Below are 107,385 nucleotides of genomic sequence, written 5' to 3'. Positions count from 1 at the left end.
TAACTCTCACTACTTGGTTGAACTAATTTTCTAAGCATCAGTCTTTTCCATCTTTAGTGCTTGTCTTCAGATGGATATGTGTCTGTCTGACAATTTAGTAAACACATGATGCATCATTTGCTAAAGGGCAAAGATCTGTGTTATGATGTGATGAGTAGAAAACCCACCCTAAATTCCAATGTTTGCAAATATCCATTTTCACACATACATAATAAATGAGCAGTATAAAAAATTTGCAGTCAGGCATTGAAAAGCTAAGATTAATCCCAAATGGAAGCTCTTTCTCTAGCCTCATCCCTCCATTTATTAATTTTAATTTTAATTTTAATTTTAATTTTCAGTTTCAGTTTCAGTTTCAGTTTCAGTTTCAGTTTCATACATGCACAATTAGTGTAGTGCACTATTTAAACTGACTGTGTGCTTTCCCTTGAGGAGGAATCCAGCTTTTACAGCAAAAATCAGATCGATACTGGAAATTAATTCAACTCTGAGAGTGAAGGATGCTGTTGGTTATAGAACTTCTGCAGTATTTGTTGCAGCAACTACATGTTTTTAAATGAGGCAGGAGAACGTGGAGAGGAAAAAACAAGTTAACCTTGCTGAAGGAAACTGTTGTTGCTGCTCAGGTTGGATCCCATCCTGCCTCTTGCCCAGGCATCCCATGGAAAGTTGGTTAAATCAGTTTTCACAAGTGGGCCTCATTTTCTGGATGTCCAAAGGAAGACTTTGAAGTTGGGTTGCAGAGGTTCCAAGCCCTCACAGCTGCAAATGAAGTCAGCAGGGCTGGTGTTTTGAAGTGTTGTATAATGCTAAGTGCTCTGAAGAATAAAGTACTGCCTGTTTCAAACTGGCAAAGGAAAGTTTAACAAAGTTTTTCCTCATTCTGCCTACCCATTTATAATGCTATCCTTTATTTTTTTATTTAGAATTTGAAAGAGAAGCATCTAGATGCTCTAAAGAGGTTTACCACAGAAATGCCTGTAAGGAAATGTAAAAATATCTTCTCAGAATAATGTTACTGTAAGGTTCAATAATTAAAAGAAATGGACATGCTTACTGAACTAGGATGAGGGAAAATAAGGGATGCTGGTACTGTAAACATGATCTGTCATTTGCATTGTATAAAGCTGAAACTGTAAACTGCAGAGTTGTGGAAACAAAAAAAAAAAAAAAAGAACTCAGGAAACAATTATTTTTTCATACAAATATAGACAGTATCACAAAGTAAACTCACAATTCTGATTTTTTTTTTAGCCAGCCTGTGTTCTGACAGTTCCATTAGGTTTGAAAGCTTGGCTTCACAGCTGTGATACAGCTTTCAAACTAAGTGTATGTGTGTATGTATGCATGATACTTAACTTCATGGATTTCATTATTGAGTGATGCAAACTCTTGCATTTCCTCTTGGATCAGAAGCCTTGACCTAAAATATGGGTTCATTTCTAGGGTGCACAAATTCCTTTCCATTTTTTGTGGCAAGCAGCCTAATCTGTCAGGTTCTTTGAAAGGTCTGTTACTGAATTCATCCTGGAAGAAACTGTAGCCACTGGGGTTTTGATGTGAAACTATTGCATAGACTTAACATGCCCACCAAATTTCAGCTAATTCTTTTTTGAGGTGCTTTCCTTAGTCTGTATTTGTTGTGTTTTTTTCAGTGCTAAGATTAAAAAAAAAATAAAAACAAAACAAAACAAAAAAAAAAAAAAAAAAAAAAAAAAACAAAAAAAGAAAAACAAAAAACAAATTAATATATTTTTTCTTCTTTTGATAATTTGTTTGTTTGTTTTTCAACAGATCTGATTGTGGTAGTAGCCTCAATTATTGTTCTGAGTACAGGATCTAATGGGCAGTTGTTCGCCACTTCTGCAATAAGGTAGGTTCTCCTGTCAGTGCAGCTCTTCACTTCCACAGAGGTTATTAGGCGTGTTCTGAATGTCTAATTCCCAATAAACTGCATGTCTGATTTTTCTAATACAGGTAAAGTTACTCTATAGAAGCACTGGGCAATGGAGGTCTGGGTGCTGTTGTGCTTGGTGACTGCTTGGGAAAAGAGTGCAGGAACAAGGCAAATGAAAAATGGTGGGAATGCTGAAGCCAAGTGGAAAAAATGAAACATTGTGTACTATTTAAAACATCAAACAACTGTCTCTCTGAGACAAGAGGGAATTACAGAGCATGGGTTTATTTAAGAAGTAATCCAGACAGTGCTTAACTCAGTGCTTTTTGAGTATAATTACTTTGTTTAAAGAGTAATTATGCTTTGGTGGATTTGTTTTGCACGAGTAACTCACACCGTACATGAAACAGAAACATTTGATGTCCACAGTGTTTGTTCAGCTTGCATCAAGTACTGCAGGCTTGTTTTGGGAGGTGAAGTGAGTAAACAGAATGATAAGCAGTAGGTGTACTACTTCCTCTTCCTAACCTAACTTGCAAGATGTCTTGCATATTTTGTCACAAGCCTCTGCTTTCCAGTGCAGTGGAGTCACTGGGAAGTGGGAATGTCCAGTACTGTCTAAACTGACCAGCTGTGTGGGCAAACACTGGGGAGAACTACATGTACAGAGTATTTTTAAGGTAATTCTTACCATAGAACATTCATCCTTACCTGATGGTAAAGACTCCACCCAGGCAGCAGGAATATCTTCTCCTATAGGAAAAAAGGAAGATATATGTGGAAAATACCAAGGGTTGAGGTTTTTAAATATAACTAGAAGCATAGGGAGGACTTCAATGAAAAGGCCCTGTGTGTTTCTATGTGAGTCCAGTGGGCTGTGGGCTCAGTGAAGCTTTTCCCAGTGCTAAGTCCACAGTCACTGTCCTACACCTCAGAATGCTCTCTGAACCTTAACCCACAACCCTGCAATGTAATCATTGCTCCACAGAAAAGCCAACAGGGTCAGGCAAGTTTAAATTAAAAATCAAAACCTATATCCATGAAAAAATCTTGAAGATTGCTAAAAAGAGCCAGAAATACTTCTAGTGAAAAATTTTCAGGTAGATTAATTCAGTGTTCACCCTTTCCTGCTTTTCACTGGATTGTTTCAGGGATAAGACAGTAAGATGACTGTAGGCAAACAAAATTTATTGTTAAAAGAGCAACTAAATGAAATATTTACATGAATAAAATTATGCTGAAGAACCATATCAATAATTACTTTTATTTAGTTGAAAATATTTGGAGTTTATGATTGATTTAATTATTCTCCTAAAACACATAGGACTCTATTTCCAGTGATATCAGATATATTTCAGTAACTTACAAAACAAGGATTTCAGTATGCCATGTTTGATTCATATTCTCCTTTTGGCAAATAGAGAAAAAGGTTTGCTTACCTTTTTGCTGATTTATGTTAGCAAAGCTTGAAGCATTTGTTTTCCTTGGAAAGGAGGCATTTAAAGTTTGGAATCATAGAAATTATGCAGATTTCCTCTGATTTTGTTTGTTTTCCCATTAAATAATTGTTTCATGGTCAGTATTTCTGAATAAATTTGACTATAATGAAATGTGATCTAAACACAGAGATGCTTCAAGCCTGAGACGCCACCCCAGGAAGGGGCAGTGCTATCACAGTTCTTGAACATGGCAGTGTGTTAGTGGACATAATTGTGGGTGGATAAGACAGTATTCTCCTCAAGCATTTTTATGTGATTATTGCATTTATTTTAATGCTTCACTTTCCTTACAAGGGGATTCGCTTTCTCCAGATCCTTCGGACGTTGACCGCCAGGGAGGCACCTGGAGACTCCTGGGGTCAGTGGTTTTCATCCATCGACAGGTACCCAGCCTTTAAACATTCCCTTCATGTCATTGGCTTCAGTGAATTCTCTCTGTGGGCTTCAAATCATGGTCTGGTGTCTTGGTTTGAAAAGACAGGTGTCTGCTAAGGAAGGCAGGAGCTTCCCTTGAAATGGAAAATGTAGAACCCCTCCCTCCAAATTATTGTAATTTTGAAATTAAAAGGGTCTCAGGTAAAGATATGGGGATAGGAATAACTAGGAAAACTAAAAATACAAATTCAATACTACAAACATCAACAAAAAACCCCTGACAGAGTCAGGATACAATCTGATGCCCTGTGAGTCAGGGTGTTGGCAGCAGTGCAATTGAAATGGTGGCTGCAGTGCTCATGCAGTGGTTCTCTTGGAGCAGTGATCCTGTAGAAAGGTGGAGTTTTCCTCTGAATGTCCTGTGGTGGTGTAGATGGATCTGGATCTGATCTTCCTCTGGGAATCCAGTGGAAAGCTGCTCCTCTTGGAATCCAGCGGGGAAAAAGGTTGCTGTGGTGTTTGAAATGTCAGATTATATCCAGTTAGGAATGCTTGGCTCCTCCCCCTGGGCAGAACATCTCACAATGGTCTGATGTAATTTTTATCAGCCATGCAGTGACACTTAATGGCCCTTTAACAGCAGATGTCGATGTCTCCCCTAGGGAGGGAGGATTGGTTTGTGGAAGAGATAAAGAAAACTGTCTGATTAACAGAAGATAACTGCCACATCTCTAACAGATGGCAAATAGAATACACACATTGCCTTGCAACCCAGGACAGCTGGTTTAAATTAACTGTTACATCAAAAGTCCGTTGTGTATTTCTTCCTCCTTTTAAAATGGGAAGGTATTTTTGCTATTCAGGGCAGTGGCTAAAAGCAGGATATAAACACCAGTGTTTGGGTTTATTAATTAACTGTTGTACTCTGCGATGTTATTCGTCAATGTAATTTCTTAAATGCAGTTTTGTGGGCTGCCTTTCGTATTGCAAGTATTCTCCACTATCTCTGCAGAAGATGTGTTCCTAGCTTGGTTTTCCTGGGGAAAACCAAACACTAGTGGGAAAGCCTTGCTAGAAGAAGTCAATTATTTAAATATTTCTGTTGCGTTCACCTTGAATATGAAGTTTTCTAATTCATTCTGTAAATAAAGAAAATGAACTGTTATGATGCTGTGTAAGAAAATTTACTTTTTCAAGGATGTGGTCACAGAGTCAAGTGTGGCTATAAATATGTGTATGTCTGCTAAAGCTTTGAAACAACTTTTCTGTATGAAAGCTCATTAAGCGGCAAGAGTTTAAAAGTTTTGCTGCAGATTTTAAAATATTTCTAATTGAAGGCTTCTTTTTGAGTCTTCATGGAATCTCTTTATGATTAGCTTTATCAATATAATGGAAAATTATATCATTAGCCTTGAAGTCTTGCTTTTCATGGCATGCTGTGGAGGGCTAATACTCTGCTATTAATCTCCACATCTCACTTGTTAGGGTGATTAACTTGTTCTTATGAGTGTAGATTTGTTCTCCACATACTGACACAGTCACAAATTTCCACACAGACATTTTTTAATTTTCTATTTGGAAAACTGTTTTTCTGGGACAGAGAATGTGCTGCTCTTAATCCAAGCCAATAATTTAATATTAAAAGTTAATTTTCTTACTTTTATTTTTTTCTCCCAGTACAGTAGGAACCTTTATGTCACAATGGCTGTGCAGAAGTGATGGACACCAAAGTCCTGTGGGATAAAGTCTCCTTTCATACTGTACAACAGGATGACTTTCAAGTCTATGTGGTTGTCATTGATTATGCTTGCATTGCCTGGGTATCTTTCTAGGGCAGGGCTGATGGCCAAATAACTTTCTCAGCATTTGCTACTCTTACTGACAAAGCTGTTTGAGACCATTTTTCTCCTGTGGGTGTTCAGAGTTTTAGTCAAGAATCAAGAAATATTCTCTCCAAAATACAACACTTACATCTTATGTGTCACAAGCATAAGAAAGTTCAATGGTTTAAAAGGGAAAAAAAAAATCTTGGAAAATAATTTTATGAGTAAAGGCTCCTGAAGTTCTGCTTATCCAAAGAAGTGATTATGGTGATAAATAAAACTCCACAGATCTGTAGTACTTATCCAAGCAGATCACCCACTAACACATTAAGAAAAAAAATACCAAGCACATAGCTCTGTATTGACATTGGACAAGTGTAGCTGAAACCCTAACACGGTACCAAACGGAAGGAAAAATGGAACCTTTATTCTTGTCCAGCCTTTGAAAGAAATTTTTGTTTAAAAATAAAAACAAAACAAACCAAAAATACCTCAGCTTCTTTTTCTTCACAGGCAGAGTACAAAGTTCTCATTTATTTTTGTTTGTTTGCTTGGTTGTTTTTTTTTGTTTGTTTGGGTTTTTTTTTGGTTTTTTTTTGGGGTTTTTTTGTGTGTTTGATACTCTTTCAGAAAACATGGGCCCCTAAACCCTTAAGCAATTGTGAGAAAATGTATTCACATCTTGGTGCCCTGCAAAAATAGCAAGCACTTGTACCATCCTGGGCCTTGAAGAACTTCATAAAGTTGTCACCAATGATTTTAATGTGTTTTGGAATTTAGCATATAGCTCAGTTAGCTCACTCAGGCCTGGTTTGTTGGGATGATCTTCTATTTTCAGCAGGCTGAGCTTATATACCAGCATTTCTTGCCAAAGGCAACAAAACGTGAGTCAATATCACATGTGGTGGTGTAAAGCCATGGAGAAATACTGCAGCTTGCTGAAAAACCAAGTTAGCCATTCAAACTCCAGCTTGTGAGCCTCTAGGTTGGTTTTACTGCTTCCTCACCTTGCTTTGTGAGGCCTTTCACTGCTCTTAGGATAGGAGGAATTCTCGTATTTTTTCCAAGTGTTGAGCTTTGTATTGTGTGATCCTTATTTTAACTGAAAATATAGCTGAGTTTAACAAATGTGCTGACTCAACTCTCTCAGTATTCAAATATGCCTTTGTGCATTTCTTGTTCTTACTGTTTCCTGTGTGTGTGAATCTGAAAGTCCCTACTGCAAAGAGCCATTTGTTTTAGGTAGCACTCTTTTTTCTTAAGCTCTTATCTAATAAAACCCACATAAATATGTAGTTTTAAGGCCTGATGCCTGCAGAATACCCTTTATTTTGTGCTTATATCTCATGAAGCATGTGTTATTTAAAAAGCTTCTGGCTCTCCCTTAAATGAAGTATGCATGCCATTGCTGCCATTAATAATGTTGTTCTTAATAATTAGAGTCTCTCTATACATGTGGAACATGGATTGGTGACATTTAGAGTAAGTCCAAAGCAGTTGCATTTTCATCTGGCCTTTATTTAAAAAGAATTCTATCTTCAGATGAATAGTACTGGAGCTGAGAGGTGCCAGTGGTGAAATAAACTCAGTAGTTCTCAGTAGTTGATATTTCAGCCCCTTTGAAAGGATTTCATAAGACTCTGCTGCTTTCCTGCCTGCTTCCCAAAAAGCCAGCACTTAAACCAGAATTATTCCAATTATCATCTACAGTAAATTGTGTATGTTAACAGAAGGAGCTTTTCAAAGCAAGTCATATCTACAAGTACCAGTGCTCTATTATCATGAGATAAAGGTGAGAAAATAAAGGTGACCAGCAGAGAAACTACTGAAACCCCAGGTTTTATTTCCTTTTTCGGCTGTCTTGTTTAGCAAACAGGCCTGCAAAAAGTTAAGGCTTAAAAGACTTGGCTATGAGCAAGACAAAATACTATCAAAATTCATTATTTAGGTCATCATTAAATGATTAGAGGAAAAACACCCATTTTTCTTTGTGCCAAGACTACTTAAAGGTTTCCTGAACCCAGATTTTAATTAGTGCTGTAGGAGATGGAAGAATATTTACATTTCCTGCTGCTGAATGTTAGTACTTGATAAGAGGGCTACCTTTGCCCAGAAAGCTCTTACAGGGAAATGAAAAGAAAGAAAAAAGAAAATCTGAGGGAAGTTTGATGATAAAATTGAACCCTCCCTTACAAACAGTTTAAGAAACATGTGTAGAGTATTACAGAAAACCTGTGAAAACCTGACATACTTTAAAAGCAGGGGCAACCTTTCCTAGTCAGGTTTTTATTTTAAATGTCTCATATGGTAGTATTTTAATTCCCTTATTGGCTGGGACCCAAGGAGAGAGAAATGATTGTCAAGAACTTAAGATGCCACTGAAGACGTAGCACAACATTGTTTCCCGATAAAGATGGCCAAATTTGTGCAAAGAAAATAAAGGAATGATGCATGCATGTAAGCTTTAAGTAATTAGAATGAGCTGTTTTCCCTCATAACTAGGTGTTGGATTTTCCTGAGGGGCAGGTGGATATCTTATTTAGCACTGCTTTTAAAAGCTTTATGTGGTTTTGCATCTGTGACACCACACCTTTTGTCTTGTTTAAGTGCACAAGCACTTTCTTTTTGTTCCTGACTCCTGTGAGAATCCTGTAGCTAGAGTTACAGCAGGTCTGACACAACTCTCCTGCCCAAAAATCTTTAGAGAAAATCTTTAGAGAAAATGGTATATATGCAAGGACTGTAACATGCCCTGACAGAAGTCTGCCCTAGCCCTAGCCCTAGCCTTGTCCGTCAGGACTGAAAACATGACACGACATCTACCTAGCATATTTTATCTTCAGATTTTATTTTAACATGAAGCTGTTGAGCATCACTTTACAGTCTTAAGCAGTCTAAACATCAGATACACAAGTTCACTGCTCGGGTATAGCCATAATCACAAGACATGGCTGCTATGTCTCAGTGCACTCTTTAGAAAGGGCATTTCTAAAGCTGCTTTGCTACTTTTAAAATGTTTAGGCAGTTAGTATTTTGAGTAGGCAGTTAAGTGGAATGATTCCTATTCCATAATTAGGAGAGATGTCCCACTCTGCATTTAGCTGCCCCAAGGATCAAGCCCAAAATGATAGCTTTTTGAACTATTTAGCCTGGTATGAATAAAATCCAAGTCAGTATTTTAGCTGTTTTACTAGAGACAAATGTCATACCTGAAATATAAAATATTAATTTTTCTGCTGTGATGCAAAAACCCCACAGATATTTGCAACATTTTACAATTATAGATTATATAAATATATATATATATATGTATGTATGTATATAGGATGAAAAATTGTTTGTTTTCTCTTTTAATAGGAACTCATAACCACGCTGTACATTGGATTCTTGGGATTAATTTTTTCATCCTACTTTGTTTATCTTGCTGAGAAGGATGCAGTTGATGAGGATGGAAAGACAGGTTTCTCCAGCTATGCTGATGCCCTTTGGTGAGGTGTGGTAAATCCTCACCAACAAAATGTGTGTGCAAACAGGGCTCAAGGTTTTCTGTTCAAGTAGTGATCTTTTCAGAAAAACCTGGCTCTTCTTTCTTTGCAGAGTGTATTTCTGTAGAGAAGCTTGACAACTTCTTCAGAGGGATACAAGCAAGTATATAAGAAATACAGTTAAATTATTATTAAAATTATTATTATTAAAATTTTTTTGTGAAACAGGTTAGCAAGTTCTTAGCAAAGGACACTGATTACTTACAGATATTGCAGTGGTGTGTCTTTTCTTTAATTTGATATTTGTTCAATATCTGTCCCCCCCTCCATCCCTAATCTCCTCCTCTCCCCAGTTGTCAGGCTTCCCTAGCTCTCCCCTAACCCCTTCCTCTCCAAATTGTCAATCCTCCCTTTCCCTGACCCTTTCCCAGGAACCTTCCCTGTCATTCATCCTAGCTCCCTCCCCTGCTTCCAGAGCATTCCCTGTCTGTTTGATAAGACTCGAAACCCTATTGCTTATTTTGTGTTATTTCACTTCCCTGCTTCTCCTGATAGGTTTGTGATGGGTTAATTCTGCCCTAAACTCCTCCCCTGCTGTTCCCTCATTGGTTGCTGATCCTACACCCATCTCCCTGAATTCTTGTATAAAACCTCTGCTCCCACTCCCGAGGGGGTCTTGGGGCTCACTGAATAAAACCATCCTGTTCACCCCCAAGTCCCATGTCACCTCTGTCTGTTCCCGCACCACCGACTGGGACTGCAGAGCTTCGCAGGGGGAGCGGCCGCCCGTTCTCTTCCCTCTCGCCGCCCAGCACAGCACTGCTCGGGGTATCGCGGCGAGAGGAGCGGTACTGTGATACAACAAGATATGAAAATTCCACATCTAAAAAAAAGTAAAAATCCCCTTCAAAAATGATATCACTTCCTTTAAATTCTACTTAGTTATCTGCAAAAGATGCATAACTTAAAAACATATTCTATATGTGAAAGTCGGGTTAATTACCCTATTTTTTTTTTAATCTTTTCATGTAAAACTCATTCTCTCAGTAATAATTCAGACCTTGATGCAGGTTATAGGTTCCTGTTTTTTGGTTTTTATCTTTAACTTGGATGCTGCAAAAGTATCTACTTCAAAGAAGTACACAGAATTATATACTATATTACATGTAGCCTAAGTCACCACTCTGTATGTGGTTCACTCACTTGAACCGCTTTTAAACATGAAATTTTAATATTTTAAACATGAAATTCCTGTCACTAGGTTGTCAAATATTCATTTCATCTGCAGACTATCACCTATGACTGCGCTAAACAGTACAAACCCAGAAGAATCAAGTGAAAAAAGAAAAATCCACTCAATGTCCAGATGAACCTGATGATCTAAGGTGCTGGGAAGCAATGAAACCATGAACCAGCCTATAGAGCTATCACTTGTTAAAGTCCTCAGTGGAAATTGGATACAATTTTAAGAATATGAAACCTCATGGTTATAGCTGTGAAGCAACCTGTAGCTAGTGGAAGAAAAGAATGAGTATCTCAGCAGTAGAAATCGTGCTGCATTTTAAATGAAGAGCAATCAGGGTATAACTGAAAAATACCCCATGCCAGCTTTACGAGAGCAAACCAGTACTCTTTTTCTCACTTATTCTTCCATTATTTGAGTAATTCACCTCAAACACCAGTGGATCATTTTTAGCATCCAGTTCTATGCATGTATATTCATGCACAAGTAATTTCTGCATGTGATAAAAATTCCATGTGGACCCAGTGTACTCTTCCCACCTTTCCTTGGTTTTTTTTTTTTTTAGCTCTAGTTTTCCAGAGTTGCTTCATTAGTTGCACTGAATATTTAGATATGAATTACGAATCACTATAAACTATTGCATTGATATGAGTAAAGAGTTAAAAAATTAAGGTTAAAAGAGTCAGAGTGTGTTTCTACAACAGTATTTTGGACTTTGGGAATTTAAAAGGAGTTATGAAGACCATGACTTAAAATGCACAGTACCTTGTTGAGATAGATGACTTGGGATCTATGTTTCAAAGTGTGTGGATCAGTGGGTTTTGTTATTTTCCAAAACTTGACTTGCTTTTTGTAGCAGCAAGATAAAATCAGCTCCTCTTTCTCTGGCTGTGTGAGGAACACTGCTCAAATTGTTGTTTAAGCTTTTCAGGCATCTAGGCCTCCTCAGCATATAGTGAATCACGGTGCAGGTGCAGTTCACAGCTGGGAACAGGAACAAAGGACAAAGTGAATCAGTTTCTTTTCCTTTCAGATCTCCTGGAACATAGAAACACAGATGTGGAGTTACTAGGAAGTGAAATTTGATTTTTACTTTTGCCTTTCTAAACTGAGCCATTGGGAAAAAAAAATAATCTTGGTTCCAAGTATTTGAAAGTCTTATGTGTCTGACAAAAACCACAGAGTACATTATGGGGAACATTTTGCTTTGAGGAGAAAGTGCAAGCTTGTTGAACTTGATACAAATGACCTGAAAGGTTTCAATACAGGGAAAATAGAAAATAAAGAATGAATGAGAGTTGGAATTAATTGCTAACTACATTCACCTGCTTCAGTTAAAGGCAAAGTTTTTTTCTCCTAGATTTGGTAGGCAAACAAGTTAAACTGCAAAGACATATCAAAGGCTTGTATTTCACATTAAGCCGTTCTTGGAAGTTGTAGCATGTAGGGCATATGTAAAAGCACTTCCAACAGCATGGGCAGTCTGCCAGAATTGCAACCTGTGTCATAGCAGTTGCCCTGTCCCTTTGGGGTATTTTTTTCCTTGAGGAAAGAAGAGCACGTAGGAAGCTTCTCTTCTGCTGGCCCTTCCTGCTTGCCTCTTGCTGCTGGTAATACTTATTTGCCTTGCTGCAAACTCAGCTATTCCGTACCACTGGACTGAAGTTAAATACTTGCTCCAGTGAATTGGTGTTAATTGGCACAGGTACTTGGGATCAACTGCTCAGAATTTCCAGCAGTAAATTTCTATGCCAGAGGTAGTAGTTGGAATTCCTTTATATTTAGTGTGGTTTTTTGAGGTGTGCATTTCGGACTCCTCAGACCTGAGGACACCTGCCTGTCTTTAAACATCTGAGCAGCCCTGTTGACTTCTACTAAATCAGAGTTCTTCCCTTTTTGAGGCATACATGTGTGTGTTCAGAGCCTGTGTTAGAGCCTGTGCACACAGCTGGAATGTACCATCATAAATCCCTGTTACAAGAGGTGTCATTTTTCAGAGTCAAGCTCTCCAACATTCTCTGTTCAGAAATACTGATAACTTTGGGATGTATGAGTTGAAAAAAAAAATCATGATTAAGAAAGCCAGAGAATTACAATATTTATAATCCTTTCCATGCATTCAACGTGCTAATTAGATTACCAACAAGGAATCCTCTTAAGGTAGCCAGAGAAAAACTTCCTGAGACATGTTCAGGCACCTGCAGGAGTCTGCCAGCCAAGTGCCTGCTGTGGCAGTGGAAAATTCATCTTTTCTGTGGTTACAGCTTTCATGCTGTCTTCCATAGTAAAATTAAGGCAGCTCAGCATTACTGCATTTTGGTTTTAAGTCCTGGGTACTGGAGAACTTAGTGGAAACACCAAGAAAAAACACCCCAGAAAAACTAAACCACCCCCAAAAAACCAAGAATCCTTTCATAAGAAAAAAGAGAGGAAAAGAAGGGAAAACCCACTAACTTTGAATGGTCATCTGGGTACATTGAGGAGCTGAAGTGCTGTTAAAAAAACAGCTTTAACTTCCTTCACTGCCCAGAAACACATGCTGCATTTCAAAGTTGATGTTTTGGGGGTTTGATTTAATTTTGGGGACTGACAAACTCATTGTCCTGCTAGTAGCACACAGTACCTGAGTCACTTGGCCACCCACATTAAATCTAGACAAACACCTGGCAAGACAGAGCTCCTGCTGAGAGCATTTTGTAGCTCAAAAGAGCAATATTCATTCAAGGATATAGCTACTACAAAGTGGTCTTCATCAAGTGGAAAATTCATGATGGATAAACACAAATATAACTATTTTTTGGAACTTGGAAAAACTAAGTTTGGTACTAGTTGCTGATTTTTTCCCTTCAAATCTTTCTTCCAGCTCTGAGAGTAGAAGGAAACATATTCTTCCCATGCCTTTATTGCTTGATAGTTTCTTCTGAGAAGACTATTTTTGCATAACATCTAAGCATTTGTCAGCAATTTTTTCCATAAAAGGCAGCCTCTTTATAGTCAGTGTAAATTTACATATTTTTTTAAGTCTGTTTTGACTGTGTTTCTGCTACCATTCAAGGCAAAGTGAAGGGAGGGGGACTAGGTTTGGGGCTGGTACATCCAAATAGAAGTACATTTTTTCTATTTACAGCTCTCCCCAGTGGTTAGTATTGATGACAGAGCCCTTCTGTTCCTCACCATAAGGTTTTCACTTCTGAGGGATACAAGCCATGTTTCTCACACCATTTTATGGCAGCATCAGAGCTCTGAGGATGCTGAAAACCCAACACCCCCATGGCCTAGGGTCTGTGCTTTAGACCCTGGTCTGTGAGTCTTGTCCTGCTGTAACCATGGTGCTGAGGCCCCTGTCAGGTGTGATTCCTGTGGCTTGCTCTGGGTTCTTGCTTTGGGATCAGCTGATTATCCCCTTCCATTGGGCTCCTTGTTACATCACAAACCTTTCTGATGAGCCAGTCTCCACCTGGACCCTCTTTTCCCCCTGTACCAGGTCCTTCCTGACCTCTGGCTCATGATGAATTCTCTTTCATCCTGCTGGGGCTCTTCAGGAATAGCCCCAAACCTCTATCCCACTCAGGCCCTCCTGCCTTTGGGGCTTTTCAGGGCTGGCCTGCTACCTCTGCAGCAAGTCCGTGTAGAGCAAAGTCCCTACAGGTCCCAGACCTGAGGGCACTAATTGTCCTAATGACCCTGACCAGCATGACCCCACCGGTGGTGCTCCATGCACACCATTTCAGCAATATTTCTTCATTTCAGCACAGGAGAGATTGTCTGTAGCTCAACTGCATCTGTGTCTAGGTGTGGGCTCCCTCAATCCTGATTTCCACCCACAGGATCATGCCCTGCTGTTGTCTCCTTCCTGTGGGCTCATGTGCTGACCACTTGATCCAAATCCTGACCTATGGCTTGCTGTCAGACCTGCCTCGTTGTGTGTCTGCATTGTAATCCATACTCCGGGGTGGACCCGGTTGCGCTTTCTGCTTCTGTTTTGCTTGAAAGGTCCTGGGTTCTGACTGAAGAGATTCTGCCCTGCTGCTTCTGTTGTCTCCTTTGACTGTGAGCCCCTTCTCCCTGGACCTGATAAGCAATATCAGATATAGGTTTAAGCACCTCATGGCTTAAACACAGTTCAGAGTGGCCAGGTCCTGTGTTAGTGGGGGAGGAAGAAAACTAAGCCCAGGCCTCAGCTCTGTTCAGGTCTAGCTCTAGTGGCAGGCTGACTTTGGGAGATAACAAATCCTGGAATGCTTGTGTGTTCTGTCCTTTTTCACTGCTGTCAGCATGGGTTTTGGTATCCCCAAATCCACACACTTGATTCACACCTGTCTCCTGATGTTTCACTAATTACGTTCCCCTTTCCATTATTTTTTTCTCATACTTTTTGGAGAAAAAACCACTAAAACAGCTGTTTGTTCCTGGTGCAGGTAACAGTCACAACAATTGGCTATGGAGACAAAGTTCCCCAGACATGGATTGGGAAGACAATAGCTTCCTGCTTCTCAGTGTTTCCATCTCCTTCTTTGCCCTGCCAGCTGTAAGTGGAACTTGAATCTCTTCATTAAAGCTGTGTCCACCTCTGTGAATGCCTCTGGCTCCTGTAACCTGTGGATCACAGCAATGAACACATGTTGTTTATTGAAGTTATACAATTCTGCTGTTGATCTACTCAATTTCAAATTTATTTGTTGGAATAAATAGAACTATGACAGTGTAGACATTTGAAAATTAATTTTATAAAATATTTTATTAAATGTCTGTTTATTCCAGGTGTGAAGTACTTTATTTAGGTATGTGAAGCAATATACATGTCTGAATAGTAATTTTGTTACTTTGTTAGGGTATTCTGGGGTCTGGTTTTGCCCTAAAAGTACAGCAGAAGCAACGTCAGAAGCATTTCAATAGACAAATCCCAGCTGCAGCTTCCCTAATTCAGGCAAAGCCACAATGGTAAAATACTACAATACCTCAGAGTTTATTGGAGAGGGAGTATGGCCTGGAAGTTCAGGTACTGAGAATCAATATTCCTAAATTTATTATAAATCTATAACTTGTGTTTAGCCACTTTGCCATTTTGATCCACGTCAGTGAGAACATGAGATAATTGCCTCTCCCTTTCTGGAAGCTGCACTATACCTGATATTCATAGGCATAATGACACTAACTGGATGTAGTGACTATATCTAGTGAAATACTAAAAACACAATAAAAATCTTCATTATAATATTTTATTCATAATTTCCTATTTATGTTCTTTTAGGTCCGGTGCATCTGCCAGATTCTGAGGTGATGACTGTACAAACACATGAAAAAACACACCTGGTTTTAGAAAAATCTTCCAGCATAACATTCCATATGATAATATAAAGAATTAAATAGCACAATGCACAAACACTCACTGTGGCACAGTACAGAAAAACGAAAACACAGTATTCAGTGGGGGATTCACTTTTGTAGGGATTGAGTTTGATTTATTTGGGATTTTTTTTTTTTTTTTTGCTGTGGGTAGAGTTTGATCCCAGCTTGTGAGGGGAGCGCTCTGAATATCTCTGTGTGATGCATGTGCGTGTCCTCGTGCAAATTGCATCCACCATGGTTGTACTTTATCAGGAGTGGTGTTTACCTGGGGGCTTTGTTGTCAGTTGGATTTGCTGCAAAATTTGCCATGCAGGATCCCAGTGGCTGCTCCTGAACTGAGCTTCTTTGGGTGTCTTTCCAGACCCTGTGGTGCTGCTACGCAGCAGAGAAACCCTGCACCTCCACAGGCACCTGGAAGATCTGTGTGACAGCTCTCGTGCAAAATCCCAAAAAGCCTCCAGCGCCATCTAGTCCCCGTCTGAGAAAACAGGTGAGAGCACTACCAGGGTTGGCTCTCTGCTTGCCTTTAATTTTCAATTATAATTAACTTGCCAAAAGCCTCGTGAAGGGCCTGAGAAGTTTGGACACCTGAAATACGTTTATTTTCCTCCTGCCACAGCCTAAGTTTTGTTTTCCTTAAAATATTCTTAAGGAAAGAATATCTTCTAACTGAATTTGCCTTGTTGGTCAGACAGGTACCAATTCTCTGTTGTTCTATTCCCATTGGAGTCTCCTACTTTCTCAAAGCACAAGACAATGGTGCCACTTTCCTACTCCACATTCATTTTTCAAGATAGTTCATAACAGAAGAAGGAGCAAGCCAGTTTAAAAAAATGTGTTCAGGCTTAACACGTGGCTGACAGCAGCTACTCTTCTCTGAAATACTCCATGATGCTTTTATTTCTTTAGAAATTAGGGCAAATTCCCGGGCTGCGAGTGCAGGCAAGCGGAACAGTGTTTGTCTGCAAAGGTGGAATTGCCCACACCCAGCTCTGTGTTGTCATTGCCAAACTTATCAGAAGGGCAGAGCCTGCAGCAGGTCCAGCTCAGGGACCCAGCATTTCCCAAAGGATGCTCAAGGCCTGCCTTTAGGCAGCAGCACCCCACTGGAGCTGCTTCCCAGGGAAGAAGGGCCGTACAATTCCCTCTGGCACATGGAGGAAGCTGAAGCAGACTGATCTGTGCGCATGTCTGCGTTTTGGTGTTAGTGTGACCTTGCCTTGTCACAGCTGGGGACAGGAAAAACAGGGGGAAAGGGGTAAAGCAGAAGTAGGACTCCTGTGTGTGTTGCTGAACAACAAGCAATCCATGGTTGGAAAGATGGGAAAAATATATTTTCTTTCTGTTTTCTCTAGTGTTTTCTCTAATATATTATTTGTCTGAACCTCACTGAGCCCTGTGAGCCCTCATTTAAGAGCACAGTAATGGTTCTTTCACCTCTTACCAAAGGATCCTCTTCTCTTGTTATTTCTTGGTCTGTGACTTCCTATTTTAAGGTCTCAATGCATACTGATCATTTTGTGTATGTTGTAGTATTTTTTTCCTCCAGAGGACTCCTATTTTCTTTTCCTGCTATAAGAGCCTGTGATCTTTGCTTTTTAGAAGTATTTTGATGCATGTCAGTGCATCCACTATCCACAACAAATACCTATTTCTACCATTTTCCCCCCATTTAATTTTGAATATGCATTTGTTTAACTGCTGCAGAGCTGAGCAGAAGGAATTCTAAAAATCTGAATGTAGACCATAACAAAGTAAGAATTGTCTTAACTTTAGATCAAGTGGTCTTGTCCCATATGTGAATGTCTTTACCCTGCAGCTCTTTCTGTTGAACCAAACCTTCATTTTTCATTTTAAAGTACCAATTGTAGTGTGTTTATTGGGCTGTCTTTAGGCTTCTAAAATCAGGAAAACTGTTTGGAGGCAGGAGGAAGGGTTTCTCTTCTCCCGATGTTCCTAATTTAGCTTTTTTGGCAAAAGGTGAAGTTTTCTTTAGTTAAATATGCTGCACATGGCCTATTTCATAGTTCAAAGTCTATGGTTATGTTGAATTTAAGCTTTAGAAAGATATTCCAGACAAGGTGATATATGCTGAATCCATTACAATTTTGTATGCCTTGAGTTTTGGTGCCAATATGAGAAATTTTAATAACGGCCTGATTTTTCAGAATGTTCTAGTTACCTTCTAAGAATCAAATTCTTACCAGGGTTTAGTTCATAATTCAGAATCAGAAACTTTAAAACTTTAAAACTGTAGCCCTTTCACTGAATTTCAATTTCATTCTTTAAATAAAAAACATACAACCTCAAGTGAATTCACTGTACAGTGAAGCTCACATGTGCACTTGTCTGTGTTTGATAGCATCTTCTGAGATCATTCCATTCCTACTCTCACAGGCCAGAAGATAGAGAAGAAAAGGGAAGCTGCGCAGTGGAAATGGCTCTGCACCTGTAATAAACCCAGAAGCAAATTCCTTGTCTGTTCCCCAGATGACTTATGATCACATTGTTGAACAAGAGGACAAAATAGATGTGTCCTTCTACATTGATGAACCCAAAGGTAACTTACTTATGCTCAGTTTATAATTTTTCAAGAGATAAACTTACAAAGAGTTGATGTGATGAAGGGAAAAGTTCTATGAAAAAACAATTCTAAGCTAATCAGTAAATCAAGATGCTTCCAACCAAGGATGGTTGCATAACAAAAATAGGGAGACATGAATGAAAATAAGTCTTTAATTCCTCTGGTGTGAATATCAAAAGAGCCTTCTTTGTTCATCACTGATTAAGATGTTGGATATATTGTTCATTCATCTTTTTTGAATCATGTCAGATTTGAATGGAAAGCTCAGGTCTACTCCACCTTTTAGCTTTACCTCCTTTTACCTCTGAAGGAAGGAAAGACAAACCAGGAAAAATATTTCTACTTATTTCTACTTAGTACCCTCTTAAACATTGTGCAAACAAATTGTGATAAGAAAAACCAACTATTTTTATGCCCACATCAACTAAGAGGTTTTGATAAGTGGGTTTTTTTCTCTTGCTTCATTTAAAATATAGTGTGTTTATATAAGTGATGGTTGTATTTCAACATGGAAACTGTCTGAATTTCACTGCTGAGTTAACATACTTGCTTTGTCAGTAAAATCCTTTCTTTAAATTAAGTTTGTAATGGAAATATGAATTTTACAATCTGAAATATAAAATGGTATTATTTACTATAAAAGAAAGTTTTCTGGAAAGCTGATTTTTTTCCCTTTTGCATTGATTTTCTTTGTCTGATGAGGCTGGGACTCTCTTCTGGATCTGCTACATCTTGAACTCCTCATCTGAATTGTTCCATACCCAGAGGCATTGCCAGTGCTTTTAAGGTTCTGGGAGAGGGCATGAAGAGTATAACATTTATAACCAAAGTTTCTGCTTTAATTCCACATCTCAGAATATTGCGTTCAGCATATCTATTTGGCTTGAACAGCTTCTCTTGCTGACCGTGTGGCAACAGATTTTGCTGAGTGTATTTTTGGTGTTGTGATGCGATGGATGGAAGCAGCCAAGTGTTGAGCTGCTGGCAACAGTCCTGGAAGCCACTAAGAAGCCACTTAGTGGCTTCTGCTGGCTGTACTCAGGACTCTGCCAGTGTATGCTGGCTCACTAAAACTGTGTTCTCTCAATGGTCATAGTTAATCTTAGTGAAGCTCTGTGTTAGGAAAGAGAGTGATGAGAAAAGCCTGTATCTTTTTCTGCCTGACAGGAAAATGAAAGAATTTTCCCCATTTTTTTCTGAAAATGTTTTCTTCTTGTACTTTCATTATAGCTGGTTGAATTTATTCTTATTCTGAGAGACAGCCATACATATTATTCCCTTACCAATTAAATTTTATCTGTTTTTTATTTTCTTTCATGTTTTGCCTTAGCCAGTGGCAAAAGGCAATTTGATTTTCTTTATTCATTCCTTCTGTTGCAAAGCTTCCAGGAATGTAGCTGGAGAACTCATTTTCTCAGTTGACTGAACATTCTTGACACCTCTCGAAAGTTTAAATCTGATTTCTCTCAGTGAAGTTCTTCTTGCCAGAATTAATAGGCTTCTAATCCTGGGGAGTGGAAGTACTAGGCTTCAAGCCTGTAAATGGGGACATTTTTTTTCCCTGTCAAAAAGAAAATAGAAAAGGCAGAGAGGATCATCATCCAAAGGAGGTAATTGAAAGGGGCCGTGCCAGCTTCTATTTGATTGTTGCTGTAGTGGAGTATTTAATTCATTGCTGGTGGGGACTGGCGGTTTTGCAGATGATGGCAAACTGCAAGGTTGAATCAGGTCACTTTTCTAGGCCTGACCTAGAGGAGCAGAGCTGCTGCTCTAAACCAGCTTTTTGCTGCTCTGGTCAGGTGTGAGAGAGGGACTGTAGGATGGCCGGAAATAAATGCCAGTCAAAAACAGGCAGCACAGTAATAGTCCTACTGATAAAATTCCTTGTTCTGAGCTGACATAGACAGAAATGTAGTTCAAGTATCCTTGAAAAAGGAGACATTTGCATTAATTTAGCAATGACATTATGTGAACACACCTTTTCTTCTGGAAATAGAATTTTTCTAATGACATCTTGTTCATGTATCCACATCCACCCATCTTACTCTTGGCCTGCACAAACCTTGCTTCGGAGGCAGATCTTCCCAAGCTGGGCAAAAATGCTTTCCTTTATTTCTGTGAAGAAGGTTGGAGAACAGGGAAACCTTGCAAAACAGAGATGATCAACATTAAGGTTTCTCAGAGTTTTCTGTGTCTGTGGAATAAAAACCTCCATGTATTAGATAGTGCATAATATAGAAACAAGACGTTTAATATAGAAACAAGAACATTACCAAATGGTAGTGTTCTGAAACAAAAACTTGATTGCTTAAAAGAAAAATTACTCCTGACCTCTGCACTGTGCTTGGGGTTCTGGGTGTGACTGATGAAAAGTGATCCAAAGCACTCAGAATTTGTCCATCCTTACAGAAAAGGAAAGGCCAAAAGTCTTCCACAATAATAGTTTCCTTGTTCAAAATCAAACCTCTTGAAATGAAGCTATTTAAAAAGAAATTATAATGAAAAACTAAAATAAACATAGAGATTATGGAAGTTCTAGAAAATAACTGTGGTGTCGAGTCATAGAATGGCATTCCATACAATGGGTTGGGTTGGAAGAGACCTTAAGGATCAAAGAATCCTGGAATTATTTGGGTTGGAAGGAATCTTGAAGATCATCCAGTTCCAACCCCTGCAATGGGCAGGGCCACCTTCCACTATCCCAGTTTGCTCAGAGCCCCATCCAGCCTGGCCTTGGACACTGCCAGGGATGGGGCAGCCACAGCTTTGGCCACCCTCTGCCAGGGCCTCAGAACCCTACAGGGAGGAATTTCTTCCTAATATTTAATCTAGATACCTCCTCTTTTAGTTTCAAACCATTCCCCTTGTCTTATCACTGTTTGCCCATGTAAAAAGTCCCTCTGCAATGTTTTTGCAAAGGCCCTTTAGGTGCTGGAAGGCTGGAATGAGATCTCCCCAGAGCCTTCTCTTCTCCAGGCTGAACAGCCCCATCCCTCTCAGCCTGTCTGCACAGGAGAGGTCCTCCAGACCTTGGAACATCTTTGTGGCTCTCCAGTGCAGTATTTTTTCATGGGTGTCTTTGCTTCAGCTAAGGAACTATTTCATACCAGGGTGTATGGTTTAATATTTTCATGTAGTGATTTAAAACCCTCAGTCATGTCATCCTTACCTGTGATTATATCCATAAGTATTCTATATATTCCTGAAATTATTCTTGTACTTTTGCCTATCCTTGTACCTACTCCTCTCAGCAGGGTCTGTTATCAGGATGACAGGATATGTGCAAGCCCTCTGAAATCTTTAATTTTCCTGTAAAGTTTAAAGAAGGCACTCAAGTATGAAGATTGTAGTTAATTAGAAAAGCAACAGTGACTGGCAGGTCACAGAGATTGATGCTTCCAGAGAAAGGAAACAGCATTTTGGTGTAACTGGAATTTTCTAGATGCATTTTGAGTTTTCTCTTTAAATATCAGCTATTCACCACAATGCATCCTTCACAAAATGAACCAAATAGCCATTTCATTGTGCTTTTTATTAGGGAGTTAAAAAAAATAGAAAATTGAAAGTTTTTAGTCCTTGAAGGTCAGCCTCCTGGGACAGCTCCAGCAGATGGAATGTATTATTCTCTGTCAGCTCTTGTAGGTTGTATACACAACTCATTATTGTTAGATTTGTCAAAGTCACAAGACTCTCATAGTGCTAAATCTCTGCTGGGCTAAAAATAAAATTCCCTGTTTATCACAGTGCTTTTCTGTTTGATTTTTAGAGTTTCTTGTATGCTGATGTATGCACAGTTTAAAGCAAAACTGCACAAAAACAAATTTTTACCAAGAGACCGGAGAGCACTGAGGTTTTCTCTGAGCCCCTTACCTTTGTCATCCATCTCACTTAAAATATGAGGTAGTGTTAATGTTGATTTATTCTGTCTGTAATGCCAGTTTGGATGCTGACATTCCAGCATTCACCTGTCTGGAAATTAGTTGTTTTTTCCCAGAGACTGGTTGCATTTCCCATTGGGAAAAGGGGCTGCTTTCCCTTAATAGTGTAGATGGATTACAGTCTGCAGTATATATAAAGAAGCAAACATTTTAAGTGAAGTGAATTCAGAGATTCCAGTGCTGACAAGCTGAAAGAAAGGTGAGAAAAAACACGTGGCCAAAATTAACAGCATAAAGCAAACAGCAAAGCTTTTGGGAGTCTGCATAACTGTCAGTAAGTCTGAAAATCATAAATACAAAGGTATGCACCAAATCAGCATGAGAAAGTATCCAGATACCAGGCTTCTGACAAATGCCATGCTCTTAAGAAGGTGGCATTAGCAGATGGTGGTGGCTTTTCAGTGAGAATTTGTGGTCAGTGCAGAGCTGTTCAACATCTGCATTTGTCTGTCAGTTCAGGACTTGTATTGATGGTACTTGCCCAAGTGTAAGAATTTTGGAAACACCACTCTACCAGAAAGTTTTCAGTCTTTACTGGTTCAGCCCTGGCTTCCCTGAGTGAGAACTTCCAGTGAATTCTGTGGTTTATCTCTTCTGGCCTAAATTGATGACAGGACTGGGGATGGGGATGGGGCGAGGGGAGGTGCAGGAAGACAACAACTAACTCTGCCAAACCCACTCTTACTTCTGATTAAATCTGGCCTGTTTTGAGGCTTAAAAATTTATTTTTCTGTTGTGCCTGATTTAAGACCAGGGTTTGGATCACTGGTCCATTAGACTTGAGCACGGATTTTGTACCAGATGTTCCCAGAGACCATGGCAGTGCAGAATAAGGGAAGGTGTTTGCAGCTCCCTCAGGCTTTTTCTAGACACTATCAGTATGGCAGTGGGGGGAAAATAATAATTATGAGTTGAAAAGGAGGGCATACCCCAGCTTAGATGTTTTGTTGCCAAAATGAGTATTTCTGTTAAAGCATCAAAAATGTAGAAAATTAGAGAAGCAAATAAATTGTATTTGAGTCAACATGTTGATTAATAATGACATAGCATTTTAAAGTGAGATTATAAATTGACCTGATAAATTGTGACATTTTTGGTAAGCTCTTTCACAGTACTGTTGCAGCTCTGATAATTTTTACTCTGAGATCCAGAATATACATAGTCCTGCTGTGTGAGGGTTAGGGCAAGAGAAGGAAGGAAGTCCAACACCCTGTCAAAGAAATCTACTCTTGATGACAAAGTCAGTAATTGGGTTTTTCTTTTGATACATTTGAGGAATCAGCAGAATCTTCTCACTACATGCAGGCCCTTGTGGGGTTTTTGTGACATCTGTGTAGAAGAATCTATTGACTTTGGGAAACAATAGAGAAATGAAATAAGGGTTTTCAAGAATGGAAGTCAGAGTTAATAGATAAGGCATGATAGAAAGTAGGTTAAGAAGTATTATACTAATAATAAGGTGTTCTGTATCAAAAAGGATAAGCGCACGTTATAAAAGTAAGAACTAGAATTTAGTGCTAGAATAACTGAAATCTTCGTCTAATTAGTCCAGATCTAATTGTTACAGAAGAGACTCAAATGCAATGTTTTGGGTTTTTTTGGGTTTTTGTTTTTTGTTTTTTAATAATTAAAGACCTGAAGTATAGTAATCAATTAAAACTGTAAAACTTGCTTTTAAAATTCTTCCTGTTAGGTTGGTATTTACACTCATTCAGTTCCTGGGTATAATTTGCTGCAGAAGGAAGAGGGGAAGTACACAATGACCTGTTGAAATCTCATGTCCTTAACAGGGAGGAATATGATGTTTGTGGTGACAGTTTCTCCTTTGGCTCCTGGGATCCACTTGGGGTCACTTACAAATGTTTCCTAACACCCTTTGACATATTTCCTCATTGCTGTGCAGCTCCAGGCTTCATCAGAATTTACCATCTTTTGTTCCCTTTCATGTGTGTGAAATAGAATTTCTTTGTTCTTTGTTACCCTTACAACATTTTTTTTTCCTGCTTCAGGACTGCTTTTTATTTTTACTGACCATTAGTGAATTGTTTATAGATCTGGTGTCTCCAATGCCAAGCCTGTGCCCCATCTCTTATCTCCTCCTGTAATCACACACTGCATCCTCTGTTTTCACTTCTCAAGGCCTCTGATATTCTGCCCAGCCTGTATTTCTGTAAACTCTGTCATTATTTGGTTGTAAATATCTCATCCTACTAAAATAACTGCTGCAGATACAAAGGCATGCTTGTGCAACACAAAGATAAACAGAAGTAAAACAAGATACAGACACCTGCTCAATTAGAGAAATTGCTGCCACAGCTAAATCAGGGTCAGGTCAGGGAAGGTCTGGACAGAGCAGCCAGAGAAGCCTCATCCCTCAGGTCCTGCAAATTTAACAGCAGTGCTACTCCAGCACAGAATGACTTGGGACCTCTTTAGTGAAGTCACATGAATAGCCCAGTCTGCAACTTTTCCAAAACTTAGGAAAGATGAGAATGATCTGGGCAAATAGTGGGCTTTTTCTCAATGGCCTAATCTTGAGATGAAAATCTTTGCAGAATGAAAGTTTGGCCCAGTTACCAGCTGTGAAGTGTAAATACAGTAATGGTGTCAGGAAACCGTTAATTTTTCTGTCCCCTGAAAATCGACACTGAATGTGGTAAAATTGACACTACAAATTGTGTCACTTGCTACTACTTGGAAAATGATTCAATGAGGAGCAAAAAAGGTTAGAACATAAGAGAAAGGACTGGAAAAGATGCACAATTCAGGTGGGTTTATCTCTCTGGGCTTGCAAAACAAACAGCTAAGGAGCCAGGGAGTGATCAGAAGGAACCTGAGAGCCACTAACAGCATGGACTGGAGGCTGCTGAGATTCAGGATGATGATTTAAAATAGAAAATTTCTGTCCAGCTGGAACAACCTACATTTGTTTTCCATTGCAGGGTGAAAGTAGATTATGTATGTAATCTCAATAGAGGTTATATATATATATATATATATAAGGATGTATAAATACCTAAATCTAAACAGGCTGATGTGTAATTTAGATGGAAGTGTAAATATTTAGCTCTAAACAGATATCTGGTCTAAATCAATTTTCTGTACAATAAGTGTTAATATATAATCCAAATAGAAGTGTAAACTGACACAGACTAAATAGATACAGAAGTGTAAACACAGAAGTGTAAGCTGAGATAAGGCTGAATAGATATGAGATGCAGTTGTAAATTCATATATATGTAAATTTGCCTGTTTCTAAATAGATTTAAGAGAAAATAGATCTAAGTGAAAATAAGTAAGACACATGAAATATAGCTCTTCCCTATGTGTAAGTAGCTGTGTGTGTGTGAAAATGTAAATAGCTCTGCTACATGAGGGTATTAAAAAGAAAGAAGAGGGTGTTTTTATAAAGGACCACCCTCTAAATGTCTTTTTTGTGTCCCTCCTCTTTACCTCGGGTGCAGGTCTGGGGCTATGGGTAGGTGAAGGGGAATGTGATTGCTTTGACCCCATTCCTGATGGGCTAGGGGAGCCCCGGGTGGGACCAGTGAGGATGAGGGTGATGATGGGAATGGGACAGGCCCAGGTGTGAGGATGAGGGTGATGGGAGTGGGACAGGGATAGCCCCAGGTGTGAGGATGAGGATGATGGGAATGGGACAGCCCCAGGTGTGGCCAGTGAGAATGAGGCAGGTACCTGCTGTGGGAAGAGGTTTTGGCTGCTGGTGAAGGGGAGCCAGAAGCAGGCCCAGGGTGTCTCTCCAGGCCCAGCAGTGAGATGATCTCCCAGGAGTTTGGAGAAGCAGCTGTGTGCACCTAGATTTTGGGCTTTAGCATATCTCAAGAAAGACAGAGTGCCCAAGACCCAGGCAAGAGAGGGGGACAGAGCACCTGAGGGGTGACTCAGGGTGCGGTGACAGATCCATCTGCGGCTCTATGAGGGGCTTAAAGGATGGTGTTTTTAATAAATAGGAACATGTAAAGCAGTAAGTAAAGTGGGATATAAGCACTAAACGTACTTGGGACAAGTAGAGAAACAATCATCCTTCTGCTAGGAGCAGCCGTGGGGTGTTTTCAGTTTTGGATCTGGATTTCAAGAGTGGGCCCTGAGAGAGGATGATAATACCTTCCTTTGTGAAGGAAAGCACTGAGCCCCTGTCCATCAACAGCTTTCTCTCCCCTCACCTTTTGTGTGAGAACCATCCCCAGATATATTCAATTTTGGAACTTGGCTCCAAGGGAAGTGGGAATTTAAGAAGGAAAAATAAAGCTAAGAAAAAAACAAACAAACAAACAAAAAAAAAAAAACCCAAACAAAAAACCCCAAACAAAACCCAGAAAAATCACCCCCAATCAAACCAGTCAGTAGGAAGGAAATAAGTAACAGGGTACATTAATTAGTCCTGAGCAATCATATCAGATCAAGTGAGTTTTGTTTTTTCTCTAATGTGGCAATGTGCATTTTAAGTAGGAGATAAGCAGAAGACAATTTTATTGCTGATTTTAGTCAGCTTTACCTGTATCATCTGTGAGTGTCCATAAACATAGGACCTGGATTATAGCCTAGAGAGCTGGTTGAGGCTCCTGTACAGTCAATGAAAACTTGCTGGAATATGATACTTCACAAAACATTTATCAGAGGTTTGCCATTGAAATGACAAACACATTTAGAGAGATTTCTGCCTCGGGTGCTATTAAATAAACCCATCAGTGGTCCAGGCTTTGCATTAGAGAGGAATTTTTATTTAATATGCAGTTGGGACTGACCCAGAAGTGGCTGAGAGCACTCTGGAAGGCAGCCTGGGAGCCTTCCCCAGGGCAGAGATGCTCCTGCTGTGTCTCCCCCCTATTCCTGTATCAGGAATTCCCTGCAGTGATCTGTCCCCACACTTTTGATGTCCAGCAGCTGCTTGGCCTGATCTCCAGTATATTAACCAGCTACTTATGGGATGTGATCCCACAGTGTGGAAAAAATTACTCCCTGACTCGTGGTCCTGAGGGATGTGTTGGGCTCCAGGCAGCCAGGACAGCTTTGTTGCACTTGCCCTGCCTGGGGTCAGGTGGCCCAAATAATTCTGGGGAAGCAAAGGCAGCCTTAGAGAGAGTAGGAAAAGAGGTAAACTGGGATTTGATATTTCCCTCTATGGAGGGTGTGAACTCTGCTTAAGACCATGATTTTTCTAATTAGTCAACTTACTTTAATATTAAAAATTGTCCTGCATCTTATGAAGCAGGAAATGGGGAACTAATATATAAATTAAGGTTGTCTGGGAAAGCAGTCTCCGGAACATGCTCTTAAAAGCACAGATAAGGATGTGCTACACAGTTTGGATTTTTCTCACTATGGCCACTTAAGAATCCCATCTTTTTGCTCAGTTTCAGGGAGGTAGCAACAGTCTCACTCCAGTGTGAAAATGGAACATTGTGGTCAAAAGTGCCAAACCCCAAATTTCAAACTGCAATAATTTAATTTCAATCTGCAAGGCACATATCCATGCAATGCAGTGGATGAGAAAGGGGAAGTGGGGAGAGGGAGGAATCCCAACTAGCATTTGGACCAGTGGTGACACACATACAACTTTATGCTGTAGGCTGTGGGGCTCATTGCAGTTCCCTGGTGGCTTGGTGGCTGCATGGAAGTGAAGGCATTTTTGAGCTAACATGGAGCCTTTCTACTAAAGGTGAGAAGCAGGTACTTCTAAATGGGAGTAGGGATAACACTGCATTCTTCCTTTTTTTTTTTTTTTTGTATGTGTGTACACTTGTTTTGTAAAAAAGCCCAGAATTGTCAGCTTTTGTCTCAAACACTTTTCCACAAAAGAAATTGGTTAAAAGTGAGGATCTAAGGCAGTGACAAAAGTTCAACACATCTTGGTAGGCTCTGCTGGAATCCTTGTGTTGGTGTTGAGTCTGGATGTGCAAGGCTCATCCCATACTGAGGAGGGAGGGCTGAATTCCTGGATTCTGTTACTGGTTCTTGGGGTGACCTCGGGCAGACAATTAACTCACTGTGCATGGGTTGCATCATCTGTTCCATGAATATAAGTCTTGTCTCTGTCATGGAGATTTTGTGAGTCCTAATTGTTTATGAAGTGTTTTTAGACTGACACAGCATTACAGAAGTGGAGAATGCAATTAGTCAATGCAGGATTAAACATGGGCCTGCACAGTTGTTTATCCTCAGCATAAACAAGGAGGAGTGGTAATCAGGGATGGCAGCTTTTCCAAGAAAAGCTGATTTTTTACAGCAGATGTAGTGAATGCTCTGTGGAGAAAAGATGATGTGATTTAATCTAAAACGTAAAGCTACTTTTTAGGCACAAATATTTGGGTTTTTTCTCATGGAAATGATGAAACATTATTGTGGGAGATGAGGGCATCATGTCTAGAAAATTATAGGGTTTTAAACTGTTTTTAAAACTTGGATGATGGAGTAGTAAATACACTTTTACTACTCCTTAAAATACACTTTTTATCAATGTGAATTAATGTCCTGAAAAGCATGTATTTTACTTATTTCTGTTGTATGTCAGCTGGGAATGCTGAAAAGATTCTGTGATTAGAAGCAAAATAAACACTAGTTCTTTGGAGGGGGCTGTGTCCATATATAATAATCATTAGTTGAAAAATACAGAAGAAAAGGCTGAGTGTTCAATTTATTTTGGTTTTGCTCCCTGTTGAAGTATCCAGGTGTAGCCATTTCAAAGCAATTTACTTAGCTTGATGTGTCTCTTTACACAGCAAGCTCTTTGCAGTCACAGACAGTGCTTGGGAAATAATTTTAATATTAGGCATGCATGCTGTTCTTCCCAACCACAACTCCATGGGAATATTTGCCTTTGAAGGAATTGGGAAGTTCTGTGCTTTGAAAATTCTTCTTTGCCCTGCTCAGCATAAAGGCTGGGATGGAAAATCTGACCTGTCAGTTTGCTTAAGGACAGACACAGACAGACAGACACACACATACACACAATGTCTTTATTTCAGTTTAATCCCATCAGGTGTGGAAAAACCTCTGAAAGGCTGAGGATAAACAGGAGACAAGCCTAAGAAGTAAAGCTTTGTGTCTACCTCTTTGCATGGTAAAAAAGTGTTTCTGCCCTGTTTGAAGTGATTGATCATAAAGGTGATGCCAGTGTTGCATTGAGCTACAGCCTGGTTTAGTGACACCTGAATATTTCTTTAGTGCCACTTTGACTTACTTCAGGAGACAGCAGTGTGTGTAGTGAGAGGGGCTGTGATTACATTACTGGGGTATTTCAAAAGGATATTTGTTTGTTTTTTTTTTTTTATTTTTGAGCTTCTTCCTCTTAATTTTTTTCTGCATAAAACTTAACAGACTGGAGGTGGAAAAAGTTTGTTGCTCTGGAGGCTGTTCACAGTCTCTGTTAATCATGAAAACACAGGGAAAAAAAAAGGTGCTGCACTGTGTCTGCCAGTTAGAGTCACTCAGAACTCTAAGGGGATTTTTCATGACTATGGCAAAAAAGAAAAGCAGCTGCTTGTCATTTGCTTAACCTTGCTCATGCTGAATTTAATTAGTAGAAAACATATGGAACTGATTCCCCTTCAATTTTGGAGTGTCCAGTAATCTGCTGTGTACATTCAACTGGTGCACCTTTAGCACTGAAACACTTGGCTAAATCATGTTTTGCAATATTGTTATCTTATGGAAAGAGAAAAGAAAACAACAGTAATTTCCCAATGAGCAAATATTTGCAGCGTTCTGTATAGGTTGCATCATTGGCTGATTTTGTTCAGCTGTTGTATGAAATCTATTGATCAGAGTTAATAAATTTCCAAGTGAATAATACTGTTTATTTGTATTGATTAAAATTATGCCAAATTCTAAGCTGTTTAGCATTGCTTGACTACAACTGATGAAACAATTTGACCTTGTTACTTTTTTGGCAGAATGCAATGTTAAATTATGACTAAACTTTGAGGCTGTAAAAAGCTTCAGCCGATTATCTAGGAGTGGTTTTGTTTAAAAGTCTTAGTCTTTCCTGCAGAATTGGAGTGTTGGACTTTTATAGATAGCTATTGATACCTGCCTTTAGCTGAATTTTTTGTCAAATAAAACTCAAGACTGACTTGGATAGTAATACTTGAAAAAATGGAAACAATTGCTAAAAAGCCACTCAGAGGAAGATACAGGGAAAAATAACATGCATTTAGACAATGTTTTGTGTCGACAATGCATTCCTTCTTTACTAGGGAAGCTGGCAAAACTCAATTTTTTTTTTTTTTTTCCAAATATAAATTGTGTTCACTTGCAGGAGAATATTTATATTTTTAATAGAACAACTTTGGAAACCATGAGTGAGTAACTGTGTCTGGAAAAAGCTCTTTCTTCTTAGTGTTCTACTCTGAGTACTTTGCAGTGAATATCCCAGGTGACCTGGCCAAAATTTCTATGGGAATTTCTCTGGGGTAAAGCCCATAGAAGTGGGAGATGTTGATGAATTTCTGGGATACTTCTTCTTCTCTCCTTTGCCCCCTTTATTAGGGAACTCTCCTACTTTCCCTTTCATGCTCATGTGGGTAAAACTCCTTTATGGCACCTCCTGATTTGTATTATGGAAAGAACAGAGGTGTGATTAGTTCCACCAAACAACAGAAAGTAGCCAGCTTGGGAATATAAAGCAGTGCTGATGGCTTTTAAAACAGTGTATTATTTTGATTAGATCCTATTTTTGTCTTTTTCATCTGTAATACTGATAATCCACCATAAAGGAGAAAAAGGCTCCTGGATTTTCTTTCTTTCATTCTTGCTGAACATGGACTTAATGTCCCCTGTAAAAGGAGAAGAATATTTTTTTCTCCTTTGGCTAAGGTGAATTATGAGGAGAACATCTGTAATTCAATTCTGATAACTAATTCCTGGATTTGTGGATTGCACACAGCTTTGTCCTGGATCTGCCTCATGAGTATGTAAACTGCAACCATGGTCTGATCCTTTGGGTCTGTTTGTGTTCCTTTAACTCATACTGTGCTAAGCTCTCAGAACTTGATTCCAGTTTTAAAAATCGCAACAAACCTCAAGCAGCGTAATACCAGTGTTTGCTGCTGGTGGCTTTTTCATACTGTTTTTAATAGGAAGAATCAGATCATGGTAATGGGATAGTTAAGAGCTGGTTGTACTAACCCAATTAAGATGCTTTCAGGTCAGGTTGACCTGGGTCTATCCAAGATTAGCTTGTGCTGAATGAGCTGTCCTGGACCAAGGGCAGCCCTAGATAAAGCCTGAAAGTTCCTCTTGCTGTTTATGTGAAGGGCTCAGGTTGCCTCCTGTTCCTATAGCCTTGTCAAAGAAAGAGGACAGAGAGTGTGCACTGGATTTTGGTGTATGTGGGGGTCCAGCAGCTGAATGGACAGTGGTGAATTTGAAAATCCTGATGAGCAGAAAGCATGTAAAAAAATATACTCAAGCCTGCCTGACCATGATAAAGTGTGTTAAATAGGGTCTTGTTGCTTTTCTGGTTTTGATTTTTTCTCTTGGAGAAATGGGATCTCTGGAAGTTCTGTGGTTACACTGTTTCTAGTGAGGTAAAATCACACTGATAACACAGGTCTGTTCACAGGTCAGATGAGCAAAGTCACTTAGCTGCTTAGGTGAGGTCATGATGGCTTTTCTGCCTGGTAAAGATCTTCAACTTACATTATTTGCTGTCATGTTCTGATGTCTCCTTAAAAGGGTAAGGGTGTTTTTGCTAGATAAATTAATGCATTAGTGTCTGCCAGTCTTGGATGTGAACTGGTTGAAGTGGAAAGAACCCGGGCTGAAATACTTCCTGGACTTCTCTTATAATTGGAGAGTGAGGCATTTTAGGTTGGAGTCAGTTAAGGGGCTGTTTCAGTAGTAATTTCTAATAAAAAGTAAATTTGAGCAAGCTTTGAAATAATTTATTTCAGAATAAGGCTTCTTAAGGAGCTCTGATGCTCTTTTCTGCTTCCTCTTTTATTTCCACATCTCTCTCAGTACTGAATGGTGTTTTAGTGTGTTGCCATTTCCTAGGGTGCAGTGACACATCCAGAGTCTTCCCTTTTCCTCCCTGCATTAGCTGCTGCTGTGCCTGGGCCAGGCAGTTTTTCTCTGCACGAGAGAGATTTGTTAGAGATTTTTCCAATGTTTATCTTGTTAACTTCTCTGCCAGCTGTCTGAAGAAATTGTACTATGGGAGATAGGACATCAAGGAGGAGGTTCTGTGCCATGTAAGCAAAGCCCATCAACTGCACATGAGCATCAGTGGAAAGGAAGGGGGAGGTGGGGAACAAGGCATTCATTTCTCCCTCTTGATCTGAAACCAAATCTCTCAAATCCTTGGGTGAAACATTTGTGCTGCCAAGGCTTTGAATGGCAGTGACAGTCTTGAGTCTCAGTGTTATCCTCCCCAGAGCAGTAAATTACCTCTTGGGCCGTGCCTTTGCTATTTCCAGAGTCTTTAACACTTTCTCTGAGAGTTAACTCAGAGTAACACTGTAACTTTCACTGAGAGTTATTTGAATAAAAATAATTTTGCTTAGATCCTGCCTTTCTAGAGCTGTAACATGATGCTTCACTAATGTTGTATTTTTTGTCCCTGCAGTATTGTTTACAGTGTTGGAGCCACTCACTGGGCAAGTGAGCATTCAGATCTGCACTAAATCAGTGTAAACAAATTGTGATGTTTTCTGAACTCCATGAGAACAAATTCATTGTGTCAGAAGCCCCATCAAGAATCCTTGGATACCACCTTAGTCCTGGAAAGTGCAGCCCATAGGAAGTTCTGTATGAAGGGAGCACTTTGTGTTTGTCCTGTCCTTGAGCATCTGCTCTTCACCTCAGCTGGAGACAAGACAGTGCATGAAACAGTTCTTTGTCCTGGTCTGTTATCTGATATTAGGCCAACCCAGCTGGGTTTTTTTCTGTCTCAGCAGTGGTACATACCTCCTGGGATGGCTTATACTCTTCATCTGGGTGGCCATGGAATCCTACTACCCCCTAAATACACCTACCAAAAAATATAGATACGCATCTGTAATGAATTATAATTTTGTCCACATTTAATAGATGAAGTGAAATGGTTATTTTAAGTCACTACTGAATGAATACTTGAGAAGTCTTAAATATTCATTTTGCTGGACAAGAAGCTCAATCTTGAGCGATCTCTTATTTCAGACACAAATAGATTTGTTTGTTTACTTAAAAAAACAACAGTTTTCTGTGAGCTTTTACAATCTAAAAAAAAAATTCAAGACCTCTAATTAAGTTATTCTAGAGAAATTTTTATTCCAGTTATGATATGGTCATAGTAGATATTATGGGACAAGATGGAGCTTGGAACTCGCTGCTTGGATTCTCCACCCAAATTATGACACTGAGTGGTATCTGAATCTTTAATTCCACAAAAAGTGAAAGGGAATATTCTTCAAGGGTTTGCCTGCCAACAAATTGCAGAGCATCTTTGGTTGGTCAGTGGCTAACAAACAGTGACAAAGCAGAAACATTTGCAATTTCTGTCGTCTTGCCAATGTGTCTGAAATGATTAATGTTGGCTGTTGGTTAGAAAATGAACAGATTTGGATGGATGGATTAGAAACCAAATGACACTTTATGACACCTTTTTTTTGGTGTTAAAATTAGAATGTTTGGTTGGAAGTCAAGATGGTATCATGAAGTTGGGTTTCCCTCTGATGGCTCTGTTAGGATTCAATTTCTGTAGTGATGTGTTTATATAAAAATAATAATTATAAGTGTGATAAATATTAAGATTAATAGCACTAAGAATGAGAATTGGGCCATGTTACTTTCACACATAGGAAAGATGATTTTGTGTCTCAGTCCTCAGTTATGAGGTTTAAAGAAGCTTGGATGGATCCAAAGCCTTGTAATGGGGCTGTTAGAGTTAAGAAAACACACATCTGTAGTAATTTGTACAGTATCTCCTTTCTCTGAAGATGCTGATCTCAGTCAAGTCACTCCTGAAATTCAGCATTCATCAAGATTTTTCTCTGGGACTGTCAGAATCTACAGCCAGTCTGTGCTGCACTGACTTGTATTCAGCAGTCTCAGCACTAGCAGGACTTTTCTGCTTCTCAGGGCTTCCTTTCCCATCTCCTCAGAGGAACATTCTGTGTCCCCTGCAGGTGCACTTGATGGGGACAGAGGGGCACTCACACTGACAAGGGCGGGGTGTGTTTGGCAGTGAACTTCTCCACCCTCTTTGTGCAGGTCCCTCGGAGGAGGGAGAGAAGGGCTTTGTCTCCTGACATCTCTGTCACAGAAAAGCCATGGCCTACTGCCAGAGGTCACCCACAGTCCCAAGAGCTGCAGGGTACATTCAAATGTATCTCCCCAATGTCATCAGTAAAGAGAGACTTTAGGCCTCTGACTGAGGATGTGTTCCACCTCAGGGTTGTGTCTCAGTTTTAAATATCACCATTTCCTTGTCATAGAAATGTTTAGGTAACTATTGGGAGTGTAGAAGGTGTAATTATTCTGGGTCTTCTCAGAATCTGAGTTTCAAAATATTTGAATGTTTATGGTAGCAGCAAAAGCTTAACCATTTCTTTAGACTATTTTTTAAGCTTTTAATTATAAATATTTTCTAATGGAAGTTCTGAATAAGCAGCATGAGGAAGTTGGAATGTGGCTTTAGTGAAGGATGCACATCCTGACTGAGCCCTGAAGTACAGAATTGAAGACTCCATGAATTTAATTTTAAATAAAACATGATCAGTTAATTTGCAACATTTCTAGGATGATAACTTATTGTAAGGGGGGTTTGTGCTTATAAGATGTTTCAGTTTGAATTCTATGATCTGAAGATCTGTCAGTCAAAATTTTTATAGCATTGGGTACACATAACAATGACTACTTTGAATTCTCTCTTTAACAGATGTAACTTGGACTCTTACTCAAATATCCTCACATTTAAGATTTTAAAAGTAAGTATTTTGAGCAAATATATTTGAAGTAGGGAATACTCCAATAAAATGTTGTTTCTTTATACCTGGAATGTATGAAATAACAGCTGAAGCTTTAGTTAGGAAGAGTTTTAATTTAGTGAATCAACAGCTGTGGATTATTTTGTTGAACTTGTTTTGAGCTTAAGGACAACCATGTAAATTATCTCCTCTACTATTAAGATTTAGTTAAATTTACAGAGTTTTTTTTTCAGTATGGAGCAGGCAGGTTTATAACAATATTGTCTGAATTGAATTAATGATTAACACTAGTAAATAGGGAAATTGTTCTGCAAGGATTCAATTGTGGGAGGACAAGAATTGCATAAGACCAGCAAATAATTGTGGCATATTTCATTGTAATTACAATAATTGGGTTTTGATTTCTTTTGAGTCAAAACATTGACAACAATTCAGAAGATGTTTCTGTTTTTACTCTCACTGCAGTTTGTATGCTTTGACCATTAACAGTCATGAAAAATAAAAATGTTTTCAGACTGGTTTATTTTCTTTAATAGCCACACTAAAAGTGTACTTCCTTGTTAAAATAAACACTTTTACTATAATGGCAGTTCTGAATCCCATAATGGAATGTAACTCTATATATTTATAATACATGATACATTCCCTGTGTGTAATTCTAGGAGTTTGTATGTGTTAAGAGCTCTCCCTGCAGAACTAACAAGCTGCCAACTTGCATTTCACTGGCTATGAATTGTTTCAGTTTAAGGTCAAGTTCTGCTTGTCATTAAAAAAAAAAAAAAGAAAAAGAAAAAAAGATGAGCAGTGAAGAAGGATCACTTCGAAAGCTATTTTTGTCTTATTTTTCTTCACTGTTATTGCTGTACATTTCATTCTTCAGAAAAACTGAATGAACAGTCAATTATTTCCAGCCTTAAAAAGTTAAATACATCAGTACTGGTAACTTGAATTTCATCTTGGACAGCTGATCTCTGAAAATATTCACAAGGTGTAGATGGTATCTCCAGCTCAAAAACATGTTAAAAGTACTTGTGGGCACAAGGATTTTGTCAGATAAGCAAAAGAAACAGGCTAAGTCTTAAGAGAATAAAGAAATATTTGTCAAAATAGTTTGCTGTAGAATACTGAAAAACTTTGCTCTCTTGGCATCATTTGAATACAACTTGTCCAGTTAGATGCTTTCCCAAAGGTGTCCTGGTCCCATCCCTCCTGGACCAGCTGTGGCAGTGTTTGGGCCTCAGGAGATCAAGAAAAGCAGCTAATTTCTGTGTTTTTCCTGCTGTCATAATCCTCCTGCTGCAGCCATGAGACACAATTTAATAGCTATTAATTAATATATCTACAATTTAATAGCTATTAATTAATAGACCTACTGTGCAATTCAGTCTGTGGGTATCTCTGATGCTTCCCTTCCCTTTCCACATGAGGAAAATGTGTTTTCCAACCACTTTGCCAGACCTTACCCACTCAGACCCTCCACAACACTCAGAGTTGAATGAATTTGCAAGTCCACATTTTTGTGTACCTTTTGAAGAAAGAGCTTTCATAAGAAAAAAAAAAAAGGCAGTACTTTTCTTCAGGAATAGAGCCAGGAGAGAGGAAACGCTATAATAAAGTTGACCCTGTATTTTAAGAGATGGGAGATTTCTATGATTTGGGTTGAGAATGAGAAACTGCTGTAGGATTCAGTTACAGGCTGTCTGTTTGCCTGTTTTCCTTGTTTTGGGGCCCTTCCAAGCCAAGCCATGATGATGTAGTGCATGCTGGGCAAGACTTGGATATTTACTGCATGGCTGTAGATTGCATGTGATCCAACTGCCTGGATGCTTCTCCCTCTTAAAGGAGAAGGGATGGGATATGGCATTTCAGGAGTCAAAGGAACTCTTGCCAGTCACAGATCTTTTCCTGTGCATATGGAAATGCCTTTAAAGCCTCTACTTCTTACAACAAAACTTCCATCTTCCTCAGATGAACAGGCTAGAATGTCCCAAGTGCTTTGGGAAGGGACCTTAATGATCATCCAGTTCCAGCTCTGCCATGGGCAAGGACCCCTTTGACTAGCCCAGGGTGCTCCAAGCCCCATCCCTTTTATTGAGAGTCATTCCCATGAAGAAAACTGAAAAGCAGTCATGGGTAGAATACAAGCAGAAATACTAAAGTTAGAAGTATCTAGATTGGTAGCTTCAGTTCCATGTTTTTATGAATGCTTGTATCACAGCACAGTCAATAGACATTTAAAAAGTTTTTTCAGATTAAATTGGCAAGGCAAATCTGTGCACACTGGGTCTGAAAGGGGCTGAGCTGAGCCCAGTGGAGATCATAGCTGGGTATTTGAACAGATAGTGAGGGGCACCAGCACTGCAGGGCTTCTCTCCTGGGCTCCACTCATCTCTAGTTCCCTTCTGACATGTCCCATCTGTGTATGATCCTTGCAGCTCTTTGTGCACTTGGTCCCTGACCACTTTCTGAGTTTGTCAACAAATCTGTCTGTCAGAGAATGCCAAGCATTGCACAGCTTCAGCAGAATGGATACTGCTCACTCTACAAGTTATTCCATGCAGATTATTGAGCTGGATGTTTTAGGCTGATATGCTTCATTTAAAGAAGTTGATTGTGAAGTAGGTCTTCTAAAGTAGACATATTTATGTGGCTGTAGAAAATGTTTGGAGTTTGTTGGTTTTTTTTTTTTTTGTTTGATTTGTAGTTTGTGGGTTTTTTCTGTATGTTTCTGTGTGTGTGTTTGGTTGGGTTTGTTTTGCTTTGTTTTGTTTTTTGTGGTTTGTTGTTTTTTGGGGTTTTTTTGGTTTTTTGGTTTTTTTTTTTTTGGTGAGTGTTGCAGCCTTCTTCTGTGCTATGTCTGAAAAGGATGTTAGGATATTCAGGCAGCTGGGTAGATAACACATCCTCATGTGTATTCAAGCCTGTTTTCCAACACTACATGCCTTTTTCCAGTACTACATGCCCTTGTGATTTTCAGTAATGTCTTGGTATTCATTTACATCCCTGTGCTGTCCCATCAGCCCTGTAATGAGTGATTGAATTCCAGGGGCTGTAAGGCAGTGTGTAATTTGGCCTGCAGACTTATCTAAACAAAAGAATGTACAACAAATAAAGGCAGCATTTTAAGTGCTGATTGTTTCAAATCAGATACAGAGGAAAACAGATGTAGAAGTTTAATCTAAAACAGTTGCAGCCCAATCTGTAACTACACCAGGAAGAGTGCTCAGCACTTTTTGCATGGAGTTAGCAATGTGTCTGCAGCAAATACAAATTTATTCTTATTCCTCAATTCACCTTTTCAGATGTTCTTTTATTTCTGTTCTCCTTGCAAACCACTGCTTAATTAATTTTGGTGTGATTCTGCAGGTGTTTTGGGGGCAAAATGAAATTCTTGTACATTGCCCTGAATTTAAATCAGCCACATCTTGAATGATGATAATAAATTTAGCTGCCTAAAAATAGGTACAGAAAGTTGCCTGAGCTTTTTTAACTGTACTTGCTCTAAGAGTTGTGTATGGGACAATGTGAGTATGTGACATTTGCAGATGACTTACATTTGAGTGTGTGGTAAGGATGTAAAATCACAGCTTCAGATGCTCAGATTTGTAACAGTTTTACATAAAACTGAAGTAAAAATATCTTTATTTGGAGTAGTACTGAGTACACTCCTGACACTACTGTAGCTTCACACAGTAATGAAGAAAAGCTCTTAAAATTTTGGTAAAGAAACTCCTCAGTTCATGCTAATTATGTTTTAATGTATTATTCCAATGTGACTCCTCAGAGGAGCTCAAATGCCATTTTCCTGCTGAGATCAATAATGCTAAAAGCAAGTTGAAGAGGTTTTAAAAGCAGACTGGTGTTGAGGTGTCAGACACTTCCAGGCCTCTGGGCTTTCATAAGCTGTTGTATTTCCTTTATTCTTCTGAGGAAAGTGGAGATGTCTCAGACCCGAACAGTTTGCCTCCATGCAGCTTTACAAATACAGTATTTTTGGTGAGGTGATACAAGATCCTGACACAGGAAAGTAGACAAGACATAGCAGTGTGATCTCACAGGCTGTTCATCCCTGCAGATAAAGGATGTGTGGTTATCCCAGGGATTTTCTGTCAAGATGCAGCCTTACATATGAAATTAAATCATATGTTTATGTCCTGTGTATTGATGGTACTGAGTAGAGCAGCCTGGCATTATGACAGAGAGGGTTTTAACAGCTTCTGACCTGAAAGTGATGAGGAAACAGTGGCAATGAAGGAACTGCTTTTTTTTTTCTGCCTTCTTTATCTGAGAAGAGTATAGTGCAACATCTTCCTTATTTTGTCCTCCTGTTGATAGGCATTGGCTGCTTTGGAATATCTACAATAGTGCAATCATGTTTGCTGTTGCATTTCTAATTTGGGAGCTTGCCTTTTCCCCATAATACAAAGTCAGAAGTTAGTGGAATATAGATAAGGACTCTAAGGTTAGATAAAGTCAAACAGCATTGCAAAAAATACCTCTGGGTTATGTTTTTGAGATGTTTATTTTATGACTTCACAATTTTAGAAATTAAAAGTATATTGTCGCCCTGTTCTTTTGAGAGTTTTTGAGTTCTTTTAAAAGTTTCTTATGCCTTCTGATATTTACATATTTCTACTGAATTTTCTCACACTGTTCTTATAAACAATGACTGTTTTGCATTCTTCTTTGAGGGTGGAGAGAATTGATGGACTGTTGGTTTGACCAGCGTGGTTGGAGAGGTGGTAATTTCACCCTCCAATCCACTGTCACTTTCGCTATTCTATATAAAGTGGAATCAGAAAATAAAGTTTGCTTTTTTTGGTTCTTTTCCTTTCCTTTTACCTCTAGCCTGCTTGTATGAGTTATTTCGTGTTGTAGTGTGACAGTATACAAAACTTAACTTTCTTTTTGCTGTTTGATTTAATCAAAAAGAAATCCTCTGTTACAGAGATCCCTGGGTTTGTGGCATAACTGGAATTTATTGTAGTGTGCTTGATACTATCCTGGATTTTCAATTTGCTGCTTCAAACTTTTCATGCTCATAAAATATTGTATATTTTATGATGAAAGCAGTACAGCTTCTTCATACTCTTAAGTAGTAACACATGGAAGGAGGGATGGCTCCTCTTCTTTTCCCTCTTCATATTTCTTTGCCTCTCCTGCTTAATTATCTGCAGCATCAAATGTAGGGAATTAATTCCAATAAAGTCAGTTTGGACAAGGAAATCTTACAAAAATAAATATAGAGGGGGAAGACAGAGTTGTTCTGGCTTGAGCTGCAGCTCCTACAAACTACCATCTGTAGTATCTGGGCCTTGCAACTTTGAGTTTTATTTCTGGAAAACATCACTGCCATGTGTTGAATGTATCATAATGCTCCACATTTCCTCAAAGTGAAATCACTATCATGAATGATTATTATGAATTACTTTATTGCTCAGGAGCTTATGGCTTCTTGACATTAAAAAAGAAATTGTTCCTTTCAGTGTGATTTTTGGGAATTTTGATTTATGACTGAACATTGCTGTCTAAATGAGTTTTGGAAGTTCAAGGAAAGTGAGTTAATGCCAAAAACTGAGTTGGTTCCAGAAAGAGTGTTTTGAATAAGAAAATAACTGTTCACAATTCTGCCAGTCACTTAAAGGACAGAAAATATTTAGAAAATACCATGTATTACATGCATTTACCATTAGAATTTATTTAGGGACCAGAACACATTATTCATATGTTAATATTTTAAAGCAGAAACATGTAAAATGAATGAGTTCTAAAAGCATAGATGGAAATCAATATTAAATAACCTTTATTAGTGTTGCGTGGATAAAAAAATTATTCTCTGGTGATAGTTCTAGTACTTTCCAAAATGAATACTTTGAATTGAATCAAGTGGCTTTGAGAGTAGTAGAGACTCTCATAATCTCACCACCCAAATATGATGAGCCTCAGAGCTGTGATTTCTGCTTTATCTTGATATATTAGAGCAGTACTTCTGTGAGCAGCTCTTTTTTTTCTCTTACTACTTTTGAAATAAATCTAGTTTGCAATCAAAATGGCAAAAATGGTTCTGTCCATAGATCTGACCATGGAAGCATGGGAGGGCAGAGGGGAAGCAGGGAGGCATGCTCTGAGACGTGACCCAAATACTTAATTTTATGGAGTTAAGTACACAAGTTCCATTCAGTTGATAAAATCACTTGTTACACAGCTGTCACACAACTCCTGTTTGTGTGAAATTAATAATCAGATAATTGTCTTTTTCCAAATGCTAGCAGGAATGAAATGTGCCCTCCTTGGGAAATGAGACTGCCACAAATAATCACAGCAGTCCTCACCAAAGGGAAATTTTGAGTGCTTTTGCCTTATGTAAAGGCACAACAGAAGCATGCCCTGCTTGTGTAGGTAACCAGGCAAAGGCTGTTAAATCCCAGGATGAGGTTCCCCACATCCCAGCAGAAGGTCCCTGATCAGAGGGCAGGCTCCAGGTGTGCCTGCAGGAACAGCAGAACTGCTCAGCACAGCACATGGGAATGCTGAGGAGGCGAAGGTTTGGAAACTGGCTCCTGCTGTCATCCACCTGTGCTCAGAACCAGTGTGTTGTAGGGCACATTGTAGCAGGGAAAACTTCTCAGAAAAGGAGCTAGGAAGCCAAATGTGAACAATTAGGGTTTCCTGGGCTCTTTAGGAGTGCCTGGATGCAGACCACAAACAGCGGTGTGATGAGCCAGAGAGGGGTTAGATAAAGCAATAACAGACCAAACCCCTAAAACAACAGGGCTAAAATATAATCCTATGACTTCTCCTGGCAGATGCATTGCAGTAACTGTAGTATCTATGCAGTGTGCTATGAAGGAGGCAAAGTTCCATGAGCTAACTAGGCCCTGCCTCTGACCCTTTCAGCAGTTCATTGTGGAGTAGGAATTGATAGCAATGCAGAGTTTTCCTGTTCATCTGATGTTCCTTATATGGTCACAGTGATTTAGCTCTGCCTTGGCCCACTCCCATGTTTTGCTAAGTTCCTATGAGGAAAACCTTGCTGTAGCTGTGAAACCAAAACTCCCCTAGTTGGATATTGCAGATGTGATCATGTGCCACTTTTACTTGTTCAGAGATTGGTGCTTCCCAAAGCCACACTTCAAATATGGGATCTGTGTGTTTCAAGACTGTCTGGCAAAGTAGGAGGCCACATAGTTTCTTACAGGAAAAATGTGTATCAGAACAAATGCAGAACTGGCAGGTCTCACAAAATAAAGCTCCTCTAGAACAGCCAAAGTGTTTCAGTAGTGCTGGGAGGGCACAGAAATTCATCCTCCCAGTGCCAGGAAGATTAGGATTTCCCCTGGAAACACACAGCTTATTTGTGATTAAATGCAGCAGAGGTAAATAAAATAGCCTTGTCATTTTATGTCCTTTGTCAGTGTACAGTTACACTATTTGATAATTCTTTTCCATAGACTTCATTTTCATTCCTTTCCACTTGGGTTATGGCTCTTCCAATAGCTCTGGTGTTGTGGGCTTTTTACCTTGAAATTGAATGAAATCCAGCTAAAGTGTTTTTCTGGAATTAACTGGAAATTCCAACAATTTAATTCTCTAGGAGGCAAGGTTTCTTATTTCTGTCTCATTGGTTGTTATTACAGCATATGCCAGTGACACTATTTAGTCTTTACTTGTTATGATGCTTAATTTTAGTGATTCACCCACACGCTTTTTCCCACCCTTGAATTTGCATGTATCATCCTATCCTTTTTCCAAGTTAAACTCTGTCAGCTCATGTACCACGCTTTCAAGGATGATCAGAATTCACATTTATAAGTAGCTTCCTTAGAAACTGTTAGCTCACCAGGAATCATGAAAGAAATTGCTTTTAGATCAGAGCAACTTAAGCTAGATATACTTTATAGCTTTTGTACCAAGTTAATGTAGGAAAAGATAATGAAGAGAACTTGCAGCAGAAATAGCTTTTGAATATTGATGCATCTGAACTTAGAAAGACAGGTGCATGTGCACCACACATACATGATGAAGTCAGCCCTATATTGGATGGAAATCTTTAGAAAACATTGAATTTTACCACTTACAGGGCTAGCTGCACTTCTCTGATTTTTGTAGTGACTTAGTGAACTCCTTCATTAGTTTCCAAATCAGAAATGAAATTTGTACCTTTGTAACACTTGGAACATAAGCTAAACTCCAGCACAGCTTGTATCCACCATGGTTATCCTGCAGAGCCAAGTGCATCCAGCCACCTGAGGCTTCCTGGTTCATGGGAGAAATTTGGAACACTGGTGGTTATAGTGACCAGAGAGCACGTTGGTATCAGGTATTCTGTTTGTATGATAATAGAATTTGAAATAACAGTTTTGAAGGTATTAAAGCATACATATCAAATGGTGTTGAGTAAGGAAATGGAAATCTGATAGTTTGTATTGTCCTGCCCACATCAGTATTGCAGAGGTGGTGAATTTCTGTTCATGGGAGACAGCCCTCAAGAAGACAAACCTTTCCTGAAAGAGGTTTCTTGTGATTGAACTATGTATGTTCCATGGCAAGAGCCTGTAGATTGGTCTCCCTTATGTATTATGACGTCTTTGCATCATTTGTGCAGTAAGAAGATGCTTGGAAGAGCACACCCCAGGCATGTCACGGGCCTGCAGCTTCACTGATGATGCCGACCTGGTACCCGAGGAGTCCCTGCTGCCAGCAGCATCCAGCGTGGCACAGTGAGTGAGCAGCAACTCCTCCACTGATCTGTGGTGGGTGGCTTGCAGTCTTGGTCTCTTTGTTTTCCCACTTTTATAAGGCAGCTGACACAATTCCTGAGAACTGTGAGCTTTACAAACAGTGTTATACTTGTAGACTGCCCCATCAGGTTAAGCTCTAAAGCAGCCCTAATATGAATTGATTCAACACCTAAATGAAATAGTCATTTATACATACAGCCTGAAAATAGAAAGGCTACCTCATTTAATATTTTTATAAAGCAGGCACACTTTTAAGGAAATGATGTTCCACAAATATGAAAGTGAAGTTATTGTCCAGGACAGAAAATGCAGGGAAATTCACTGCAATTGTTGAGTTGTTGCTTTTACTTGGCTTAGCAAATATTTCTGGAAATAAATAAAATAATCATGCAGGACGATTGTGCTTTGTCAGGATCTTGAGTAACCTTCATGCTTTTGTCCTGTAATGTGCATGTCCTGTTTTGTGCATGGGGATTCTGGAGTAAATTTCAAATGTAAACTAAAGCATTAAAAAACAGAGGAAGGCCTAGATGGACCAGAGCATCCAGGTGCCATAGCAGTGTTTTATGTCCCATCAGAAACCGACAAAAATAATGCTGGTGAGGAGATTTCCTGAGTTAGCAGGCTCATGAAGGTCTAGCTGATGTTTGGATGTTATGGTAATGTTGGTGAAAAACCATCTGAGATCACCCTTACAGGAGAACATCTGGGCTTGTCACTGGAAAAACCCTTTAGTAAATACCTGAGGTTAAAAAGGAAAAAAAAAAAAAATGTTGCTTGCCTTCAGATAGGGAAAAATATCCACAGTGGTGTTCAGGATGAATTTCTTTCACATCCTGTGTTTACTTTCTGTCCAGGGAACTCATACAGATGATGTGTCTGCTACATCTATAGTAACTGTACTGTGCCTTCATATAGGATATCTGGTCCTTGTATTTCCCCAACATGTCATATTAGCCTTGCTTTCAAATCAGAGAATTCTAAATTGTTCTATCAAATTGGTCTTTCTTCTTCTTTTTATTCAGTACAGTGCAAGAAAAGAGTTTTGCATTTGACTAAAAAAACCCCTCAGTTCTAATCTTATTTGTACTGTTTTGTGCCTGAAAAATGATTGTATTGTGACTGACGTAGTATAGTCCAAACTGTAGCTGCATTTTTGCTTCTGTTAGTCTTTAAATGCATTTCTCCCTTGTGGGGAAAATAAGGAGAAGCAGAAAGATAATCAAATTCATGAATGAAAAAAATTAAAATATGAAGAGATTTTAAGTACTGTGCTACACTGTTTAAAGTAATATACTATGAAATCTTGAATTCCTCTTGATGTGGATGTCAGGTGCATATAAATAGAAGGATCTTGCAAAAGAAATTGCTAAATTTTGCTAAATTAAGGATTTTTATGTTCTAAGTCCCACAATAAAAACCATATGTATAAATTCTAGCTTCTAAATACTAGTAAAAAACTTCAAATGTATAGAAAAAAATAAGGCCAGAAATTATAGATATAAAGGTTCCATGTAAGAACAAAGCCAAAACACCATTCCATCTAGTTTTCTGCTTCTAAATTAAGCAAAGCAGTTTTCATCTCTATCACTGATCATCTCATTTTCTATGTCTGCATTTTTAGCTAGTAGGATGCATTCATTTTAGAGTTGTCCTGACTCTTGAGCAGAAATGTGTAGTGTCTCCTTCAAAATGTGAATTTTATGAGAGAAGCACAGAATGTGTTGTATTTTTGGATCCAGGTTTAGGCTCCCAATTCCAATGCAAACAGTAAGATATTAACACTGTATTTGCCTGATACACACATCAATATTAGATATACTCAGTGTAATTATTTATCTTGTCTTTTGGCAGAAGTGTAAGCAGGTAGGTCTTGGTGTTTGCTGCACTTGCCTTGGCGTGTAAGCTTTCCTAAACAGCATGGCTTCTGCTTTCCTCTTAATTAGGCATACAAATCTTTATCCTAGAGTCATAAAAGCTGTCAATGATTAGACAAAAGCACTTCCAAGAGTAAAATTCAGCCAAAAGGGAGTGTGTGTGTGTGTGTGTGTGTGTGTGTGTGTGTGTGTGTGTGTGTGTATGAACACACAGTCAGCCTCCCCAACTTGCAAAATAAGTGAAAACTTGGCTTTCACTTATCAGTTCATGCCAGGATCCCACAATGATGACAGTTTCACATGAGGCACTTTGTGAACTCAAGTTTGACTTTGTGGAGATGCCAAAAGCTAAAGTTTTGTTAGTCTTCAGCAAGTGTTTTAAGCTACAAAATCAATCCTGCAGTAAACCTTTATTTCAAAGTCTTTAACTGGTCCTTTTTCAGCTTCCTATGTTGATTATTAAAAATGGTGCCAGGTCTACAACTGTAATGTTTTGAGGGTTGTTTTCTGTAATGTGAACCATAGATGCTCATTAGGTCTGTTCTGCTGGATGGATGACAGCAGAGATGCTCTCTGATGACATAAGTTTTGCTTTGGCCACAGTCTTTTGCAAATTTCCTCCATTGTGTGGGAAGGGCAAATGATATCCCAGGAAAACAGATTTTCTACCCTTAAGCCTTGTTGCCTTAGACAAACCTCTGTCACATCAATCTGCAGATTCACATCACAGTAACTCAGATGAGTTTTGCCAAGCAAGCACCAGGCTGCTTGAAAACTGCTGATATTATTGTTTCAGGTGATTTTTGACTGAAAGCAAACCAGTTCAATGTGTTGCAGCACTGCCCAGGTCTCAGTGGTGGATGCATTCACCAGTGGAATTCTGATGTGAGTGGTCCACGCACGCCTGGAGCAGCTAAGCTGCCCTGGTAGAAGCTGCCAATAAAATCAGGCAGTAAGCTGGAAAATGGAATTTGAGAGACCTTTCTGTAGAAACACAGCTGCTTTGGATCCCTTAATGATGTTTGTTTCTGGTGATCTCTCCACAAATGTGAACTACTCCTGAGCCAGGGGACAAAAGCATCACATTTATAGCTGCATGTCTGCCTGAAGTTCTTGCTGAGTATCTTTGGCCCATTTCCTCGAGGGCCAAAACTCCCATGTGCTGCTGACCTGAGTAGAGCTCTGTTGGTTTATAATGGCTTCTTCTGAAGTGTTCAGAGCTGAATAAAAATGTTGTTAGAGATTAACAAATTCTGACGGATTAAATAAATATATTCATTTCAGTCAGTTGATGAGTAGTTCTGTTTTTAGCAAGAAATGGACTGCCTCACTGCCTGACATAATTACCTAATATTTCAAATTCTCTGATGAACAGTCAGAAAAAGACCCCATCAGTGAATCACTGGAGATTTTCAAGAATAAAGGAGAACCCAATAACTTTAAGACTTAGTATTTTTTTTTTTATCTCCAACTGGTTCTGTTTTTATTGTGATAATATGAACTCTTGGCCATGACATTTTCTGTCATTCACACCAGAGTATAACCTTCCACCAGGAAAGAGAATTTAGCCAATAGACTGCACTGAAAGATTACACCAACCTGGTCCCAGATAGCAGTCTCAGGAAAAATATACACAGCAGCAGCTTTAGAGGCACACATCCTGTTTTTGTTTTTCTGAGCTCTGTGGTTTAAAGCTGTGGTGTCTAAAGTTCTTTCCACTGTAAGAAAAAGCAAAAGTTACAAATTTTCTCTGTCAGCGTGGTTAAGCAGCTGTGGTTGAGTGTGCATTTTGTGGCTTGCTGGGGTCACAGAGGAGTGAATGTCAGCTGGTCCCTGGCGGGGAGCAGGGCAGGTCAGGAAACCTCTGGCAGGTGAGATGCAAACACAGTGCCCATGGCCTGCCCTCAAGGGACAGCTGAGCAGGAACTCCTCAGCTCAAACTGGCTGCCAGGGAGCTCAGAGCTCCACCTGTGTCCCGCAGAAAAAGTGGGGTTTAATTACTTCTCATGGGCCAAGAGTGAGAGGAGCAGTTGCTCTTTCTGAGGCTCTGGCCACAGCAGAGTAAAGCTCTGCTTAGGAGCCATGGGTTTAACCCAATCCTGGCTAAACCAGTTCTGTGCAGAGGTTTAGAAAGCAGGAAGGTGCATTCCTGTGTGTGAGTTGAGTGTGCTGTGGCTGTGAAAATGGCTCACTGCTTCACTTTGAGGTCTGTAATGTAACAGAAGCACAGACCTGAATGTGGAAGCAACCTGATATCCACTGTTCCCACCTCCTCCAGTTTTTTTTTATTTCAAGTTCATAGCACAAAACTGGCTCTTATATTGTACAAGGGAGTTTCACCTACAAAAGGATTAGCAGGAAAACCCAGCATTAAAATGTGGTTATTAAACAATCTCCCCCCACCCCCCCACCACTGAGGTGGGGGGAAAAGATAGACCTGAGGTGAGGCAATGGATGCAAAAGAAACCTTTTCTAACGGGGGAAACTGAGACACTGAGGATGAGGGTGACTGAATGCCCTATTCTGTGTCATCACTGGTGAATCCTGATGCAAAAAGAGCATCCCAAATTAATCTCCAGCTGTGAGCAGGCCCTTCTGTGAGGATTGAGGCTTAATGAAGCTGGGGTTTGGGTTCTCTTTGTTGGTGTTTGTGCTGGCTGTAGGCTCCCTGGAAGAACAGACTGAAGCTGCCCCCACCTCAGCAGAGCTGGGCTCTGCAGAGACTGGGGTGTACCCTGAGCACTGCTGTGTACTGGGCTGGAAAATCACACTTGTATTCAAACCAGGGTACTTCATGGTTAGTCTTAGAATTTTAGCTTTTCTCTTTAAAAACAAGTTTGGGAAATATGTTGGTTTTGTGGGTTTTTTTGTTTCTTTTTCTAGAGGAAATAAGTTATAATATGATTGGCGGATATAAAATATGACTAATTTCCTTCATTGCCCACTAACACAGAAATTTTACACAAAATGAATGGGACAAATGTTAAAACTTATGCTAGGCCTTAAAGCTTTCATTTGGTGTTATCAAAGAAAATTTTCATTGTTAAGCCCTGGAAAAAAGGGATGTTAAACCCATCATCTGACTTTCATCCTTCCACTATATATAGATGGTAGTGAAGGTTTTGTCAGGGTCTTAAAATTTTTTTTGGTCCTTCTTTGTCTCTGCTTGAAAAATCTAAGAGTGCAGCTTGTAACACCAAGCATATTTTCAGTCTTTCTGTAGTTTTGTTTTATCTCTGCCAGCTCCATTTATCTTTGTATTTTTATCATAACTTCTTCCTATAACATATTGCTTTTAATCTTGTTAAAGAAACAGTTCACCTTCTCACCAGCAACTCTATCCCACTGAATATAACATATAACATATAAATACTATATTATGTATAAATAATATGTAATATAATCCAGTAATTGAATAGTGATCTTGTGTAGGACAACTGAATTGACTATAAACTCATTAATAACACTTTTATTACTAAAATAGTGTTCTTGGGGTGACTCACAGTACCATGAGTGGAAGGCATATATCTATATCCATCTTGTTTACAGGTTTCTCATTGTCTGTTGGCTTTTGACACTTAATAATTCTCACTCTCATGTGCACTGAACACAGGTGTTACTGATGCAACTAGTTCTGTCCTCAGCATGACACTCAAAAACATTATAAATTGCTTCAAAGAGAGGTTTTTACAAGCGTCTGTCAGTTCTGACTAGAAAAAAAATGAGGTAAAATAGTGAAAATTTGACAGACGGTAGTAATTGCTAATCTGGTTCTATGCTTTTTAACACTACATGGGCATGTGTTAAATTACACTTTTTAGCACTACCCATTTTTGTCTTGTCACTTCTAATTTAGAACTCTTTAAAAGGGCTGCCTTGGGATTTATTTCAGCACCCAAAGTATTTTTATTACCATGTAATATGAATGCAAGGCTGGCTTTAGTATAAATTGGTGGCACTATGCAGTAACCTTTTATAAGAATTTGACACTGATTCTGAAGGGGTTTGGAGGTATTTTTTGAGGTTTTATTCTGGAGTCACAGTGAATTTTTGCTCTTTTATTCCAAAAATGAGAACATTTGGCCAGTGGAGGGCACTGCCCTATAACACAGGAGAAACAGAAACTCCTAATTCAGCTTTCCAAATCCCATTTGTCATTTCAGCAAGCTTACTTATAAACTTAATTTATCTGCATCTGAATTTCCCCAATGTTAAATTGGCAATTTGCCACACTAAGAAAAACCCCTACTGTACTTAAACATCACTTTAATGAGAAGTTTAACCAGCCCCCAAAGGTTCAGCTTGGTGTGGTGGTTAGACTTTCTTTCCTGGAAAACAGACTATTGTAACAGCCCACTGAAGGCTGTCAAAATATATCTGAATACATATTATCATGTGTATTTCTGCTCTGTGTAGAAAAATTTCCAGATCTGATTGAAAAGTGACATAAAAAGTTGCTTTGGAAACAGAAGCTTCTACAAAACATTTCCTAGAATTGATTTTTTTTTTTCCTTAATGAGTTTTCTAATAATTTCACAGAATTTTTAAGTGTGAATAATGGCAGGGGTGTGAAGTGACTCTGGGATATATGGCTGCAAATATCTGTCAAGAAAATAGTTTACAAAGAATGCTTCTGTTTCCAGATAAAATTAAAGATTCCTGTTTACATAGACTCTACTTTATAGAAATTATGTATCTCAGTAGCAAGTCAGAAATAGAAAAAGGCAACTCTAACATTTGTTATTGAAAGGGGTACAAGGAGCTGGATTGGATTCCTGGTCTCTTGTCTGTACTGTGAGGAGAAAGCCAGGGAAGGGGGAATCACATTATCAAGGCTTTGTTTGGATGTTAGAATTTGTCAAGGTTTTAGTTAACTTTTATTATAACTCAATTGTAATTTCCAAGCTCCATGACACATGACAATATCATGAGTTCTTCTATGTGCAGCTGTGATAGAAGTTTGGAAAAACATAACATGAAGGACTGTTGTTTGCGAAGAAGACAGTACAACCCTTTGTATCAGACCACCCCAGCCTGTCCAGGCTTAGCAAACTAAAAGTGTGCAACGTGTGGTACCTGTGTTTTGGGGAGGGGAGGATAAAAAACCTTGGTGGGAAAAGTGTGGTGTTGCACTGCACAGAGAAGTGTGACTCTGCCCCTTTTACAGAAATAACCAAGCACATGTTTGCTGCTACCCCTGATCTGGTGGTTTTGCAGTGTTTTAGCACTTCTTCTGTGAGATTAAATTGGATGGAGCTGAACCATGCCTATGCCTGTTCTGGTCACAGGCACTTGGTTTTGTTCGTTGTCTGCTGTGTAAAATATGCTGAGGAAAAGGAGAAGCAGGGATAGGAATCCATGGTGTCTGTAGCCTAAACATTCAGGTCATTGCTCAGGTGGTTGAGCTTCATCCATAAACCACAGGGTGTGTTTTGTATTGTCAGCATTCAACACAAAAAGTACTTTAGAAATTGTTTATACCAGTTGTCCTTCCCTTTCCCTCCATGGCTGCTTCCCAGGGCTGCTCCTGTGACTGAGGCAGCCCCTCTCTCTTACCAACCAAAAGCCCATCCCTGCATAACAGGGATTGAAGAAGCACTTAGGGTCAAAAAAAGATGGAGAAAAGCTCAAAGGCATGAAGACATAATTTTTTTTTTTTTTTTTTTTTTTTTGTCTAGAATTTGTGGAGGAGAGAGTTGAGGTAAAAACCTATAATTCTTTCTAAGGTAGGAAGCCTTAATTTTACCTTAATATTAGCTAAGTGTTACCCTGCTGTCCTGAACATGGACAGCAGCCCAGCAAACCAGAATCCTGCCTTCCACTAGAGAGAGTCACTTTTAATCCTTACAGCCTACTTTCTGAAGAGGTGACATGCCTGTCTAACATGCTGCTCCTACAGATATCATTTCTGAGACAGCATCAAGCAGGAAAAAAAATTCAGAAACTGTAAGTGAAAGTTAAGAGAGCTCACTGTGGTTAAATGAAAAATTGTGATGAGTGCATTGAGGAGAAAAAAAGATAGGAAATAAAATTTTATTACAGATGTCAGGAACAGTTGTGCAGTTAAAAAAATAAAATACATGAGTGATTTCTTTAGTAGTTAATCATTAGCAATATTGTGAAAATCTACTTTGAAGCTTTCAAAATAATGTGATACATTGATCATATATTGAAATGGCATCATTTGGTGATGATGTTTCACAATGGAGTTTAAACAAACAAACAAACAGTTTGGAGTTATGACTGTATTCTACCCAGGAAACAGGTAGACTGTCCACATAGCCAAAACAAACAAACAAACAAACAACTTTTTTCTGTGTTAAGTATTAATTTGCTGTTTATCAAGGGGTGCTGCAGTCTTGCTCTATTTGCCAATCTCTAGGCAATCTTATTCTATATTTACTGGTTAAGTGCCTTTCCTTATTGAAATATAAATAATTGTTCATTTCATTCAGGTGGCTTTTACAGACTTTTGTACAGTGCAACAGTACCCATTGAAGCAAGACACACTTGCTTTCACTGCATTAAGGGATATTGGAATTCACAAGACATGGCTGAGTTATTGCAGCTGCTTCTGTTCTATGGAATGGACTTAAGGCTATAGATTGTTTATGGCAGCTCTAAAAATACTTCTCATGTATATTTGTGTCTTACAGATTTTTTTAAATTATTTTTTTCCTAAAATACACTTTAAAGAAAAATTGTACAAGGGAAAAAGAAGTTCTTTAGTAAATCAAATGCCATTTACATCTTCATTGTGTGTTTAAAAACAATACCAATTCTCATTCTTCAGGGAACACTGAGACCATTGGTCATTCAGCTGCAGTTAAAGTACAATATGAATGTATCTTCTCCATATTTCTTTTTGTCTAAAATAAAATTAGTTGCTTTGCAATGAGCAGGTATCTCTATTAAAACTCTTCTGTTGTGTACAAGATGTTCATAAAAAAAGTCAGTATTAATTTGAGAGATAATCTTATATCTTCTCATGGCTATTTTCTTGGGTAGTCCTACCAAAATGGAAGGAATGTATTCTAGACGTGAAATTTCACTCATTTATATATACATACATATATATTATGCCATATTTAATTACGTAGATTTAAAGCAATGCTGAAATACTCATTGATAAGTCAGCACACAATTTGGGTTAAATATTAATTACTCCTATTTCTCTGCCTGGGAGGTAATGGAATTGTTGCAGTCAATATAACTAACATATGTCTGTGCCTAAATAGGGCTGGTATATGAAAACTGGTTGATGAAATTGCTGCTTTGTTCATTTGACCATTGCATTAATCTCTGTGCTTGAAAACTCTATTTTAATAAGTTATTTCCAGGAAATTTAAATGATGGCAACTCTATAAAACCTGATGGTTCCTCATGGATTTCTCAGCTCTGACACTTTCACAGCTGCACATGTTAAATCTTTTTATAGGCCAAACTTGATGAACTTCAAATGTGACAATGGAAGTTGCTTTTCAGGTTGGATACACTGAAATAGATGCCAGACAAATACCAATGCCAATTGCTTGTCTGCTTTTTCTTTCAGTGCTCTGCAATTTGGAGAAGCCATTATACTGTCTCTTTTACTCCAGATTAAATGCCCTATCTGCAGGGCTGCTTTTTCCCCTGCCCAACAATGCTTCTAGATGTTATCACCACCTTCTCCAAAAACTTTGCCCTAATTGCTTAGATGTTTGTTTGTATTGCTAAGACAATTTATCTCTGGTCTCTGGGTCAAAATGAATTTATCAGACCATTACAGTACAGAAAGTTTAGTATGTGGGCACTGAAGCTTGCAGTCATTGCACGCTATATTGAGCTCTGTTCCTCCCAGTGCTCTGCCTGTTTGCTCCTGACCTGCTGTAATGGCATTTTGCATAACTCACTGATACTTATCTCCCCTGCTTTAGTCAGCCAGGCTGCCTACACCCGGGCACTGGCTAGAATAGATAATCTTGATTTTTTTTTAAATTTTTTTTATTTAGTCGTCTGTCTGCAATATGTGTGGTGCTCATTAGTATAAAAATATGCTTGACAACAAAGCTCCAAGAGCTCTTGAAGCTGTTCCTATGCTGATTTCTCTTACTCCAGCAGTTGTCCCTGAAGGATCCCCGTCTGTGGGTTCTGGGATTTGTCCCTGCCGAAATCCAAATCCAGTAATACAATGTAAACTACTTTCCAGTATTCCTTGCCTACTTAGCTACTTTGTTACTTTAAAAAAATACAAATTGCTTCTAATCTGAAATGTGTGGAATTTGGAGCACTTCAGATAAACAAAGCATGTGTTTTTCCTGTGTTTAGTTCTTTTCTTAGTCCTTCGACATGGTGGCTGCTGTAAATTTCATATTTCATGGAAGTTCATATTCATTCTCATCTTGACAAGGAATTGTCACTGGTTTGGTCTTTTTAATGTAGGAAAAGTTTCAATTTGATTTCTATGCATAATCTTTTCTGTGTAACCTTGAGTGAAAGGCTTCTATTAGAGTCATGTTTTAAACCTGCCAAGCTCTGGTTAGATTTTAATTTAGAAAACAAGCCTGTAAGTGTTTAACAAGCACTGAGCAAGGGGAACTTGCTAGCCAAGGAAGGGCTGTGGTACCTTGAGGGTTTTGACTGCAAATCCTTTGTCTGCCCCCTCTTGCAGGGAAACCCAAGATCGGCCCTATGTAAAATAAGGTACAATTTATTCAGCTAATTACCACTGCTCTTTCTATACAGCACTTCTCTGTCAGTGAGAGAGAATTGCTTTGTGTCAAACTTTGTCTCAGCAGCAAAAATGGGCTGGGCCTGTTCTGTCTTCTCCTGCTTGTCCCTTTTCCCCCTGCAGCTCCTGAGGCACAGGAATAAAGTCAATTCCTTAGTACAGGGGATTGACTAGTGCAGTGTGAAGTGGTGAGGGTAGAGTCTGTTGTTTGTGGTAGAGAAGTGGACAGGAGCTGGGGAGCTTGTGGCTGAAAAGATGTGGAATGGAAGCAGGGAAAGCAGCACCTGCCTGGATGAAGATTTGAAGGCTTTGCTCTCACTCAGAACTCCCTTGCACATCTTGCTGGTGACTTCAGAACTCTCCTGGACTCCTCTCATCTCCTTTCATCATTCATAACCACCTCATCCTGTCATCAATCCCTGCAGTTCCTCTTTGTGGGGTGAGAGAAGTGTGTATGTGTGTGTGCATGTCTGAGAAAAGCCTGAACAACCAAATTTGACTTTGTTCACTGTACTGAGGAGCCTTGACTGAGCTCTGCCTTCTATTTCAACACTCAAGCATCTGAGTTTTGCCTCTAGCTTGTCAAGAATCTGTGTCCTCAGATGGCCTTCGAATTTTCCCAAGAAGAATGTCTAACATCTGCAGAGCTTGGAGAGAAACCTTTATCTTTTGTTATCAGCACATCTCTGCAGCAACCTCAGAGCAGCTCCCTGCTGGATGGAATCGATAACCAGGATAAAGAGGGTAGCCCATTCCCTTCTGATTTACAGTCAGCCCTGTACGTACTTGATTAAACAGGGATGGAATCATGTAGGTTTAGAGCTATAACCACATAGGTAGCTATTGGATTTCTGTGAAATGTGTCTATACTCTGATTTACAGAGTTCTCTCTTCCCTGTGATATTATATTAGACCTTTATAGATTTCTTTTGTTGCTTGTTTGCCTGGTTGTGAAAGCAAATCAACTGGTGTGCTTGAACCCCTGCATATTCACTCGGAGTCTAAATTTAATTTTATCACTCATGCATAGTATTAGACCCTGAAAATTAAGTCAGAATTATCCTTCTGCTTACTTTACAGCAAGTCTCTGTGTGTGATGTGTAAACACACTGTGGGTGGCCGAGGGTAAAATAAAATTTCAGTGTTTGTTCGCAAGGGCAGATTTCTTCCCCTTCAAAAGATAAACACCTAGCCACAGCTGAGTAGATTTTACCAGCTGGTTTAATTGATTCAGAAACAAATATCTCACAGATGAATGTAGATACTTTAAAAAATTATTTTGGTATTTTCATAAGCATCTTGTAAAGCTTTTGGAGTCCTATAGCACTCAAAGAATGACTCTTATTTCAGATGTCTGGATTAAAGACTTTTCCACAGCCCATATCTCAGGCCTCTGCAACTAAATTTGAAATACAAATCCAAAATATATGCCCTTACTTTATATATTCAGTATTTATATCAGACAAGTGTTATACAAGAAAATTATAGCAATTGAGGAAAAAATCCCAAACACTTGTAGTATCACACAGTCATTCTCTCTTTTCAGTTGTATCAGCTGAGCACTAATAATGCACATTTCCAAAATCTCCAGTTTCAGCACTGTGACACTTTAATGCATGAGCTAATGAAGAGCTGGAGGTTATTTAATCTTATCTTTGCCTGTTCCTGGTTCAGAAAGCGCTAATCTCTTTCACAAACAGAAGGGGCATGAGCTCATTATAGAACTTGCTATTCATGACATTACTATTCCCCTCACTGCTTCTCCTCTACATGTTTTTTTCACTTCTAGCACTGTCTGAGCAAGGTAAATATCAGTATCAAAGTGTGACAACAGCTCTACTTCTCCCTCAGCAATGCTGTTCTTTGTTTTCAGTGGTCTTGTTTGGGCAGCAAAGAGACAGTGTAGAATTGTCTGACAATTCAGGTGGGTGACCCCATCATCATTAAAGAAATATTCTTCCCACTTGTGGCCATGGCTTCCTTATCAACCTGTTTTAAACTGCCTTAGTTTACTGAGGGGGAAGGAAAGTGAAGGAAGCAATTTAAGTCCAAGGTCTTTTGGTTTATGCTGTTAGCTCTCATTTGAGTTCTTTTGTTTAAACACAGCTGGCCTGTCTGGGGCTAAGACCCAGCTGTGCTCAGGCAGGTGAAATCTGCAGTTGCGCTGCTGAAGCCAGCAATGGAAGTCCATGGAGGCAGGGAGATATCTGAGGAACTCTCTGACAGGGGACATTAGGCCAGATCATTCCCCAAGTGAAGTGGATTAACTTTCTCCATGGGCTCTCCGAACCCAAATTATTAAATGGGCTGTAAACTCTGGTGTTTACACATGAGCTTGTGCCGAAGGGCTAAGCTGCAGCCCAGGAGCTGACTTCTAAGCAGTCCCTGTTAGGCAGGATCTGAGGGTCATGTGGGATTGGGAAGACTGCAGTCCCACAGCCTGTGGGAGAACACCCTTTTGATCAGACACATACTACAAAATCCAGCTCACAAATGGGAATCAGCTTTTGAGTCTTGTAATTTCTCCTTAATATTACTGGAGTATCTCTGCTTAGTCCTGCTTGGAGATGATGAGGAGAGGATCTGTGAACATACATTTTTCTATCATTGAGATATTCTGATAGTCAAGTTTAGTCTTCTCTGTCTTAAAATCCACTCCTTAGTTTTGAGTAATGAACGAACAGAGCTTATCTTCATTTTCCTTCATATTATTATGGAAATATAAAACACAGGGCTTGATCAATAATTAATGCTTGCCATGTTTGTTGTAATGTTCTGCCAAACTGCATTTTCTACAAAATCCCATCTTCATTCCTCTTTTGTAGATGTCATTTTGCAAAGTATCTATGCAGCAAAGTGTGTTTAAAAACACAGGATGGTAAAAATTGTTCTGGTATTAACCATAGCTATAGGGCTGTTATAATTTTATTTTTTAATAATAGCATGGCTCCTATTTTTTGTTGATGTCAATCATCTGCAAGAATGTTTGATGTAGGCAGAATTTAACCCTGCTTTTTAAAGGAATTTTTAGTTTGAGACAAGAAGACAAGAAGTCTATAATGAAAAAGTGTTACAAAATTTCTTCTACTTTTCTGTTTGGCGGTCTAAGTCAAGAGAACTTTGAAATGCTGATGTATTAAAAAATGTTGTGGTGCTAGGACTTACAAGCCTAAATGACTGTGTTTATCCAGGCTTATACCTATAGACAGTAAAATATTTTATGATTATAAAGACAAGAAATGAACATTTATCTTCAAGTTCTTGTTGATGCCTGTCTGTTCTTAGTCAGTACCACATTTTTAGAACAGTAAACCTTTTATTTTCTGACTTCTCTAGAGAATGCTGCTTTCCAAAAGCACAGTTGTCAAAAGTATGCCTGTAATGTTGTGCTAAAAGTATTTTAAGGGGAAGTAGTAAATGATGCTGGCGAGGTGTTTTCTTTTGGGGTAAAATACTTTGACTCACTGGCAAAAAGTCAAGTGAATGACTGTAGAAGGGCAGAAGTTTGTTGTCGATTTGCCAGCAAAAATGAGATGTGAACTCTGTGAAGTAAAGGAACGTATGGCCCACCTGGCTGGAAATGTGACTTGGGGGAGGGGGAGGAGTGGGGGCAGTTTGTGCTGTTTTCCTTTTCCATAGGAAGAAATGGTCTTGTAGGAATTCTGTATTTTTGCTTAGTTCTTTCAGTTACTTGAAGGAAAAAAAAACCCTGAGCTAATTAGTGATATTTTTAGCTTTACTATGAAGGTGCTACAGGGAGAATGTCAATTCTTGCAAGTCTGTCACTTAGGGTAAGAAGGGTTGTTTCTTCTCTACCTGTGCTTACTGTGCTCATTCTATGGTCATATCAAATGCTTTTAGAAGTACAGCAATAACACATTGCCTTTGGAGCAGAAGCTCATTCTTCGTATGGAATTTTTGTTTAACAATCATAAACATTGAAATAAAACACAGGACACTGCAAATTCCAAATACTTTTTAATATTGCTGCTTTTTTTTTTTAAATTGAATTTAAAAACATGATGCAAGAACACTAAAATAGCAATAGAGAAGGGAGCAAAATGAGCTGTTAAAATCAGCTGCTTAATAGGTACTAACAAAAGAGGATTTTAAGAAAATTCTATTGACTCTCAATAAGCAAAAGGAGTAGGGAATGCAGTGAGTTAGAATAAAATAAGTGAATTATAATAAAGACAGTGGAAAGTTAGGCCTCTTTGGACAAAGAATAATAAAAGCCATAGATGTGCCTATTTTCTTTTGGTGGGGGTTGTTTAATGGGTTTATATGAACTAACACAGATTTCTTGCAGAACTCCTATGAGAATGATGAATAAGGAGTATTTTCATTCCCTTTTTATGATTCAGAATTAAAATTGATACACAAAGTTTCTTCTAGGTCTACTTTTGTGCAAGGTATGGCTCAAGATAACTGGTTCCTATGAGTGAAAGACCTGTCTGGGTGGGGAGTCTCCAAAAGCTGTTGTGTAACTTTGGGCAGTAAATGGTTGGAATTTTGATGCAGTTATTAAATAAGAAGTCACATCAAAAAGTAGAAGTAATATTTAAACCAACAACTTGCCATCAAGACTCTGTCAGAACTGAAAGTAGATGCCTCTTTCCAAGTGATTCACTTTGTTTCACCAGATCCTTTCTCTGTTATCTCACTGATATATCACAGAAATCCTGATGGTTTCTTGCTCTCAAGGTTGTGGTTTCACAATCAATTTGAAATGATGAGTCTGTGCTGACTCCAAAATGTTTGTCTGGCTCTTCCCTCTGCCCTGCTGCCTCTCTACTTCCCCTTTTCTGCTTTTTTTAGCACTAGATAATATACTGTTGGAAAGGATGGATAAATATAATTGCCTGGCAAAAGATTTATGATAGTACAGCCAAGATGAAAACAATCCCTCCTACTGGCTGGACAATACCCTTACCTACAGATAGGTCCAAAAGTCAAATGGACTGTTCCATCTCAACCCCCAAAATGTATGATTCACCCCACACCTGTAACCCTCCCCTGAAACATCAAGTGCCTGTAACCCCATTGGCCCAAGTCTTGTTCCAGCCCACCTTGAAGCCCCCTGATAAGGGGTCTCTGAGGGGCCAGATGCCCTCTTGGATCTTCCTCCCTCTTAGAACTTCCACCCTCTTGGCTCTTCCCCCCTCTTAGAACTTCCCCCCTCTCCTAGAGCATCCTCTCTACCCCTTGTGTCTCTCCTCCCCCATCCCCTCAAGCCTTGCCACGTGCTGCGTCTGGCAGCTCTAAGCAAGACCTTTCTCCATCCCTAATAAACCTGATATCCTAAGAGCAGCCTTCAGAGATCTCTCGTCTCCATTCATCAAAGCTGTCCTGGAACCCAGCGTTCCCTACAATATACAGATTGTCTGCCTGGTTAAATACCTTCAAAAGACCTCATAGTAGTGGCTGAGAGTGTTAAAGTTGAAAATAAATCCTTCATTATCTTGGGACAATTACTTATTCTGAAAATAAGGATTTTTTTTTTTTTTCCATGTGGGCTTTCAAGCTTTATGGAACTACACTTCTTAACTTTTAATTTTTAAACATTTTGGTCCTCTTCTTTCACTTTATGTATGAGCACCTTAATGGTATGGTCAGGTTTCTGTTTGTCTGTCTGTAGCTGGGTCAAAATACACTGATTAATGGATTCTACCGAGATGACACACTCATGTTGTAAACTGCAGTCTGAGAGATTCTCCTATTCCTTATTTATAAAGTTCTGTTTCAGGATAGTAATGTGAAAGTAAGCAGTTGTATTTGAAGCATATATCCCAAAGCATCTTGATGTGTTTTCACTTCAGCATTAGCACATGTTTATGTGCAGTACAGAATCCCGGGGAAATACCTTTATAGCCACGCAGGGAGTGGCAGACAAAGAAGGAGCTTCAGCTACAGTGTCCTGTGTCAGGTTTATCTCTACAGGAGAACAAGACCGTTTTATAAATTCACCAGCTGGACTCTTTCAAAGAGAAAGAATCAGAATGAAAAAGTCCCATTGCACAGTGTTAAATCAGATATTTGGCCAAAATAGAAACACAGTTCAAAGGCAGAGTGAAGAAATAGGGATGTGCCAAGATTGACTGGACAGGGAGCCAGGCTAAGGAACAGAATGTGTGCAGTAGGAGGGGCAGGGCTTAGGGAGGAGACCATTCACCAATGTACTGAGTGACAAGAAGTAATCCACACAATTATTAAACTTAAAATATTCCTCTTTCCCCACACCTCTTCTTTTAAGCAGTAGAGGCAGAGCTGTTTTTTCCACAGGCAACTTCAGTCCTGACTCAGAAAATATTAACATTCTTCTTTAATTCCTTTTTATTGTCTACACAGCTTTAAGATGGAGTTTTGCTCTGCCACAGTTTTTTGTATCTTAAAAGTTCTGGGCAGTTCCCCACTTTTTCACAGCCCACTTGGACTTGCCACCTGGCCCCATTACTGCTTTCTTTGTGCCAGCTCTTCCCACTGGGATAGAGGCTGCAGGATGAAAAGCACTAATTTTTGGGATGCTAGTGATTTCAGGAGTGGAAGAAGAACCCATTACTCATGCAGTAAATAGGTATTTTTAGAATTCAGAGAGAAATAAAAACTCTTTTTTTCCTCCTGTATTTCCTACTAAACCAAGAGTAAATTCTCCAGTCCCACCTTTGTTATTCTCCAGGGATGAAAAAGGACATTTGGGATTTTTTAAAGACATCATGTTGCACTGGCTATGACCAGTAAAAAGAGGAAAATTCTGCTTCTTACAGGGGAAAATCCTGTATTTACTGATTACATTGTGCATTTCCCAGATCTTGGCATGGAGATGTGTCACTCTGTCAGGCTTCACTTCTGCTGCTAATTAGAATTTGTGACTGTAAGTGCACAGAGATACTTTTAATTTTGAAAACAGAGTGCAGTGTTAGTATGGGAGAGTTGAGCTTCTGATTTGATGACTGTGGCAGAACTTGCTGTGTTTGAGCCAAACTCTGGATGGGCTCCTCTACAACTCGCCACAGACTTTCTGTACAAGTTTCCAGCTAAAATGTGGAATATTTTAAGTCTAATAATTATGTGGATTACTTCTTTTCACTCAGTACATGCTGAAAAATTGCAGGAAAATAGTGTCATACCAAACACAAAGAACTTCCAGATTGAGTACAAATATTTGTAAAGAAAGCTTCTGAGTATCAGCCTTTTTAAACTTACCTAGGCCTTTGGATGTCAAAATGAGTGTTTCCTGTTTTCAGTAGCTGTTTGCATATTTTGCAGAGTAGATTTGTAGATCAGTCTTGTAGCTGATCCATAAGGGGAAAGTCATATTTTGCCTCCTTCTATTCAGTGATGATACAGCAAATTTTTTTTCTTCACCCACAACAAACATGTCTGAAGAAGTGGTATGGAAAATTACTTACTTTTTTTTTTTTTTCTCCTCTGCTAAACAAGTACACTTTAAATCTGTGTAAAAGTGACATGGCACATTCATAAAATTCTACATTCCATCAACATTTTGCTACTGTTGTCCCTCCAAGGTAACACTTTGTTCTTCCTCTTCTTCTGCTATTAACTTTGACCTGGTAATACACAGTAGCTTGCAGCTGAGCAGCCACACCTTGGTGAAGTCACTGCATCCCCACTGCATCCACTTTCAGTTAAAACTCTGGAAAAGCTACTGCTCCCTGTTTTGTCGATAGGACAGAGCAGTTCCTGGGGGCAGCAGAAAGAGCAGGGCGAAGCCCACAATGAGGTTTGGGACACTTGGAAAAGCTCGAAGTGTCCCCATCAGGATAAGTGTGCTGTGAGAGGCTCTGGGAGTTCATGAACCCAAACGCTTCCAGCTCAGTCAGCCTAAGGAGCCTGGAATGTGGTGATATCATGGGCAGCTCTGCCAAGTGAGGAACAGAAGTGACTTGCTGTTGTTTGGTGAATCTTGTTTGCAGAAATCCCTTCACACTTCATGAAATGGCCTTTAGATGTTTTCAGAGAGCTCTGGTGGTTTCATTTGTAGAATTCCAAGTGCTCCCACCCTGGGACATTTTCCTGAGGTTTCACTTGATATTCTTGATTTGCTGCCCTCCACTGCCTGTGATTTTCAGACTGGATTTTTTGAAAGATCTGGAAATAGAGGGAAAACAAATCTGACAACTTTCAGTAGTATCATAATTGAGGTATAATCTTCAACATGGCATTATTTTTTTATAAATACCACCTTTCAATGACTCCTGAAGATGCATCCCTTACTTCTGGACCATTTTGGTGTAAAGCAATCTATGTTACTTGGTGGACTCCATAGAGTTTAACTGCTTTCTCCTGGCAAGTGACCATATATGTCACAGTCAGCAATGATGTTAAGCTTTAAAAAAGAAAATTAGAATGTCATTTTAAGTGTACTACCATTTCTTTAATGTTACAACTTTCTACAGCATTCCCCAAATATATTTAAAAATCTACACGTTTAAAAAAAAAAAAGTCAGTCATGCTGACGCTTTGTTTCCCTTTTGCAGCAACTGTTGATACTGTAAAGTCCCTTGTTCTTTTCACTTTAACCACCAAGTTCCCATAGGATGGGGTAGAATCTGACACACATGGGAGGAAGAACAACTGTAGGTCACAGAAAGAAATGTTCCTGGAAGATTTCCATTCTAGCCCAGACCAAATGCTCTTTTCACTTTGAGTCTCATTATTGGTGATGATATTCCAAATTTAATGATTATTTTTTCACAATTAAAATTTTTAAAACTAGGAAAAATAATGCCTTTTAAATACAAATACTCCAGCCTGTCAGGACCTGTGCATTTCATTGCTGTTCATTACAAGAAATGGCAAATTGCTTTTGGGAGAAAGCTCCCATTTGCAAATAAAATACTCTTGTACTGAGTTGGATGGTAAAAAACCTTTTCCTTTTTACTTGCCACAGATGTTGTTAAATTTTAGCCAGTTTGGAATTCTATGGACAGCAAAAATCTTTTTTTTTTGGGTTTTTTTTGTTTTTTTTTTTTTTTCCTAACTGGTACTACTTAAATCAACCCTGGCAAAGATAAAGCCAAACTTTGACACACAAGCTTGGAATGAAAATATTCAGTCCCTTCTCATGCAAAACCCACCAGAAACCCCAAAAGGGTTATTTTTAGCTTTTGTTTTATCCCAGGATAGATAAATGGAATCATCTGTGACAAAGACATGATTCACCAGCATGAAAAAGAGACTGATGTAATCCAGAACAAACAAACAAAAGCAGAAAGGGGTTTCAGGGAAAAGGGAGAGACAGGTTTATTTTTAGTTTGAGTCCATAGGTTTTGCAGAGATAGGATTCCTCCTTCTCGCACCTCTGCCCTGAAATTCCAGCACATTTTAGGCTAATGAGCAATAGGCAGGAGCAATCTCTGTTCATGCAAGTAGAATGAAATATAGCAGAACCCCTATTATTTCTTTCTTTTAATCCTTGCAAATATAAATTAAGACACATCCCATTTCCATAGATGTTTTAAAGGTAGCTGATTTACTATTTTCTAATCTGACTGCATAGAGTGGTTTTCTTCTTTGCACCAGCAACCAAAATGTTACAGCTTAGTTGTCTTTCTAGTGACAGACACCTGTGATTCCTGTAAGAGACAAAGGATATTGGGCTGGTGACCAGTTCCATAATTAATTTTTTTCTGTATCTCAAGGATTGAAACTTTGATACATTTTGAGTTTAGTACAGATGGCTGGTATTAAAACCAGAGGTATTGCATGAGTCTAGAAGCAGAAGCTACTGGAAAACAATGTGCAGTGTTAACTTCTTTTTAAAACACAAATCTCTCCAGCTCCCACAGTTCACCAGACATACAACCACTGTCACCACCAGCTTGTGTTTGCTATAGTTCAGTGAGTCATGTGTAAACTCAAGTTGTTGCTTTGAAGTCCCAGTGTGTGTGTATTTTGAGATTATTATTATTATTATTATTATTATTATTACTTTTTATCCTGGGCACAGGATTTTCCTTGAGTTATGGGGGGATGGAATTCAAGTGATCTCAACACATTAAGGTATTTGCATGCAGCTTTGCAGAATATATTGGTGTCTGAAGATTTGTAAAGCTTTCGCGGCAAAGTTTGCATTTAAGTTAATTCTGAATCTGCTGCCTTTGTGTGGAAGCAAAGTGTCCCCCAGCAGTGCTTCTCTGAGGAGATGGCACAAAGCAGTGAGAACAGGAGAAATTTCCACAGAGAATTTCTGGAGACAATTTGACTCCATAGCCCCACAACAGTAACAAATAATTCTAGGCATGACTACCTTGCATTTTCTCCAGAAAGCAAAGAGTGAACTTCCCTGCAAAAATGGTCAGGAGCTGGTTATGAGTCTGATCTTAATGCAGGGAGCCAAAAAATCTGTGAAGTAAATTATGCTCTATATTTAGCCATCACAGAAAACATAGGCACTGGAAGGCCTTAGAATAAGTAGTGTTCATATCAAAGGAGGATCTTCCCCCTGAAGACTTTATTGCTAGAATTTTCCCCATTTTCCCGACAGTAGTGATTGTGAGGTTTGTTATTTACTGTAAATCTGTCAGCACTGTGGTACTCCCTGAGCAGGAGGTACTGGTTTGGTGAGATTTACCTGTGTGTGGGTGGCAGGAGCAGCGTCTGCACCTTTATGTTGCTTGATCCCTGCAATCAACTAACAGTTTGGTTTTGCTTCCATAGGTAACACCCAAGTTCACTTTACAAACAAAAAAGGGAACAAGATGTGGAGTTTCTTGTGGCAATGGGAGTGTTGTTTGTAAATCCCTATTTCTGGTTTCTTGCTAGTGGCAAGAAACTCCTCAAATTATCTGGATGTGAGCATTTTCTCTTTCAAGCTTATGTGAATTTCAGGAAAAAACTTGAGAATTTTCGTAGTGAGGCTCTTTTCGGTGAGTGTTTAGGTAGGAGAAAGAGAAATGAGTAGGATGGTGGGTCTGTCTGAGAAGGGTGCAAGCACAGTCTTACATCATAAAACTGGATGTGTGTACTAAATATGAGCAATTTACTGGTCTGCTATCCTCACTCAGTATTGGTGTGGTTTACATACACAGAGTTGGAAAAGATAGAAACTCTGGGGCTCCCTTCCAATTTGGGATATTCTGTGATTCTGTGTTTCATGATTCATGATGGAGCTGAAAGATATTGGTATTTTGGGATGGTTCTTATGGGAGGGAAACTTTGTACTGAGGCTATTTCTTTTTCTCTCCTTCCATACTTTGTCACAAAATTGTGCTTGTAGCAAATTCATGCAACTTGATGGTGGCTTTAGTATCTACAGTCTCCTACTTTGTTTCCTCCCCATTGCTTGCAAATTGATTGTTTCAGTTTATTTAAAATTTGTCACCAAAATATCTTTTGAGCAGAGGATGCCATAGCCTTCGGCTGAAGACCATTTAAAAAAATCAACTGCTTTATTTATAAATATTAATGTTTTGACTTAAAGTCAAAGCAGTAAAAAAAGCACACTAAATGTGTTTTACAATCCCATCCACTTGGCTTAATGCTGCCCATGCTTAATGCACTTTTTTTTCAATAGGATGAGCATGTAAAAGCTCTAGTCTCACTGCTATTGTAATTTAAAAACACAGAAAAGCCCTACTACAGATTGTTTCAATTCTTGCAAGATAACAAATACCAGATGAGTTTCCATTCTGCTCAGCAGAATAAAATGGATCAAGTGTAAGGCAGGATTTAAGGTATAAAGTAGATCATAAGTTGTTATATAATGGCCCTAGTAATTAAACATGGAGATTATTCTTTTTTAAAACCACAAATGACAATTATTTGAAAGGCCTGTGATAATATTTCATTAAAAATCTATGAAGGCAGTGCTACTAAAAGGGTTTTATTTCTGCATTGATCATATCAGTGAAAACCTCTTGTTGATAAAAAACTTTCTATCGTGGAGATTGTGTCTACACATCAGAGAAACTTTTCTGAAATAAGAAGACAAAATAAACACAGGAAATTGCTGTTGTTCCAAGAAAGCTTTAAAAAGAAGCTGCGTTATGTCACTTCAGAAACTGCGAGTAAAATTAGCAGACTGGATGTGTTTATTTTGGTGACTTTTCACTTCCTTCAATAATTCAAACATGCTAAGTTATGCTATTACTCAATAAACCAACTCTTTTTTGTACAATTTTGTACAAACTGATAAAAAGACATTAGCAGAAAAAAAAAAAGGAGTGGGGGAAGGGAAGGTTTTGATCACAGAGTGTATTTTCCTTTTTTTCTCTTGATCACTCTAGTGAAGTGACAGTGACAGAGAAGTGTGCAAGAAAAACAAGACCCCAATTTTCCTTTCTCTCTTTTTTCCAAGGGCCAGAGATGAGAATGCTTATCCTTTAGAGTGAATGATATAGGTTTACCTGCACCCATGGTTAAAATCTCTATGTTTATTCATGTAATAGATCGCCCAAATGTTCTACAGAGAACTCTACTGGAATGTTAACTTGTGTTTCCACTTTGTGTTTATTGCTAGTGTGCCCTACACTATATGGGTAGTAGATAGGAATTCACTGTCTAAATTTCAGTCTATTTTTCTTGTTCTCTTTTGTCCTATTGTGTGTACAGATATGACATTTAAAATTCAACAATAAAAGCAATACAGGCTATTCTGTAGAGTATTATCTTTTTCTGTATCTGTTGCAGATAGCAAATACTAATGTAAAACTGACTTGGAGTAGATAAAAGTTCCCCTGGCTAAACAAAAGCTTGTTTTACTGCCTTGTTTTCTAAAGGGAAGTAGGAAAAAAGGTTAATTTTCTATTTGAAAAGTATTTCTTCTCCTGTTTAGAGTAGAAAAAAAAAAAAAGACTATCAATTTCTGGGTTCTTTTCCTTAGTTTGACACCAATCTTTTGCTTAGCCTGAGCATGTGAAGAGTCAGGTGATATTATTTCCATTACAGCCTCCTTTGTAAAGTGTTTTGAGATCTATTGGTGAAAAAATGGTGCAAAAAGCAAGCTGTTATTGTAGTTCACCTTGACCAGGTAGAATCACAACATCGTAACCAGATGTAAGGACTGTTCAGTGTTATTTTGCCAGAAAGTTTACAACCATTATTCTCGGGCAACTCAAATGAAGAAATTAACTTTATGTGATGGTGAATTTATTTTTCCGGGGGATTGCTTGTTTGGGCTGGTTTGGTTTTGGGCTTTGTTTTTTTGTTTTTTTTTTTTACCAGTAGGTCTTAAAACATTTTCCAGAAGAGACTGTTGATGCTGTTTCATTTTGCAGGTGGAATCTGGTACATAAAGAGGGATGTGTGCTGTATAGTTCACCCAGTGGAAGGACTGGAAAGGGAATGAAGTCCTCCTGGCCTTCCCAGCTCACAGAGACTGTGATACAGGGCCATATTTATTGTCCATGCACCATTTTCTTTGTGTTTCTTTCTGGTTTTCTCCTCCTTTTTTCTCTTCTGTGAGGAGACAGCCATTCAGCAGTGTAAAAACAAAAAACTCAAAAGGCAGTTGCCTTCCTTTCTGATTCTCCCAAGTGCACCTGTATCTTTTCCTTCTGCATATAAATCAGTCTGAAACTGCTGTAACAAAAGCAACAGCAGCTGTGCAATGTCATCGCTGCACTATCCTGCTCTCCATTTCTCCTACATCATTCCACTAATATTCCTGCCAGACAGGGCCATACCAGCTCATGAAGAGCAGATTGTTTTCTTTTCACATGGCACTTCAGATTCCTTAAGTGGCCTTGTGGGAAATTCAAAATTCCTTTATAAAAACAACGGCCCTGATGTCTCGAGGGTGCTGCAGTGATGTGGAATGCTGGCCTTTGCTGCCCACAGCATTTACTCTTTTTTCCCTTTTGTTTCCTCTGCTGCAATCCGCCAATACTTCTACAAATATACCAAGCACCAAACAGTGCTTTCCAATCCTGCTGGAGTCCTGTGGTGTCACTTTGTCCTTCTGCCAAAAGCCTGAGCCTGTTGTGCACAGATCAGCTGCACTGTGGCCATACCTGTCTTTCCTGTTGCCACCAGTGCCAGCAGAAGACAGGAGGAGCTGCAGCTGCAGGTGCAAAGCCAGCAAGAACCTGTCACAGCTGGGAAGTAGCTGTGCTGGGCACCCAGGTGAGACAGGGAAGAGAAGGCTTTGCCAAACTCTTTGCACTGCAGCAGCCTCCAAACTCTCCAGTGAAGTATTCTGGGTCCTGTTGTGATTTCTCAGCAATAGAATGTGAGGTCACAAGTGGGATGAACTGGAAAAAGGTTTGCACCATCTTCAATTTTTTGAAAGTCCTGTCTGCCCTTTTCCTGGAAGATCTATGGGATTTTATGGTATTGTGGTGTTTTCCTGGTGAGAATTGTGAAAAAACTCATATTCTTCAGTATAGGCTTCTCAGAAATTTAAGTCAGAACAAGTGGCATTATCCACTCAAGCTGTCTGTGTGGATGAATGCACACTGCTGCCAGCTTTCCAACACAGTGCTATGTGTAAATGGTGGGAAAACAGACACCAGCAGGAATGGGAATATGTCCTGCATCTCCAGTAATGCCACAGGAGTCTTTGTACACCTGTGGACTGTCTCTTAGGAATGATGTTTGAGATGGAGCTCTGATACACTCTGCACTGCAGCCAGACTGTTGCTCACTGCAGCCCCATTATGTAATTTCTAAACTGTGACCCCAGTACTTGCTGCAGGCTGTGCTTTGGGTGTCCTTTGTCTCCATTTTTGTGGAAGGGAGCCATGAGGAATCCTATTTATAATCCATAAGCCACACTCAGCCTGAGCACAGGCCAGAGTGTTCCACCCAGAATTACTGCAAAGGAGTTGCTTCTTGTTGTGTGTTTGTTGATCCAAAAATCTGTCCCAGATTCTCAAGCAGCATAAATTAATACATCTCTATTAAGTTTGGGAGTTCTGCATTAATTTGGAGCAGCTGGTCCAGCTTGTGGAGCAGTGACAGCTCATGCCCACAGCACTCTGAGGAGCTGCTGTGTATCTCAGCCTTTGCAAACAAGCTGCTTCTGCCTTTTTCCTCCTTGCTTTGCTCAAGGGAGCAATATTTTAGAAATGTATGCCCTGAACACAATCAATACAAGGATGATAAATATAGAAGAAAATCACCATGGTAGAAATATAATCGAATTTGACTGGATAATAAGTGAGCCACTTTTAATTTCTAGAGAGGTAACCCCTGGTGTAAATTCAGAAAGGAAATTAGCCTTCTTATGTGTTTTCCATCTCCTTCATAGTTTGAGAGTAGAATTGCTAATGTCTTAGAATTCTAATGTCTTAATTATTGTTAATTTCTCAAAATACTATTTGATGTGACAGCAAATCATTTTGGAAACACTGTGACTCTACATTTTTACAGTAATGGAAAATATTCTGGGCATATATTACACTTTGTTATGAGAGTAATTTATACAAGGATGTATAATTTTTTGTAAGGATGATTGGTGAGACAGGGAGGTTAAGAACAGAATGTTTATACAGTAAGTGAACTACAGAAAAAATAGAACACAAAAGAAGCAGCCCATTTAAGCAAAGAGCACCGTGCTGAACAACAAATATCCACACTGACTGTTCTTTGAAGTCAAACACTTAATGCATTTTACGTCAACAGAAATCAAAGGGAAAACTGAAGCAGCAAACTTGAAAAGTTAAACTGCATATTGATCATGGCATAGTCTGGTATAAACTCCAAATGAACAAAAATGCAGAAAAGTTCGCTATTTTTTTTTTTTTTCAAATGAACCACTTTTGCTCAGGGACTGCATGAGGAGAGATTCTCAACAAGAGCAGGCTAAAATATAATGCCTCCTTTTTCCTTCCCGATTTGATGTCAGAGGAAATGATCCCCAATGCTGGAGGGTAGGAACTCTCCCCCAGCTGATATGTAACTCTGGGAGTGGAGGAGGCACAGGTTTTATTAAAGCTGGGAAGTGAAAAGCAGCGAGAGACCTGCAGGTAAATGAAAGCCACTGTCATTGTCCTGCACTTCAGAGCCATCAGTGCCTTTTGCCTTCCAGCACAGGCTGGTGCAGCCAGCACTGACCTGTATTTGCTCAAATTTCAAGCTTGGTTTCCTTGTTGAGAGTAACAGAGATGATGTTGATCCTAACAGGTGCCATGGAGCAAATTACACAACTCTAAACAGGAAAAGAAAAACAGAAAAATGGATAGCTGATATCTCAAATTTACAGTCAACCTATCTGCACACTTTCTAGACAGAATTTGGAAAGTATATATATTTCAGGGGACAAGGAGTACCATGCTTTAATTTTCAGTCAAAATTAACTATGTTGATGAAATTATGGAAAAGTTAAAATATATATTTTTAAAAATTATTTACAATAATATCAAAGGACATAACATTTCATATTCTAAATTGTTTTAATGATTTTAAATACTTGCTCTCTGTCAACTCAGAGAAACTGTGTTTTCATATGCTTCATTCCTGCATAAAACAGACCTGGAAGTAAAAACTGGTTTCTTTCAGCTGTGTATTTATATGGCTTATTTCCCTGCCTATTTTTTGGATATGAAATTCTGTGCTTTAAGCATTCAGTTGTTAAAAAAAGAAACATAGCATGCAGGCAGCATAAGATGTGTAGTTAAAACTTGCTTTAGTTTTTCCCAATCTATCATTAAAAATTATTAATGCAGAAAAATTGAGTGTTCTTGATTACCAAAAAAGGTTTTTTTAAATGCACATGGTTATTGATGTACATGTGTGTGATTGCAAGCATGTAGGACTTGATAATGTTTTAAAATACAACTTGCTTGTGAAAGGAACCTAACCAATACTTTTGTGCCAAAGTTAAGCTATCAATTTCAATATTTGCATTGAATCAGATTGATTTGTCAGCTCAGTTGTTATTGACAAGAGGATCAGCACAGGGCCCACTTTTCAGGACACACAGAATCAGCCTGAAAATATTAACATCTGTCAGTGACCTGCACTTTGTAAACCATATTTCTGAAATCAGCTTAGCATGTTTTATCTAAACAAATCAAGTAAATTAGTATGCAGAGGAAAGAAAAGCATTCCAGATACAGATAAAAATAATTGCTGAAGCACTGTCAGGAGACCCAGGTAATTTCAGAAGTGTGGTTGAATAGAGGCAGCAAGTATTTTGTATTTTAACTGCAAAACAGGACACCAGAAAAGAAAACAGAAGGTCTTTAATATGGTACTATCATTAAAAAAGGTTCAGTTAAACCAGTATATTGTACACAGAGAAGTGCTGTTTGTTAGAATGTGTATGGAGGGAACTGAGAATAATTAGACTTATAATAGGAGTTGCTCTGGTTGTGCACAGTTTCAAAGCCTCAACTGTTCTTGAATTCTTAATAAATTGAGGAATGAGTACAGCAGAGGAGAGAGCAGGCAGATCTGTTAGAGCAGCTTGCCCATGCCAGTTTGCCAAAATCTAAATAGTCCTTTGAAAAAAAAGCTTATTTTTTGCTGATGACATCATTCCTGCCACTGTCAAAGTGTCTTGTCTGAAGAAGCAAAAAACCTTTCCAAAACTGACAATGCACACATCTAAAACACATACGAGGACTACTATAAATGTGAGATATTTATACCCTCTTCCCATGCTACATACTTTCATTTACAGATAGATTTTTATCTCTGAAGCATTTCAACTTTGTAAATCAATGTATTTTTAATACTTTGTTCTTTGTGATTTCATTATGGCTGCCTTAGCTTGGGCATAGGACTGTTTTGATATCAGCGCCCTCAACATACTTTTTTCTATTGTTAATTTTAAGGTCACTGGAAACATCTGTATAAAGTCAGGAAAGCCACAGGTAATCCTGAAGGTGATCTTCATGCATGATTTCCACAGTACCATACTTTTTTTTTTTTTTCCCTTTGGAATTCTTGTTCCTTCTGATCTGAAGAAATATGGGGAAGATGCTCTGTGAACATATTTTTCCATGCTCATATGATTTGCCATTTTCAGCATCATCTCCAGCTGTGAATTGTACAATGAATAATTAATGTTGAATGGTGACCTTGAAGCTCATAAAGCTGATTAGTGAGACAATGCATCAGGGAGAACAACTTTAGGACTGCACTTGTAAAAGAATATCAAAACAGCTTAACACAGTAGGGAAAAGTCCCCTGGAGCCCTTTTAAAACCAATTGCCTACAAACACTCCTAAAAAGAATAACTCTGTAGTGGTGGTGGGGGGGGGGGGGGGTTGGGGGGTAGGGGGGAAGTGTAAAAATCCTATGAAGTTCAGAAAATAAATAAACCAACTTTTATACTTAATTGTAACAGAGATATTTGCAGTTAAACACTTCCTAGCATTACAGAGAGAGGGTACAGTCAGCCAGAATAAAGCATTTTTGTCTTTTCTAGTTCAGATTGTTATGGCACAGTTGTTTTCTAGTTCACTGGATCCTAAACTCATTCATAAACAAGTTCAGGCCTTCCCTGATACTTCAAAGCAGAAAAGATTTGCCCCGGTTCCCTGTTGCAGAGGCTGATGGCAAACTGCTTAGAACCCAGGAAATTGTTATTTAATTATATTTGCACACTGGCAAAGATGAGGATGATGGAGATTTCAGAAGGAGTTAATGCTTTCATTTTTCCTGAAAAAGAGGGAATGTGTAATTTTGAGAACTGGATCTTTGTTTTTATTTCTATTAAATGACATTTGTCATTTGTTAGTGAGCAGACAGGAGATATTGGGTTTGTTATGGAAACATGGCATGGTCCAGTTGTGCCTTACAGCAGTCATAACTCGGGCAAATCTCTTCATTTTTCTTTTCTAACCCATTTTATAAGCCCTAAATCTGGAATAACTAATGCATATACTAACTTTGTTTTTCTTTTTACAGCTCATTTAATTTGTTAATACTTGAAAGAAGTTAGCAGTGTCTTTTTGTTAAATGATTTAATCTAGTTCAAGAACTAAATTTCACTTAACTATAAAAAGTTGTGTTTCCCAACACTTGCAGATTTTATTCCAATATTGGATGATTCCAAACCAAAAATATTTCAAAATGTCATGTTTTGGAAAACATCTGCTCCTCAGCCTTAGCCTCTAAGTAATCAGCACTTCTGGCTTAGAAAACTGAATAAAAATCCTTACACCTTCAGGGAAATCAAAGTATGCCCAGATTTGGGCTGAATTTGGCAAGTAGTTTGTCAGAGATGAGGATTCATTCCATAGCATCACTTAAATGTTTGCAATATCCATGTCTTCATTTTAAAAATCATTACCAAAATATTTAATCTGAAAATGATGAAAAATTTAGATCAATGTAATTCAAATTATTTTTACATTGGAGTGTATAACACAGTATATTGTTGAATCACTTTCAGGTAGACTTCCCTATTTTTACTGAATTGGTCTCATTATGAAGGTAAAATTGGGTCATGTTCTCTAAAACCATAGGAGTTCAACACTGCAGATCTAACAAATTTTAAAAATCTTGCTACAATTTTAAAACATGCTGAGTAATTTTCTCAGTATAAGGAAACCTCTAGTGGTTCAATTTAATGTGCTTATTAATCCTCTTATAAAAAATCAGTTTGCTGAAACAACTATGGGTTATCAATAAATGGAGTGAATGTTTTTTTTGGTGTGAGTTTATTTTCTACAAACCGATTAAGATAAAATACTTTTAATCCTAATTTAAATATGAAGTACAAATTATCAGACATCTGTCATGAAAAGTAAATTGTATTTTTAAAGTTATTTAACTTTTAGAATGTTCCTGCTTTTACTTCCATGGCAATGTAATTTAGAATTTTTAAGGAGTCTCTAAAATGCATGAAGATTTTGTTTGCCAAATATTTGAACGTAAAGGAAATTAAATTACATTAAAGGTTTTTATTTTATAATTATGAACAGAGGAATCTATAGAAGGATTCACAAGGAATTATTTTCTCAGAAAGAAATAATTTTTTTTGTAGTATGGAAGTAGAAATGACGCTCAGAAGTGGCAAGTTGTGCCTAAGCAGTTTTTTCACCCTCTTGCTTTCTGTGACACAACAGAGGGAATGCAGGGTGTTGAAGACTTGCCTCTGTTTTTCTGACACCCGCCAGCCCCGCAAGATCACATCTGTTCTACGTTGAACATGGGAGAAATACTCAGGGAATAGGTAGGCTGAAATTCCCCTGTGCTGCTCCAATTTTGTTGTAAGGTTTGAGCAAAGTTTAGAGAGGATTGGTATCTTTCTTACCCCACATGGCTGAGTTTATTCTGCTTGAATGTCGACCAGCTCAACTGCACACCCTTTTTTATTGTGTTGCTTTTTGGTGTCTTTCTCCTGCCCCCAAATACTGCACTATCAGCCAAGAATAACTTTAGGCTGAACTCAGCACTGCTTTTAAATGTTTTCAAAACATTACAGGAATGTATCTGATGGTTTTTCATTCCAGATGCAATTTTTTTTTAAAGGTACTTAAAAAAGCTAACAACTCCCTGAAAACAGCAAAATGCTGGTGATGGAGCAGAAGAGAGCAAAGGTTCTGAACCCAAAGCCAAGATGCTGGGCTACAGGCGAGGCTTTGGGTTCAGGCCTCTCAGCTTCCAGAGATCTCTTTGTGTCAGTGTAGGCTAGTACTGTTCCACTTGTATTGACAAAAATCTTATAAATATCAAAGAACTTTGGCTTTTCCTGCCCTAAACTTAGTGTATTTATCACCTCTCATCACTTTCGTTTTGTTATTGACTCCTTTTCTGTCTGTGATCTATTCACAGATGATGACATTATGATCATCATACAACAGTTTCACCTTGAAATTTAATGGGTGACAATGCATGTAATTTTATTTCAGTTTTTACTATTGCTTTTTTTTTATGCATCAGGCAATATTTGCTGAGCAGGTTTTGGGTGGAGTGAGAGAGGAAAGGGTAATTACTCAGGTAATCATAATCTCAGAATCCCAGGAATGGTCAGGCTGGAAGGGACCACAGTGGATCATCTGGTCCCACTTCCTTGCTCCAGCAGGGCCTTCCCAGAGCACAGGGCACAGGATTGTGTCCAGCTGGTTCTGGAATATCACCAGTGAGGAAACTCCACACCCACTCTGGTCACTGTCCAGGGAAGAAGTTCTGCCTCATGTCCAGGTGGAACCTCCTGGGATCAGTTTCTGCCTGTTCCTCTGGTGCCATTGCTGGGCCCCCTGGAGTAGAGCCTGGGCCCTGCTCTGAGCCCTCCCTGCAGACAGGGACACCCCAGGCTGAGGGTCCCTCTCAGCTGGGGCTCCTCTTGAGGCTGGACAGCCCCAGCTCCCTCAGCCTTTCCTTGTCAAGGAGATGCTCCAGGCCCTTCCTTATCTCTGCAGTCTCTGCTGGCCCCACTCCAGGAGCTCCATGTCACTCCTGTCCTGATGATCCCAGACCTGGACACAGCTCTCCAGATGTGCCTCCCAAGGCTGAGAAGAGGAGTAGGATCACTCCCTGACCTGCTGGCACTGCTCTTCCTGATACATTGCATGGTTCCACTGGCCCTCTTGTCCCCCAGGGCACTGCTGGCTCAGGGACAGATTGTTGTCCACCAGGACCCCCAGGTCCTTCCCCACAGAGCTGCTGTCCAGCAGATCAGCCTGTACATGTGCTTAAGGTTCCTCCTGCCCAGGTGCAGGACCTGCATTTGCTCTTGTTGAATGTCAGACAGCTCCTCTCTGCCCATCTCTCCAAGCTGACTCCCTCCGAAGGGCTGCACAGCCCTCAGGGCTGTCAGCTGCTCTTCCCAGCTTTGCACCATCAGTGAACTCCTGAAGAGGCATCGACCCCTCGGACAATCCCTGATGAACAAGTTAAACAACACCTCAGTTCCACCCTGGATTAGGCTTACACTGCTCCCACAGAAGCCACAGTGTGGGCTGTGAGAGCCCACAGGCTTGCAGATGCATTAACTGATATTAATGGCCTCACATATCTCATGACTAATATTTATTGTCACGAAGCAATGGAGGAATTCCCACATGAGCTGTATGAAATTTAGTACATCTCCCTAGTAAATTCATTTGGGGTGAATACTGAGAAGCTTTTCCATTCAGTCTACAGCCCATCTAAGTCTGTGCTTGATAGCAGATTCTGCCTCTTGTGCAGCAATTTGATGGCTGTGCTGTACCAGCTGGTAAAAGACATTGTCCTGAAGGTTTTCAGGATCTCAGGGATCTGGTTGGAGTTGAAGTGTAGGAGAAATATGTTGTTGTTTGCAGTCTCCTCCAAGCCTTCTGCATCAAATCTCTCATTTTTCAGTCCCTCAGCTTGAACCAACAGTCATCCTGCGTGGGTAAAGATGGTGAGAACAAGGCCTGTGCTCCTGGGGAAAAGCCTTAGGAAATCTGACAGTAAAATTATTGAGTAGGGAACTAACCTAGGCATGTCAGGCTTCATTAAATTTTAGAATCGGTGTTATTTGATAGTGAGACAAGCACAGCTCCTGATGATGGTTGTGAATTATTCAGTGAGACTTGATCATGCTGCTTGTTTTTACTAAGATCATTAAGCAACTGTGAGATCACTGGTAGCCTTGCTCTGGAACACTTAGCTGTTTCAATTATCTCAGCTGCAGTTTTATTCTGAAATGTTCCGATTCTTGAAATTAAACTGCCAGCTTAGGTCCTACCATTTGCCACCTTAGTGAAGCAGGAAATTCTGTGGTTATGGACTCTACTGTGATTCATGTTTTATTTTTCACAGTAATTGATTGCCATCACAACTTGGGTCATTTACAGTAGCTGGTTGTGTGATGTTTCTATCAGGTTTTCTTTGCCCTCTTGGAAAATGCACCACTTGGATTTGGGATGAGTCTCATGTCAGAGTCAACAATCTGATTATATTCTTGCATTGTTTCCAAACAGATAGAAATGGAAATCAAGATTTTAAAGCTAATAGACAATAAATATAATATTTAATGTCAGAATGACTACAATATTTCATTCCCCATTGTTTGATCTACTTGTTTGATTTGCTAAGATAGAAGATAAAAATTGCTCTAATTTAATAAAAGAGAAATTTCATCAGAAGGGTATGTGTTGTACCCTTTGGTAGCTAAATCACAAAATTTATATAGTTCCCAGAGGAAACATTATAAATTAGTCTTGTACAGGGATATTATACAAAACTGGCAAGGACAGTATGGCATAGAACAAGAGTAGAAAAAATTGTTTAAACAACAAAAACTTGTTACAAAATTTGTGCAATATAAAACTAAACTAAAAGCTTCCATGCTGCGTTGGGTTTTTTTCTGTCCCAAGAATATAATTGCCCTTATAAATTTTACTATGACTTTAACAATATTAGGGAAAAAAATATATTCATTCTGTCTGCATGGATGTGTGTTGCTTTTTTTGTTCTCTTACTTTTTATGTGTTGGGCTCTCATCTCCAGTTAACTATACTATAATTTAAAATAGAATTATACAATTTAGGTTTAATTAATGGGACAATAGTCACTTGTTTATAGTTTTATGGAGTAATTGCAAAGCAGTGACTCAGAAGACTTTATCATGGAGCTACAGGAAGGAGCTTGGATATAGTAGAGATGATTTGCCAAGTAGATGTATAATATGCTGATGAATGCAGTGATAAAACCACTCTTCTTTGCTGACAGGTAATGAAATGGACTTTGAGATCAATATCATTCTGACAAGGGAAATATTCAATGTATTTCTCTGCTGAAAGTCCCAGTCTTCCCTCTCAGCAATGCAAAGTGCAGAGAAGTATCCAGGCAATGGGAGGTATTGAAACTACAGAGCAGCTTTTGTACTCCAAGCAAAAATAAAAGTGGGTTCTTTTCACAGCCCAGCCTGATGTATAGGCTGGCAAAATAAATCAAGTTTTGGCCAGCTACAGATAGTTGAAATACTTTCCAGAGAACTCCATTTACCAGGAGTCCTGTAACTAACCACACTATCAAAAGAGGGGTTTCCTGTGAAACTGCATGTGACATAGGAAGCAAATTAATTTGTGGTTTTATTGACAAATGTTATCTGACATAATACCATGCTGTATTATTGCAAAAATTACTGCCCACTAAGTGAAAAAGGTTGGAAGAGATTGCCAAGGAGTGTCTTGTGAGTATGAATGAACTTAACATGTGCCAGCCACGGGTAGGTGGAATGTGCCAATTAGCAAATTATTCTGCTTTTAGAAACCAAACCTTCTTTATATGCTTGCAGTCAGGAGAAGAGGCCAGTGTGTGTGAGTGAGGAGGCCAAAGGGAGCTGCCAGTCGTGGCCTTTCCCTCGGCTCTCCGTGCTCTGGCTTTGCAGAGGGAAGGGTCCCACGGCAGCTGGTGGCATGGGGCTGGCCCTTGGCTGTAGCCATGGTGTGGAATTTCCCCGTGTTTGGGATATTTAGACAACAGCACACTTACAAATGTGTCGTAAAATTGGACGCCTGCCGGGGGAGGCTTGGGCCTCTTGGTTTACTTACTAAGCCCATGTTTCAATGGAGAAGCAAATTTGATTTTTCTCCCCCCTCCCTCTCTTCTTCTTTCTCTTTTCCCTCCTCCCCCACCCCTCCTTTGCTAAAGAGGCATCAGTGACTGGTGAGAAGAATTGACCAACTTGACCTCCTCTCCCACTGGTGGTCATGAGAATAATACAGGAGGAGGTCAGAGGTCAGCTTTTGAATACTCTTAGGAGCTAATTTATTACAAGGAGGGAGTTTCACATTGGCTGAATTATTTTCTTGAAGAGAAGACCACACTTGAGTTTGTTTATGCCTTGTGTTCATTGGGAGTTCTCTTTAGGAGCCTGTCATGCACCTGTGCAAAGCATAATAACAGCCCTTTTCTGCAGGGTGAAATAGCCAACAGCCAGAGACAAAATGGGCTGGCCTGCAGCAGAACCTGCAGTTATTTGATGACAGAATGGAGTCCAGAGGGGCTTTCCATTGTAATTCCCTCTTCCCACCCCCTTCTTTTGCCCTTATCCTGCTGCTGGGTGTTTTTTGGCTGGTGGAACATGGGGAAGCTGGGATGGGGGAGGAGGGAAGGAAGAAGAGCGCGTTTGCACAGACATCATGCTGAGAAATAGACTCAACTCATTCAGGATATAAGGATCTGGCTTTCTTGGAAGTCAGTGACAGTAAGAGCTGCCATTCTCTCAGTGCTTCCGTTTGTTGTTGGGATACACAAAAATTATATATTCTACTTGCATTTCTAGTTGCCTTAGCTGCCGAGAGCACTGGGTTACCTTATGACTTATGAGTTTAGAAATTATTTGCCTAGATTTAAGTATCTTGGCTACACTTAATCTCTCTGCTGCTCGACTACAGCCCAGCAACCTCCTTTCTGTCATCCTTCTTGGTTTTGTACAGCGTCTGGTGATATCTCAAGCATCACTTGCCCTCAGACAGGGCAGCTGTGGCTGCATATTCTATTGAGACTCCCATTATCCAGAAAATCTTGACCTATTGCAGTGATTTTTCTTTTTACAAAACAACCTCCAGCCTTTGTTTGCAGTTTAAAGAAGGTCTCTCGTGTGTTAGGAGGTGCTGTGCATTAAGCTCTCTGTGCACTGAAATCTGTAACTTTGCCTGAATGTTCTACTGATTTAAATTTGTCCAGATTGTTGGGGGAAAACTCTGAAAGCCAAATTTATGTAAACAAAGCCACTTTCTTTTGAACACAGTGGGATTAGGAGGCTGAGCCTTCTCAGCACTGAAACCTGGGTTTGTTGGGGGAGTTTTACATATTCTGAATTTTCAAGCACCAGAACTAGGTAAAGCTCAGGCTTTGAATGTGCTCATTAGCTTTGTCTGAGCAGGCAAGAAGTTGGAGCCACTCTGGGGGATTTGAGAAGGAATTACGTAGCTCCCAAAGCTGAAGTCAAATTTAAGGAAAAATACTTTCTGCCTACAAAATTTCTCCCTGCTTCTGCACATATCAAAATAATTAATATAAAAACAATTTTCCTGCTACAATTTTGGAAGGAGATTTGCAGCTATTTAGCAGATATTGCTGGCAAACATTTATAAGTTATATATATGATGAAAAGCTCATCTGCACACAGACAGAAGAGCAGACAGTGTTCCTTCCTTGGGATTTCCCAAAGCTGTCACAGGGGAACATCAGCTCCATGGTCCACCAAGGTGAGAATACAGACTGAGGGGGTCACAGCCTGGGGTTTAGTGCTTGGTTTCGGCCTTGAGGAGTTTAATATCACCTGAGGGAGTAATGGGGTGCACAGCTGAGTGGGTGCCTGCCGCTGACAATACTGGAAAATCTTAGCGTAGGCAGAACATTATCACAGTAAGAGCTGTGATGATAAAATCACAGACTATAGTGATGAAACTGAAAGGAAGTAAGTACATCTCAGTGTAGATCTAGAGGGAATAATAAAAAAAAAAAAAAACAACAGACATTTTTCCATGCTCTTCAAATGTGTGGAGTCAGTGATGAGTCCCAAGATTTCAGAAAACAAGCACCATCCTGGCAGAGGGGCACACCCAGATATTCACACTTCCACCAAAACATCTGAGCAGCATCCTGAGCCAAATGCTTTTCATGGTGGCTACACTGCCCCATGGAACAGGAAGACATCTGGGAAATGGTTCTGCTGTGCAGAGAGAGAGGCTGGAACTGAGCATGTGCTCCCCTCTGCCAAATCCTTCCATGCTGTGGCACCTGGGCCTGCCCCATGTTCCCCTGATTTTGTCCTTCAACTTATGGGATCTGGAGGCCAGAAGCTGTCATCTCGTCCACCTGCACTGTGTCCACAGCTCTCAGAGCAGTGTAAATGCGGGGATTTGCCAGCTGAGGTTTCTGTTCTGTGACACAAGAGTGCTGCTGCTGGGCTGGACCTGTTGTTGTTGTGGGCACCGACACACAAACCTTTATTCAAAGTGTGCCTCTGCTTGATTCCATATTTTCTCTGCTGCTTACACTGTGCCAGGGGTTGACTTTTCTGTGCTTACAGAAGAGCTTTGTTCACAGGGGTTTTACTGATAAAACACAATCAGGAAAAGCAGAGCTGAGCCAGCCTGTTGTCATTGAGCAAAACCAGGCTAGACACAGCATCCACATCACTGCTGCTGGGGGCCTGGCCTGGGATTTTCCAGAATAACTGGACTGGATTTTCCAGAATGGGAATTTTCCAGAATAACTGGAATTTTCCAGAATAACTGGACTGGATTACATTGCATTGCATTGCATTGGATTGACCACATGCCAGACTTCTGCTGACTTTCCAGAGGAAGGAATTTCTGCACCCAACAGCCAAAACAGCCATGTTAGTAGTTTATGTTGATATATCAATTGTGGGCTTTTGTTGCTGCTCACACCTGGTGGAGCCTGGTCAGTTTCAAAGTGGTCATGTCTAGGAGTAAAATTACATCTAAAGCTTCAGCTGCTTCCTCAGAAAGTTGTCAAATAAGGATCTCACAGTGTGTTTCACTTTTGATCAGCAAGGACATTTGTTCAAATGTGCTTCTTGCATTTGAATTTCTTAGGAATGCAAAGAGCAGGCTCAGTAAATCCAAAAATTTTAAATTAAATTGGTTGCAGTTTATGTAAGTATTTAATATATAGAATGTCTGGTTCTATACAGAATTAAAGCTTGTTTTTAATTTAATTAACTAACCATCATATAATTGCATACACAATCTCATGAACATACTTAACTTTTTGTTTATTCATATGTAAGAGCTCTCTGCTTTATTCCCTCCTGGGAAGACTTTATTTCTTTTTCTACACTTTCAAAAGACAGGCACTTGAGCAATTTAGCTGAATTAAGTGATAGTGAATATTTAGTAAGGCTAATGTGATAAATGGAGGTGATTTGTGCTGAATAAGTTGTAATTATATCAATAATTTGGGAAAATAATTGGAAAAGTATATATGGTTAGTGTTATGAAGCAGATGGGTTTCTTCAAGAATACATGTGGAAAGCAGGATGCAGGAGTTGGATTTGGCCTTGGGAATGGAGGAAGTCAGGAACTGACTCCCAAACCAAAATTGGCATCAACTGAAGTTAAAAGACAACTCCCAGAGCAGGACCAACCTTGAATATTAATAAAATTGGGACCATTCCAGATAGGGAACCTAAAACTGTGGTCTTATCTATGAAATAATAAGGCTGAATTGGAATGCATCAAGCTCAATGCATGTGCAACCTGCCAGGTCATTCAGAGGGCAGCGAGGAAGACAGCAAGCCTTCCTCTGAAAAGACCACCAAGAGCCAAGGAAACCCCTTAACAACAAGAGACACATGTGGTGGGAAGTAAAGTGATGTAGATTTTCGGAATCAAAAATGGGAGGAGATTTATGGGAACTATTGATGAATATGTATTAGCATACAGTATCAATACATCTTTTATTTCTTTTAAAATGGATCTTTTCCCATTTGTACAGATGGCAGTGCAAGAAGCCCTCCCGTACCCCAGTCCATTTTGCTTATGCTTTATCTGAACCACTGCCAAATAACTCTTTGTAGCCACTTCATTCTATTTGATTGTATTATAATTATTTTATACCTCAATTAAAAATTGCTGCTAAATCTTTTGGTTTATGAATTGGGAGCCATGAAGGTTAAGAAGGATTTTTATGATGCCTGAAAGCTGTGCAAAAAGAGTAAACACATTGTTTTATAGTGGCTCACCTTCCCTATATAACCAAAAAATCTCTAATCTCCATTTATAACTGATATCTTATAACTGAGAAGCAATAATTAAAGTATTCTTCCTAGAATTTGGTTCTGTCAGAAATAAGTGATGTCACACCACCTTATTCTCAAACTAAGCATTCATAATATTTGATGACTTAGGGAAAGGTAACTATTTATGTAGTTTTGAAATTTTTTAAATTCTTGTCAAGTTTGCTTTTTGTAGGTTCATTTTAAAAACAGCTTATTGAGCAGATTTTTATTAATTTACTAATTCTAAAACTTTTAAAAGGGAAGGCTCTGCATGAGCAAACACTTTGTGTACATGCATACAAGCACTCACCCTGTTAAAAAATAATTTCCCTTTTCAAAGGGGAAAAAGATACATTTCTGCAATAAAAAGTGGAAGAGTTTCATAATTGTGGCTTGTCTAGAGAGCTGCTGGTTGCTTAGCTGGTGTGCTTCTGGGTTGTATGCTGAAAATATCCCAGTTCTGGCAGGGACATCTGAAATTAAGGCTTTCATTGGATGAAGGCTGTTTGCAGGGTCTCCTGCTGAGCCTGCTGAGACAGATATTGTGGGGTAATTTCTGGAGTTTTGCCAGTTGCAAACAGGGGGCCCCACCAAGCCTATTAAGGTAGGAATGAGGTTGGAATGCCACGCTTTGCTACGCTCTGTTTTCCACTGTCCCTGCTCTGCTGACCACCAGAGTAAAAATAAATTAGGGGATTTTTTTTCTCTATGTCTGCCATCCATTATTGCATGTTCTAATTTATAAATAGTTCATCTGATTAACTCTGATTTTATTTATTTTTCTTAGTACAGAATAGAATAATAAATACTTTCTCATTGACCTCCCTCCTTGTCTCTGCAAGTAGCAGGACAAGATGACATACATCCACTTTATTTTGTTGTGAACATCCACTTTATTTTGTTGTGAACCTATAAATATTTATTGGCCTTTTGCTGATGTTGTTTAGGAGGATCAAAGTTAAAATGCAGCTTTTACATACTACTTTAATGTTTTAAAGAATGTTGTCATTAAAAAGTCCTGCCAATCTAGCTCATTTAGGGCTCACTAAAGTGTTGTATCTTAGTTCCCAGGCCTCAGCTACCCATTGTGAGACTGATTTTCTTGTATGGTGGAAAATGTGGCTCAGAACAGAAACAGAGCTGTGGCCTTAAAATTGGGAAAGGCTACTTCTTTGTCATAATACTTGCTGAAGGTCAGGCCTTTTGGAGTGTGGGTGTCCAATAAGGAGGTTTTTCAAAGAGTGGATTTATTAAATCAATAACTTTATGGATCTGAAACAGATTCCTTGCAATGTAGCATAAAGCATGAGATGCAGAAGTTTGGAAAGGAATGTTTTGGTTGGAATTTTTGGGGGTGGGATGGGGAGTGTTTGGGTGTTTTTCTGTGCAGGTTGTTCATCTTGGAATAATTTAGCATTAAAGTACTCGACTGTATGTTGCACACAGATGTGGTTTAACAGACAAACTGAATAGCCTATTGCTCTTTTCTTCAAGGTTTCAGGGCTAGATTTTATAGTTTTTGGCAGTCTGTACCTAGAAGTCTCAAAATTTTTCTAAAAGCAATATATTGTGGCCATAAATTATCACAACCATTTTAGATTTGTAAAAAGCCTGCATAAATCTCCCTGTAAGCAAAACAATAAAAAGTGAAAATGTGTTTAGTAATGTTTCTTGGGTCACCATTGCTCTGAGTTGCATGTAACAGTACCCTAAAAACTACAACTGGAAGCCTATCTTATTACCTATTTGTTAACTCCCACCATAACATACTGCAGTAATAAAATCACTAAGCTGTGCTGTTTATTGCCCTTTTGATATGTGGCAACACAAGTGGACCACAGGCACTCTAAGATAAAACAGGAGGAGGCTGTTTTTCAATATTAATAGTGCAGATGTCAGATCTTTAAAGGCCTCCTTGGAGCCAACAAACCAAGTTTGATTGTTGTGGGCTTTCTGAGTAGTTGACTTCATACAGCCCCTGGGTTCCTTATTTACTGGTAGAGAGAGAGCATTGCTCAACACAAGGCTGGCATCACTCTCAGTCATTCTGAGAGAACATTATCTAAATGACTGAGCTGTTATTGGAAACATCCCTGCAAGTTCAGCTGTACTCTCTGCTTTAAGAACCTATAGGAAAATATGGCTCTTGCTTCAAAGAGCTCATAATGAAGTTCAAAATAAGGCCCACCACATCAAAAGAGAGATACAGGACAGGAGGGAGGGAAGATGGGGAGAACTGAGGTGCTTTTGTCCAGTGGGGTACAGCAGCATCAGGCCTTTAACTCCTCACTTGTCTAAGCAGCTCAGTGTAAGGGTTTTAATTGTGGCTGTTCCAGCCAGTCCCCTTTCCCAAGAGTGTGTCCCAATTTGCAGCAGGACTTGATCTGAATCCAAACCCTGCTCTGTTTCCTCAGCAGATCTGTGACCCAGATCCACCAGCAGCTCAACAGCTGCAGAGCACCCGCTGCTGCTGAAGGAAGTATCCAAAGCCAATCTGGAAGGGCAAAAGTTGGATAAGATTGCTGCTGTGCACTTGATCTGCTGCAATTACACTGTAAATAATTCAATAATAAGCTGCCATGTGCATTTTTTCACCTTGTTCTCTAATTGCCCCATGACTTTACATAAATGTTGTGATGTGATGGTTATGTGTCAAGGTTTACCCAAAGGATTCTTATTTTTCACATGATCAGTGGAAAAGGTGCAACATTATGTTGTTCTGTTAATGATGGTGCTGGTATGTCCTTGCCAGGTGACTGACAGGCAGGAAAGATTGAATCTTTAATGAATCTTGGCTTTTAATACTATTAAAAAAAAAACCAGCAAACTCTGGAACACTGAAGAAGGTGCAGTCAGGCTGTTGGCTAGAAAAATGTGGGGTTTCTTTTATTTTTTATTCTGTATGAGTGTGGGAAACTGCTTTGCAAGCTTCTGCACTGTACTCAGCAGGGCAGGCAGCTAAACCTGTGTCTCCCACTGCATACTCAGTTAATAACAAAGCAGGTATGGTATTAAAGTGGTCAAATCCTCTTTTTTTTTTTTTTTTAATCAGAGAATACTTCCCAAGGCTGAGAAACTTCCCATATCACAGTTGCTGGGAACCTGCCCTTTAGGGATTTTTGTTTTCAGCTCATTATGGTTTCTCACAAAACCACTGAAAAATGTGTTTTTGGAAGCTCTGTTCCAGAGGTGATGATGGGGGAGGATAGGCAGTAGATATATGCTGTGGATACATCTCAGAGTAGAAAAAGCATCATCCTGCACAGCTCACAGAAAATTAATTTTCCACAGTCTCTGGAATTGGAGGCTGCAAATTCTGGAGTAAATGATGTAGTTAAAACTGGTGCAAAGTAGAGTTCAGTGAGGTATAGCTCAGTATTAGCTCAGCTATCCATTTGTTATAATGGCCACAGAAGTTTTCTCTGTGCTCCCAAAACCCTCATATTTATTTTTCCTTGACCTTTGGGGAAGCCCTGCATGCTCAAAGCCTCATATTTACAGTGTCGCTTTAAGGCCAGCTCAAACCTGAGCCTGTTCATATTGGATTTGCTGTGTTCTCTCTGGCAGATGATCTTTCATCCCTGTCTGTGTGCCAATGCTTCTGCAACTGCAGTTGCTGCAATCCTGTTTCATAGAAGCAGGCCTGGAGTAGGGCTGCTCAGACAGCATAAACCCCTCCCCCCAATTCTTGTATGAACACTTCACTGACTGCTGAAATATTTTATAAGCAATATACATTGCAGGTACTTTTTAGCTGTTCTAACCATTTCTAATATAGGTTACTCAATGTAGATAATTATCTTGCAAAAAGATAAAATCACCAAACCTTCTCACTACTACCAGTTTGTAGTTGTTCTATCACACAATTGGATTTGAAAAATGCTGTAGGAATGAAAAACAGCCAGCAACTTTAGTGCACAGCCAGCTTCTGTTTGTGTGTTTAAGCGAAAGCTTTGTCTGTCCTGTAGCTCTGTCCTGCCCAGATGGAGACTTGGCCATTCAATGTGAGAGTTTGAGGGTGAAATTCAGCCTTTGCCCTATAACCGTGCCACAAACCCCCACCAGGTTACTTTACAGGTGTCAGGTTTTTGGCTAAGGAGAAAATTAAAACTCATCCTTCCATTCTCTTGCCCTGTGACCTGACTGTGATTGACGTTTGTCATTCCCAAGTAAAGCAAGAAGATAATTCCCTACTTTCCACTACTCCTCAAAACAGAGAACGCAAAGTCATGCCTGGGAGTGGTTAGCAAGAGAAAAAAGGGAGTTGGGAATCTGTTTAAAGACCTTTAAATCAATGTGCACCACAAAAGATGCAGAGGGCGCTCAGACACCAAAGGAATAATTGGTGCGTTGAGCTGCTCTGCTTCAATTTGTGCCCCGTGGTTCTGTAAAAAACCTCATATCCTGTAGTTAAAATTACTAAAATTGCTAATCAAGAGATTATACCTTCAAGTGAATGCTGTCTAAAGATTTGTTTACATTTTGGAGGGTGGTTTTTGTTGTTTTTAGGAGAATGAAAGCTACTCAAAGGTGTATGTAATGTGCTTTCTTAAACTCTAGAAATGACAATAATAGTTGAATTTTATTTTAAGGATGAAAGGCAGCAGCCATTATATACAAAACATACCCTTCTTTCTTAGGTATAATATTTCTAAAATTATGACAATATTATGCTTGGAAATGTGAATTGTTCCTTTGATAAAATATTTAAAGGTACATAAATTTGTGCATTTGAATACCTAAAACCAAAACTCAACTCTAGTATTGTTGTGTGGCCTAAGATTTCCTGACAACTGTCTGCAGTATCTCAACATTCCCATCTAATAATCAAAACTGTCTCTTTTTTCTTTTAAATTTAGGCTTCAAAACCTGGCTTGAGGATAATAGAGTTATCTTGGCTTTCTTACTTTTTTCTCTCATATATTTATTTAAGCCAGATTTTCAGATGTGATCAGCATCCACCAGTATGAAATCTGTTCTTTTTTGTTCACTCAGCATGAAAGCATAAGAATTAACTTTTTGCAACTCCAGTTGTCTGTGCTGAGTTTCTTTTTGTTGTTTGTCAGATTTTTTGAAAATCTGCCCTTGACTGTGCCTGCATAATTAGAGATGATGTTTGGAATAATACCTATAGTGAAGAGGCACTCTCCTTTTCATTTTTTAAAATGTTTATAGTGCTGCAAATTTTTTTCCTTTAGGTTGAAACTATCCATTTGTATTGCTATGTGGAAGAAGTGTTTTCTCCAAAATTAAGCCTGTTCATGATTGCTTTTCTGGCTGAGAATTTTTTTTTTTTCACATGATGCATACACAGAAAAGCACATACATAGTATATTTTAAGTTGTAGTGTGGTTGAAATGGGAAATAATGAGGATAATGATGATGATTATGATGATACTAATTTGCTCTCCATCCAGAGGACTGTAGAGTTTTTGAAGGGTCATAATCCCTAGACATACATCTCAAGAAAATCTGTTTTGATGTGACTACATTACAGGGGTTTGGTGAAAAAAAATTGTGCAGGTACACTGGCCTTTTTTATGCTTTTCCACTCTTTGATCTTCTTCTTTTCAAGGATCACTCTCCATTTCATTGTTCCTGTGCATTTAAGAAAGCATAGTTGGTTTCCATTTGTGTTGGTTGAGCTGACAGAGGTGGTCTGCAAGGTGAGAGTTTGTGGGTTTGTCCTCTGCAGCCCTTGTCTGTGTATTCTGGTTCCTAACAGTTACTTCATAGTTTTTCCAGAAGCTGTAATAAGTTACTGCTTAAATGAATATTCCATATTTGTGGCATGTGGAGGCATGAGAAAAAGGCATTACTGTAATTCAGCTCTCACATGTCGTGGTTGAGCTGTACTGATCACATTTTCATGGTTTCCTAAGGAGAGGAGGGTTGTGAGATCATCTTGTGTCTCTGGTTTTGGCAGCCTCCTCCCTTCCTCCGCCTGTCCCCCCCCCACCCCCCCCCCTTTATCTTCACCAATAACTTTTGAACCCTCTGACTGAGTTCAGTCTCATTTTCTAGAGCAGAAGTCTGAAATTTATTAAACTCCTCAAGGTGTAATGAGTACTGGCAGTCAGGTAGTGGAGAGAAACTCCAAGGAGTGTCTTTCCACTGAGGAAAAGGCTTCCAGTGTATGATGGAGTCCTCGTTAGAATGCAGATAACCAGCACAGGGGCAGCTCTAAACAAAGACATTGCTTCATCAGTCCTGCTGATTGCAGATATGTTTGGGTTTAGGCTACTAAATATTGTTCTTTGTGTCAAGAGTAATCACAGAAGTGCTGCTGCATGGGAAATTATGGGAACATTTTGCAGTCAGATGTGAATTTATTTTCTTTACTTGTTTGCACACTTGTATGTGTGTGACACCAGCCTCCTGGGGGAGACAGACAAATGCAGCCTTTGGGGCTGGCTTTTCAGCTCTTTGGTTGTGTTCCTGCTTATAGACAAATGGAAATGTGTACTAGCATGAAAAAGAAATCTTTTATACAAATCTGTGCAGTGTCTGTGTTGCAAAGGTGAAGCAGCTTGACTGTGAAAGCCTTTTGGAATGTAACTCTGGTAGTAAATGTTCCTGCAATCCAAACCCATTCTCTGCAGATATTTTATGCTATATTTTCCTCTTTTCTTGCTATTGGGAGGAAAATTTGCCTCGTCTGCTGTGCAAGTCACTGATAATGCTCCAGGTGATTCTGTGATGGCAAGAACAGCCCTGGCAGGGAGGGAACTCATTTCCCACTTGTGACTGTCATGGGGTTCCAGGAATCGGTGAGTGCATCCTGGCTGGCTCCACAGACACCTCTCAGGCTTTCTGTAGTAGCCATGTGCCCAGGGGTTTTGAATATCCTGCACCATGGACAACCAGAGCTAGTAAGGATAGTGATGGTATGTAAAGCAGTGGAGGGGAAATTATAGACTTGAAATAGGAAAAATGTTTACATGGTTTTCAAAGGCCCGTACTAAGGGTTGTGTCCCAAGGCAGGATTCAACAATAAAACCAACTGTATGTATTAATACACACCAGTGTATATGTATTTATGTTACATTTTTAAAATTTTCATTAACAAGATATATAGAGTACTTTAATTGTCACAGTCTAGTATTGATATTTTCTGTCTCATGTTGCCCATACATGACCAAAATGTAAAATAAAATGCCTGCCTATGTGGGGATGACTCACCAGCAGCTGATCTCAGCAGTTCTGCAGTTTGGGTTTTATCTTTAGAGTTCAAGGAGGATTTTTATGCACAGAGCTGTACTTCTTGATATTTAATATTTCAGGTCTCATTCCCACTGACACTCTGGAACAGATGGGGTCATGACTTAACTTGTCCATGAAGTAAATAGAACACTATTGATGCCATAAAGATAAGTCATATTCATTACAAAGACCACATTAAAGACACATACTTGAAGAGACTTGTGTTTGGAAAACAGGACCGGCCACATTGTTAATTGTCTTTGTGATATCAATTCAAACCCTACACACATAAGCAAAATGATTAGAGCTGGTTGATAATTTAGTAACAGATTTTTCTTTTTATGTGCTTCATAATACATTAAATAGTTTAGAATACTGTAAGGACATATTTAATGAAATATGAAACATCTTAGCAAAAATAAAAAAGGACATCCATTTTCCTGGCAAAGTGATACCTTGTAAGACTTATAAAAACACTGTTTCAGTTTGCTGCTTATTTCAAATTGGTAGTAATTAGGAATGCATTGTTTAATTAATTGCCTGGCTGCAGTTTCCTGACTGTGTATGGAGTAGGTGCACAAGAAATCTGTTTGCATGTTGAACTTCTGCACTTGACTCATTCAGGGTGGGATTTAATTACTTCAGTGTAAGTATCTGCTGTCATTTGAGACACCAAGACATCCCACCTGGCTCCTGGTTGCGATTTCTGTGGGGTGCAAGTTCCCAATCAATCTTTTCTCCTGCCTGAAGCCCTGTGCAAACATTTCAGATCTGGAGTCATGTCTCGAGCAGCACCAGTGCTTACACACAAACAGGTCACATCCCACCTGACTGACTTTGCCAGCTAGAAAATACCTATAAAGTGGAGCTGTGTGTACAATAATGCCATTATACAGATTTCCTCACCTTAATGTTAATCCCAGGAAGAACAGCACTCATGTGTCAGGTGTCAATACCTTTAAGTAGTGTAGCACTGCCAGTTTTGTCCCGTGGAACATGGTATGTGCAGAAGGGAGAGCAAAAGCCAGCCCGGGAATGTGTGTCAGTGAAATCTGTGGCCCCAAGGAGGTGTGTGGGTTTCTGCAAAGGAGAATAATGTGGGGCAACATCCTGGGGAACAGAACAGAGGCAATGCTGATAGCAACTACAGGGCTGTCCAGCCTCTGTGTCCATCTGTGGGCAGTGACAGATGCCTTGGGAAGATGGTAATCAAACCAGAGTAGACTGTACCCAATTCTGAGTCCTTCAGGAATTTGGCTAGTTGCTCTGTAGTCACAGAGTCAGTTTTAAAACCATTATCCTATTTACTTACCCAAAAACACCATCTACTTTGTAACTAATAAATAGGCATCACTGGCCTACGCATGAACTTCTCAGGAGGGCACTTTAACATTATTCTCATTTCTGGTTTCATCTTTCGGTTTTGGACCTAAAAACAATTCATAATATTTTGCCCTAGAACTTTTGGGTTGGTATTTCTCAATTCACCATCAGACATGAGACTAGTCTAATTTATCAATGCTTTTTAAAAAAAAAATAGAAGCAGTATTTTATATTTCTTGACGTGTGAAAGGCCAAGTGTCTAAAAAACTGTGGGAAGATTTCTCTGTTTTCAATTTCTTTTTTGACCTTATTCTTTCACCATTTTACACCCAAACAGTGCCATAAAATACTGCCTCAAAATCTCTGAGTCCTACATAAATCCTTTGCACAGTAGTTTATCTGCTGCTGTTGTTTTTATGTTGCCTTTCAGCAGGTGGAATTTTGTCTACTTCATTTGTTTTCTCTTTACAACTTTCCACCTAATGCTCTTTTTCCCCATCCTTCTTGACATAAGTGAAGGGGAAGGGTGGGGCAGCTCTCTATCTCTTTGGAAATACTTCAGCCTTCACCATTTTTAGTAGATAAGCTATCAACAAATGCAATACTGGTTTAGCACTTGATTAGACCCTCTGATTTTAGACAGCAAAACATTCTGAGGTTTCTGATAAACTTTTGAGTAATTGTTTGCCATTATGAGAGTTAAAAATTACTCTTGGGCTGTAGTTTTTGCTGAATTTGTAGCATTAATTTGCTCTCTTGTGGCACTCAGCAATAAGAGCCTTTGCATAGCTACAATTGCAATGTACCTTCATTGACACTTACTCTGAATTAACTACAGATTAATGTACATGTCATGTTTTCATAATCAGGTAGTAGCTTTTTTTACCCTCAAACTGTATTTCATAGAAGGTTTTTTTGGCTTGGTCATTTCTTTGTGGTTGTTTTGAGGTTTTTTTTGTTTTATTTTTTTATTTCCCTGTAAACACATGGTAAATGGTCCGTTAATGGTCTTTCCCCATCAAATTTTAGGAAAAGTCTGCCTGAATGTGCCATAGAATTTGCTAATCAAATGTGCATAAATAAATAATTTGGGGTTTTTTTGTTTGTTTTTTGTTTTTTTTTTTTTTTGTAATTCATGGAATTCTGACCTAATAGATAAGGCACAGATTTTGTTATCCATGTTTAGATGACTTCAAAATTAAATATTTAAATAATTGACCCACAATTTTGAGAGCAATTGGTTAAGATCTAAACATTTGGTAGGAAAATATTCTAAGTAACATTAGTTGCATCCAGGCATACAGGCCTGGATGTGTAGCTTCCCTGCAAGGAAACCCAAGTAGGCACCTGTAGAGATGGCTCACTTTCCTTTTCCTCTTTTTCCCTTTCTTCTTATTCTGTGTTGGTGAGGAGCAGTATTCTTCTAAGCAGTTTCAAATTCCAGGTTGTTTAATTATGGGAGGCTGAACAAACTCAGGGTTTTACCAAGCTGATTTGGCTTTTGCTTCAGTGCTATTCAGCAGAAGTTGTTCCCCTGCACAGGCATTATAAGTGTGAAAATAAAAGACATCAGGGAAGTTGTGTTTTGTGTTTGCTTTGTTAAGAGTTGTTTACTTTTTAGATATTCCTGGATCAGTGCTACTTCTTGGACTCCCCATCTCTGTGTTACTGACTCTGTCTTCATTTAGTTATCTGCAAATCTGAATGATTTAGCTAAAAGTTGAAATATTTAGTGCTAACCAGAGCTGTCGCCTGGAATCTCCTGTCTGGTTGGTTCCAGTGTGTTCTAAAAGTGGGAGTCCTTGGAGAGTGAAGCAGAAATATGCAAAAGCCATTTTCCAGAGGCTACCCAAGCTATCCACTGGGGGCCTTGCTTTATGTGCTGCATTTGTTTTATTTGTCTTGTTTTATAAATCCTTCTGCATCCTGGCAGGATTCCTGCATCCAAAAGTTGAACCTCAGAAAGCAACAAGAACGAGAAAAAGAAAAACCTCAGATAAAGTCAGAGCTATACAAAGACTGATAAACCAGATGGACTCTGCTCAAAGTGTTCATGCTTAATTAGAGAACAGGTAGGTCGAGAGACCACTTATCACAGACTGTCACTGTTTGGTTTCCTCCAAGAAAACAGTCTCTTGTCCCAGTATTTAACACCAGCTGTTGGCAGGACTCAGATTGAGTTAAGGATAGCCTAACTCTGCTTGCCTGAAGACAGGGAAGGAGATCATTTCCATGGAGTATAACTACTGCACTTGGGATGAAGAGACTTCCCAAGGCAGCTTCCTAAAGGGAAGAGTAGGTTCTTAGCTTAGGGTAACTCATACAATTCAAACATAGGGTAACATTGCCCCAAACTGCCCAGCTCAGCAGCATCAGCAGTTTCCAGGCTTTCTGTTGATCACATCAAAAGGTGACATCTCTTTAAGTCCATGTTAAATACATGGAGGGAAATTGTGTGCACTATTTTTGTCCAACATCTTGCAATGCTTCATAGGGGTAGGTATAGGTAAGGTAAATAATGTTTTTCCATTCAGCTGTCCCTTGGGTCCTTTCAGGTTTTTTGGATTGTTTTTTTTTGTTTGTTTGTTTGTTTGTTTGTTTTTTAAGGTTTTTTGTTTGTTTGTTTGTTTGTTTGTTTATTTAATTTGACAAGAAGCAAAACAGAAATATGATTTGGGAATTTTTCTGAGTACAGCAGCATTTCTCTATATTAAGCACTTGGTCAGAGCTTGTACAAACAAACAGTCTCTTTTACACAGAGCATTTTACCCTTATTGCTTAGAGTACAAATCAGTTGGTTGTATTTGACCCCACTGACAGTAAGAAGAAACAAAAATATATTAATTTAATATAATGCTTGAATATAATTAAATAATTTTATAAGTTAGTTTAGTTAGTTAAAACCACTATGTAAAATGTCATGATATAACAGTATTTGTTGGGTTATCTCCTGAGTTCCCTCAAGGCTCTTCAAGAGAGTCTTTTCAGAGATATACTCTAAGCAATTTGTAAATTACTCCAAACCAAACCCTTATCCAAACTCAGAAAACCTTGTGATTATTGGTTATTTAGATCTTAAAAGTTTTTTTGAGAATTTTCAGCTCCATGCAGATGGTTTACAAACAATCTAAATGAGGATATAGAGAAGTAAAATTCTTATTTGCTGATTTTGTAAATCTATGTACAGTGAGAAAAAAAAAAATTAAAATGTAAGCCTTTAAAAAAAGTGATGTGTCTTTTATAAAATGAAGTCCCAGTATACTCTTGAGACTGAAGATTTGCTCTTCCCCACAGCTCATTGCCCATTAAGATACACTGTTCAGTGTGCTTATAAAAGAAAACCACTTCTAGTTGTGAAAAAGAAATGGTGTCTCAAGGATTAGACAAGTCCTTGCATAATTTACCTTCTGAAGGTGCACAGGACCTCGAGCATAACAAGAGCAGAGGAGCAGTGGAAGATGTGCTGGGGCTGCACTGCTCAGCTGTGCTCAGACTTCCCAGTACTGAGCCATTTCCAGAGGATCTTCCATGGTCCAAGCTGCCCTGGGCTTCAGTCTTCTATGCAATCAGTCAAGAGAAGCATCCAAAGCCTTAAACCACTCCTTTCCATCAGCCATGGGAGTGCTTTGGAGTCTGGATACTCTGCAGGGCTGATCATTGCTTTCTTATGTTTAAGCACACCCAGGGAGCCTATAAATATTGGAACAAATATAGGTGATGTGTCTGAACTCATGATTTTATTGTTCAGTGTGAGCAGGGTTGCTGTAGGGGTTGTTTTTGTCTTTTCAACCATTCATGTGCAGCAGAACTGGACGAGGCAGGCTTTGATGCAGCCTGCATGCAGATGAAACCACATGCTTGATCCAGACAGCGTTTGTTTGTCTGATGAGAGGAGGCTTTCTTTTTTCAGATATCTGTGTGTGGGTTTTTTAGACACTGAAATCTTTATTTTTCTCTAATGCAATGAATAGATAGGTTAAATCCCAGCCCATGTATAAATTGTCATGCGTGTGAGCTGTCAAGACCTATGTGGGGGATTATTTTGTAAACAAGCTTGCAAAATTAAAAGGTAAATTCCACTGGGGAAGTTAAAAAAATAATGGGCATTTTTGCCTCAGATTTCCTGTATCTGTAGTTGTGTCTGTGTGGTATCACTTTCTAAATCTAATTTCAAGTGTAATGCCATAGATAATGTTCACAGACATTGTTCTGAAGTGATTTATCCTCTAAATCACGGCTGTCTTACTGCCTGCCTTCATCTGAGCCTAAAAGTATAAATGAACTCCAAGGCTTTGATCTGGAAGGTTCAAAACTCAAAGGAGATTTTCCAGGGCTTTGAAGTTGAGCTCTAGAGGGAACAATGCACTGTGCACTTATTCACTGGGGGAGTGCTGTCATCAAACAGCCAAGACTTCACCAGTGTAAATTCATTACAGTGTTTGATGTAGCATTATTACATTAGTATTCATTTTGGTTTAGAGTCAGAATACAGAAAAAAAAAAAAAGAAAAAAAAAGGAGCTTCTTTTGCTCTTTGACTCCTTTGTTAATTAAAATATTAATTTAATTATGACAGAATTTTACAGAGTTTTTTAAAAAAGTGTCTCCTGTTATCACCTTTCCACCATTAAATAAACTTCTGAGAAACTACTCAGGGAGATTCTTACCTCTATTAGCAGCTTTCACTAAATGACAGCAGGCAAGGCAAAATTGATGTAGACTTTTTATAGGGGTTGCAGGAGGTACAAAGTGCCTTGTGGCTAAGCACACCTTCACTGTTAAATCAGCAGGCACCAAAGGTATCTCTGGATCTGAAAATATCAGAATATAAGAGTAGGATACAAAAATAAATAGCACTATGTGAATGTTCCCAGATAACTTGGCAAATACATTTTGGTTATTCTGTAAAGAAAAAAAGAGTTTTAGTTTTTAATCTCTGCCTTTTCAGTTGAGCTGTGTGGCACCTCATTGGTAAAGAACATTTGATTGAAATAACTCTTTTTTGTGACCTGAACCAGTTTAAAAAAGAAGCTTTTGGAGATCAAAGGCTTGTAGGTTTATCTTTTCTGTTACCTGCTCCTGAAGAGCTGCAAACCCCTTTCCGTAATTTCATGGTCTTTTTGTTGGGAATGAGTATCATGAGGCTGGGGACAATGGCATGCTGGGACTGGCTGTTTCAATAAAGACTGGATTATGATGAGGAGGATTTTCCCTGCTTGCTGTCCTTGTCAATTGGGATGATAACTAAACCAAGTCAGCTGGCACATTCATCTTGATATTTCAATTTACACTGGTTTTGTCTCACTCCTTTCTCCACTTACAGCTGGCAAGTACTCACTTCATGAAAATCATAGATTTTATTCTCAGTTCACCCAACAAGTAAAAAGTTTACCTGGGCTAATTTAGCGATCACTATTCCTTATTATGGAACAGATTCCTGTTTTTTTACATGCAGTAGTTTTCTAGGCTTTTTTTATCTTTTCTTGCCAATTTTTGGCTTTCTCCCAGGTGCAGTAAAGTCTAATGGGTTAAATACAATCCTTTAGTTCCTGCTTCATGAAGATCTCTATTGTAGCCATGATGTTTCTGCCCAGGAAGTGAACTGGATCTTTGGCTTGCTTCTGCTACTGGCCTTACTTGGAGCGGTGGGTTGTCAGCACTCAGCAGAAAATATATGTACTTTTGAGAGTCTGTGGTGCATCTTCCTGCCATTTCAGGGACACATGAAAATCTAGGAGGAAGAATATTATTTCTGTCTGGCATTTCACTCCCTTATTGCAGCTTTGCTTGCCTGTCCCACAGAGTGAATGAATTTAAACCCTGTTGGCCACTGCATTATCTATAATTCCCTATACATTTTACAATAATAGTAACACAGTCAGGAATTACAGCAGATTAAGGAATCAGCTACTAGTGAGTAGGTGCTTTAGCATGGTAACTCTTTAAAAATATTATATTATTACAGCACTTTATGAGCATGCAAATGGATTTGTTTCCTGAAGTTAAACAGGAGGATGCATCCTAGCATCCTGTAGACCACAGATCTAGATTAGATCTAACCAGAGGTAGAAACCTAACATGCCTATAATACCTGTCAGTTCCACTGCAGAAAATGTCTTTACAAAGCTAATCCTTTTTTGCTTCCCTTGTGCTAAAGTAAATACAATGTAGTGGGATGTAGAATACTTCTAACATCTTCATAATTGGAAGTCATTGAATTTTCAGGTTAACCTATTTGCAGCCTGAAGTTTAGCTGAATGTTTAAAATGCTGAGGAGAGCCCAAGGAAAAGTTTCCTCAGTATTTTTCAGGATGTTGATGCTGTTTAGATCACTGAGTCAGATGCAGAACATTGGCGTAAAAGTTTATGTTCCTTCAAAAATGCTACTTGTGGCATACTATTTTATTTTAGCAGTGGTGAAGTCTGGGAAAGACCTGTCTGTGCTAATCACACACTGTGTGTCCTCACCAGTGTTTGTCACTCTATTTTTACACAGCTGATGACAACCAAATGGTAAGTGGTATTTCATGGATGGAAATTTTATTTTACTCCAGTTCTTCTGGCTTTCCCCAAGTTTAACCTTGTCTACATACGTTTGTAGTACATTTCATCAGTAATGTATCAAGAACTTTTAATCTAATACTAGTTTTGAGAAGTAGCAAAAAATAGCTGTCAAAGCACTGCCCCCTAATCCTGGTTCAACAACTAAAAAGGTGTAACTGTGTGGATAAACATCCAGGATATTATTATCACATGCTGCTATGTAAGAGAATATTCTTTCTAAAGATTTTATTATCTATCTTCTGTATGAGTGTTGGATAGGAAGGAGGAATGCTTACAGTGGTAGATTTTATTCTCCCCATGTTGTGAGTAAAAATTAAAACAGGGACTGGACCACTATGGGAGATCACTGTGGTTTAAAGCAGATGTACTGTATTCCTCTGGCAGCCATGACGAAAACAAAAAAAAAAAAAAGCTTTTTTATATCATATCCCAGGAACCCGACTGTTGATTTGGGGATGAATATGGTGATTTGGAAGCAAATTACAGAAAAGTTTAACTGTGAAGTTGGCTGATTATCTTGCTAAAGGTAGAGTTCTGAAGGCTAGAAAGATTTGCAGCATTTTGTTGAATGTAAAAGATAACCTTTAAGAGCATTGCTCATATTTTTAGAAGTAAACTGCACAGCATTTTTTGCATAGCAGTGATTAATATTGTTTATTTTGCAGTAACACTCAGCTATCTCCTCCAAAGATTAGGTGCCACTGCACTGAATATTTCTTTCCCCCCAGCTCCCCAAGGATCTTTCCTGGGCAGAGCCTGCATATGGAGTTAATCACAGTGATGTTAAGTAGTGATAGGATTGATATTCTGGTTGAAACACAGAGAATCATTTCCAAACTCTGCCCCTTTTTTTGTGCTTCAAGGTACAAATCACCTCTACAGACTTGTACTTGTAATTTCTATCAAATTTCAAAGTCTGCTAATTGTGATCTCTGGATAAGCTAACCTGGAAAAGTGGCCTTTGCAGGCATTCTCACATTCAGCTTACTACTACTTCTCTGAGAGTGAATTCAGGAAAAGTTGACCATTCCACTGCAAAAATACAAACAAATTGAAGGGCTTAGGAGATTCCTCTGTGCTAATCTTGGCATTCCTTCATAAGTGTAAGTAATGATAGATGTTTCACTCCTCGCTCTGGTAATACCCTGAAGTTCCTGAATGAAAAAGACTGAGTTAGCTTTCTTATTGACTAGTTAAACTTGGAAGTCACTTTCCAACAAATGTGGAAATGTCTTCTTATGTAACTCACCAGCTTTTAGATATCAAGAGAAAACTTTTCACTAATTTATATGAAAAAAAAATCCAGAAAGAAGCAAGTAAAATATCAGTATTATAATAAAGGATTTATTTCTCGAATCCTTTTCTAGCTCAGGGTTGCACACTTGAGCTCTTACACAGCAAAACAGCTCTTCCAGTTTCTGAATCAGCTCCTTGAGGAGGAAGTTGAAAACCACCAGGAAACCCCTGAAGTTTTTCTTCTGTGATGATCTGTTTCCTCCCTCTTTCTCCTGTCTACTTCAGAGTAATAGAAGTTAGAACAAATGGTCAGGTAAAGAAAATAGTTCAGATACAAAGTGGAGCTTGAAATAGTTTTTGAGATCTCCTAAAATATCTAATTCTATATACATTGTTTTTGATGCAATGTGTGTAGTTGGAGGGTTGAACTCACACCATTTTATGATGTATCAAATGACTTACATTTAGAGTAAGGAAAAAAAAATTTAAGCTAAGACAGATGGAATAGTTTAAATATTTTGGTTGCTTTAATTGTAGGATTTTAACTAAGAAAGTTGCAAATGTCAATGCTTTGAAAACTGTAGTATAAACTTCAAACCAAAACATCATCACCACTTTTAATGAATTCTGTGACAATGAAGCACACATTAAATATGTGCTATATATTTCACAGTGATAGTAAATATGTCCTTTAAATAGAAGAGTTCAGAACTTCCATGTGTAAGACTACATTTCCAGAGGAGCCCTCCTTACACAGTTGCTTTTTTGGTAAAACACTTTGTTAACATTAGAGTAGCAAATTCTCTATTCTCATTACAACCAAACTTGCCAAACACAGGTTCTTTTACCAAAAAAGTGGAAATATGGGATCAATTTGAAATGCCTTGGTAATCTGTTACTATTACTTTAATTTTTATGATAGTTAAAAATCCTCTTTATTTTAGGTGTCAGTTTCTTTCATTAAAGTAGTTTTTACCTCTCTGATCCAACCTAAGTTTATAATCAACAAATCAGCTTCCGAATGAGTATTGTTGTAATTTGTTTTTAGAGAGACAGTAATAGGGAAATGTTGTCTACTACAAAGATACATCATTAGTTGATAAGGAATTATCTACAACAGCCTTAAAATGTTAAACACTGACTAATAAGTTGTTAAATAATTCAAGCATTGTCCTCTTTGGAGTACTTTCAGTCCATTACATTTCATGTATAGTTCATTTATCCCATTCAGCCTATATTAAAATGTCAGTTTTACACTGAATTCTGAGGTCATGGTAGTGTGTGACCTTCTTGGGAAACAACAATGGAAGTGGTTCAGGATAAACAAGTGTGGAAAATGCTGTTCAGTGGATTTTAAGTTCTCTGTATTTTCAGTAGGTTTTATGAATGAATAATGCTGCCCATTTAAAAGAGCTTTTATTAAGTCTGCAAGGCCACAGATTTGATATGGCATTCTTGGTGTTACATTGTTAGGCACTGTTATTGCTTGGCATTTCTGAAGAGCTGGAAAGTGTTTTTTGGGAAGCATGAAAAGTTCCTTGGATGTTACTGTTCTCTTTGGATGTGAATCAGCAAAGCTCCTCATCTCCCACCTGGAAGCTAAATACAGAATTTGTAAGGCAGGAATGATATGAGTGTTTTGGTCAGTACCTTCTCCTGTGACTTAAAAAGCTCCCAAATATGTTGTAGAGAAAAAATGCAGCTCCTGGAGTGTTTTAAAATCATCTACAGCAAATGCTGTGGTGTGACGGGAGGGAGAGGAGCATGGGGCAAGAAGCTGAAACTAAGAGCCATCAATCACAGCCTGCACTTTAGAGACAATTTTTGGTGGGTTTTTGGGTGTTTTTTTTTTTTTTTTTTTGGTGGGTTTTTGGTTTGTGTTTTTTTTCCAGTAAAGCTGGTTCTGCAGTAAACCTGCTGTGGAGATGAGTTTAAAGTGCATGAAGACCAAGACATACAAATCTGCCTCTGCGCCACAGGGTCAAAAGGACCCTTCTGCAGGCAGAGATTCATAGGATCCCCTAAACACAGGGGACATGGGGAGATTGTCACATGGAGAGCGATGGCACAGCAGCTAAACCCTCTCCAAGGGAGCTGGGAAAGAACTCCTGAAGTGGAAAAATGCCCTCTCTGAAAGCATGAGCATTCAACACACTTCATTTTTCAAAGCAGTATCTCAGGTTCTTTTCTCTGACCTGCAAAGTGATGTGGCTTGAAAAGGTTAATAAATTGTACCAGCCACAGCTTCTGGCCACTGGAGACATCCACAGATGTTTGGTCACATGAATCCAATTTGATTTTCAAGAACAAACTAATTGACAATAGGACTAGCAGATAGTAGAAATAATTAATGAAAATTCAATGCAAATAAATCATAAACCTAGATATTATCAAATATCTAAGTCACCTTGCAGTGGTCCAGTCTAAATGAGTGCTGTACTCAGTAGGCAATGATTGAAAAGCATCTGGTTTCATTTTAAGCATTCATTTTAATATTATCATTTAAATTTAAATTATATTACTTAATATTATCATTTTTATTGGTGATAATAATTTGTAGTCAATGCTCAAATTTTGTGAGTCATCACATATGATTCATAAATTAAATGTTGTAACAAATATATATATTTTACATATATATATATATATATATATATATATATATATATATATATATACACTTTCTTCCTCCCAATTGGTACCAGGCCTATTTTGTATTAGATAGCTAAAAACCTGAAAATTTTAAGCAACATATTTATGCTCATAGCAGGAACCAGTAGCAGTGAAGGTTTGTGTGAGAACCAACACATGAGGGAAGAATGGCTTATGACACTCCTAACAGTCTTGACTAAATGTGTTATACAGAAATAGATTTAATAACCCAAGTTATTAATTATGTAAGTACATTATATGTAATAATGTAATTATTAACTGGGTGCATCTTTCTGTGTGAGCCACAATCAGGGTAGGAAGGTTTAGCTGCAAGTGAGGGTACACCCCTGCCCCATATACCCATAAATTCAAAAGTCATCTCATTAAAAAACTAGTATCTGTTGCCATCATCATTTATGCTTCGTAGTGGAAACAATTCCAATCACAGTTCTGTGAAATGAAGTGGAGAGGTGTCAGGAGGGATGTGTTGCTTTCTTCTATATTGTGTAAGATATAAAAGGCATGCACAGGAGGGAACAAAAACTTTAATAATCCCACATCAGGGAGACAGAATGTACCAATCAAAAAACCTTTAAAATTGTCATCTGCTAGATCTCTTTCTCTCTGGGAACAAAATGCCCACAGCTTTATTTCTTATATTAGTAGAAATAGTGTTCAGAACTGGAAGGCTGGTATAAACATGAAAAATACTATGAAATGGAAACAGAATATTATCAGACAAATCAATTTACATTCAATTCAGGAATTATAAACCAGGGATTCTTTCTGTGTTTTAAGGGATTTTCTGTGTACAACAGTTCTCAAGCATCAAGTCTATTTTCAACTCCTAGCCCTGAATGCAAACAAATGGGAAAATCTGAGCCGAGGAGAAAATTCAGCAAAGAGAGGAAATAGCTTTTGATGAATTTACTGGCAGGTCCACGTATGTCATAGAGGGAAAGCAGAAAATATAAACAAATCTTTTATTTGGTCAGAGCAGGTTTGGGTATACAATGTAAGCATTTATTGGAAAGAAACCCACAATGCAGTGGAAAGTGATATTTTAGATGGTTCTGGGTTGTTTTATTTTTTTACAAGCCCTAACCCTTCTTAACCAGCTGGTTTTCATGTATATGTTTTTAGATGAGTAGTACTCCAGGAATAAGAGGTGACTGTAATTTGGCAAGTGCTTAAGCATTAAGATTTAATTCCCCTTGTCACCTGATGATCTCTGTGAATTGAAAATGTTGCTGTATCATAGTTACACCATCTGTTGAGATCAGCTGAGGTAGAAGCCTATGGACTCTCATTGTAACAGGGCTTGTGATGCTGGGCTTTTGTGGTAAGACTAGGGAGGCATGTTCTGGTTTTAGTGGAAATTTTTATCTTTCTTCACAGTCTGTTTTAAAAATTGCACCTTGAGATTATAGGGTCTTGGTTTTCCCTTTCCTTTTGTGTTTTTAAAGAAGCTGGGGCTTGTGGGTCTTTGTCCTGTTTAATACTTGTGTTTGAGAGCCAATTAGATGAGGTCAGGAGGGGAGGAGTGCAGGGGGCTACTGCAGGTTTGGAGAACTGAAAATTTGCTCAAAATGCAGTGGCTTTGGGTGGTCTTCTCTGGATGACACATGGAAATAAGCATTTGAAATGTGACTCATTTTCAAATCAGTAAAGGGGAAAGAAGGTGGCTCTGCTTTATAAGTATCCTCAAGTTTTTCATTTTCAAAAGCAGCAGACAAGATTTTAATTTGCTGCAGATTCCTCTTTATAAGAGTACCAGTCCAACACAATGTTGCAAGCTAAGGTTAAGCAGCTTGAAATAGTTAATTTTACAAAGCAGAGCAGTAATAACACTTTCCCTGGCCTCTTCCAGGTTCTTCCTTCTCTTTCATCTGCTGAATAATGCATGAGGTTCTCAGAGATTTGCACCTATGTGAAATAGAATTTTTTAATAATTTCTATACACCCCCTTTTATATCTTGAGAGTGAGTCTTTGCTTTTTTACCTGCTTTCAGGAAAAGCAAGTGTAAAGTTGAAACTATTTGAGTTATTGTTGTGATTTAGTTATAGTTAGTTCTACTTAGAATGTGAAAAATGTGGTTGTAATGAGCTTATATAATCTGGAAAGTAATTGAATTTTGAATAAAGACCCCAAAGCCCTTTGGGTTAAACTCTGATGTAGAAGATTACATTTATTTTCACCTAGTCTCCATCTGGAATAATTATCTGCAATAAAAATGCTAAAGATGAGTTTTCCAAAGGGTGGACAGCCTATCTATCTCCTTGTAGAAAGAGAAAAAAGCAGAATCCATTTTCAATTTGACAGATCAAAACATTTGTGCAGTAGGATCTGGTTTCAGGAAGAACAATTGATGAATACTTAAAATCAGTCATGAGAAAGCAGAATAGTGAGGAACTGGGGAAGAGTATCTTTTCCTTTATGAAAACGTCTGAAATCTATTTATGAGGACGAAAAACTATTTAGAAGATTTGCACACAAGTGACAGAGCTGTTTTTAAGTCAAATGGGCAAAAGCTAACTCAAACATATGGAAGTGATTCGATATTCTAGAAATGTCATGAATGCTGAAGCAGGTCACTCAGGGAGCACTAATCAAGGCTGAGAGCACATTGCAAAGCAGTAGGAGTGAAATGAGATTACATTCAGCTCATAGTGGTCATACCAAAACGAACACTGGACACTTGCTGCAATTACTCATCTGTGCCACTTCTTACAAATGCTTCTGATATAACAGAATCACATGAATTTGGGGTTACAGAATGTATTTTCCCAAATGAGGCCTTTCTTGATATTGCAGTCATTTCCTTGGTTAAGTGTACCTTGAATATATAACTTTAAATTCAGTCCAACAGCATTGTTGGAAGCTGGTTTCCAACAGAAAGTCTGGGTTGATTCTCTCTCCCAGCTGGCAATCATATGGTGCAGGTCACCCCCCACCACCACCCTTATTCTTTCTTCATTTTATTGCCACTAAGATTGCACATTCTTACAATAGTTAGAGAGTTGATATTTTCTTGGCTTCTCCTGCAAGCACTGTTTATTGTTTGGCCTTATCCTATCCCAAACCCCAGCTCCAATAAAGAAGAAACATTCGCTTGAACTGCAGGAGTAAATAACGACCTGCTGAAGGCAGAAAAAAAAGTGTGTGAATGTGTGCCTGCCAGATCAGAGATCATCTGCACACAAATAACACCTCTCAAGCTGTTGACTGTGTTTTAGTCCTTAAAAATGATTTTACTAAGGCCATCCTTAGGTGTGGAAAGTCATGGTGGAGAGTATAGCTGGTAGGAGTCAGGGAACAAAGCAAATACAGGACTTGGAATTCAGGACATCAAGGGCTCAAAAGGACAAAGGAGTCCAGAACAGCCATTTCCAAACATGTGTGGATGAGATTTCAGTGTCATTAATTTTGATTTGCATACTCACCTTTAACATTTCCACATGGCAGCAGAACCTTGAAAGTAGAGCTCGGACCCTTTGTTCAGACCAGCTCTTCACTTCCCCTTTTGCAAGCAGGGGATTGCTTGCAAATCAAGCATTCTACCAGAATTCTACCACAGTTCTACCAGAGAATTTGACACTAAAATGAAGTGAATGAAGTTTCAGGAGTTCACCTACCTCTTGTCAGAAAGATGTTCAAGATTTCTTTTAAATTTTTCTTCTATTCGTTCTATGATTGGGCCAAAGTTCAGGCATTGCAGAACTTCAGAGTCAGTCTGTATTCTTTCTTATAAGCTGGGAGTAATTTAGTCTTCAAAATTAACAGTCCTAAATCCTTTAAAAAAACCAATCCCTGTATATCCATGTAACATGGCCAGTCATTTTCTTCAAAAATCATATTGCATTTGGGACACATGACTAAGGATTTAAGACTGCCTCATACTCTAAATGCACGAAAAGTGAGACTTAGGATGGTGCGCTAACCTTAACTCTGATGTTTTCTGATATTTTACTGTTAAATTCGCTGGTACAATTCTGTGTTTGCTAAAGGGAGAATGAACAAAAGGGTCTGAACAAAAAGTCTGAACTCTGCCTTCAAAGCTGCAACGTGGAAATCTTAAAACCGAATATGCAAATCAAAATTAATTCCCAAGGATCAGGGCCACGGACTGCTCCTTCAGTTTAAGACTATTTTCATATTAGATAAATCATTTTAAATATGTGCTATTTAAGTCAAAATGGCTGAGAATTAAGTTCATTGGTGGTGTAGCAAAAGTCAAATTGAGGTTTTTTTCAACTAAGGAAATTGTGATTTGAGCTAGCTTTCAACTGTAGCAAGTTGATGTTAAATTAATTTGTGGCACAGTTAAGTCACATACCAATCTATGAATGTAGCCATCATGCCAGCTGGACCAAAGGTGGACCTGTGTCTAGAGAGAAAAGTGATGGTTTACATTTTCCTGCTATATCTGTTTAAGTTTTAAGTTGTTTATTTTTCTGTGAAAATAAGAAATTGAATTTTCATTTTCAGCTGATTCAAATAGGCATCCAAGCTTTTACCAACTCACATGCTAGGATGATGGATATTAAACATTTGTAACTCTAGATTTGAGCTTGCAAATAACAACTTAAGTGGTTTCAGTTAAACTTTTGCATTTTAAGTATGTTCAAGTTTTAAATTTAATTCAATTCACTTTTCTTAAAACAATGCTCTATGTCACGTGAAGGTTCCTGGTAATGTGGGTGATTTGAAGTTTAAACTCCTTTTTAATACCAATGCCCTCAGTTTTGAACTCTGTTTCTGCCTAGAATTTTTAACACACAAAATGCTGACTAATAAAACTGATTTTGGGGAGATATGTGAATAAATAAACACCCTTTTTCTTCAGCTTGATTAGGTTTTTTTTAACATTACTTGTATTATTTGTCTGGCTCCTGGACAAGCAGTGAATAATCTGCAGTTTGACTGGGGTAGTCTGTGCTTTGCTGCCTTCAAAAAAAAAAAAAATTTGGTCTCACAAAACAAAAGTGTGTCTCCATACATATTGGTTCAAAAATATGCTGTGATTTCATCTTTGCTGTCATCAAAATGAAAGGTCTTTATGGCCAGCTGAGTACACATGACAGCTCTGTCATTAAAATGGAATCCTAGAGAAAAGAGGAAGATGCTTGAAAAATTAAACTTCATGGCCAAGTACTAGTTAGGAACACTTTGTCCAGGGATTCTTTGTGCTGTTCTTCATGGCCAAATACTAGTTAGGAACACTTTGTCCAGGGATTCTTTGTGCTGTTTATGGAGATAGAGATTTCCAGCTTTAGGAATGAAGCTGTCTGCTAGAATTCAGATTTTGCTATTAGAGGTGGCTATTACTGTATCTTTCATGCTACAGTAATAGTTTTTATTTTAAGCATGATA

The 107,385-nt window shown here is 38.8% G+C and overlaps 1 long non-coding RNA gene across 1 annotated transcript; it reads left to right on the top strand.

Moving 5' to 3' along the window:
- The first annotated feature begins 6,165 nt into the window (after positions 1-6,165).
- LOC146763387 (uncharacterized) lies at positions 6,166-69,202 on the top strand. Its single transcript, XR_014952003.1, has 3 exons — positions 6,166-16,161; positions 18,069-18,231; positions 43,728-69,202. It is a non-coding gene; the product is annotated as an uncharacterized LOC146763387 (long non-coding RNA).
- Positions 69,203-107,385: the final 38,183 nt, after the last annotated feature.

The sequence above is a fragment of the Lonchura striata genome, chromosome 1A (genome assembly GCF_050655825.1).
Source record: "Lonchura striata isolate lonStrDom1 chromosome 1A, ASM5065582v1, whole genome shotgun sequence".
NCBI classification, from domain to species: Eukaryota; Metazoa; Chordata; class Aves; order Passeriformes; family Estrildidae; genus Lonchura; species Lonchura striata.
The sequence above is the reverse complement of the archived record's forward strand: the minus strand, read 5'-3'. Positions and strand labels throughout refer to the sequence as shown.